Source organism: Pseudophryne corroboree, chromosome 4 (assembly GCF_028390025.1).
Source record: "Pseudophryne corroboree isolate aPseCor3 chromosome 4, aPseCor3.hap2, whole genome shotgun sequence".
NCBI lineage: Eukaryota > Metazoa > Chordata > Amphibia > Anura > Myobatrachidae > Pseudophryne > Pseudophryne corroboree.
The window spans coordinates 586,558,852-586,703,030 of NC_086447.1; the positions used below are offsets into that span (position 1 = coordinate 586,558,852).

General features: G+C 42.8%; 1 long non-coding RNA gene across 2 annotated transcripts; it reads left to right on the forward strand.

Annotated features, from left to right (window-relative positions):
- The first annotated feature begins 5,840 nt into the window (after window positions 1–5,840).
- LOC134911629 (uncharacterized) lies at window positions 5,841–83,038 on the forward strand. 2 transcript variants are annotated; one of them, XR_010176721.1, is made up of 5 exons: window positions 5,841–6,105; window positions 7,388–7,447; window positions 11,688–11,822; window positions 61,892–61,971; window positions 82,848–83,038. It is a non-coding gene; the product is annotated as an uncharacterized LOC134911629 (long non-coding RNA). The 2 variants fall into 2 exon arrangements; XR_010176720.1 differs by lacking the exon at window positions 82,848–83,038 and adding an exon at window positions 64,078–64,182.
- Window positions 83,039–144,179: the final 61,141 nt, after the last annotated feature.

Sequence of the window (144,179 nt, forward strand, 5' to 3'; positions counted from 1 at the left end):
CTGCCGTTACTCCCTCACCATTCTGCTGGCACCCCCACACTGAGTACACCACTAAAACCCCCACACTAAGATCACCGCCAGCACCACTGCTCTGCCGACACCACTGGCACCCCATACTGCCGATACACCCACACTGCCAAAACCCCCACACTTAGGACACTGCTGGCACCCCCCACTGCCAACACCACCAGCAACCCTGAATGAAAAACATTCAGTACCCCTGCACTGCTGTCCATTTGCACTGAGGGCACCATCAGCAACCTCATACTGCTGACACCACTGGCACCTCTGCACTGTCGACACCAGTGGCACCACACTCTTCTGACACTGCAATCACCCCCACATTGGGGACACTGCCAGTACATCAACACCATCATTAACCCTGCACTGAGGACACCGCTAGCAACCCAGCATTGCCGAGACCCACACACTGAGGACACCACTGGCATCCCCACATTACCGACACCACCGGCAACACTGAATAAAGGACATTGATGTCACCCCCCACACTTCTGCCCCATTGGACTGAGGACGTAATCAGCAACCCTGCATTGCCAACACCGCTGGCACCACTGCCCTGCTGACACCAATGGCACCCCCACACTGAGGAAACCAACTGCACCCACAAACTGAGGACATTGATGGCACTTATGCATCAACACCGCTGGCACTCTGCTCTGCTGACACAGTTGGCAACCCTGCTGTGCCAACACCACCAGCACTCCTTCACTGAGGACACCATCGACACCCCGACCGCACTGAGGACACCAATGGCATTGACAACACCACCATCACAGTAAGTGCACTGTTGGTGTATCCAACCCACTCTGTTTCAGACCTGCACTGTTTTCATCCCACACTATGGGGTCATTCCGAGTTGATCGTAGCTGTGCTAAATTTAGCACAGCTACGATCTTCTTACCTGACATGCGGGGGGACGCCCAGCACAGGGCTAGTCCTCCCCGCATGTCAGTCTGGCCTCCCCTCGCAGAAGTGCAAAGGCATCGCACAGCGGCAATGCCTTTGCACTTCAAGAGTAGCTTTAGCGTGCTGGCTGGGAGCTACTCATCACTCCCTGGCCTGCAGCGGCTGCGTGTAACGTCACGCAGCCGCTGCGGCCCACTCCCCGTTTGGTCCGGTCACGCCTGCGTTGGCCGGACCAAACCCACGAAACGGCAGCCAAATGCCGCTGTTCCGCCCCCTCCCGCCCAGCGATCGCCTCTGCCTATCAGTCAGGCAGAGGCGATCGCATCCTTGCAACGGCCTTTGGCCCTCTGGCATGCACCGGCGCATGCACAGCAGGGACCCGTTTGCTCCACTGCGTTAAAACGCAGCGAGCGAACGAGTCAGAATGACCCCCTATATCCCACACTGTATACGATCTGCCCTGTATCCGACCTGCACTGTGTATGACCCACACTGTAGCCAACCCACACTGTATCAAACCTGCACTGTATACAGCCCTCACTATATCCAGCACTGTATCCAACCTACACTGTATCCGAACTGTACTGTATCCAACCCACACTAGGGGCATCATTTTAGGTTGAACGCAAATGTATTAGCAAAAGCAAATTTGAAAACATTTGCAAAGTAAATGCAAATCTGCACACACAAAAAAACAACCCACAGTGCAAACTAACACACACAAAAAAATACACAAAAAAGGAGTCACCCTGAATGGTGCACTTACCAACATAAGCTAAATAAAGGAATAAACCTAAAATGCTTAATGAATGTACCTGGGTCCTGGGTGGTGCATATGATACGCATATCTAACTCTTTCTGCACATGTTATATCTGCCTCCCCTGCAGTGCACATGGTTTTGCCCAAATGCTAACAACATTCCTGCTGCGATCAACTTGGAATTACCCCCTATATGTATACTGCTGGTCACAAAAATGCTGCACTGTCCTACTATATACTGCTCACAATATTGCAGCACAGGTATGGATAGTATACTTAACACAGAGCTGCAAGATACAGCAATGGCCTACTGTACTGTACTACTATAATTATATACTGGTGGTCCCCACAATGCAGCACACTGAACACAGATATTTGCAGCACACTGAGCACAGATATGGAGCGTTTTCAGGCAGAGAACGTAGATATTTTCAGCACACTAAGCACAGATATTTGCAGCAGACTGAGCACAGATTACAGAGCTTTTCAGGGAGAGAACGCAGCAACATCCTCTCCATTCAATCTCCAATGCACGAGTGAAAATGGTGGCGACACTTGGCTCTTTATATAGAATACGAATCTCGCGAGAATACGACAGAAGGATGATGACGTTCGGGCGCGTTCTGGTTAACTGAGCAAGGCGGGAAGATCCGAGGCTGCCTCGGAACTATGTAAAATAGGTGAAGTTCGGGGGGGTTCGGATCTCGACGAACCGAACCTGCTCACCTCTAGTATCAACCAATCGGCCCCTAACTGCCATGCCACAGGCTGTGCTTGAAAAATTACACTTAGCTTATTGGCTGGCACTTTATCTCTGTCCACTTTATCTCCATTCAAGGCTTGGTCAATAGACCCCATAGTCACTATTGAGCATTGGCACTTGTGGACACAGCACATCTAATACAGCAGAGTATAGTGCAGCAAAAGGCAGCATGCACTGTGCCCCTTATATACAATCACTATACAGCACAAACACAGCCACTTGTAGAACATCTAATACACCAGATTATAGGGGGTCATTCAGACCCGATCACACGCTAGCTTTTTTTGCAGCGGTGCGATCGGGTCTGAACTGCGCATGCATATGCACCGCAATGCACAGGCTCATCGGGCGACGGGGATCTGCGGACAGTGATGGATTTTACGAAGAAAGCGAGTACACCGGCGATCTCAAGAAGAACTGACCATTTTTAAGGAGTGTCCGAGAGAACGCAGGCGTGCCCAACCATTTGGAAGGAGGGTTTCTGACGTCAGCATCGGTCTGGATCTTCGTAGTGGCTGAGTAAGTCTTGGGCTGTGCAGAGACTGCACAAACTTTTGTTTGTGCAGCTCTCTGCACATACCTGTACATTCGCACCGATGACCCCCTCCCCCGGTAGGTGGCGATTACCTGGTCGCAGCAGTGCAAAAATCGCCTGCTTGTGACCAGGTCTGAATTAGGCCCATAGTGCAGCAGTCGGCAGCGTGCACTGTGCCCCCTATACACTATATATATTATGTGTCACTATACAGCACAGCCACTTGTGGACACAGCACATCTAATAATCAGCAGAGTCAGCGCTGCAAACGGCAGCATGCGTTAATGTGAAATAATGCAGAGTCCAGGCCGCAGTGCCTTATATAGAGTCCAAGTCCCACAAGAATATTGTAGAATATGGTGCTGCAAAAGTTTACACTTCTAAGTTGTATTGAATATTAGAAAACACTTTAGGAAGGATGGGAGGAACGGGAGATTTCCATAGTTGACCTACTGCGGCTCTAGCTGCAAGCATCATTTGGCCTGTCAAAGAGTGTTCAGTTTTTGGAACAACAGTGGGGACATTAAAACAGAAGAGCGAGTAACTGATCCATCTTTACAGCAATCTTAATTACTTTTGACGGTAAGTGAAAAACGTCAACCCATAATTTTTGGATAGAGGGACAATCCCAAAAAACATGCTGAAGTGTACCCTCCCCTTAGCAATGGAGACAAAAATAATTCAAGCATGATGAGCACATTTTATGTAGTTTGGCTGGTGTAAGGTAAAGTCTGTGAAGTAGTTTAAAATGCATCTTAATAATATTGGTGCATCTAGAGATACAGATATGGCCATCCTCATTGCACCAGCGACAATTCATGGGTGCAACAGGTTAGCCGCAATTAACAAACACATCAGTGGGCACGTGCAAACAGTCAAACCCATGATCCGTAGGAAAATAATTGTGCAATTGTGGGTGTGACAATTCGCACCTAGGCGATTGCAGTCACTGCTGCGATGTATGCACACGTACATGTGCATCGTGGCAAAAATGTGGGGCCACAACTGTGTAAAATTAATTAGTAAATATTTTCCCAGTTTACTTAATGGTAGAAATGAATGATGGGACAAAGCTTTAGGCATCTTACGTATAGCCTTCAAACAGTGGATAATTTGTAGGTTCTGGTAATAGACAATAGCAGGGAGGCCATAGGTGATCTAGAGTTGAGCAAAGATGAACAGGACATTGCCCTGGAGTAGGTTATGAAGGGCAGACAGACCCACTGAGATCCTGGCATCAAGCCGAAGATGAAGGATCAGATAACATACTTCCTGAAGGGACAAATTCCTAAAATTTCAACACCATACCGCTTGGGGAAGAACATGGTTGTCTCTTTCTCATACGCAAAGTGCATCCATAATAGTCAGAAGACAGAATTTAGGTATGGGATGGACTGCAGTAGGAGTCAAAGTAGGTCCACAGGTGGAAACCCCGCCAGGGTAGCCAGTTCAAGATCAATCCAAGGTTTATACCCAGAAAGCAGAGACCAGTGTTTAATTTGAGCCAAAATGCATGCTGACTGATAAATAGATCACCATCATCTTTGATTGACTAACAAGTTACAACTGCTTACTGTATATGATAGAATGAAAGACCCAAGGAAACACCAGAACAGTACATACAACAGAAAATCAAATGCCTCTGGTTGCAGAAAATATATAACATAACATATATAGTATGCCTTTAGTATCTACAGTAATGAGATCTGCAAATCTGGGTCATGCTACATATATCAAACATCCTCAGATGTAGCACTTAGATCCTAGCTAAATGTTAGCAGGAGGTATCTCTGACTTAAATCTCCTACAGATGACTCCTGTTTCATTTTTACTCAAGCAACCACCATGAAGAGTATTGGAATAGCGCTCTTGCAATTGCCAGACACTTACATCACACTTAAAAAGCCACAGTTATTACACATATGTAGCATAGGCCTCTCCAGAAAATGTGAATTCACAGAGCAAGAGATAAAGCTGATAAATGTATAGAATTTTTTAGAGAAAATATCTGCAGGGTTATGTTACAAAGAAAACAGGTAAATAAGACATACAGTTATGAAATGCACAGCTTGACTTCAAGTAAATAAAAAGGAATACCATGTCAGAACACTAAATTATCTTACTTTGAGGTTTAGGTGACCTGTGGGGGAGAACAAATGATGCAGAAAATTGGACCACTCCTAGCAAAAACTTACTCCCTTGTAGAGTAAACAATCAATAGTTTTGGCTTCTGATTCTTATAGTCACACAACCAGCAGCTCCTCACCATTTCCAGGCAGAAAAGGACTGCTTCCTTTGTTCTCACAATACCTATGTACTGTAATGCAAAATTAGGATGCCTCCAGGGACACTAAATGTCATCTATCTCTCTTGCTTAAAAAATGTATTCTGGCTATCCCAGAAGTTGGGCAGATAGGCCCTCAAAGCAAAATGGCTTAATAGTTAATCTTTTGGTAGAATATTGGATTCCCAAAGCTGGATAATATTTTTATGACAGGAAAAGCTGAACAAAAGAATAATAAGATGACCCTCTTACAGCCTGCTTATCTGTGTCCAACATCTTGAATAAGGGCCCCTTACTGTGAAAAACAAACATTGGGGCAAATGTATTAACCTGGATGTAATCCCGTTAATAGTTTATATGTATAATAGAGATTGATTGTTTTATTAATTAGATATTGTACTGTATATGCTGTTTATAATTAATATATTAAATGACATGAAGTGTACTTGTAGTTGGTGGTGCCTAAGCATGCCTAGCGTGAGGGGATGCCCGCTGACATGATTGGTGGACTGGGGAGAAAGGTCTGTAAGGACCAAGAGAGATGAGTGAGGGGCCCCTGCGAGCAGGGAGGAAGGCGGCAGTTGGAGGGAGCAGTTGGTGCCGCAGCAGCTGGAGTGAGGCAAGGCACAGAGACTGGGGGAGTGAAGGTGTCCGGTGCAAGTGTCTATGGGACCGGATTGATCGCCACTGGTCGGAGGTGGCAGCGGCGTGGTGACGGAGGTTGGTGAACCGACCCGAGGTCCTCCGGAGGCAAGCAGGTGACAGGCAGCGAGGAGTGAGTGAGGGCTGGCGACAGGAGAGAGGCAGCGCTATGCAGTGATGCTGCAGGGATCGGAGTAAGTGATTACCAATGTCAGCGTCTGGCTGGAGCTGCTGTGCAGCACTGCTTTCGGGATCCAAAGGTGGCTGTGAGGCGATAGTAGGAATGGCCTGAGGGAGGAGTATCCCAGCCTATAAGCACAGCAGTGGGTGGCGCAGAAGAGACTAGTACTGCCTTTAGCTCACGGAGTCCCCTGCTTGAGTTAACCCCATTCAGCTACTAATAATCTGGGTTGCCCTGCCTGAGAGAGGTGACTAGAGACTGTGTCAGTAAAGGGATCGTATCCAGTCCCCTTAGCCCAGTATGGCTGAACTCTGTTTTGCATCTGCCTACTCAGTACTACAAGAGTGATAACCGACTGCCCAGGGGCCGGGGGAGTGCGCCAGAGTTATACCCCTTAAGCTTCACAGTATTACAAAGTGATATATTATTAGCTGAGACAGCCATTACAGCAAATTCTGCCACTGTTATATAAGGAGGGATAGTATGTAAAAAGAGTAGCTACGGCTCTATGAAAAGTACCATAATGAGACCGCATAAGTACTTAATGTATCATGTCCCACATTAGTTGAGCTGTACGTGGGGAACTGCCTGCAATTTTGACTCAGGAGAGGTGATAGGTATCCGCACCTACCCTAATAAACTGGAGGCTAACTGATCAACAGTCAGTTCTATCAGGACAGGTGAGCAGAGACCCTGTATTACCAGTGTACAGACTAGAAATACATGCAGGATAGAGAGGGGAGTGCCTGTTCTATCTGCACAGGACATATAAAAGCCAAGAGATTACTAGTATGGGTGTGCATGGAGTCTGTTGAAGCACATAAATCCTGCAGACACTCCAGAGAGTAACATAAGGACTTCAACACCATCTAATGCTTACAGAGTGACAGTTTACGCTAGAAGACAATCCCTATTGGAGCACCTCACCACAGCAGGTTTAATAAGTGTCAGGTACTTGGAGGCTATCCAGATGTCATCTCACATCCCATGAGAGCACTGAACAAGGATTTCACTATTAGCGGAGGATTACAACCAATGCAAAACTTTAGTGCCCAACAACTTACCTACTGCAGTTAAACCAAATACTGAAATACCCGGGTATTCAAGGTTAAAGTACATGTACATTCTATATTGGTAAATTTGTTTTTGTTTTTTCCAGTACCAAGGTAATTTTTGTGAAATTGCATGCAAGGTACTATGTATAGGTGTGTACTAAGGGCTAGAGGGTGATTGGTATGACATTAAGACTGTTATTTACATAATATTTGCTATTAAATGTTACCTATACTTACCAGATGGTGAACCTTTATTCCCTGGGATCGCTGTAGTTTCCTGAAAACAAACACCAGTGTATGGTAAGTGACCCATTGAGAAAAAGTATAACCCTAAAGGAAAACACAGTACTACATTGTTAGCTAGGGGGCTTTCCCAAGCAAGCCCCATAGAATTCTTATAGCTTGGGTGGAGGCACATATAGTCTTAGTATCCTGCAGGGATAGTATCCGCTGCATACAGAAAAAGGGGGTTACATGGAGAAGGCATAAGGAAGTGATAAACCAGTGATATGTGCAAGGTGATAACGCACCAGCCAATCAGTTCCAATATGTAAATTAACAGTTAGGATCTGATTGGCTGGTGTGTTGTTTATCACCTTGCACATATCACTGGTTTATCACTTCCTTATGTTGTCTCCAGGCTCAATACATCTGCCCCATTATTTCCAAGACAGTTAAGCCTTCAAAAGAATTTCAGTTAACACCTCGTCACTTGGTTCAGCAAGTAGCTAACACAATATTGACATAGTTTTGAAATTAGCAATTCATATCACACAGACATTCATGAAATATACATTTTGGCAGAACTATAATAATTCAGATCACAGTGACATCCAGTTTATTACTCATAGAACCATGGGGGTCATTCCGAGTTGTTCGCTCGTTGCCGATTTTCGCTATACTGCGATTAGTCGCTTACTGCGCATGCGCAAGGCTTGCAGAGCGCATGCGCTTAGTTATTTTACACAAAAGTTAGGTATTTTACTCACGGCATAACGAGGATTTTTCATCGTTCTGGTGATCGTAGTGTGATTGACAGGAAGTGGGTGTTTCTGGGCGGAAACTGGCCGTTTTATGGGAGTGTGCGAAAAAACGCTGGAGTTTCTGGGAAAAATGCAGGAGTGGCTGGAGAAACGGGGGAGTGTCTGGGCGAACACTGAGTGTGTTTGTGACGTCAAACCAGGAACGAAACTGACTGAACTGAACGCAATGTAGGAGTAAGTCTGGAGCTACACAGAAACTGCTAAGAAATTTCTATTCGCAATTCTGCTAATCTTTCGTTCGCAATTCTGCTAAGCTAAGATACACTCCCAAAGGGCGGCGGCTTAGCGTGTGCAATGCTGCTAAAAGCAGCTAGCGAGCGAACAACTCGGAATGAGGGCCCATGAGCACAGTTTACCCAGGGCACACAGAATGCATACAGCCATTACACATGACTTTGCAGAATCTCTGTAACCCATGGCGATGGCCACCCTTACAAACATGGATCAGACCCACAGTTTGCAGATGAGAACTGCAGTAATGTGACACTATGGGCTTACTCTAAACACATATGTAGTTCATTACTGGATTCAGAAATAGATTAAATATTCAATAACTGAATTGGCAGGAAGTGCGAGACTATGTGCAAGGGCTCACATTTTTTTAAAGCAGCAATCATTTACATGACAAAGCCAACTCGGTTTTGCTGTGCAAATGATTTCGACTTTAAAAAAGAGAGATCTCCCACAAAGGGGGTCATTCCAAGTTGATAGCTCGCTAGCTATTTTTTGCAGCGCTGCGATCAGATCGTTGCCGCCTATGGGGGAGTGTATTTTCGCTTTGCAAGTGTGCGAACGCTTGTGCAGCCGAGCGGTACAAAAAAGTTTTGTGCAGTTTCTGAGTAGGTCTGAACTTACTCAGCTGCTGCGATCATTTGTGCCTGTCCGGTCCTGAAATAGACGTCAGACACCCTCCATGCAAATGCTTGTACATGCCTGCGTTTTTCCAACCACTACCTGACACCCATAAACGCCTTCTTCCTGTCAATCTTCTTGCAATCAGCTGTGTGAATGGATTCTTTGTTAAATTTATCGCCCAGCAATGATCCGCTTTGTACCCATACGATGCACCTGCGCATTGCGGTGCACACGCATGCACAGTTTTGCTGAGTTTTGACCTGATCACAGCGCTGCAAAAAAAAGCTAGCATGCGATCAGGTCAGATTGACCCCCAAAGTCTCATAGTTCCTGCTTCTCGCAGGCTGTTTCATTCCCCCCTTTATCTCCTGGACAGTTTGAGCAAATTATGTTAAAATTAATATTTTGTCCAGGTTGTTTAGAGTATTTCAGACCCATCCATATCAAAAGCACTTAAATCTCCTTATACAGGTTGAGTATCCCATATCCAAATATTCCGAAATACGGAATATTCCGAAATACGGACTTTTTTGAGTGAGAATGAGATAGTGAAATCTTTGTTTTCTGATGACTCAATGTACACAAACTTTGTTTAATACACAAAGTTATTAAAAATATTGTATTAAATGACCTTCAGGCTGTGTGTATAAGGTGTATATGAAACATAAATGAATTGTGTGAATGTAGACACACTTTGTTTACTGCACAAAGTTATATAAAATATTGGCTAAAATTGCCTTCAGGCTGTGTGTATAAGGTGTATATGTAACATAAATGCATTCTGTGCTTAGATTTAGGTCCCATCACCATGATATCTCATTATAGTATGCAATTATTCCAAAATACGGAAAAATCCCATATCCAAAATACCTCTGGTCCCAAGCATTTTGGATAAGGGAGACTCAACCTGTAGTAAGATCTCACATTTCTTATGGACTGGAAAGTATCCATGCAAGAAAATGCGGATAGGTTTTAAGTTGGTGAACGAGGTTGGTCTAGGAATACACATTTTTAACCTTATTTTATCATATCCAATCTCACTCAAGGTGTGTTATGGCACTCTAACCACAAACTTCATTAGGTAAGTAATTAATAAAAATAATCTCTATCTCTTCTCTCTTATTGATTCCATCTTGTAGAGAACTAGTTTATTTAAAAAAAAAAAGTTCCCACAATAACCTTCATTGTTAATACATGGACTTAGGAAGTCTTATATTTTTTTACTATCCTCCTTCTCTTTTATTAACCCACTGTAGAACAACCCAAATTTCTCCAGGGACTGGTCCATACAACATTCTTACCCTGGATCAAGTACAGTTATTTATTTCTTTGTGCTTTGAAAGTGGCGTGCTGTTATGGTTCATTTTCCCGATGTTGTATGTTGCTATACAAAATCTCTCCGAATGTGAAGTACAGAGTGTTATTCAATTCTTCACTGCACAGAATGTGAGATCTGACAAAATGTATTATTAAATTAAGCAGGTGTATGGTGATGTGAGAAAGCTGTGTGAAATGTTTAATAATGGATGAACAAATGTGCTTAACAAAGATTGACTGAGATGCTCATCACTTATTACAGTTTTGGGGAGGGGGATTTTGATCAGCCACCCTATAGTCTAGACCTTGCTCAAAGTGATTTTTCACATTTTCATGTACTGTAGCTCAAACAGAAAACATTTTGTAAGTGATGATGAGTTGAAGCTTTCAGTCAACAACTGGTTCAATTGACTGGAGGCCGCTAATACCATTTTCAGACATACAATACGGGAATTTCCCAGCTCAGAACCATGTTTTTAACCTCAGTAAAATCCAGAGTTTTTGCTCAAGACCCCCTTTCACACTAAACCTTTGACACGGAAATTCCAGAGTTGACCCCTATCAGACATAAGACGGTTTTTTTTCAGTTTTGAATGCAGCTTTTCAAAGTTTTGTCATTAAAAGGGGGTGGATTGCTACACCTCAAAGGATGAGATCATGCAAAGGTGGGGGCAGGCTATAAATGGGCTCGGTGGAGTTTCCATAATGCATTGCTGTTATGGCTACTGAGGACATGTTGAGCATGCAGAGCTGGATTTCTCTAGTGGAATTGCTGTACTATGCAGCAAATGACACAGGGAGGAAGATGCTCACGCTGTTTTTAATTGCACAGAGTGAGGTGAAAAGGAGAAGGGAGCAGTTTTTGGTGGAGAGGGAGACTAACCACTGACATTATTTACGCAATTTTCAGCATCTCGTCCATATTGTGGGTAACCGGGGGGTCATTTGCACGATGTGGACTCAAGATCGAAGACTTGGATAGGTTTTCTGGGCTACGGTGGAGGCATTTATGGAGAACCAGTGGATGGTACATTTTAGGATATCACATGGCACTTTTAATTACTCCTCACCCCTGCACTTACCAGGCACACCACCCACTGGAAACAGCCCATTACTCTGAGCAGGAGACTAGTGATCAGTTTGTGGTGGTATGCCACCCCTGGCGAGTACCACATAATCCCCTGTTTGTTTGGTGTCAGGATCTCCACGGTGTGTGTTTTGGTGCATGAAATGAAGGCAATACTAGACACCTTGTATCGTTGATTTATTGCCCTACCACAGGGGCAGAGACTAGATGAGACAGTGTCTGCATTCCTGTGTTGCAGTTACCCACAGTGCGCAGGGGCGATTGTTGGCACCCACATCCCCATAATTGCTCCCACAGACAGTCCAGTGGACTACCATAAATGAAAGGGATGGCATTCCATTAATCTACAAGCAGTCATTGACCATAGATACCGGTAAGCCACTTTTTTTATTTTTAAATTGATATATACAGTGACTTGCACGCACTGGAAAGGGACTGTATCTGTATAATTTTAACAGGATTATACTGTATATTTCTTCCACAGCTTCTACAAAGTGTTTATTGGCTGGCCTGGTCATGCTCATGGCGCCCATGTGCTGGCCATCTCTGATATATATATATATATATATATATATATATATATATATATATATATTAGTGATGTGCACCGGAAATTTTTCGGGTTTTGTGTTTTGGTTTTGGGTTCGGTTCCGCGGCCGTGTTTTGGGTTCGAACGCGTTTTGGCAAAACCTCACCGAATTTTTTTTGTCGGATTCGGGTGTGTTTTGGATTTGGGTGTTTTTTTCAAAAAACCCTAAAAAACAGCTTAAATCATAGAATTTGGGGGTCATTTTGATCCCATAGTATTATTAACCTCAATAACCATAATTTCCACTCATTTCCAGTCTATTCTGAACACCTCACACCTCACAATATTATTTTTAGTCCTAAAATTTGCACCGAGGTCGCTGGATGGCTAAGCTAAGTGACACAAGTGGCCGACACAAACACCTGGCCCATCTAGGAGTGGCACTGCAGTGTCAGGCAGGATGGCCCTTCAAAAAAATACTCCCCAAACAGCACATGACGCAAAGAAAAAAAGAGGCGCAATGAGGTAGCTGTGTGACTAAGCTCAGCGACCCAAGTGGCCGACACAAACACCTGGCCCATCTAGGAGTGGCACTGCAGTGTCACGCAGGATGGCCCTTCAAAAAAATACTCCCCAAACAGCACATGACGCAAAGAAAAAAAGAGGAGCAATGAGGTAGCTGTGTGACTAAGCTAAGCGACCCCAGTGGCCGACACAAACACCTGGCCCATCTAGGAGTGTCACTGCAGTGTCACGCAGGATGGCCCTTCAAAAAAATACTCCCCAAACAGCACATGACGCAAATAAAAAAAGAGGAGCAATGAGGTAGCTGTGTGACTAAGCTCAGCGATCCAAGTGGCCGACACAAACACCTGGCCCATCTAGGAGTGGCACTGCAGTGTCAGACAGGATGGCCCTTCAAAAAAATACTCCCCAAACAGCACATGACGCAATGAAAAAAAAAGCCACCACAGGTATACAATGTAGATGGATGGATACTATAGTATAGTATTATATTACTTATGGACGACGAGTGCACTGACGACACAGAGGTAGGTACAGCCGTGGCCTACCGTACTGCTATATATATATATATATATATATATATAATATACTGTATAATAATAATAACGGACCTGGTGGACACTGTCAGACTCAGCAGACTGCTAAACTAGTATGAAGAAAAAAAAAGCCACCACAGGTATACAATGTAGATGGATGGATACTATAGTATAGTATTATCTTACTTATGGACGACGAGTGCACTGACGACACAGAGGTAGGTACAGCTGTGGCCTACCGTACTGCTATATATATATATATATATAATATACTGTATAATAATAATAACGGACCTGGTGGACACTGTCAGCAGACTGCTAAACTTGTATGAAGAAAAAAAAAGCCACCACAGGTATACATTGTAGATGGATGGATACTATAGTATAGTATTACTTATGGACGACGAGTGCACTGACGACACAGAGGTAGGTACAGCCGTGGCCTACCGTACTGCTATATATATATATATATATAATATACTGTATAATAATAATAACGGACCTGGTGGACACTGTCAGCAGACTGCTAAACTAGTATGAAGAAAAAAAAAGCCACCACAGGTATACAATGTAGATGGATGGATACTATAGTATAGTATTATATTACTTATGGACGACGAGTGCACTGACGACACAGAGGTAGGTACAGCCGTGGCCTACCGTACTGCTATATATATATATATATATATATATATATATATATATATAATATACTGTATAATAATAATAACGGACCTGATGGACACTGTCAGCAGACTGCTAAACTAGTATGAAGAAAAAAAACCACACCACAGGTATACAATGTAGATGGATGGATAGTATAGTATTATATTACGTATGGACGACGAGTGCACTGATGACACAGAGGTAGGTACAGCCGTGGCCTACCGTACTGCTATATATATATATATATATATATATATATATAATATACTGTATAATAATAATAACGGACCTGGTGGACACTGTCAGCAGACTGCTAAACTTGTATGAAGAATAAAAAAACCCACCACAGGTATACAATGTAGATGGATGGATAGTATAGTATTATATTACTTATGGACGACGAGTGCACTGACGACACAGAAGTAGGTACAGCCGTGACCTACCGTACTGCTATATATATATATATATATATATATATATAATATACTGTATAATAATAATAACGGACCTGGTGGACACTGTCAGCAGACTGCTAAACTAGTATGAAGAAGAAAAAAGCCACCACAGGTATACAATGTAGATGGATGGATAGTATAGTATTATATTACTTATGGACGACGAGTGCACTGACGACACAGAGGTAGGTACAGCCGTGGCCTACCGTACTGCTATATATATATATATATATATATAATATAATATACTGTATAATAATAATAACGGACCTGGTGGACACTGTCAGCAGACTGCTAAACTAGTATGAAGGAGAAAAAAAACCACCACAGGTATACAATGTAGATGGATGGATAGTATAGTATTATATTACTTATGGACGACGAGTGCACTGACGACACAGAGGTAGGTACAGCCGTGGCCTACCGTACTGCTATATATATATATATATATATATATATATATAATATACTGTATTATAATAATAATAATAACGGACCTGGTGGACACTGTCAGCAGACTGCTAAACTAGTATGAAGAAAAAAAAAACCACCACAGGTATACAATGTAGATGGATGGATACTATAGTATAGTATTATATTACTTATGGACGACGAGTGCACTGACAACACAGAGGTAGGTACAGCCGTGGCCTACCGTACTGCTATATATATATATATATATATATATATATATAATATACTGTATAATAATAATAACGGACCTGGTGGACACTGTCAGCAGACTGCTAAACTAGTATGAAGAGAAAAAAAAACACCACAGGTATACAATGTAGATGGATGGATTGGATACTATAGTATAGTATTATATTACTTATGGACGACAAGTGCACTGACGACACAGAGGTAGGTACAGCCGTGGCCTACCGTACTGCTATATATATATATATATATATATATATATATATAAAATATACTGTATAATAATAATAACGGACCTGGTGGACACTGTCAGCAGACTGCTAAACTAGTATGAAGAAAAAAAAAGCCACCACAGGTATACAATGTAGATGGATGGATACTATAGTATAGTATTATATTACTTATGGACGACGAGTGCACTGACAACACAGAGGTAGGTACAGCCGTGGCCTACCGTACTGCTATATATATATATATAATATACTGTATAATAATAACGGACCTGGTGGACACTGTCAGCAGACTGCTAAACTAGTATGAAGAAAAAAAAAGCCACCACAGGAGTGTTTTTCAGGCAGACAAACGTATACTGGACTGGTGGTCACTGTCAGCAAAACTGTGCACTGTACTCCTGCTATAACTGCTCCCCAGTCCCCACAATTAGGCAGTGTGAGCAGTGCACTCAGCACAGATATATGCAGCAGTGCAGCACACTGAGTGAGCACAGATATGGTGGAGCGTTTTTTTTTCAGGCAGAGAAACAACGGATTAAACTCACTGGTGGTATAATCAAAACCCTGCACTGTACTCCCTAACAGCTGCTCCCCGTCCCCAATCCTCCCCACAATTATAAGTCACTCAGTCTTTTCTACTATAACGGAGAGGACGCCAGCCACGTCCTCTCATAATCAATCTCAATGCACATGTGAAAATGGCGGCGACGCGCGGCTCCTTATATAGAATCCGAATCTCGCGAGAATCCAACAGCGGGATGATGACGTTCGGGCGCGCTCGGGTTAACCGAGCAAGGCGGGAGGATCCGAGTCGCTCGGACCCGTGAAAAAAAAGGTGAAGTTCGGGCGGGTTCGGAACCCGCTCATCACTAATATATATAATATATATATATATATATATAAAAGATTGCAGAGCAGAGACAAAATGGCTGGCTGTTTTCTCGTGAGGTAAACATAAGTACTAGTTCTACATATTTTATTTTGTCTAGTACTATTTTCGAAGGTACTCTTTAATGTAATACTTACCTCTGGAAGCTGCTACTGCTTACCATACTTGGAATATACCTCCTGCACAGTAGTAACCAATATATACACCTAGGACTACTGTAATAAATGTTTTTACGGCGTACTGCAGGTTAACTTGTGGATTTCCATCTTTTGAGAAACTGCCAGCATGCTCATTCACAGTTTTCCGATTAGAGAATGCTAAAACTGTTGCAGGGCATGCTGGAATGTGTAGATTCACAACAGTTGGAGAGCTAAAAGTTGGCTTTAATACCTGTAACGCCTATAATATTTATTAAAAACATTGTTTCTGTTTGCAGAAGTCCAAGTTTGTGGATGGTGCTGCGGTACCAGTGCACATCATTAGGGATGCCACATACCCCTTAACAAGGTGGCTAATTAAAGGGTTCAGCCAACAGGTTCAGCTAGCACAGGAGCAGATTTACTTTACTCGCAGGCTCAGCTTTGCCTGAATGGTGGTAGAGAATGCTTTTGGGTGGCTCAAGGGATGGTGGCACTGTTTGTTAAAGTGCCTTGGTATGGACGTTCACTTTATGACAGACATTGTTGCGGCATGCTGTATCTTGCATAATATTTGTGATATTGTGATATACAGAGAGATCACTACCTGCTAGAGTGGAACGTCCAGGCTGAGCTTGTTGGGAGTGATCTAGTTCCCCTACCAGCAACCTCTTTTGGCCTAATTACAAAAAATGCGACTGAATTAATAAGAACTTCTATAGTTATTTTTAACATAGAATGTTTATTTTTAAGTCCATAACAGTTTTCAAATCACGTTTTATTTAAATAAAAATTGTTTATGAAATTGTAAACCATTTGTGAAAGTCTTACTTTCTCATACATCCTAGAGGATGCTGGGGTCCACTTCAGTACCATGGGGTAAAGACGGTTCGGCAGGAGCCATGGGCACTTTAAGACTTTTCCAGAGTGTGAACTGGCTCCTCCCTCTATGCCCCTTCTCCAGACCTCAGTTTAGAAAATGTGCCCAGGCAGACTGGTCGCACTCTAGTGGAGCTCTACTGAGTTTCACTAAAAGCAGAGCCGGCCCTAATCATTATGATGCCCTAGGCAAGATTTTGGCTGGTGCCCCCTAGCACCACCGCTGGTTCCGCCTCTGACATTGCACCTCTTTCCCAGCACCATCACCCCTCACACATAGCAGTCCTTATTTTGGTGTTTGTATCCCCTATATTTTAAATAGGAACAGTTCGCACATTTGGCGCACAGCCCAAAAAGGGGTGTGTTTTTGCTGGCAAAGGGCATGGCCACACAATAGTAACCCCAAATCAAATTACGCCACACAGTAGTGCAACTTTATTCACATTTGATCATGCGATAGTGTCCATAATTCATATTACATCCAACAGTAGTATCACTTTACCTTATAAACGTTACTCCTCACAGTAGAGCCCCTTATTCACATTACATCACACTGAATTGCTCCTTATTCACATTACACCACATCATATTGCTCTTTATTCACATTAGAAGACACAGTAGTGCTCTTTCTATATGCAACGCTACATAGTAGAGCACCTTATACACATACAGTAATGCCACACATTAGTAATGCATTTATACACATAATTCCGCACCGTAATGCCCTTTACACATATGAGACACATTATTAATGTCTTTATAAACATAATGCACCTTACACATTATGACAACCTTTATTAATGCCCTTTCACACATAATGTCCCTTACACATATGCCGCACATTATTAATGCCCTTATACACATAATGACACACATAGTGCCCCCTACACATATGTTGCACATTTTTAATGCATTTTTACATGACACACATAATGCTCCTTACACATATTCCGAACATTACTACACAACCAACCAACTCACATGCACTCACACTGCCACTAACACTGTGACCTCTGCCTCTGCTTGGATACAGATGTGTCCTCATAAATCTTGCCTCAATGCTAACGTCGGGCACCTTTTTTTTTTTTTATGAAAATTCATCTTATTTGCATTGCTATGTGACTAGGATGCACAAGCAGCTTCTGCTGATTAAACTGATATGCGGCATGCCTATATACTGTGTGAGACTGTGGGTGTATCTGCATATGAAATGCTACACACAGAATATAGGCATGCCACATATCATTTTAATCAGCACAAGCTGCTGATGCCCCTAGGCATATCAAATGCCCTAGGCAATTGCCTAGTTTGCCTATGCCTATGGCCGGCTCTGACTAAAAGACTTTATGTTAGGTTTTTTTATTTTTAGGGAGTCTGCTGGCAACAGTCTCCCTGCTTCATGGGACTTAGGGGGAAGAAGTAGGAACCAACTTCCTAAAGAGTTTCATGGCTCTACTTCTTGCTGACAGGACACCATTAGCTCCTGAAGGGTACTGAACACTAGCTGCACCTATGCGCTCACTCCCACAGCACGCCGTCACCCCCCTAACAGAGCCAGAAGTCAGAAGACGCATGAGTATTATTACCGGAGATCTGCCAGAGAGTCCTCCAGTCATCGTGACGGCTCAAGGTACCGTGCAGCGTGCGGGAACGCTACGCGGACATGCTATCCTTACACAGCGCACAGCAGGGTTGCAGGGCGTGGGGGGTGGGGGGGCACCCTGGGCAGCATGAAAACCTACTCTGACTGGCAAAAAGGTAGCATATTGGGCTGTGGCACAAACCTACACCCCCGCCAGTATAAATATTCCCTCATGTTTTCTGAGGGGAAACGCGCCATTACAGGGGGCGGGGCTTCCTCCTCAGTCAGCCAGTGCTGCTCAGCGCCATTTTCTCATGACATGCTGGCCCTCCTCCACTTCTGATTCAAGTATCAGGGTGTATTTTAAGGGGAGCAGAGTAAAAAGTGGTGCTTAAATTGTCATATAATAGCGCTACAGGTCTCTGTAGATACACAGCGATTTTTTACATTGGCGCTGAGTTGTGAGCTGGCAAGTCCCTTTTGTGTCTTTCTGACATATTTTACTGTGGGTCTGTTCCCTATAAGCCCTGGAGTGTCTGTGGTGTGTTTGTGCACGTGTGTGACATGTCTGAGGCAGGGAGCTCTTCCCCTGAGGGAGCCATTTTAGGGACACAGAGTTGTAATGTGGTGGTGCTGCCGGCACACCATGAGCCTGAATGGGTGAAAGAATGACTTGATAGTGTGAATCATATCAGTAAGAGATTGGATAAGTCTGAGTCTCATGTAGAAAGTTGGAGAAATTCTGTTGAAGATGTGATTTTTCAGAGTTCTGCTTTTTCATCCACAGAGGACCCCTCTGGGTCACATAAAAGGTCATTTGCACAAGTACAAACTGATACCGACACGGACTCTGACTCCTGTGTCGACACTAGTGACTCCAGGGGAATAGATCCAAAGTTAGCAAAAAACATACAATACATGATTATTGCTATAAAGGAGGTGTTTGAAGTTACAGAGCCCTCTCCTTTACCACAGGAAAAGGCTTACTTTTATAAAGAAAAGAAAATTAATGTAACTTTTCCTCCTTCTCATGAGCTGAACAGTCTCTTTCAGGGTGTCTGAGCAAATCCCGAAAATAAATTCCAGATTCCCAAAAGAATTCAGGTAGCTTATCCTTTCCCTGCAGAGGACAGGAAAAGGTGGGAGTCACCCCCCATTTTGGACAGTGCCCTGTCACGTTTAACAAAAAAGGTGATTCTCCCTGCACCTGGGACGGCTTCACTTAAGGAGCCGGCAGACCTTAAGTTGGAGACTACGTTGAAATCTATTTACGCGGCCAATGGGACACTACTCAGACCAACCATTGCCTGTGCGTGGGTGAATAGAACTATTGAAAAGTGGTCAGAAAACTTGTCATCAGACATTGACACAATAGATAGAGATTCTCCTAAAGTTAGGTCATATCAAGGACGCTGCTGCATACATGCTAAAAGCAATGAAAGATATTGGTCTCTTCGGATCAAGAGCCGCTACCATGGCGATCTCAGCACGAAGGGCATTGTGGATTCGCCAATGGAATGCTGACGCAGATTCCAAAAGGAATATGGAGGCTGTCCCGTATAAGGGTGAGGCCTTGTTTGGAGATGGGCTAGATGCCTTAGTTTCTGTGGCTACCGCAGGTAAGTCGACATACTTGCCTAATGCTCCTGCGCCAGCAAAAAAAGATACATCACTCTCAGATGCAGTCCTTTCGGCTCAATAAATACAAAAAGTGTAAAGGTTCCCCTTTCATTGTGGGTAAAGGAAGGGGAAAAGGAAAAAAGTCTGCAGCGTCTCCAGGATCGTAGCAGCAGAAATCAACCTCTGCTTCTGCCATATCTGCAGCATGATGCTGGGACTCATTTGTGGGAGTCCGCTCCGGTGGGGGCATGTATAAAACTCTTCAGTCAGTTCTGGGTTCAATCTGGCCTGGACCCGTGGATCCTACAAATAGTGTCCCTGGAGAAACTGGAGTTTCAAGACGTTCTCCCATGCCGATTTTCAAATCGGCCTTACCAGTTTCGAACACAGACAGGGAGGTAGTTGCAGTAGCAATACAAAAATTGTGTCAGGATCAAGTCATTGTCCTGGTTCCCTTGTCACAACAAGGAGAAGGGTTTTATTCAAGCCTATTCGTAGTTCCAAAGCCGGACGGCTCAGTCAGACCGATTCTAAACCTGAAAACACTGAATCTCTACATGCACAGGTTCAAGTTCAAGATGGAATCTCTGAGGGCAGTGATTTACAGTCTAGAGGAAGGGGACTTCATGGTGTCAGTGGACATAAAAGATGCCTACTTACATGTTCCCATTTATCCTCCACATCAAGCTTATCTGAGATTCGCAGTACAGGAATGCAGAGGGTATTTCTTCCAGTGAAAAAGGCTCTGGAGATCCAGAGAATGGTCAAACAAATTCTGAAACCAACAAGAGTGTCGATTCATCAATGCATTTGATTGTTGGGAAAGATGGTAGCGGCCTACGAGGCCCTACAGTTTGGCCGATTCCATGCCAGAGTATTCCAGTGGGACCTGTTGGACAAGTGGTCCGGATCCCATCTACACATGCATCAGAGGATAATCCTGTCATCGAAAGCCAGAATTTCGCTCCTGTGGTGGCTACACAGTTCTCACCTCCTAGAGGGACGTAGTTTCAGGATTCAGGACTGGGTCCTAGTAACCACGTATGCAAGTCTCCGAGGCTGGGGAGCAGTCACTCAAGGGGAAAGCTTCCAAGGAAGATGGTCAAGTCAGGAAACTTGTCTTCACATAAATGTTCTGGAGTTGAGAGCCATTTACAATGGCCTTCTACAAGCGGTGCATCTTCTTCAAGATCAGCCCGTACAGATTCAGTCGGACAATGTAACAGCAGTAGCGTACATAAACCGTCAGGGTGAAACGAAAAGCACAGAAAGACATGCAACAGCTCTGTCTGCAGTTTTCATTCCGGGAGTTGACAACTGGGAAGCAGACTTCCTCAGCAGACACGACCTCCATCCAGGGGAATGGGGCCTCCACCAAGAAGTCTTTGCAGAGGTGACAGGTCTTTGGGGAGTTCCTCAAGTAGACATGATGGCATCTCGTCTCAACAAGAAGCTTCAGAGATATTGTTCCAGGTCGAGAGACCCTCAAGCAATAGCAGTGGGTGCACTAGTGACCCAGTGGGTATTTCGGTAGGTGTATGTCTTCCCTCTACTTCCTCTGATACCAAAAGTTCTCAAGATCATAAGAAGAACAAGGGTTCGAGCAATCCTCATTATCCCAGACTGGCCAAAGATGGCTTCGTATCCAGTTCTTCAGGAGTTGCTCATAGAAGATCCTCGGCCTTTGCCTCTTCGCGAGGACCTGCTGCAGCAGGTGCCGTGCGTGTATTAAGACTTACTGCGGCTACGTTTGACGGCATGGCTGTTGAGCGCCAGATCCTAGCCCGAAAGGGTATTCCCAAAGAAGTAATTCCCGCTCTTATTCAGGCCAGGAAGGGAGTAACGTCTCGACATTAACACCGTATTTGGAGAAAATATGTGTCTTGGTGTGAAACCAAGAAGGCTCCAACGAAAGAGTTTCAGTTAGGACGTTTTCTCCATTTTCTCCAGGCGGGTGTGGATGCGGGCCTACGATTGGGTTCAATAAAGGTCCAGATTTTGGCCTTGTCCATTTTCTTTCAGAAACAATTGGCCTCCCTTCCAGAAGTTCAGATGTTCGTGAAAGGGGTTCTGCACTCCAACCTCCATTTGTGCCTCCGGTGGCACCATGGGACCCTAACGTGGTGTTGCAGTTCCTTCAATCGGATTGGTTTGAACCTCTCCAGGAGATAGAGTTGAAGTTTCTCACTTGGAAAGTGGTCATGCTGTTGGCCTTGGCATCTGCAAGGCGGGTGTCTGAGTTAGGGGCCTTGTCTCACAAGAGCCCTTACTTGATTTTCCATGAAGATAGGGCTGAGTTAAGAACTCGTCAGCAATTTCTGGCTAAGGTGGTTTCTTCTTTCCATATAAACCAACCTATTGTGGTGCCAGTGGCTACTGACACCTTCGATGCTTCAAAGTCTCTGGATGTGGTCAGAGCTTTGAGAATTTATGGCGCAAGAACAGCTCGGATACAGAAAACAGAGGCTCTGTTTGTCCTATATGCTCCCAACAAGATTGGGTGTCCTGCTTCTAAGCAGACTATTGTGCGCTGGATCAGAGGTACGATTCAGCACGCTCACTCAACAGCAGGATTGCCGTTACCGACTTCGGTGAAAGCCCATTCTAAAGAAAGGTGGGCTCATCCTGGGCGGCTGCCCAGGGGGTCTCGGCTTTACAACTTTGCCGAGCAGCTACTTGGTCAGGGACAAACACGTTTGCTAAGTTTTACAAGTTTGACACCTTGGCCGCACTCTCCTGCCCGTAATGGAGCTTTGGTATAACCCCATGGTACTGAAGTGGACCCCAGCATCCTCTAGGACGTATGAGAAAACTGAATTTTAATACCTACCGGTAAATCCTTTTCTCCTAGTCCGTAGAGGATGCTGGGCACCCAACCCAGTGCGTACTTCACCTGCAGTTGTTATTTCATTATAGTTACACAAGTGTTGTGTTAAAATTATTTTCAGCATGTTGCTGCAATAGTTCATGCCTGTTGGCATGTGTTATGTTGAATGCCATGTTGTGCGGCATGGTTGAAGTGTGAGCTGGTATGAATCTCACCGTTAACTTAAAAGTAAATCCTTTTCTCGAAATGTCCGTCTCCCTGGGCAGTGGGCACAGTTCCTATACTGAGGTCTGGAGGAGGGGCATAGAGGGAGGAGCCAGTTCACACTCTGGAAAAGTCTTAAAGTGTCCATAGCTCCTGCGGAACATCTATACCCCATGGTACTGTAGTGGACCCCAGCATCCTCTACGGACTAGGAGAAAAGGATGTACCGGTAGGTATTAAAATCCAGTTTTTACATATTTCTTCCATTAGAAAGAATGACAGATAAAGACATATCACTTATTTTTGTTGTATAAACAGTATTGTATTTCAGTGCAAAATAATAATTATATCTTTGTATGGCCTTGGATTTTGCTAAAATTATGAGTGGATACACCTAACACAATACAAAATATTGTAAATAAAAAAATAACAGAGGCATTACAATCCCCATTACAAAAATAAAAGTGCTGCTGTATTGTAGTGTGAAATATTATATATTTTTGTATGGCCTTGGTTTTTGCTCAAGTTATGAGCAGCTACACTGAACATAATACAAAAAATTGGAATTAAAAAACAGAGGTATTAGACACACCATTACAAAAATATAAAAGAGCAGCTGTACCCATTCAATGCATACCTCTGCTTTTCAGGGGTTTCAGTGCTGATAAATAAGTCAGTTCTGTTTATGTTAAGGTCAATAAAGACAGATCCATATGGGCGATATGTTTTTATCGACTGCTGTATATTAACAACCCCTATGTTTATAAGGGCTGTATATATTCCTCCACCATTCTGATATGAAGTCCTAAGAAAGGCAGCAATATTTTTTGCGACATCCCCTGATACTCCAGTCATTTGTTTATGAGACTTCAATGCTGTTATAGATTTTATCTTGGATTGATGGCGTGCCTCTTCAGGCATCATGGACAAAGGGGTTTCTGGGTTTTCTAAATTTGCAACAGAACTAGGCTGCCTTTATGCATGGAGACGTAAACAACCTACGGTTAGTCAATATTCATGATTTTCTTCTGCCCACCAGTCATTTTCTTGCTTTTATATGATTTTTATATTGTGAACCTTAATACCTGTAATTTCTCAGATTGAGTATATCAGACCACTCCCGATCAGGGCCGTAACTAAATGTGGGTGGATGGTGCTTAGCACACAGTGCATACTCTCCTTTTTAGCAGGTACCTTTTATTATGGTTTTTGCCTCTCCAAACTTCCATCGAAAGTATAGGAAAATGGGCATGGCCATGCCCCCTTTACCCATTGCCATGACTCCTTTTCTAATTTGTACCGATTTTTATGCGTAAAATGTTGGAGGATATGACAGTACAGTTGCTCTGTGGGCACACCATCCGCATTGTCGAAGTCAAAAATATTACATACACACACATACAAACTCCAAACAGAGAGGTCTCTGTTTGTGCGCATACACGCAGCGTGCACAGGATATACGGTAGCATACGCATCCACACAGACAAGCCACAAAGATATAGTCAACACATATTTCATACAACACATAAATTACACATAGACAAAACATGTCAAGCACCAGACATTATAATGTATTTATATAATAGAGTGTAACATCAGATATATATGTATTATTGGAACGGAAGTGTCACGGGCTGGTCTGATTGTGTTCCCGGTAATGACCTGGGTGAGCCAGTGGAGGGCGCAGGGAGGCAGAAGTTAGGTGGCTTGAGATATGGACAAGTCATATGCTGGAGCACTCTGGAAGTTTACACAGAGGCGCAGAGTCTAACTTGCCCGGGGTTTTTGCCAGTGACCCCCGCCAGGGGATATGGTCTTCGCTGCACCTGATGGGCAGGTCGCGGCCCTCTGCTCAGGTTCCTCTGTGGAGGCTGTGAGACACTCGGGTATACAGGGATGCTTAATACCGAATTATACTGAAGTGATTAACCATCGATGGTGAGTCTGATGGTGATGTAAAAAGGTAAGTGTATCGGAGATGGTGAACTCTGGAGTGCTTGGGTAGCTGAGGATATCCGGAGCCTGTGAGGGGAATCCTGGACTGAGCACCGCAGACTGGTAACACACTGAGATGGAGATAGTGGAAGTCTCTGGCGGCAAGTAAGTAACCAGGAAAAGCAGGTACAGCAGGACACAGGTAAACAGATCTCTGGAGCAAGCCTGGAGCCTTGAGAGCGACGCTGGAGAACTTGCAGGAGAACTGACAAGTTGTTCAAGGCAATGAGGACTCTGGAAAGCCTGCTTATATCCCCCAAGAAGGATGCTGAATGGTTGCTGCCGGCAGCAGCAGCAGCATGCACAGAACCAGGAAGTAATTACCAGGATCATGTGACTCTGGATCATGTGACTCTGCCAGAGTCAGTGGAAATCATGCTAGTAACCACAGAAAGCACCAGCGGCTGATCTGCGGCACAGAATACACCAGTGTGCCGGTAAGTGGCGTGTGCGAGCAGTGCGTGAACTGTGGTTCCTGACAGGAACAAGTTAAATATATCATGCTTAGTGTCAAAATGATCAGGAGAAAGTGTGTATTAATTTGATAGCTATGGGTAAATTGTAGCACATTGCAATGATTAGTTATGATTCATTGTAGGAAATCTAAAGTCACTCTTATTAGAACAAAGAACTTCCTGAAGACAGCATATGTGCAGCAAAAACCAGTGGCTTACCTCTATAACTGCATCTTGAAACTGGACGTTGCTTGCATATGAACTGACCAATAACACATCATGAATGAGAGACCTCCCTCCCCTGGACCAATAGCAGAAGACTCAGCCCCAGACATGTACCTCAACCAATACACAGTATATAGGTATTTCCCCTCACTCAGGAAGTTCTTTTGGTGCAGATTCTAAAATGTAGATGACTGTTCACTGAGCATGGAGAAGAGTATGTATATTGGCTGTAACTGATTCTTTTGTAACTGTAACTGCTTCATGTGTAATTGTAACTCTGTAACCATATATATACATGTTATTCTTAATGATATACTGTACATATGTTATTATGTATGCATACCCCTTTTTTATATCAACTATATATATACCTCTGAGTGTTGGACCTCAGTATACAAATGTGTGCGACTGCTTGCTTTCTCTTAAGGGACATAAAGTTGCGACCTTCAGCGCACATTTATTGTATATGGTAATAAGATGTGCCTTGCGTCAGCAGCATATATTAACACTGGCATTTAAATGTTTATTTAGAAATAATTGGAAATTCACAGCATCCAAACTGATTGTCTGCCACCAGCTGCAGTGCTGCCCGCTGTAGTGGAGTGTATATTAGTAGCATTGCGCTTAGCTCCTTCCCTGCTGGATGCAGTGCTGCTAATATACATTACAGGCATGGCAAGCAGCACTGGCTTCTGGACTGTCTGGATCTCTCTCTCTCTCTCCACGTTTGCTCTGCTCCGCACCCCCCCCCCCTTCCCTGCTCTCCTGCACTGTGCACACACTAACTTCCAGGTACTAGAGAAGAGGCTGCTGCTGCTCCACATGGGTGAAGTTTCTCTCCTTTCCTCCTCTTCCTCCTCTCATGCAGAGTCTAATGCAAGTGCTGCTTATCATGCAGGCACTGCATGTGCTTGTTAATGCTTCTATCAGTAAACTAAATAACATTAAGAATGACTTTCCTTGTGGTTGGTCAACCTGGACTGTCTCTCTGTGACTTTTTAGATAAAGTACTGTGTAAATTACAGTGTAGAGATTTAGTAAAAAAACAAAAACTGCATATACATTAATCTAATATCCACCGTAATTGAAAACATAATACTGTTTGTACATATTCTTCTGCTATAGTATGATACTATATATATATATATATATATATATATATATATATAGTATGATAATATATATGTATATTCGGGATCCAAACCCCCCCGAACTTCACCCATTTTACACTGGTCTGAGGCAGACTCGGATCCTCCCGCCTTGCTCGGTTAACCCGAGCGAGCCCGAACGTTATCATCCCGCGGTCGGATTCTCGCGAGATTCGTATTCTATATAAGGAGCCGCGCGTCGCCGCCATTTTTCACTCGTGCATTGGAGATGATCGTGAGAGGACGTGGCTGGCGTCCTCTCAGTTTCTTTGTTCAGTGGGCTGCAAATTGTGCTGTAAATATCTGTGCTCAGTGTGCTGCAAATATCTGTGCTCAGTGTGCTGCAAGTGCAAATATCTATGTTCTCTGCCTGAAAAACACTCCATATCTGACTGTGCTCAGTGTGCTGCAAATATCTGTGCTCAGTGTGCTAATTGCTTTATTGTGGGGACTGGGGACCAGCAGTATTATATAGTAGGAGGACAGTGCAGAGTTTTGCTGACCAGTGACCACCAGTATTATACGTTCTCTGCCTGAAAAACGCTCCATATCTGTGCTGCATTGTAGTATATAGTAGGAGGACAGTGCAGAATTTTGCTGACAACCAGTATAACTATATATATAGCAGTACGGTACAGTAGTCCACTGCTCTACCTACCTCTGTGTCGTCAAGTATACTATCCATCCATACCTGTGGTGCATTTCAGTTTTGCACAGTTTTCTGATCACCAGTATATACTATATAGCTTCACGGTACAGAAGGCCACTGCTCTACCTACCTCTGTGTCGTCAAGTATACTATCCATCCATACCTGTGGTGCATTTCAGTTTTGCAGTTTGCTGACCACCAGTATATACTATATAGCAGTATGGTACAGAAGGCCACTGCTCTACCTACCTCTGTGTCGTCAAGTATACTATCCATCCATACCTGTGGTGCATTTCAGTTTTGCACAGTTTGCTGACCACCAGTATTTACTATATAGCAGTACGGTACAGAAGGCCACTGCTCTACCTACCTCTGTGTCGTCAAGTATACTATCCATCCAAACCTGTGGTGCATTTCAGTTTTGCACAGTTTGCTGACCACCAGTATATAATATATAGCAGTACGGTAAAGTAGGCCACTGCTCTACCTACCTCTGTGTCGTCAAGTATACTATCCATCCATACCTGTGGTGCATTTCAGTTTTGCTGACCACCAGTATATAATATATAGCAGTATGGTACAGTAGGCCACTGCTCTACCTACCTCTGTGTCGTCAAGTATACTATCCATCCATACCTGTGGTGCATTTCAGTTTTGCACAGTTTGCTGACCACCAGTATATAATATATAGCAGTACGGTACAGTAGGCCACTGCTCTACCTATCTCTGTGTCGTCAAGTATACTATCCATCCATACCTGTGGTGCATTCCAGTTTTGCACAGTTTGCTGACCACCAGTATATAATATATAGCAGTATGGTACAGTAGGCCACTGCTCTACCTACCTCTGTGTCGTCAAGTATACTATCCATCCATACCTGTGGTGCATTTCAGTTTTGCACAGTTTGCTGTCCACCAGTATATAATATATAGCAAGTAGTTCACTGCTCTACCTACCTCTGTGTCATCAAGTATACTATCCATCCATACCTGTGGTGCATTTCAGTTTTGCACAGTTTGCTGACCACCAGTATATAATATATAGCAGTACGGTACAGTAGGCCACTGCTCTACTTACCTCTGTGTCATCAAGTATACTATCCATCCATACCTGTGGTGCATTTCAGTTGTGCGCAGTATATATAGTAGTAGGCCATTGCTATTGATATATTACTGGCATATACTTCCACACATTAAAAAATGGAGAACAAAAATGTGGAGGGTAAAATAGGGAAAGATTAAGATCCACTTCCACCTTGTGCTGAAGCTGCTGCCACTAGTCATGGCCGAGACGATGAAATGCCATCAACGTCATCTGCCAAGGCCGATGCCCAATGTCATAGTAGAGAGCATGTAAAATCCAAAAAAATAAAGCTCAGTAAAATGACCCAAAAATCTAAATCAAAATCGTCTTAGGAGAAGCGTAAACTTTCCAATGTGCCATTTACGACACAGAGTGGCAAGGAACGGCTGAGGGCCTGGCCTATGTTCAAGGCTAGTGGTTCAGCTTCACATGAGGATGGAAGCACTCATCCTCCTGCTAGAAAACTTAAAAGAGTTAAGATGACAAAAGCACAGCAAAGAACTGTGCGTTCTTTTAAATCACAAATCCCCAAGGAGAGTCCAATTGTGTCGGTTGCGATGCCTGCACCTCTTTTTTCTTTCATTTTTCTTTGCATCATGTGCTGTTTGGGGACTATTTTTGGAAATGCCATCCTGTCTGACACTGCAGTGCCACTCCTAGATGGGCCAGGTTTTTGTGTCGGCCACTTGGGTCGCTTAGCTTAGTCACACAGCTACCTCATTGCGCCTCTTTTTTTCTTTGCATCATGTGCTGTTTGGGGACTATTTTTTTGAAGTGTCATCCTGTCTGACACTGCAGTGCCACTCCTAGATGGGCCAGGTGTTTGTGTCGGCCACTTGGGTCGCTTAGCTTAGCCATCCAGCGACCTTGGTGCACCTCTTTTTTTCTTTGCATCATGTGCTGTTTGGGGACTATTTTTTAAATCTGCCATCCTGTCTGACACTGCAGTGCCACTCCTAGATGGGCCAGGTGTTTGTGTCAGCCACTTGGGTCGCTTAGCTTAGCCATCCAGCGACCTTGGTGCACCTCTTTTTTTCTTTGCATCATGTGCTGTTTGGGGACTATTTTTTAAATCTGCCATCCTGTCTGACACTGCAGTGCCACTCCTAGATGGGTCAGGTGTTTGTGTCGGCCACTTGGGCCGCTTAGCTTAGCCATCCAGCGACCTTGGTGCACCTCTTTTTTTCTTTGCATCATGTGCTGTTTGGGGACTATTTTTTAAATCTGCCATCCTGTCTGACACTGCAGTGCCACTCCTAGATGGGCCAGGTGTTTGTGTCGGCCACTTGGGTCGCTTAGCTTAGCCATCCAGCGACCTTGGTGCACCTCTTTTTTTCTTTGCATCATGTGCTGTTTGGGGACTATTTTTTAAATCTGCCATCCTGTCTGACACTGCAGTGCCACTCCTAGATGGGCCAGGTGTTTGTGTCGGCCACTTGGGTCGCTTAGCTTAGTCATCCAGCTACCTCATTGCGCCTCTTTTTTTCTTTGCATCATGTGCTGTTTTGGGACTATTTTTTTGAAGTGCCATCCTGTCTGACACTGCAGTGCCACTCCTAGATGGGCCAGGTGTTTGTGTCGGCCACTTGGGTCGCTTAGCTTAGTCACACAGCTACCTCATTGCGCCTCTTTTTTTCTTTGCATCATGTGCTGTTTGGGGACTATTTTTTGGAAGTGCCATTCTGTCTGACACTGCAGTGCCACTCCTAGATGGGCCAGGTGTTTGTGTCGGCCACTTGGGTCGCTTAGCTTAGCCATCCAGCGACCTCGGTGCACCTCTTTTTTTCTTTGCATCATGTGCTGTTTGGGGACTATTTTTTAAATCTGCCATCCTGTCTGACACTACAGTGCCACTCCTAGATGGGCCAGGTGTTTGTGTCGGCCACTTGGGTCGCTAAGCTTAGCCATCCAGCGACCTTGGTGCACCTCTTTTTTCTTTGCATCATGTGCAGTTTGGGGACTATTTTTTAAATCTGCCATCCTGTCTGACACTGCAGTGCCACTCCTAGATGGGCCAGGTGTTTGTGTCGGCCACTTGGGTCGCTTAGCTTAGCCATCCAGCGACCTTGGTGCACCTCTTTTTTTCTTTGCATCATGTGCTGTTTGGGGACTATTTTTTTGAAGTGCCATCCTGTCTGACACTGCAGTGCCACTCCTAGATGGGCCAGGTGTTTGTGTCGGCCACTTGGGTCGCTTAGCTTAGTCATCCAGCGACCTCGGTGCAAATTTTAGGAGTAAAAATAATATTGTGAGGTGTTCAGAATAAACTGAAAATGAGTGGAAATTATGGTTATTGAGGTTAATAATACTATGGGATCAAAATGACCCCCAAATTCTATGATTTAAGCTGTTTTTGAGGGTTTTTTGTAAAAAAACACCCGAATCCAAAACACACCCGAATCCGACAAAAACATTTCAGGGAGGTTTTGCCAAAACGTGTCCGAATCCAAAACACGGCCGCGGAACCGAATCCAAAACCAAAACACAAAACCCGAAAAATTTCCGGTGCACATCACTAATATACACACACACACAGCACGGATGGTGTAATGGTTAGCGATACTGCCTCACAGCACTGAGGTCTTGGGTTCAATTCCCACCATGGCCCTAACTGTGCTGAGTTTGTATATTCTCACCGTACTTGCGTGGGTTTCCTCCGGGTACTCTGGTTTCCTCCCACAATCCAAAAATATACTGGTTGGTTAATTGGCTCCAAACAATATTAACCCTAGTGCAGGCGTGTCCAAACTGCGGCCCTCCAGCTGTTGAGAAACTACACATCCCAGCATGCCCTGACACAGCTTTAGCATTCTCTGGCAGCAAAACTGTGTTAGGGCATGCTGGGATATGTAGTTTCACAACAGCTGGAGGGCCACAGTTTGGACATGCCTGCCCTAGTGTGAATGTGTTTGCGTGTACATGTGATAGGGAATATAGATTGTAAGCTCCACTGGGGCAGGGACTGATGTCAATGGGCAAATATTCTCTGTAAAGTGCTGAGGGATATGTGTGCGCTGTATAAATAACTGGTAAAGAATAAAATAAATAATACATAAATAAATGCTGTGCTGTGTAATGTGACTGACGGGTGCTACTGTGTGGTGTAATGTGACTGATGGATGCTACCTTGCTGTGTAATGTGACTGACAGACGCTACCGTGCTGTGTAATGTGACTGACGGATGCTACCGTGCTGTGTAATGGGACTGACGGATGCTACCATGCTGTGTAATGTGACTGACGGACGCAACCGTGCGGTATAATGTGACGCTACCGCGTGGTGTAATGTGTCTGACTGGGCGCTACCGTGTTGTGTAATGTGACTGATGGACACTACTGTGCTGTGTAACATGACTAATAAACGCTACCGTGCTGTGTATAACGTGACTAACCGATGCTACTGCGCGGTGTAATGTGACTAACGGGCGCTACCATGCAGAGTGATGTAAGTAATGGACGCTACTGTGCGGTGTAACATGACTAACAGGTGCTACCATGCAGTATAACATGGGTAATGGCCACTGCTGTGTGGTGTAATGTAACTAATGGATGTCCCATGAATCCACATCCCTATGTTTATGATGCACGTAACTAACAGTCTGTGATTGATGGGGAGGAGGGGGGGGTGAGATGTAGAATGAATTTCAAAACATGGCAGGGGGGGCGCCAATGCTGTTTCTTGCACGCAGCACTGAATTGTCTAGTTGCAGCACTGCTCCCCATTACTTTTGAATTTAGATCTGGAAAGCCCTAAGGGATTACGGTTATGAAATTACATCCTTCATGGCTGCCTCAAATGGGGGAGGGCTCGGAGCTGGAAAAACTTTGGGAGGATTTTTTTTTACAACAATATTAATACTACTGTAATGTAAAATATATGGGATGCATTGAAAGCCTTTTTACAGAGTCCTGTCAATTTAGCAGAATTGAAAAAAAATTATACACAAAAAGCAATCAAACTGGTATCTAGTTGCATAGATTTGGAAACACAAAATATTCTGTCTAAACTAGATTCAGACTGTATTAAGTGGTTGGCAGCCCAAGAAGAATGGACTTCACACCTTTCTGATATGGCCACTTGTAGACTACTATTTAGATCACATAAAATGTTTATGCAGGCAGATAGAATGGGCAGTCTTCTAACCCACCAGGTATAAGCTGGTCGGTCTAACATATTTGTTTCAGAATTGATGTCATCTGAGGGTTCTTTAGCTACATTGACCCCTGATATAATAGAAATATTTACCTCTTATTATAAGTCCTTATGATTTAAACAAGTATATTGCTTCTATTTGCCTCCCTCGACTTTCTGTTGAAGATAGGGAATATTTAGATGGTCCCTTGACAGTGGAGGAAGTAGAGGTGGCCATTAACTCATCTACAGGAGGCAACCCCCCTTGGGCGGATGGAATACCTATTGAAGTTTATATGAAAAATGCAAAAATATTTATTCCGCAGCTACTGAATCTTTTTAACACCATTTATACAAAAGGCTCTCTTCCTTCCTTTACGTTGGAGGCAATTATTGCTATAACGAAACCTTGGAAAAATCCCCAGCTTACAGATTCCTACCGTCCCATTTCTTTAATACTCACTGGTGCAAAAGCCTTAGCCAAAATTCTATCAATACATCTCAATAAAGTTATTAGGAAGGTGGTTCACCCTAATCAACCTGGATTCATGCAGGCCATGTCTACATTAGACAATATTCAAAGGCTGTATACACATTTCCAACTCTCCCATGGGGAAGAGTCCTCATAAGTGGTGGTCTCTTTGGATGCCACTAAGGCATTTGATTCTGTTGAGTGGCCTTTCCTATGGGAGGTTATGAGACAGATGGGTTTTGGCTCAGTGTATCTAAAGTGGGTGCAGTTGTTGTATGATAAACCTAATCTTTTTCAAGGATACCCTCTGTCACCAACTCTATACGCTTTGGCCATAGAACCTTTGGCATGTATTTTGAGGACACACCCTGATATTGTAGGCCTTCAAGTATCCGGGCGAGAAGATAGACTTGCATTATATGTGGACGATTTACTCTTATTTTTAGCTAATTACTTCACTACTCTCCCAGCAGCTCTCCAAATGATCAATGAATTTGGTGAATTTTCTGGTCTCGAGATTAATTGGGACAAATCACGTGTCATACCTCTTTTAAAGTAGATGTTCCTCTGCCACCACAATTTCTCTCCCTTTGTGCAGGGTAGATCAGTTTAAATACCTGGGGATTATGATATCTAATACTTAATCGGAGTTCAGTTCCCTTAACATAGATCTCTTTTTTGTATATCTAAAAGATAGAGTCAAGGTGTTGAGTCACCTTCCTCTTACGTCTACAGGGAGAGTAAACTTGATCAAGATGGTCTTACAGCCTAAACTACTGTATATTCTTCATCATTTTTATCCTTGATTTTTTTGGTTCGCAAACTAACTAGCATACTTTCCTCCTTGATATGGGTGAACCGGCGTCCTCATATATGGTATGATACTCTGACTAGATCTAAATCTGATGGAGGTCATGCACTCCCACATTTTCAGAATTATTACTATGCTGCTAAAATGGCTTATATACAATGATTTCTTCAAGACTCCTCAGTGGATAATCTACATTTTTGTCTTGTCTCTCAATCTAAGCCAGGCTTGACTCTATTGCAGTTCTTACTAGGGTGCAATATTATAAAAACTAGTCCTCCACTTCCACAGCAAGCTATTTGAGTCTGGAAACAGTTGTCCTCCAAGGCAGTGCCTTTAGGGATAGACCCAGACACCTCCCTGTGTAGGTTTAAGATTCTACTTGAGTTGAGAGCACTGCAGCCAGACCTGGTTTGGATACCTAAGGGTATATCTACTATTGGGCAACTTTACAATGGTCTTACTCTTCGCTCTTTTCCTCAACTTCGTATGGAGTATCAGTTACCCTCCACTTTTTTTTTTTTAGATATTTATAGCTCAGGCATGCTTTACTTACCCACTTTTTGGATACCTCCCAGATCTAGTTGCACCATCATTAAAAATGTTTTTGTAGCTCTAGGACCCTGTAAATCTCTATCTTTATCATACTCATATATAATGTACTTACACAATCCTAAGGATTTATCTAAGATGAGACTTGGATGGAAAGGTGATATGGGTCCAATTTATGATGAGACATGGGCATATGCCCTAAAACCCCCTGGACTGTCAACTACCTTGATTAGATTTTATCAACTTCAATTGTTTCTGGTGCACCGCACATACTATACTCCAATACGTCTGATGATATTCGATGGTCGCTCCTCAGATACATGCCCCAGATGTAAAATAGGACCTGGTACGTTATGGCACCTATTATGGGATTTCAATCTGTTCTAAGTGAGCTGGCAATTTGTAGGGCACTGCTTACTCTGAAGGTCTGTTGTTTAGGAGCAATGAGGGTAGGAAGTGAGAACAAATATGAATGGTAATTTATTTGAAATGTGAGCGCACTTGCTAGAGTCTCCATAGCGTGTCTATGGATGGCTCCCGAAAGTCCTGTCCTTTCTTCATGGTTGTCTCTGGTTAGACTACTGGTTCAACATGAACACTATGTCTATAGAGCTAGAGAAGCAGAACATAAGTTTCAACATATATGAGATTTTTGGATTAAATCCAGATATGTAATGAAGTCAGTTATAGAATGAGTTGGAGTATATGAGCAATACTATTAACTGGTTTAAGGTGTAATCAACAGTTGGAAAAAGACTGATGTGCAGACAGCGATGAAAGCCAGTACAGCTGTATTATAATTATTTATTTATTTTGTTTCTTTTTGTTTTTTGTTGTCTATGCAGTACTCATCCCAGATAAGATGGCGTCCTTGCATATGATACACTTAAAAAATTGTTGGTTAATACAGTACATTTATAAGTAAGGCCTGCAGATAATGTGGTTTAAAATAAGAGTGTACTGGCTGATGAGCACGATAGGGTAATAATGTGGAGGAATATATAGTTGTATACACAGGATATATAGGGAAAATGTATTTACACCCATGTCACCATCTAATTTTAAATATTATAAAATACACATAAATGACTTTACATTATAGTGTACTACATCAGGGACGTGCAGTCAGGGGAGGCAGGGCCTCCCCTGTCATTCTCCCCTGTCATTAATGATTACAATAATATAAAGAAGATACTTCTGACACATATTCTGTGTCCTAAGTATATGCTTTATATTATTTTAATCATTCCTACATTTTAAAACAGGTTAAAACATTTTTTAGAGGCATCGAGAGCGGTGCCTCCTGTGGATAATGCCGAAGGGCCGGAAGCAGGGGGCGGGCGGGGGGCGGGGGGCGGGGCCAAGAAGAGGGCTGTAAAAGCCCATTAAAAAAATCAGTGTAAGCGGCACATAGTTGCCAATTCAGCTTATAACAAGCGGAATTGGGCTTGTTTTTTCTTCTGGTTGCTTATTTTTTTGGGTGGTTGCTTGTTGCTTGTTTTTGGGCTTATAATTTTTTTTGCTGCTTGTTTTTGGGCTTCTTTTGTTTTTAGGTATCACTGACACCGACTTTCAGAGATAATTAGTCATTCATCCATATAACACAGATCCTCACACAGACATACTGTAGGTGAGACGTTGTGGATGAATAGAGTATTAAAGAAATGATGATGAGTCATTCATTATGTCTATTGTTGCCGACTGCTGGTTGTGTGTATTCAGTAGGGCTAATTTGTTTTTAACAATGACAACAACAAAGACACTGACCAGACACACAACAGTGAAGCAATTCAGGACCACTTTATGTGGTATTCTTTATGTCAGATATGGTTTAAGACGCTTGGGTATTTGTTGCAAAGATTTTAAACCAACTACCAATATGCTTCAGCGCTTCAACTCAGGAATGTATAACATGGAAGCTTCTATAGACGATGGAGACAGCTCAGATGAATTTGCTTATATCCATTTTACATAAAACCTTTAAAATTCAGTGTGCTATGTACTTTACCTCACAGTATGCCATCTGCAATGCACTTTACTTCACACCGTGTGCCATGCACTTTACCTCACACAATGGCCCTCATTCCGAGTTGTTCGCTCGCTAGCTGCTTTTAGCAGCATTGCACACGCTAGGCCGCCGCCCTCTGGGAGTGTATCTTTGCTTAGCAGAATTGCGAACGAAAGATTAGCAGAATTGCGAATAAATAATTCTTAGCAGTTTCTGAGTAGCTCCAGACCTACTCCTACACTGCGATCAGCTCAGCCCGTTTCGTTCCTGGTTTGACGTCACAAACACGCCCTGCGTTCGGCCAGCCACTCCCCCGTTTCTCCAGACACTCCTGCGTTTTATCCTGGCACGCCTGCGTTTTTCCGCACACTCCCAGAAAACGGTCAGTTTCCGCCCAGAAACACCCACTTCCTGTCAATCACACTCCGATCACTTCAATGATGAAAATTCTTCGTTCGGACGTGAGTAAATCTACTAAGTTTTGTGCTAAATTACTTAGCGCATGCGCACAGCGTACCATGCGCATGCGCATTTTTTCCTTAATCGCTCCGTTGCGAAAATCTGCAACGAGCGAACAACTCGGAATGACCTCCAGTGTGCTATCTGCAATGCACTATACTTCACACAGTGTGCCATGCACTTTACCTCACATAGTATGCCATCTGCAATGCACTTTACCTCTCAGTAATTCCTTTGTTATTTACTGAATTGAGTTACTATTTAATATTTATATATGCATTTATTGTTTTGAATTGTCTTAATAATCTTTTGTTTTGTTACCTTGATTTGGCCTCTTTATTTATTTAATGGAAGTACAAAGTTGGATGTTGTAAGATTATTTGTTTTATCTTTGCATCGAATAAATATTTCACAGTGAATACAAATGACCACAGATACAGTATATACAGTTGGCAATTTTCACTTGAGATTTTTCTTTAGAGGAAACATGAAAGTATAGTATCTTAAATTCACAACTCTAACTATAATATTTATAAAAATTCCAGTATTCTTTAAAAGCCAGTTTTGTGCTGATAAATATCATTGTAAAGACCTTAAAGGCAGATTATATAAATAATGATATGTATTTTAATAAGACAAACAATAATGTTTGTTTTTATATATTAAAAAAAAAAACGAGTTGGGCTTTTTTTTGGGCTTTTTAGGATTGGTTTGGGCTTGTTTTGGGCTTATTTTTCAGTCATCGGTTGCTTGTTTTTCATTTCAGAGTTGGCAACACTGAAGCGGCACCAGTGTGAGTGCCTCAGTGACAGGGGCGTGCTTTCAGCCCATATGAAAGCACGCCCCTGTCACTGATGCAAATATAATTGGGCACTAGAATTTGTGCTCACCGTGTGGTCCAGCCTACTTTCCGATCATGGGCTACTCCTGACCCGAGTCCCGCTGTCTGCTTCCTTTCCTCCGGCAGACCCTCTGCAGTTCTGACGATGAGACCCTGGTGGCCTCTGCTCCCCTGACCTCTCCTCCTGACTAGGTGGCCGCGCAAAGCTCAGCGCCGCTAATCACCCGCTCCCGCCGGTGCCGCTCATCTCACCCCCCCCCCGCTCACTGTCAGTGCCCCCCGACCCGCTGATGCTTCTTATCTCCTCTCCCCCCCCCCCCGCTCGCCTGGTGTGCTGCTCATCTCACCCCGTCACCGTCAGTGCTGCTCACCCCACCCTCCCCCATAACCGCGGCTGGTGCTTCTTATCTCCCCCCCCCCCCCCCGCTCAGCTGCTCATCTCTCCACGCTCACCGCTGCTCATCTCCCCCCATCCTCACCTGGTGTGCTGCCGATCTCACCCCCCCGCCCCCCCCCCCCCTGTCACCGCTGCTGCTGCTCATCTCCCCCCATCCTCACCTGGTGTGCTGCCGATCTCACCCCCCCGCCGCCCCCCCCCTGTCACCGCTGCTGCTGCTCATCTCCCCCCATCCTCACCTGGTGTGCTGCCGATCTCACCCCCCCGCCGCCCCCCCCCCTGTCACCGCTGCTGCTGCTCATCTCCCCCCATCCTCACCTGGTGTGCTGCCGATCTCACCCCCCCGCCCCCCCCTGTCACTGTTGGTGCTGCTCATCTCCAGCCCCACTCACTCAGTGCCGATCATCCCCCCCCTCCCCCGCTCACCTGGTGCCACTCAACAACTCTCCCCCCCCCCCGTTCACCTGTCACCTGGTGCTGCTCATCTCCCCCCCCCCCTGCTCACCATCAGTGCTGCTCATCTCCCAACCCCAACCCCCCCGCTGCTCATCTCATTCATGCTCATTATAATGCATGAATGTAGGCGTATTACAATTACTACAAAGTGGTATTGTTGCCACAACTTGCACGTGCTATTAAATCTACAAGGGGGCTGTGTCTGCTATATTAGGTGTATACAAAACACCCTGTGTCATATGTGATCACATATCCGCAGGGTGTGTGTAGCTGAGTGTTCAATGATGGACTAACCGATCACACATTGTATCAAAGAATCGTTACAGTATGTCCTCAGAGATATAAGTGGTGGGCAAACAATACCCCTTTGTAGTAATTGTAATACGCCTACATTCATGCATTATAATTATCATCTGAGCATAGTACACCACACTGGACTTACATACCCATATGTTTTTTTAAAACCATTTTATTAATTGTTTCTTTCAAACTATTGCTCAATGGCTTTCATTATCACCATTTACACCTTGTTCCATTTTTCATTTACACCGCACAGCTCCGATCATTGGCCTCGCTGAGGACTGGGATATTCCGATTCCCCTGGTTGCCATGACCACGACGCGAGCGCTCCGGCACCTCCGTTTACTGGAGGTAACCAGGGCAACGCCGGATACTTCCGCTGGGCAGCGCGATCACATGATCACAGCTTCACACACACGTCACATCAGCTGGGACGGAAGCTATCGAGCTTCCCTGCACTCAGCTGTTCTTCCCGCCGATGGGTCCTCCTCACATATAAAGGTATGTTTTATTTTTGTTCATTCAATTCTTGTTTGCTCACCTTGACAAAGGGGTGGTCACGCCCCGAAACGTTGGTATGCAGATTGTCATTATGACTTATTAAAGCACTTTTTACGATATTGCACAAGTCTCCGAGTGCCGCTGAATGGAACAGAGTCGCCTATGGAAATGGATCTCCAGAGGGCACCGGAGCATTAAATCACCAGCTAGGCGAGTGCCGATCCGCCCGCAGCAGATGTATATATATATATATCTATCTCTATCTATCAGTGCCTCCCCAGCCAATGACCTCACCGCACGTCACTGTACTACATATTTCCACAAATAAAGAGAATACGTATTCTTATAATCCTGTATGGGTTTATCGCTCATTTTTCTTCTTATACCATATATTTTTTTACACCCAATATGAGATAGATTGTTTCCTAACATGACAATTAAGGATATACAAGACACACTTTATTTTTTTATTACTAACAATCTTTATTACTATCAATTAAAGTTGTAAAATTAAAAAAGGACACAAACATCACATTAGGATTCTTCACTTTTATGTTTATATTCACAACTATATAAAAGGCACATCTACTTATTTTTTTTTCTAACTTCTTGTGGTTTATAAAGGATAGATAAGAACCCCAGTGTACATACCAGATATAAATTTTCCTCATGTGATCACTCATGTGTCTCTCAGCAAATAATATAATACACTCGCAATATCCAAGGATTCTTCCTGTAAAAGATGTGCTTGAAAATTGATGTATACTGGCCTATTGTATGGATATGGTACTGCAATGCTTATTTGTAGTCTGTGTTAATGGGTGGGGGGGATTGATGCTTTACTATTGTTTTGTTTTGTGTTTGTTTGTACAGTAAATACAAAATAATACAAAATTACTCAAATAAAAAAAAGAAAACGTTCTGCTATATTTCAATGCAAAATACAATATAGTTTTTTATGGACACTGTACAGGATACAAAATATTCTAATGAAAACCAAAGGCATTACACACCCCATAAACATAAAAATAAAATGTGCACATATACTTCTGTGCGCAATACTCTCAGAAAAAAAACAGTGTACATTTGAATTTAAAATGTTTTATAGAAGAACCATGTGTACATATGAACTATAACAGGATATCTGTGCACAGTATAATTTAAATATTTTGGTACTGTGGAAACTGTGGACTATTGGTGCTAGTAGATACTTGTGGGGTGGTACAAGGTAATGAATCTACCAATACTACGCCTCTCTGTTCATTCAAAAATGTATTATCTGAAAATGATAATGGAGACTGAGCTTGTTGTGCGTACTGTGATGGAGGCCCAAAAAAGGCGGGTAAGTGGCCATGTTGGGATTTCAGGCCAAACAAGGTGGGCGAGTGGCGCTGTTTTGCATACTGGGGTTTAGGGCCAAAAGATTTGGGAGAGTGGGCTTGTTGCGCATACTTAGATGTAGGACCAAACAAGGTTGAAGAGTAGGCTTGTTGCGCATACTGGGATGATGGCATAAATAAGGTGGGACAGTGGGCTTGTTGTCCATAATGGTATTTAGGGTCAAACGAGGTGGGAGGCTGCGAATGTAGGCCATAATAGGTGCTGTCTTAAAAATGTGTTGTTGAGCACATGTCGGTGAATAGTTGACCTAAAAAATCATGGTTTTCATGACTGATCCTTTCCTGCATAGATACTATTTCCATGACCAAATTCTTCTGCAATTCACATTCATTGTCCATGAATCGTTGCAATCTGCCATCCTCTTGAGCCTGCCAATCTGAATCCAGTTGCTCACACAGGATAGTAGTCATGGTTTTTGTAGCTACCTCTATATTGGTCTTCTTTTTATTACGGGTTGGGACCATGAAGACTGAAAACCAAGCCAGAAAAAATTATTTACTCATCACTAAGGTTAAAATAGTGTATGCCACAGACTGTAAAAGGTGCTACAAAATAAAAAGCAGCACTATCGCTGCATTTATGCTTGTGGATACAATCCTCTAACACAAGTTGAACGCTTCAACATATATAGTTTCATATTAGCACCCTGTACCTAATTATTAACAAGGCAGCACTTGTACCAATAATTATCAAAATTTTAAATCACTAATTTAACGCTGCAATACATTCAGCAGGATGCAATGCCTTGTAAGTGATTGTTCCTTTAAAAAAAGTTCAAGTTTGACCAGTAAACCCACACTTCAGCCAAACTCGGAGTTCATTAAATCCCGCCCATAGTTAATTTTAATGTTAATACAGGGTAACTTACTGTTTGTGCATAGGGTAGGCTTGTCTCCCTGGGTCTGTGGCTGGGACTCTGTGTCTTGGCTTTGAGATGCAACTGTCACATCTGTGGTGTTGTTTGGTTCATTGATGGAGATATCGTCTTGAGGATCATCATCAAATAGGACCTGCAATGATGCCAGGCTCTGCTGACTGCACTCAGGAGATAATGAAGAAATGCTTGTCAGTACTGCAGAAAGTATTACAGAATCACTGGATGAATATAGGGCCACCAGATTGTAAAGTGCTGTGTGACCAAAAACATTACTGTGCAAATCATATAAGGGCCACTCCATCCTTCCCATACCACTGCAATTTCGATTGGACCTGTGTATATTGTTTCTTAAGGGACTTTAGTTTATTAAGAACCTGCACTCAAGATCAATTCTACATACCCCTAAAGCTGCACAGAATATACTTGGGCATATATTAAATGCAACAAAATGTCAGATATCCCTGTAATGGAACAATTTTGCACTATCATCCTAATCTATAAAATTTAAGTATCATATCTTACAATGCTAATCACTCCATGGTCATTTGGTCATTTGGTCTCATCAGGACCATCACTATCATGTCCCTTGGTTTTTGAGCTAAGAGCTTACATATCTCCTGGACCTGCACAGAACTCTGCTCCCTCTACTCACATTCTCTTTTTTATTTGGGCATATGAAAAGCTTTTGCTTTAAAGTCATTCTCAATCGCAATTTGTTTCTGATTATTATTTTATATTTGTAACTCTTTTTGGATTGCTATACTTACCCCACACTCCACACGTTCCCATTCTTTCTTTATTTTCAACTTTTGCATTTTGATAAATATTTTCAATAAAAAAGATAATAATTAGGAAAAAAAATAATATTTATACTAGTGCACCGGACATTTTTCGGGTTTTGTGTTTTGGTTTTGGATTCGGTTCCGCGGCCGTGTTTTGGATTCGGACGCGTTTTGGCAAAACCTCACCGAAAATTTTTTTGTCGGATTCGGGTGTGTTTTGGATTCGGGTGTTTTTTTCAAAACCCCCTAAAAAACAGCTTAAATCATAGAATTCGGGGGTCATTTTGATCCCATAGTATTATTAACCTCAATTACCATAATTTCCACTCATTTCCAGTCTATTCTGAACACCTCACACCTCACAATATTATTTTTAGTCCTACAATTTGCACCGAGGTCACTGGATGGCTAAGCTAAGCGACCCAAGTGGCCGACACAAACACCTGGCCCATCTAGGAGTGGCACTGCAGTGTCAGGCAGGATGGCCGATTTAAAAAATAGTCCCCAAACAGCACATGATGCAAAGAAAAAAAGAGGCGCACCAAGGTGGCTGTTTGACTAAGCTAAGCGACACAAGTGGCCGACACAAACACCTGGCCCATCTAGGAGTGGCACTGCAGTGTCAATCAAGACAGGATGGCACTTCCAAAAAATTGTCCCCAAACAGCACATGATGCAAAGAAAAAAAGAGGCGCACCAAGGTCGCTGTTTGACTAAGCTAAGCGACACAAGTGGCCGACACAAACACCTGGCCCATCTAGGAGTGGCACTGCAGTGTCAATCAAGACAGGATGGCACTTCCAAAAAATTGTCCCCAAACAGCACATGATGCAAAGAAAAATGAAAGAAAAAAGAGGTGGAATTGTCCTTGGTCCCTCCCACCCACCCTTATGTTGTATAAACAGGACATGCACACTTTAACGAACCCATCATTTCAGCGACAGGGTCTGCCACACGACTGTGACTGAAATGACTGGTTGGTTTGTGCCCCCACCAAAAAAGAAGCAATCAATCTCTCCTTGCACAAACTGGCTCTACAGAGGCAAGATGTCCACCTCATCATCATCCTCCGATTCCTCACACCTTTCACTGTGTACATCCCCCTCCTCACAGATTATTAATTCGTCCCCACTGGAATCCACCATCTCAGGTCCCCGTGTACTTTCTGGAGGCAATTGCTGCTGGTGAATGTCTCCACGGAGGAATTGATTATAATTCATTTTGATGAACATCATCTTCTCCACATTTTCTGGAAGTAACCTCGAACGCCGATTGCTGACAAGGTGAGCGGCTGCACTAAACACTCTTTCGGAGTACACACTGGAGGGAGGGCAACTTAGGTAGAATGAAGCCAGTTTGTGCAAGGGCCTACAAATTGCCTCTTTTTCCTGCCAGTATACATACGGACTGTCTGACGTGCCTACTTGGATGCGGTCACTCATATAATCCTCCACCATTCTTTCCATGGTGAGAGAATCATATGCAGTGACAGTAGACGACATGTCAGTAATCATTGGCAGGTCCTTCAGTCCGGACCAGATGTCAGCACTCGCTCCAGACTGCCCTGCATCACCGCCAGCGGGTGGGCTAGGAATTCTTAGCCTTTTCCTCGCACCCCCAGTTGCGGGAGAATGTGAAGGAGGAGATGCTGACGGGTCACGTTCCGCTTGACTTGACAATTTTCTCACCAGCAGGTCTTTGAACCTCTGCAGACTTGTGTCTGCCGGAAAGAGAGATACAACGTAGGTTTTAAATCTAGGATCGAGCACGGTGGCCAAAATGTAGTGCTCTGATTTCAACAGATTGACCACCCGTGAATCCTGGTTAAGCGAATTAAGGGCTCCATCCACAAGTCCCACATGCCTAGCGGAATCGCTCTGTTTTAGCTCCTTCTTCAATGTCTCCAGCTTCTTCTGCAAAAGCCTGACGAGGGGAATGACCTGACTCAGGCTGGCAGTGTCTGAACTGACTTCACGTGTGGCAAGTTCAAACGGTTGCAGAACCTTGCACAACGTTGAAATCATTCTCCACTGCGCTTGAGTCAGGTGCATTCCCCTTCCTTTGCCTATATCGTGGGCAGATGTATAGGCTTGAATGGCCTTTTGCTGCTCCTCCATCCTCTGAAGCATATAGAGGGTTGAATTCCACCTTGTTACCACCTCTTGCTTCAGATGATGGCAGGGCAGGTTCAGGAATGTTTGGTGGTGCTCCAGTCTTCTGTACGCGGTGCCTGAATGCCGAAAGTGGCCCGCAATTCTTCGGGCCACCGACAGCATCTCTTGCACGCCCCTGTCGTTTTTTAAATAATTCTGCACCACCAAATTCAATGTATGTGCAAAACATGGGACGTGCTGGAATTTGCCCAGATGTAATTCACGCACAATATTGCTGGCGTTGTCCGATGTCACAAATCCCCAGGAGAGTCCAATTGGGGTAAGCCATTCTGCGATGATCTTCCTCAGTTGCCGTAAGAGGTTGTCAGCTGTGTGCCTCTTCTGGAAAGCAGTGATACAAAGCGTAGCCTGCCTAGGAATGAGTTGGCGTTTGCGAGATGCTGCTACTGGTGCCGCCGCTGCTGTTCTTGCTGCGGGAGGCAATACATCTACCCAGTGGGCTGTCACAGTCATATAGTCCTGAGTCTGCCCTGCTCCACTTGTCCACATGTCGGTGGTTAAGTGGACATTGGGTACAACTGCATTTTTTAGGACACTGGTGAGTCTTTTTCTGAGGTCTGTGTACATTTTCGGTATCGCCTGCATAGAGAAATGGAACCTAGATGGTATTTGGTACCGGGGACACAGTACCTCAATCAAGTCTATAGTTGCCTCTGTATTAACGATGGATACCGGAACCACGTTTCTCACCGCCCAGGCTGCCAAGGCCTGAGTTATCTGCTTTGCAGCAGGATGACTGCTGTGATATTTCATCTTCCTCGCAAAGGACTGTTGGACAGTCAATTGCTTACTGGAAGTAGTACAAGTGGTCTTCCGACTTCCCCTCTTGGATGACGATCGACTCCCAGCAGCAACAACAGCAGCGCCAGCAGCAGTAGGCGTTACACTCAAGGATGCATCAGAGGAATCCCAGGCAGGAGAGGACTCGTCAGACTTGACAGTGACATGGCCTGCAGGACTATTGGCTTTCCTGGGTAAGGAGGAAATTGACACTGAGGGAGTTGGTGGTGTGGTTTGCAGGAGCTTGGTTACAAGAGGAAGGGATTTAGTGGTCAGTGGACTGCTTCCGCTGTCACCCAAAGTTTTTGAACTTGTCACTGACTTATGATGAATGCACTGCAGGTGACGTATAAGGGAGGATGTTCCGAGGTGGTTAACGTCCTTACCCCTACTTATTACAGCTTGACAAAGGCAACACACGGCTTGACACCTGTTGTCCGCATTTGTGTTGAAATAATTCCACACCGAAGAGCTGATTTTTTTTGTATTTTGACCAGGCATGTCAATGGCCATATTCCTCCCACGGACAAAAGGTGTCTCCCCGGGTGCCTGACTTAAACAAACCACCTCACCATCAGAATCCTCCTTGTCAATTTCCTCCCCAGCGCCAGCAACACCCATATCCTCATCCTGGTGTACTTCAACAGTGACATCTTCAATTTGACTGTCAGGAACTGGACTGCGGGTGCTACTTCCAGCACTTGCAGGGGGCGTGCAAATGGTGAAAGGCGCAAGCTCTTCCCGTCCAGTGTTGGGAAGGTCAGGCATCGCAACCGACACAATTGGACTCTCCTTGGTGATTTGTGATTTAGAAGAACGCACAGTTCTTTGCTGTGCTTTTGCCAGCTTAAGTCTTTTCTTTTTTCTAGCGAGAGGATGAGTGCTTCCAGCCTCATGTGAAGCTGAACCACTAGCCATGAACATAGGCCAGGGCCTCAGCCGTTCCTTGCCACTCCGTGTCGTAAATGGCATATTGGCAAGTTTACGCTTCTCCTCAGACGCTTTTAATTTTGATTTTTGGGTAATTTTACTGAACTTTTGTGTTTTGGATTTTACATGCTCTCTACTATGACATTGGGCATCGGCCTTGGCAGACGACGTTGATGGCATTTCATCATCTCGGCCATGACTAGTGGCAGCAGCTTCAGCACGAGGTGGAAGTGGATCTTGATCTTTCCCTTTAACCTCCACATTTTTGTTCTCCATATTTTAATGTGTGGAATTATATGCCAGTATCAATAGCAAGGCCTACTACTATATTTACTGCGCAAAACTAAAATGCACCACAGGTATAGAATGTAGATGGATAGTATACTTAATGGATGACGAGTGACGACACAGAGGTAGGTACAGCAGTGGCCTACCGTACTGCTATATATAGTATACTGGTGGACACTGTCAGCAAACTGCAAAACTAAAATGCACCACAGGTATAGAATGTAGATGGATAGTATACTTAATGGATGACGAGTGACGACACAGAGGTAGGTACAGCAGTGGCCTACCGTACTGCTATATATAGTATACTGGTGGACACTGTCAGCAAACTGCAAAACTAAAATGCACCACAGGTATAGAATGTAGATGTATAGTATACTTAATGGATGATGACACAGAGGTAGGTACAGCAGTGGCCTACCGTACTGCTATATATAGTATACTGGTGGATACTGTCAGCAAACTGCAAAACTAAAATGCACCACAGGTATAGAATGTAGATGGATAGTATACTTAATGGATGATGAGTGACGACACAGAGGTAGGTACAGCAGTGGCCTACCGTACTGCTATATATAGTATACTGGTGGACACCGTCAGCAAACTGCAAAACTAAAATGCACCACAGGTATAGAATGTAGATGGATAGTATACTTAATGGATGACGACACAGAGGTAGGTACAGCAGTGGCCTACCGTACTGCTATATATAGTATACTGGTGGACACTGTCAGCAAACTGCAAAACTAAAATGCACCACAGGTATAGAATGTAGATGGATAGTATACTTAATGGATGACGACACAGAGGTAGGTACAGCAGTGGCCTACCGTACTGCTATAAGTATATATAGTATACTGGTGGATACTGTCAGCAAACTGCAAAACTAAAATGCACCACAGGTATAGAATGTAGATGGATAGTATACTTAATGGATGACGAGTGACGACACAGAGGTAGGTACAGCAGTGGCCTACCGTACTGCTATATATAGTATACTGGTGGACACTGTGTCAGCAAACTGCAAAACTAAAATGCACCACAGGTATAGAATGTAGATGGATAGTATACTTAATGGATGACGACACAGAGGTAGGTACAGCAGTGCACTCTGCACTGTACTCCTCCTATATAATATTAATTATACTGGTGGTCCCCAGTCCCCACAATAAAGCAGCACACTGAGCACAGATATGGAGTGTTTTTCAGGCAGACAACGTATACTGGTGGTCACTGTCAGCAAAACTCTGCACTGTACTCCTGCTATAGCTGCTCCCCAGTCCCCACAATTAAGCAGTGTGAGCACTCAGCACAGATATATTATGCAGCACACTGAGCACAGATATGGTATGGAGCGTTTTTTTCAGGCAGAGAACGGATAAAAACTGGTGGTCACTTATCAGCAAAACTCTGCATTGTACTCCTCCTAACAGCTGCTCCCCAATCCTCCCCACAATTAAGCAATAAACCAATCAACTTCTACAATAAACGGAGAGGACGCCAGCCACGTCCTCTCCCTATCATCTCCAATGCACGAGTGAAAATGGCGGCGACGCGCGGCTGCTTATATAGAATCCGAATCTCACGAGAATCCGACAGCGGGATGATGACGTTCGGGCGCGCTCGGGTTAGCTGAGCAAGGCGGGAAGGTTCTAACCTGCCTAGGACTCGTGTAAAAAAGGTGAAGTTCGGGGGGGTTCGGTTTCCGAGAATCCGAACCCGCTCATCACTAATTTATAGTGACCAGTAAAAAAGACCAATTCCTGGCGTTCTAGTATTCAATGGAGTACTTTATCTGATGGCCCAGTGTATATTAAGGCAAATTTCCTTAGAAAAATAAATAACACAGAACCTACTCTAATGGTTTACTGCAATTTTGAAGCAGTCTGATGGGGGACTCCATTCCTCTGACACCCGCTTGGCACTTTTTGAAGTGGGTATCCTGAAACATGCTATTCTGTGGTACTAGACTGCTGACTGCACTCTCGCCACTTCTTCACAAAGGTTATATTTCCATCTCATTCTTGGCTTAAAGCCCTCCAGTATTTTTGATATGTGATCCTCTCCATAGTGTCTGGGATAAGTGACTGATATTTTTCTAGCTGTATTTTTTTCTTTCTTTGATTAGCACTTTTATATAGTGGGCTACAGTATGGACACATTCCTGAAAAATATCAGGCTTCCAATATGCACAAATCCAAAAGGAATGTTACTAAATCACATTCTTATAAAAACTCTCTTCCCTTACTGGATTTACCATCTATTTTCTTTGACACATCGCAAACATCTTCATCACCTACAGTACTTCCCAGGTGCCCGCCATATCTGGGAACATTATCAGTGAACTTTGCTTCTCCAACCACCTAAACAATAAATTAATAATATCCAAGCTGCTATCAACAATACCTTATCTTATCTGGAATTTAACACTAAACTGGTAGTGGAACTTGAACAGTGCACTAGCAATTCCAAAGATATTATACTGGATTTGAAAAAACATTATTGAGCAGCAAGCAGAAATGTAATGTTGGATAAGTTATACCCCTTTTCCATCTGTAGCACGGGTCCATGCTACAGCCCCCTTACCCACAGCGATCACCCACCCCGCATATTGCCGGGTTGGTGACGCTGCTAGTGACGTGGCAGGGGCGGCACTGGGAGATTACATGATCTCCCAGCGCCGCCCTCCCATACACTGTGAACGGGAGCCGTGTCGCCTTGACACGGCTCCCGTTCACACTACACAGCTTACCGGGTTTAACACATGTTCAACCCGGCAAGCTACCCGGGTAGGATTCCCGGATCACTTGATCCGGGAATTTGCAGGGGGACCCTTTTCCACTAGGAAAAAACATGGGTAAATGCGTGCCCCCGAGCATTTTTACTTGTTTTAAAAGCTAGTGGAATAGGGGTATTAGATGATGTTGAGAATAGACATTGCCATAATAATACTCACTTCTTGGAAATTTTGAAGAGCATCGAAAGTACTGATCTTTTAGACTTTTTAATTACTTTCATAGTCCTCATACAGTAGTTCCAACATCTTCTGGGACAGTTAATATTCAGGTAACTCAAAAGCTGGGCCCTGAGAGCGATGATTCTACTCAGTCTCCACGTACAGTTATTGCTAAATTAGGGTAAAAAATATTTTAAGGGTCTGTTGTGAAATCAATTCTGTACAAATCTATGTCTTTAAGGTCTTCATGTTCTAGGACTTCAGCTTTATTGATGCAAAAATAACAGCAAATCTCTCATACATTTCCTGCAAGTCTCTCTTCAAATGCAATGTTAAATTTGCCCTCCTTTACCCAAATAAACTGAGGGTCTTCCCATATGGCAAACCTACTTTCTTTGATACTCCAGCTGCAGCTACATCTGATTTCCATTTTGATAGTCAAAATTCTCCATCTGACCATTTTCTGTGGGGTGTGGCCACGGTGAGGAGGGAGTAGGAGTGTGAGCTCTCCGGCCGACATCCGGATTCACCTGCGGCAGCGGATCTCCGTGGCGGCTCCATGCACGTGGAGCAGGGAGTGTGAACTGACCAACTTTGACTGCAGTGGTAGCGAACGACTCTCTGGAGTTGTCCTGGAGAGGTGAGGGGAGTGGAGGTGTCCGGGTAACCGGCAGTCTGCCATCCGCAGTAGCTGCGGGCGGTACAGCGACAGTGAAGACTCCTCGAGGTCCCGTGGTGACCGGCCCCCCTCCCTCATCCTACCCTGGTCCTGGTGATATCCTAGTGAGGCTGGAGGCTTCGGGTATCGTGCAGCCTGTCATACGCTGCGGTGGCTGGCCGAACTGTGGGACGGACGAAGGACACCAGGCGGCCATATAGAAGGAGCTCCCGGTGAAGTGCCAGAGCCGAGAGGACAGAGTCTGGAGATTTGTGTTCACCCAGCTGCGATGGTCACAGGTCGGACAGCGGGGATAACAGCAGCCAGCTGGATACCTGTTGGTGAACTACTGTGCAAAAATAAAAGTGGTTATTTTCCTTTGTTTGGTTTCAGTGGGGACTGTTATTTGAAAGAAATATTGAAGCTGCTGCATTGAGGGGTTAAGTTTGGCCTTTTTCAGTGGAAATACAAAAGCAGGTGTATATAATATTGTTGGAACTGTTTCTATTAGGTGATTAACATAGCTGTTAATATCAGAAGGCAAGGAAGAGGAGAAGGCTGAGCTGAATTATATAAAAAATTGTACAGTAAGCTGTGTTGAACCGAATGAGCGGTGAAGACAATAAAAATGGGAAAAACAAGTCAAGCAGTGACTGCAGCACGGTTGGAAAAATATGCCCGGTCACAAACTGGGGGCTGCTCCCAGACATCCACTACTACACCTTATACAACACCATCAAAGGGAAATGTTTTTTTTTCTTCTGCAGAAGTTACATTACAGCAAGTTCTGGAAGCAGTAAACTGCAGTGAGCAACGTATATCAGAAAAGATCGGTATAGTCCATGCAGATATTTCTTTACTTTGTCAGGATGTGCAAAAAGTAAGAGAAAGGGTGAACGAGGCTGAGGTACGAGTCTCCATGATAGAAGATTCTCAAAGTCAGCTAAAAGCCTAGGTTATAAAGTTAACAGATCAGATCGCAATCATGCAAAATAAGCTCTCGGATATCGAGGGAAGGTTACGCAGAAATAAAGTGAGAATAGTGGGACTTCCTGAACGTGAGGAGGGTATTAACCCTGAAAAGTGGAAAGGGCCCATCGAATTCCTTTTCATCCATTGCCTCCTGGGGCTCCACCTTGCACCCTTATCATAGAAGTCTTGAACTATCAGGATTGTGATACAATGATGTAGTGATGAGCGGGTTCGGTTCCTCGGAATCCGAACCCCCCCGAACTTCACCCATTTTACACGGTTCCGAGGCAGACTCGGATCCTCCTGCCTTGCTCGGTTAACCCGAACACGCCCGAACGTCATCATCCCGCTGTCGGATTCTCGAGAGATTCATATTCTATATAAGGAGCCGCGCATCGCCGCCATTTTCACTCGTGCATTGGAGATGATAGGGAGAGGACGTGTGCAGCGTTCTCTCAGTTGTGTTCAGTGTGCTGCAAATATCTGTGCTCAGTGTACTGCAAATATCTGTGCTCAGTGTGCTTGCAAATATCTATGCTCAGTGTGCTGAAAATATCTACGTTCTCTGCCTGAAAAACCCTCCATATCTGTGGTGCATTGTAGTATATAGTAGGAGGACAGTGCAGAATTTTGCTGACCAGTGACCACCAGTATTATATCAGTATGGTACAGTAGTCCACTGCTCTACCTACCTCTGTGTCGTCAAGTATACTATCCATACATACCTGTGGTGCATTTAAGTTTTGCGCAGTATATATATAGTAGGAGGACAGTGCATCATTTTGCTGACCACCAGTATATAATATATAGCAGTACGGTACAGTAGTCCACTGCTCTACCTACCTCTGTGTCATCAAGTATACTATCCATCCATACCTGTGGTGCATTTAAGTTTTGCGCAGTATATATTTAGCAGGAGGACAGTGCATAATTTTGCTGACCACCAATATATAATATATAGCAGTACGGTACAGTAGTCCACTGCTCTACCTACCTCTGTGTCGTCAAGTATACTATCCATCCATACCTGTGGTGCATTTAAGTTTTGTGCAGTATATATAGTAGGAGGACAGTGCATAATTTTGCTGACCACCAATATATAATATATAGCAGTACGGTACAGTAGTCAACTGCTCTACCTACCTCTGTGTCGTCAAGTATACTATCCATCCATACCTGTGGTGCATTTAAGTTTTGTGCAGTATATATAGTAGGAGGACAGTGCATAATTTTGCTGACCACCAGTATATAATATATAGCAGTACGGTACAGTAGTCCACTGCTTTACCTACCGCTGTGTCGTCAAGTATACTATCCATCCATACCTGTGGTGCATTTAAGTTTTGCGCAGTATATATAGTAGGAGGACAGTGCATAATTTTGCTGACTACCAGTATATAATATATAGCAGTACGGTACAGTAGTCCACTGCTCTACCAACCTCTGTGTCGTCAAGTATACTATCCATCCATACTTGTGGTGCATTTAAGTTTTGCGCAGTATATATAGTAGGAGGACAGTGCATAATTTTGCTGACCACCAGTATATAATATACAGCAGTACAGTACAGTAGTCCACTGCTTTACCTACCTCTGTGTCATCAAGTATACTATCCATCCATACCTGTGGTGCAGTTAAGTTTTGCGCAATATATATAGTAGGAGGACAGTGCATAATTTTGCTGACCACCAGTATATAATATATAGCAGTACGGTACAGTAGTCCACTGCTCTACCTACCTCTGTGTCGTGAAGTGTACTATCCATCCATACCTGTGGTGCATTTAAGTTTTGCGCAGTATATTTATAGTAGGAGGACAGTGCATAATTTTGCTGACCACCAGTATATAATATATAGCAGTACGGTACAGTAGGCCACTGCTCTACCTCTGTGTCGTCAAGTATACTACAAAAGTTCAGTAAAATGACCCAAAAATCAAAATTAAAAGCGTCTGATGAGAAGCGTAAACTTGCCAATATGCCATTTACGACACGGAGTGGCAAGGAACGGCTGAGGCCCTGGCCTATGTTCATGGCTAGTGGTTCAGATTCACATGAGAATGGAAGCACTCATCCTCTCCCTAGAAAACTGCAGTTACACTCCTAGATGGGCCAGGTGTTTGTGTCGGCCACTTGGGTCGCTTTGCTTAGTCACACAGCTACCTCATTGCACCTCTTTTTTTCTTTGCATCATGTGCTGTTTGGGGACTATTTTTGAAGTGCCATCCTGTCTGACACTGCAGTGCCACTCCTAGATGGGCCAGGTGTTTGTGTCGGCCACTTGGATCGCTTAGCTTAGTCATCCAGCGACCTTGGTGCAAATTTTAGGACTAAAAATAATATTGTGAGGTGTGAGGTGTTCAGAATAGACTGGAAATTAGTGGAAATTATGGTTATTGAGGTTAATAATACTATGGGATCAAAATGACCCCCAAATTCTATGATTTAAGCTGTTTTTGAGGGTTCTTTGTAAAAAAACACCCGAATCCAAAACACACCCAAATCCGACAAAAAATTTTCAGGGAGGTTTTTCCAAAACGCGTCCGAATCCAAAACACGCCCGTGGAACCGAATCCAAAACCAAACACAAAACCCGAAAAATTTCCGGTGCACATCACTACAATGATGAGACTTGCTCGCAGTATGGGCCCACTAGAATGCAAGGGGGCTAAAATTCCTTTGTTACCCGATTTTGCACTGGAGGTGCAGAAGAACAGAGCTTAATTTATACCAATTAAAAGCCGGCTGCGAGAGTTAAACTTTCAATATACAATGCTCTTTCCTTCAAAATTAAGGATTGTCGCAGATGGGGAGACTCTCTTCTTCACCACTCCTAGGGAGGCTGCGGTCTGGCTGAATAGACAGGCACCTGGTCCACAGCCGATGGCTGCAAATTAACTGTTTCATCGGAGTCTGAAAATTGTGCAGAAATTATTTTTTTTTTATTTCCCCTCCCCTCCTCTGATTATAGAAAATGATATTTGTCTAGGACTTATCTTTAAACAATCAATGCGGTTAATTTGGTCTCCAGAATGGTTGGACCAAGTTGCCGTGGGGAAATGTATGCTTAAAATATGGATTAGTAGGTATATGGATATGGGGGGAGGGGGGGATATCTAATATTTATTTATATTTTTAGGGTTTTTGTGTATTTTTTCTTTTCTTTTTTTCTATGCCTCGGAAGGAGATACATATTGTAATAGTCCTAAAAAGGTTGGAGAGCTCACTGTGTCTTGGTGGTCACTGGCATTTATTGCCCCCTTTTTTTTTAGAGTAGATTAAGAGAAGGTGGAAGCCCCTAGAGGGTCTTTCATGTTGGAATAAAGGTAGTGGTAGGGAATTAGGTATTCCTCAGTGGGGATGGTATACAGGGTGGGGAGGAAGGGGTTTTGTTGTGTTATTTTTTGTATGTGTTTTAAAGTCTGGTCGCTCCAGGAATAACTTTGTGATGTATGGCGGTTTAATGGCAGAGGGGGTAGATTGTGCATGGTAGGTTAAGAAGGGAGGTAATTATATTTGTGTGTCAATGAGGATAATTGAAGCAACTCATAGGAAGGGTATTTGGCCATGGTAAGAGGGGGTATAGATGGTTAAAATTGTAGCATGGAACGTGAGAGGTATTAATGATAAAATAAAGCACTCTTTGGTTTTAAATCAGATAAACAATATGGAGCAGATATAGTATGCATTTCTGAAACACACCTAGTTGGGGGCAAACTTATGTCATTAAAGAGGCCCTGGGTAGGATGGGCATATCATGCCCCCCATACTTCATCGTCTAGGGGTGTGTCGGTTATCATTAAAAAAACAACTCCATTTATATGTAACGAGGTAAAGATAGACCCAGGGGGTAGATATGTATTCATAAACTGTGTTATACATTCGGTGCAGATTTTCCTGTTGGCGATTTATATCCCTAAACCCATTTACATATGATGTTCTAAGAAAGGCTGTTGAATTTGTAGCAACATATCCAGATATTCCAGTTATTTGTATGGGAGATTTTAATAATGTCTTGGATTCTTGTATGGATAGATGGTGGAAATGAGCCACTCAGACCACTCAAGGTAATAGGGGTTTATTAACATTTGTGGCAGATTTGGGTTGGGTAGATCCATCACGATATAGAAATCCTAGTGTGAAACAGTATTCATACTTTTCGCAATCTTATCACTTTTTCTCCAGAATTGATATGGAATTAGTATCAAGGAATTTTTTGCCTAATGTATCTACTCTAGCAGGGGTGGCCAACCAGTCAGAGACAAAGAGCCAAGAAATCTCATTAGGTACATCAAAGAGCCGACTTCGAGCCAAAGGCGCACTTGCAAAAATGGGGTGTGACCTTTTGCCTGCTAGGCCACGCCCCTGGTATGAAATACATTGAAAAAGCCAGATCCGACATAAAATACATTGAAAAAGCCACATCTACATCAAATAATTGAAAAAGCCAGATCCGCATAAAATATATCGAAAGCCAGATTCACATAATATGCTTCAGTTCCCCCATGAGTCACTCCAGCCAGCACCTGCCTGTGTCACTCCAGCCAGCTCCCCCGTGTGTATTTGGCTCCCTCAGTTCTCAGTCTACGTAGAGCTGCAGCATGTCTGGCTGGAGTGCAGCAGTTTATGGATCTCTTGTGGTCACGTGACTTTGAGTGTTGGGAGCCACATTTGAATGAAGAAAGAGCAGCATGTGGCTCAAGAGCCACGCGTTGGCCACCACTGTACTATAGAATATAAAACAAGGGGGATATCTGACCATTCACCAGTTCTGAAACAATTAGCCACGGAAAAGGATAGGGGACAGTCATATTGGAAATGCCATACAACATGGTTGGTTCAGATGGGATCTGGGTTGGAATTGGAAGCAATATGGACAGATTTCCTGAACGAGAATATGGGTTCCACTGCTTCAACAACAGTATGGGATGCTTTTAAGACCTTTTTGTGAGGGTCCCTGATAAAAAGAATAGCAGAGTTGAAAGTGGCAAATAGGAAAAGGGCCACTGAACTAGAAAGGAAGTGTAATAGTCTAGAATTGGCCTACTTGAATGATAATCTCGATTCCTCCAAGGAGGCTTGGTTAGAAGCACAAGGGGAGTGGAAAACATATCTAGGAGAGGGTGCAGCACGCAGAATGTTATTTGTTTCACACTCTCGATATCTCAATATTGATAGGTCAGGGAGTTACTTGGCCTATTTGGCTCAGGTAGATAGACCTCCGAATGTGATCACCAGGGTTCAGACTAAGAGTGGGACCGTGGTTAGCTCTACGTCAGAAATTGTGGAGACTTTTGTAGATTATTATAGGGAGGTGTATAAGACCAAGCTCAACTGTAGCCAGATGGAAATATCTAGATATGTTTCCAATATAAAACTTCCAATATTGGAGGAAACAGAATGTGCTGCATTGGAGGCACCCATAACAATAGAGGAAAATGAAAGGGCTATAAAATCTTCCCGGGGGGCAAAGCACCTGGATCAGATGGTATTCCTATCGAGGTCTATAAAAGACTTGTGGCGCTATTTGCTCCAAGATAGCTTCAAATGTTTAATTTATTTTATGAGGAAAATTATATTCCAGCTTCGATGTCAGAAGCAGTAATAGTCCTTATCCCAAAACCAGGAAAAGATCCTGAGATAATGGAGTTATATAGGCCGATTTCATTGATCCCAACTGTCGAAGTCGAAAATATTATACCCACATGCATCATGTGCAAACATCACACAGAGTGGCCTCTGTGCGGTTGCGTACCCACTGTGCATGCGCATACCCAGACGCTGCGTACATTGGCTCGTGAAGCCCTGCATATTAGCACGTGGTATGAGTAAATACGGTAACATATACGCATTCGCATAAAAAAGCCACAAAGCCATATTCAATATTTTATCCATATAGTGCATAATTTACACTCTTCAAAGGCAAGTTACTGTGCGCACACAAAATAAGCAAATCACTCTTATACACATTCAAAGACGATACTTCCAGGACAAACAGTGGCTTGAATGTATCAGACTATCTTGTTTACGCAAAGCTTTGTGATCATGGGAAATAGCCCCTATGCTGAGGGGAATGTAAATACCGTTGTTTGCCCCCATTGTTTTAGAGTTGTATAGTGAGTCAACAGATACTGGACTGTCATTGTTGCACTGGGAGCCAGAACAAATAAAAGTACAATATATCCAAGACAAGAACACAAGCCAGACCCTTACTTGTTTAACAACTTGCAAAACCACAAAAAAGACATTTACAGACCAGACATTTGATGTATGATATATCACATGTACAACCTTTATATTCTCATACACATAGTTTAAATACATCTAACTTATGGAAATATATATATATATATATATATATATTTATTTCATAACTAATTGTAATAGCAGGAACATATATATATATATATATGTGTGTATATATATATATATATACACATACACATATCTCAAGGATGGGAATAGATAAATATATCATGTGTGGGATCATATTGTTCAGGGTCACATAAGCAGTAACCTGGTGGGTGTGAGGATGTTGTCTCATATTGCGGCAATAAGTTATTAGTAATACAGGATTTATGTATGATAATGTGGCGGGTTTAACTGGTCTTGGGGCAGGAACTCAGATGTAAACAACAGTAATCACAACTCAGGACTTAGCCATCGCCCACTGTTTGAGCTGACCAATGATCCCCAATGCACAGGATATGTCCCACCCCCGGACCAATGGAAGAGGACCATACATTTCCCATTGTATTGTGTTTTGGACCACTGCATAAAAACAAGGTCTCCTGGCTGGTCTCAGGATAATTCTCTGAAGGTCATCCTGCCAGATTGACTGAGGACCGTCCCCGGGTGGCGCAGGCGAACAAACGTATGTATCCATTGGTTGTAGCTTTTCTCTTGTATTATTGTATTTCTGTGTTTATCCCCTTTTAAGTAAATATTTGTTGCTGCTTTGGACCACAACATAACATAACTACTGGTGTCGCATTCCATTTCTGTTAAGGGTTTAAGGTGTATTCACCCACACGTGTAGCTGCATTGTGCTCACAGCGTGTCGGCGTGCTTACACAACATGCATACATTTCATAGAGGTTTAGCGCACACACTTAGTGGCCGCAATGGCCCGAATCACTGTGTAATAAGGTACGGCTTTTTCCTGTAAGTTAAGTGTACTTAACACAACAGATGCTAAAATATTAGCAAAGGTCCTGTCTGCTCGACTTAGTCAAGTATTGACATCAATTGTACATCCCGACCAGACAGGATTTATAGCTGGGAAATCAACTTCAGTTAATTTACGGAGACTATTTACACATCTACAGACTGTACAGGAGGAGGAACCTCTTCCAGTGGTGGTCTCATTAGATGCAGTTAAGGCCTTCGATGCTGTAGAATGGTTATTTTTATGGGAAGTCATAAAGGCTGTTGGTATAGGGCCAAGTTTCATTAAATGGGTTCAACTATTATATAAGGACCCTAAGGCGCGGGTATCTATAAATGGTTTTGTATCATCACTGTTCTCCTTATCAAGGGGAACGAGACAGGGGTGTTCCCTATCCCCATTTTTATTCGCATTGGCAATTGAGCCATTGGCTTGCATTTTTCGAGAGCACCAAGAGATAGTGGGACTCAGAGCTGGTGATGGGAGAGACACAGTGGCACTGTATGCAGATGATGTATTAATGTTTTTGTCAAATTACAGTATTTCAATGCCCATAATTTTGGATATAATCCAAAAATTGGGGGGGGGGGTACTCTAGATTTAAAATTAATTGGGGTAAGTCTTGCGTTCTCCCACTTTTGGGAAATCTGTCCCTAGTATCTCAAATCAATTTACCACTTCAATGTGTTAAGAGTTTTAAATATATGGGTATTTGGATAACAGTTTCTTCGCTAGATTTTATCTCTCTCAATGTTCACCCATTGTTTGAATACTTGAGAATTAAGATAAAATCTTGGAACAAACTACCGCTTACAGTAATGGGTCGTGTAAATTTAGTAAAAATGGTGGTTCAACCAAAATTTTTATATGTTTTTCAACAGTCGCCAGTGTATTTAACAGACTCAATATTTAGGAAATTGAATAGTATGATATCATCACTGGTTTAGTGAAATAAATACATTAACTAGGTCAAGAAAAAGAGGTGGAATGGTGCTTCCAAATTTCAAGTTATATTATATTGCAGCGCCATTGGTACATATACAAAAATGGAGAGTGGAAGGGCAGGTGAATGGACAGATATGTTTCCTGCTAGCACAGGCTAATATAAGACACACTGCAGAACAAATTATCTTAGCTGGGAACCTTCCTCGTACAGCTCCAGCTATACTGGTCCAGGTAATAAAGGTCTGGAGTCAGGCAACTAGACTAACAGGGTATGAGGGTTTGGATCCAGATACTCTCTTGAGTAACTCAAAAGGGTTAAGGGAGTTGAGATATCTACAGTGGGATAATGCCTGGGGTTCTAAGGGTATTTTCACGATAGGTCAATTATATAGCTCTCAGATAATGAAGTCTTTTACACAGTTGAGAGAAGAATTTGAGGTGCTGGGGTCATTCTTTTATATATATTTACAATTGAGACATGCATTAGGGGCTCAATTTCATGGATAAATTCCAGACATAGGGGACTCACCCGTTAAAAGATTGTTAAGGGATATGGGGTCAAGCAGAGCTGTATCTCAGATTTATAATTTTTTGGCAAATGCTTATTCTGGGGAGGATCTTCAGGGGCTTAGAGATAAATAGGAGAGGGATATTGGTCCGATAGGTGAGGAAACTTGGAGTTTGGCGATGGCATCACCTCAAGAGGCTACAAAATCAATAAGATTTCAACAGATACAGTTGTTTATAAGACATAGGACTTACTTAACTCCTGTAAGATTGATGAAGTTTGCGGGTAAAAATTCGGATGTATGTCCAAAATGTATGGGTGCTCCAGGTACTTTTTGGCATATGTTGTGGGAATGCCCCCAGCTGGGTGCATATTGGAGAAGAGTGATTCAAGTATTAATAAGGACGGGAATTCCAGAGAGAATGTTAACTCCCAGGTTTTGTGCTCTGGGTATAATAGAGCATAATGTTCTGGAGGGAAAGAACAAAAAATATGCTACAGGGCTGTGCTCATTGGCTAAGGTGATAATTGCTAGGGTATAGATGGCCCCTGAGGGTCCAGAAATAAATAGTTGGATAGCACTTGTCAATCAAACAGCATCACATGAAAAATATGTATATATCTCCCAAAAAATGCAGAATAAATTTGTGAATATATGGGGGAGATGGATACAATCTAAGTACTATAAGAGGTCGGTCGACTCTACCTAGGAAAATGAATATGGTGTAAACAAGCCCCCATCTGCCTGTTTGATTAGGGTGCATGACAGGTTAGGTGCGGAGGTTTATAATTGTTGGGAACTACTTGGACTGCTTCAGGCGAGTGGGAGGTTCCGGCTAATGGGTAATGAGTTTAAAAAAATAGAGAATGGATAAAACTAGCACTTAAAACATTAAAAATAATGTTTTTTGGGAGAGATGTACGATACTATACTGTAAATACATGGGAAATGGAAAAAAAGAAGGAATATTATGGGACATGGTGGGTGGATGGGAATGTATAGTTCACAAAAAATAAGTACTTTGTACAAAGGTAAAGCAGTTTTTCATGGTAAAATTATAGGAATTAAGAAGGGACATAGTAAGTGTGAGGATTAAATAGAAATATTAAGAAAAGGGACAATTGCACTAATGAGGAAAAATTATAATAGAGTGGGACACTGAAAATATCACTAAGTATAAAGTAAAAGTAGGAGGGAGAGCAATATTACAGGGCACATAATTGGCACTAGAAAAAGATGTACGCCGGAATTTGCCCGCTTGATGAGTGTCCAAGCAGGAACCAGTTTTAGTATATGTCTATATAAACTGTCATGTTTTAGATGATTAATCGAAAAACTGCCGAACATGACGAATTGTATTTTTTACTGTGTATGGTGATTGACCAGACATTTAATGTTGTACATGTTAGTAATTGTTTAAATGTGTGTATGTTTAATTGAAAAAAAAAATTACTCAAATAAAAAAAAAAAAATCTCCATCTGTGTCATGGTCACCTTTCCACCATGAGTGATTATTTAAACTATTGTCTTTATACTGTATGTTTCCTAACTGGTTGTATAGGATTCACTGTATCCGATGTTAAACATATGAGAGGTCATGTTTTTGATTATCTTTGTTTATTATGATGTTTTCATTATTATTTGCTTGTTTATTCTTCATACGGTTGTTGTATCCCCCCCCCCCTTTTTTTTTTCTTTTTTAGATCCGCTTTGGGGGCATTTCCCTTTGCCTGTTGTTTTCTAGTGGACTAAGATTCTTATCTCATTTATTTTGTTGCAGATGGTTGACCCAGCTCATGAAGACTGGGTTTTTACCTCCACTTTTCTTACTATTTCTGGCAAAAGATCATGAATGGACAGGTATAGGATGAGCCATCCCTCACACACCACACAGTATACTTCTAGAATGGTGTCTAGCACAGATAACATACTTTCTTACAATGTATCTGTTCTTACTTCTCCTAATAAGCAAAAGTAGAGTGCTGTACCATTGCCCACTACATCCCGATTGTACATTTGGGATCAGTACGAGATCCCGGCGGTCAGGATCCTGGCGATCAGGAGCCCAACAGCTGGATCCCAGCAGTGAGCGCAGCATGTCCCCTCATGGTCTTGCTTTGCTTGCTACACTTAGGGCCCGGTGGTGACCTTAGGTTGCCATAGGTTTCTGTTCCCCTCCAATTGATGGCGTGGACCACCACCCAAGAGGAGTAACCAGCCGGTGGTCAGGACTCCGACTGCTGGTATCTCAGCTGGTGTTGTAATTCTGGCATCGGTATCCTGACCGCCAGGATCTTGACAGGCGGTCAATTGACTGCCTCCCATACATTCTTTTAGGAAACTCATTGCTAATACACTTAGGTGACCCTGGCTTCAGAATTGTATTTTGGTCTCATTTATCAGGAGTAAAAGAAGAACAGCAAAAATCTTTAGTTCTAATCTTCAGTATGAGATCAAGGATACATTCCTAGATCCAATGGTAGATATCTGTTACTACATGCCCTTATTCAAATGGAACAATTTACACAGCTGAATCTCTATGTTTCTAACATGCCCAACTTTTCATTTTATAGGAAAATGTGTCATACAGTATATTGTTAGAATTTGATACCCCTATGTTTATTATGAGCTGTGGATTTAATATAGTTTATCAATCATCTTTAGATAGATTATTGCCCTCATGACTGTTTTCACGCTCTTTGGGTGGTATTCAACTCTTTAATAATAGACTTGGTGTTACTTCCCCATTTACTTAAAGAAATTGAAGAATGGCAGCCACTCTGGATATAAAATGAATCAACAGAAAACAGAGGTCCTATACTTTTACCTTTCAGGGGAACTTAAACACAAACTAGCACACCACTATTCTTTCTAATGGCATTGGCTCCAGTTTAAATACTTATTTATTAGGTAGTGTTATCACCAGTTATTTCAATCAAACTATCCCAAGCTTCTTGCTCAACTTAAATCAGATATTGACACATGGGGTGGCTGTAATATATCATAGATTGGCAGTATCAAGGCTGTCGAGGATTTTTTTCCATGATTGCTCTACCTATTTCAGACTCTAAAGGGGGGGGGGGGGGGGGTATATTGCTTAGAAATTAAGCACGGTTCTCTCTGTGTATATGCCCCATAGCGATAGCAATGCGCGGTCCCGTGCGTCACTCTCGCCAGTACTAGATTGTAATAGACTGGCCAAATCTAGTTAGATCACTCATTTCACCACTGGGTGAAATAAGCTTTCCCCCCCCCTCCCTCACATAGCACACATTGCTCTGTTTGCTGAGCTGGGGAGAGATGTGTGCTGAGCGTTCATGCTAGATCGCTCAGCACACATCTCTGGGAGAAATCTCCCCATCTGTATGGATCTTTACTGTGAGGGTTCCACCATATGTCTTCAAATATCTTCAACAAATTGCCTCTCAATTTATATGGTGTAAAAGGCACCCTCGAGTAATATGACAACTTTTACAGAGGCCCTCACAGAGGGGTGGTCTTGGTGTTCTAAATGTGAAACTTTATTTAAAAAACAATTGAGGCAGGAGCACTGGGGATGGAATCAGTTTCTTCTTTTTGTTGGTTCCCCCAATCAGTGTGCCCTGGTGCCTGCACTGGATATCCAGTAATATTGCACACTTTAGATACCTGGGACTACTCTAATTGCAGTTTTAAATTTGCTCCCTACCTGAGCCCTATTGTTCCAATATTCCATAATTACCAATTGTAGGCCTTTGTGTAACCCATCTGCATTTAGACCTTTGCTTTTTGGGGTAATAAGACTGCTTAATGATAATACCCAAGACCAGGCTGTTTTCTATCTCACACTAATATTTTTATCAATATCTCCAAAAATGGCATTTCCATTCTTTGATTAAAAGTAGACTGATAGACCTCTTACCACATGTGAGTCACTGGAACTGAGGAGTGCTGGCTCTAAGGGGCTTGTCTCCACTCTGTTTGCAGAACTCCACCAGTCTGAGGCAGATCCAAGAGATTCTCATGAGTTAACATGGAAGGCTGATATAGGAGAAAATCAAGATAATAAAGACTAGTATGATAAACACAACAATGTAGGCAGCAGCTCCATTTGTGTACGATTAAAAGAAAATGCCTATATGCTTCTGTATAAGTGGTTTTGCATCCTTTATTGACTACATAAAATGAATTCAGAGATCTCCAGCTTATGCTGGAAATGTGGTACTGATATAGGAACATTTCTGCATATTGTACATGGTGTAGCTGTTCAACGCTCACCCCCTTTTGGAACAACATTAGTTCTCTACTTCACTTTTCATTAATATAAGCTTACTAGACACATATTGTCAGCAGCTATACACATATTGTCAGCAGCTACTTGTCAGCTGGCAGTAAACTGGAAACAAATGGTTTCCACTCATATACGGGAGCTTATAACCAAAGTATGGCACATTTACTGTACACTATGAACCACATTAGTAGCATCTTGTGCGGATCCTCTACAGGTTTTTCTAAAATCTGGGCACTGTGGAACACTCATTTTCATATCACCCCAGCATTTTTCTGATAATTTAGTCTGCCTACAATTTGCTTCTTGCACTTTTGGACCTTTCTTATTTTAGTAGTCAGATAGAGCTCTCGGATGAGACCAGTTGGCCCAAAATCTACACTCCTCCCTTTCCTTCTCCTCCCCCCTTTTTTTTTCTCTTCTCCTTCCTCTCCATGCAGCTAGCCACCCTGCACCCATTCTTCACTTCTTACTTTTCTGTTCTTTGATCTCTTCCTCTGGTTGCTTTAGCTTAATTCATCTTTTAAGGAAAAAAAAATTTAAACTGGATAAGTTGACATTTATCCCTTCCTCTTGTAACACTATGGTGCTTCTGATAATGATAATAATAATAATAATAATAATAATAATAATAATTATTATTATTATTATTACTAACAATAATAATAATAATAATTATTATTATTATTATTATCATCCTCATAATTATATTTATATAGCACTTTTCTCCATCAGGAATCAAAGTCGCATTACAAGCATCAAAAACATAGTAAAGAGGTTTAGTATTACAGCAAAAGGAAAACAAAAAGCAGTGACTAAAGTGTACACAATTATCTTAATGAGGGTTGGTGCAGCCATTCTGGGTAATAAATTTCACAGGTTACATAACCCATCCATTAAATGTACCAGATAAGGCCGCCATTTTGGGTGCACTTACCCTGGGTGGAATAAGCGATGCCTATGAGAGATGACACAAAATGGGGAAGTTGCAGTGTACTAAAAGTAAAAGCAGAACATTTTCATAACCTCAGTTACAAGTATTTTCCATCCCACCTATGGGAGTACCAGGTGATGCAGCCATCTTGGGCACACTACAAAGATTACAGTAAGTGAGATAAACCATACAAGAAACTAAGACATATGTCGGTGACTAAGAGATATGTAGTATGATACACACTGAGTAAATAGTTCCCCATGTTGTGCATCCTGCCCAATAAAGAACCATCTGAGGCAGCAGTGTGGGGCACTGCTTAGGTTACATCTGTCGGGGTGTGCAATTAGAGGCAGGAAACAGCAGTATTAAGACAATTGTGACAGCACTTTATAAACTACAGTAAAGCTGTGATGATGTTTATTGTATTTAATTTCTATTTGGATTGACTTTAGTTTATCTCACCATGCATATTATATATTTAATTATACTATACTTTCACTTTTGCGGTATTCATTGAACACTATGTATGTCTGTTATACCGTGTCTCTCATTCTTTGAATAAAACTTTGGTTTAAGAGCTTAAAAGAAAAAAAAAAAGAAAAAAAAAGAATAGACTTGATGATAGTGAACCTTGAACCTTGAGGATTAGTCTCAGTACCAGTTGGGAATATACCTTTTATTCTTAGGTACATAATGCCCTTTTCAGGATTTGTTATTTTCTCATTATCACTGGTTTATTTTCTTAGGTTCAAATCACTAGTGTTCATTCCATTCTTTTGCCTGGTCATGCCCCTATTCATCTGACTATCGCGGTAACCCCCAGTTTAGCTGCCTTTTTCCCATCCTATTTCTCCAAAAGTGATGATTTTAAATTGAATCTTAAATACCACTGAAATGAGTTTCTCTATGAAATCATTGATCATTTAGATGCACCTGTATTGTTTTGTGAGACATCAAAGGTTGTGATGAGCTGGGTTATTTCCTAATTGGATAAAAAAAAAACATAAAGATTACTTGACCAGGCATAAAACACTGCAAAACCAAATGGTGTTATCATTTCACGCTGTTATTTAGGATTCCACTATTGAAAACTTGAAGTTGTATTCTCAATAGACCCACGCAAGTTGGACTTTAGTAAAATAAATACTAGATAGGATTTTTTTATACTGTATCCTTTGGTGATCTGGGTCATTTATGTATTATTATTTTAATACTGATCATGTTAAATTGGTATACAGTATACCTCATGTATGTGCATATTTAGGTGTTCTTGCCATATATAGTAGCAAAGTCTTAAGTTCAGTAGTTTCCTTACTGCTGAATTGTATGTTTTTATTTCATATTCTATTTTAAGTTAAATTGTCATGAGGAAATGTTCACCTTAAAAAACATGGCAAATGACATGAGACAGATTGAATCAATTGCCTTAAGTAGTTGGATTTAGGCAGCAGGGAAAGAATTTAAAAAAAATTAAATTTCTTCACATTTGTCGATTTTTTACCTTTGACTAATTCTGAAAAATATGATGACAGACAATGTGCCATTATTTGTTTCTTACAGCATGTTCAGTACATTGCTTGGAATGCTAATTAATATAAATCTATTTCTGTAAGTGTACACCTTTTACTGGTGTTATTAGCAGCTGCTTAGTCAGAATTCTAAAGATAAGTATGCTGTGACTGGCATATATCTTGAAACACATTTTTAGCAAATGATGTAACTATAAAACATGATATTGGAATTCTAGATATACTGTATTCAAAAACAAGGTCATAAAGGTTCATCTGAAATGCCGCGGCTAGTTTAGTTGTGCTTGTTTTTACATAGACTGTTGCTAAAATACAGCTGCATTTTGAATTCCATTTCATATGAAGAATAAATAATTGTGTTTTTAGGAATGTATAATTAACTTTTTAGCAGTGCAGTAACTAGACATTTTAGCGCTGTGTGCAAGAAACAGCATTGGTGCCCCCCCTCCCATATACAAAACAGGGCCAGTGCGCGCCGCAGGCATGCGTCAAAAATATAGGGGTGCAGTTTCATGAGGAAGGGGAGCAGTCCCAGAGCTCTCTTTTACACATTATGGCAGCAGGGCACCACTTTTTTTACACATCAAGCAGGCAGAGTCACCTTTTTACACATTAGGCAGGCAGAGCCCCCCTTCTTTACACATTGCAACAGCAGAGTCCCCCTTTTTTACACATTACAACAGCAGAGTCCCCCTTTTTACATATTAAGCAGGTAGAGTCCCCTTTTTACACATTAGGCAGGCAAAGTCCCCCTTTTTACAAGAGAAAAAAGGAGAAAGAGAGAGAGAAAGTTTTATATTTACCTATGAGCAGCTGGCAAGCTACTCCTCTTCTCCTTCCACTTGAGTCCTCCCCCAGCAAACAGCTCCTCAGGGCGCAGGGCAGAGACAATGAGACGTCTGATTCAGCATCCAGGGCTTTCAATGGAAGGCAGAGGAGGCAGGTGGCACCAGTGGGACTCGGAGTGACTGCCTGAGATAGCGGCTGAGCAGAGGGGAATGCAGCACTCCCGAGGCCCTTGCAGAGGAGTCACGTGGCGGTGGAAGACAGGCTGTGGCAAGAGATTTGCACCGGCGCCGGCAGGAGTATGTTATGACTAGAGGTAACGGACATGGGGAGGGTCGGCGGGACGTGTACTGCCGATGGTGCGCCTTCAGTGTGTTTGCGCTGTGGGCAAGGCACCATCGGCACACACATAGTTATGGCCCTGGTTTTTAGGTGCCTGATGTCACTATTATAGTTTCCATGTACTCACCACCTCACTGTTAGGTGCCGCGGTCCGCGGCGCCGCTCGGTTTGCTTCCGAGCGACGCTCACGGCCGCCGCATCTTCCTCCCTGCCAGCCCGGCGCCTAGCAACGCCAGGACGCCGTGCGTACTGTAGCCGCCGGGTCCCTGGCAACGCTAGGATGCCGGGCGTCCTCAGCCGCTGGATATATAGCAACGGGGACGCCTTTGGCGGACCACGTTCCCCGTTGCCAGATAGGATTGATTAGTTGCTCGTGCAGCAGGGCAGCTGCACGGCAACTAGTAATTAGGGTCTGGGGGCTGGTTTTGCTGGCCCTCCTGTCATTGGCCAGCAGGGTCTTTTTATGGGAGCCAGCACACTGCAGCCTCGCCGGTGATAGCTTCCTGTATGCTGTTCCTGCCTTGCAAACGTCTGTTCCTGGTCAGCTGTATCTGGTCAATCCTGCTCCCTGTGCTCCGGAGTTCTGGAGTTCTGAAGCGGGTCCTGGGAATCCTTCCTGTCCAAGTGAACCTGTTGCAGTCATCTGGGGGTTCTCGCTTGTTGGGGTTCTCTCCCGGTTTCGTGAGTAGCGGCTTCTGCCGCGTGTTGCGGCCTAGGCCGCTTAGTCCTTGTGTTAATTTTGTATTGGTGGTTTTTGCTGAGGTTTCCGCTTTTCACTGTCCTCCCCGGAACTCGGCGGTGCCGTGTGGGGGAGTGGACAGTGGTATCTTTTGTTGTTCTTTTCCTTTGGCGGCGTGCCGCACATATATTTAGTTTTAGGGTAGTTAGTAGCCCCTAGCTTTCTGTTTGCTTTAGTTAGAGGTCCCCTTGTTATTTTCCTGTCTCGGTTCACGCCTTGTCTCACTCTAAGACCTGGGGGCATCGGAGTTGGGCAGACCTAATCCGCCCTTCAAATGCTGCTGCCGTGGGCCCAAGAAACCATAGTCACTCAGGCGTGAACTGACCACACTGGTAAAACAATGGAGGTAGGGTGCTAGGGGATATTCCCGTATCACCCCTTATTTCAGCGTCACGTCCTGGTGCTCTGAACTCACTACGCAACATCTCTCTAGTTCTGAGCATCAGGAACGTAACACTCACACTTTGATTCATGTTTTCTGGGTGTGTCAAAAAAAAAAACCGCAGGCTTGCTCAGACGTTTTTGAGGAGGATCTTCTACGTCAGCGCAGCGCAGACCACTTCCAGACCATCTCAGTCGCAGATTAGTGGCAGCCTCAGACCTACTCTCATTTGCTCAGACATCAGAATTAAAAAACCACAACCAATAAATTTAGCCTAATCTGGAGCACCCAACTGCACCAAAGATTACAGTGCATCCAGAAAGTATTCACAACACTTCACTTTTTCAACATTTTGTTATGATACAACTTTATTCCAAAACTGAAAATTGAGTAATAATAAAAAACTAAGAAATCACATGTATATAAGTATTCACAGCCTTTGCTTAGTACTTTGTTGATACACCTTTGGCAGCAATTACAGCCTCAAGTCTTTTTGAATATAATGCCACAAGCTTGGCACACCTATCTTTGGGCTGTTTTGCCCATTCCTATTTGCAGCACCTCTCAAGCTCCATCAGGTTGGATGGGAAGCGTCGGTGCACAGCCATTTTAAAATCTCTCCACAGATGTTCAATCGGATTCAAGTCTGGGCTCTGGCTGGGCCACTCAAGGACATTCACAGAGTTGTCCTGAAGCCATTCCTTTGATATCTTGAAAGTGTGGTTAGGGTCGTTGTCCTGCTGAAAGATGAACCGTCGCCCCAGTCTGAGGTCAAGATCGCACTGGAGCAGGTTTTCATCCAGGAGGTCTATATACATTGCTGTATTCATCTTTCCCTGTATCCTGACTAGTCTCCCAGTTCCTGCTGCTGAAAATAATCCCCACAGCAGGGATGGTATTGGCCTGGTGATGAGAGGTACCTGGTTTCCTCCAAACATGACGCCTGGCATTCACGCCAAAGAGTTCAATCTTTGTCTCATTAGACCAAAGAATTTTGTTTCTCATGGTCTGAGAGTCCTTCAGGTGCATTTTTGCAATCTCCAGGCAGGCTGCCATGTGCTTTTTACTAAGCAGTGGCTTCCGTCTGGCCACTCTACCATACAGGCCTGATTTATGGATTGCTGCAAAGATGGTCGCTCAGTTTAAACAGCCGGACAGCTCTAGGAAGAGTCCTGGTGGTTCGGAAATTTTTCCATTTACGGATGATGGAGGCCACTGTGCTCAGTGGGACCTTTAAAGTCTACAGACAATTCCTTTGACTTCATGCTTGGTTTGTGCTCAGACATGCACTGTCAAGTGTGGGACCTTATATAGACAGGTGTGTGCCTTTCCAAATCATGTCTAATAAACTGAATTTAGCACAGGTGGACTCCAAATAAGCTGTAGGAACATTTCAAGGATGATCAGTGGAAACAGGATGCACCTGAGCTCAATTTTGAGCTTCATGGCAAAGGCTGTGAATACTTATATACATGTTATTTCTTAGTGTTTTATTTTAATAAATTAGCAAAAATCTCAAAAAAACTTTTTTCATGTTGTCATTATGGGGTATTGTGTGTAGAATTTTGAGGGAAAAATATTTTTTTTCCATTTTGGAATAAGGCTGTAACATAACAAAATGTGGAAAACGTGAAGTGCTGTGAATACTTTCTGGATGCACTGTATGTGTTTTAAAGTATTCTAGCATTCTTCTCCACAATTTGGGACAGATATATTAAGCCTTGGACAGTGATAAAGTGGAGAGAGGTAAACTACCAACCAATCAACACTTTAATGTCATTTTTCAAACACAGTCTGTAATATGACAGGAGCTGGTTGGGGTGTATTTCACTTTATCACGTTTAAAAGGCTCAGGCCCAGATTCATTAAACCTTTGAGAGTGATAAATTGCACAGTGAATGAGTACCAACCAATAAGCTTCTGTAATTTTTCAAACAAAGCCTGTAACATGGCAGTTAGGAGCTGATTGGCTGGTACCTTACCGTGCAATTTATCCCTCTCCAAGGCTTGATAAATATGGACCTCAGTACAGTGGCGTCAGTTCGTCCCAGTTGCCCCCCTCTATTTTTAGTAAAATATATATATGTATGAATGTGTGTGTATGTATATATATATATATATGTATCAATGTATGTACTATATATATATATATATATATATATATATATATATGTATATATATATATATATATGAAACAAAAAAATGTCTAAGGGAGCTGTGTAATTGTAACTTTAGATGTAGGTTCTTTTCCAAGATTATTTGACCACAGAATCATTAAAATAAATGTATTCACATATTGTCCTTGAACAGTACATTTGCAGTGAGTAATGTGTACCTGACAAAGTTTAAAATACAGACTTTAATACACAACCTGACATAAAAATTCTAAATTAATTCATCCAATAATGTCTTTCAATGAATGTCTGATGTTCTCACATCTGAACCTCAACCCAACGCGTTTCGTCCCAAAGGACTTCATCAGGGGTTCATATCTGGATGAAAATATTATACACAATAAAATATATTAAGAACATTTGTATGTACTGCCATAGTGGTCAACTCAAGGAATGATGATTATTTACATATCAATAGATGTTGAAAGGGCTCTATGGGATCAATAACCGATTTATCAGTAATGCTGTTCCCACAGGGATATCTGAAAGAACATATCAATGGATAAATTCCTTAGTATTAACAGAGGAGATGATCGTCCAGTGGGGTAATTGCTTTATCCGGTATTCTAGGTATATAAACCCTCCTACCCAGCACAGTGTTCACTGCTGTTCTGGAGAGCCTGTCAGACCACAAAGTAAGTCACATTGTTGCCATTTTCACTTAGGATTCACAGAAATGCTAAGATTGTTATACTTTCACTGTTTAAATGGATACATAGATATTTGCTTGATATTGCCAGTTCCACATTGAAGGACTGCTTTGATACATGAATGTTTATCCACATAAGATTAAACAAATTGTAACCACTGTCTGTTAGAAAAGCATTGTGACAGGCTGTTTCAGATCTGAAATCATTCCACTGATTATTTGAAAAGGGCATAGCCCATATGTTTTAAAACACTATGTATAGCCTATTAATCATTATGGAAAACAATATATGATGTCAATTATTATTTTCTAGGCCTGACCAACATAGTTGTGGTTATAACTGGTAGAGAATACAGCATTGAGATCCTTTTATGACAATTTTATATTGGTATGTATAACCAGTTTTTTTTTAAAAAAGGAAAAATTATTTCCCATTTTCATCCAGTTTATTAAATGAGAATACAATTTAATGAGGTATAATACTATATATGGATATTATTCTCTATAGGCCTGATTCGTTATCCAATACTGACGAATTCAACGTTCTTGTTGTGTTATTTCCATACTGGTATGTAAAAATTATGTACTGTCAATTGTCTCCTTGTATTGTACTATCTTGAAGCCAGTGGCGGAACTAGCGAGCGGTGGGCCCAGGTGCGACAAAATTATTTGCCCCCCCCCCACACACATACACATCCCATCCAAGTCCACCCCCTCACCCCTGGAGAGGATCTGGTGAGGGGGACCTGCTCAGGGCCAGAGAAATGGATACCTAGCAACAGTGCCGTAACTAGACATTTTAGCACTGTGTGCAAGAAACGGCATCGGAGCCCCACCCCTGCATGCAAAACAGGGGCAGTGCGCGCCGTAGGCGCGCGCAAAAATACATAGTGGCGTGGCTTCGTGGGGAAGGGGTGTGGCCACAAAATAATACCAATTCATAAAACGGTACACAGTAGTCTCCATTATTCAAATTACGCCGCACAGTAGCACCACTACACAAGGTAGAGACCCTTTTACACCTTACAGCGGACAGATTCCTCTTTTTACACATTACAGCAGACAGCGTGCACTTTTTACACATAACGGCAGACAGCGTACCCTTGTTACACATTACGGCAGACAGCATCCCCTTTTTACACATAACGGCAGACAGCGTCCCCTTTTTACACATTACGGCAGACCGCGTGCCCTTTTTACACATAACGGCAGACCGCGTGCCCGTTACACATAGCGGCAGACGGCGTACACTTTTTACACATAATGGCAGACAGCGTCCCCTTTTTACACATTACGGCAGACAGCGTGCCTTTGTTACACATTACGGCAGACAGCGTCCCCATTTTTACACATTACGGCAGGCAGATTCCCCATTTTTACACATTGCGGCAGGCAGATTCCCCATTTTTACACATTGCGGCAGGCAGATTACCCCTTTTTACATGTAGCGGCAGGCAGATTACCCCTTTTTACACATAGCTGTAGGCAGTCCCCCATTTTTACACATTGCGGCAGGCTGATTCCCACTCTTTATACACATTACGTCAGGCAGTCCCCCCTTTTTACACATAGCGGCAGGCAGATTCCCCATTTTTACACATTGCGGCAGGCAGATTCCCCATTTTTACACATTGCGGCAGGCAGATTACCCCTTTTTACATGTAGCGGCAGGCAGATTACCCCTTTTTACACATAGCTGTAGGCAGTCCCACATTTTTACACATTGCGGCAGGCTGATTCCCACTCTTTATACACATTACATCAGGCAGTCCCCCCTTTTTACACATAGCGGCAGGCAGTCCCCCATTTTTACACATTACGGCAGGCTGATTCCCCCTTTTTACACATTACGTCAGGCAGTCCCCCCTTTTTACACATTGCGGCAGGCTGATTCCCCTTTTTACACATAGCGGCAGGCAGTCCCCCATTTTTACACATAGCGGCAGGCAGGCCAAAGAAAGAAAGAAAGAGGAAGAAAGAAAGAAAGAAAGAAAGAAAAAAAGAAAAAGAGAAAAAGAAAGAAAGAAGAATTATACTTACCCTCTCCGCCGGCTCAGGCTCCTCGGTGCAGCCACGTCAGACGATTCCCGGGCAGTACTAGGAGGTGGAGGACGGAGGTGAAGAAGGGAGCCGCGGCAGCGCTTTGTTACTGGTGGAGGCGCTGCTGCTGCTGCCCCTCTGCTTCCCTATAGGCTGTTCTCGGAAGACAGCCTATAGTGAAGCAGAGGAGCAGCAGCAGCAGCGCCTCCACCAGTAACAAAGCTCTGCTGCGGCTCCCTCCTTCACCTCCCTCCTCCTCCTTCCCCCGTCCGTACCGCTGCTCCTCTCCTCTCCTCGCCGGGCGGCTGTGCGCTGCGGGCAGCGGTTGCCCGCAGCGCACAGCGGCATGTAATGAGTCAGTTTGACTCATTACATGCTTGGGCCCCTGGACAGAGGCGGGCCCCAGTGCAACGCACTGCTTGCACTGCCGGTAGTTCCGCCTCTGCTTGAAGCTCTTATTGATACTTTGATATATGCTCCACTTCTGACTATGAAAGCTTGTCTGTATAAATTAAGGAAACTATGCATTTTTGTTAACAATGAATTATTAAGGTCATTTTATCACCACAGTTAGAATACAAAAGGATGATCATAATAATATTAAGGAGATAACTCCAGTTTCCCTCGCCTGATCTAACCTCTTGTTACACTATGGAATTTCATAATATGTACACAGAACCACTTTCCATATGAATTGGCTTAGGCCCTGGACACTTATCTCCCCCCCCAGAATACTGGATAAAGCAATTACCACACTGGACGATCATCTCCTCTGTTAATACTGAGGAATTTATCCATTGATATGTTCTTTCAGATATCCCTGTGGGAACAGCATTACTGATAAATCGGTTATTGATCCCATAGAGCCCTTTCAACATCTATTGGTATGTAAATAATCATCATTCCTTGAGTTGACCACTATGGCAGTACATACAAATGTTCTTAATATATTTTATTGTATATAATATTTTCATCCAGATATGAACCCCTGATGAAGTCCTTTGGGACGAAACGCATTGGGTTGAGGTTCAGATGTGAGAACATCAGACATTTATTGAAAGACATTATTGGATGAATTCATTTAGAATTTTTATGTCAGGTTGTGTATCAAAGTCTGTATTTTAAACTTTGTCAGGTACACATTACTCACTGCAAATGTACTGTTCAAGGACAATATGTGAATAAATTTATTTTAATGATTCTGTGGTCAAACAAAATTGGAAAAGAACCTACATCTAAAGTTACAATTACACAGCTCTCTTAGACATTTTTTTGTTTCTTGTATCCTACCTCAGTACCCCAGCTAACAGAGGGTACGTCTTAAGGTTGAAGCTCACTCATTAGCGCAGAATTAGGTCTACACCACATCCATATATATATATATATATATATATATATAAAATGTATATATATATATATATATATATATGTATATATGTAGTGTTCTCAAAAAAGGTATATATGGTATATATACATTCCATTGTCTGTTATTTTAAATTAGACATGTCTTTGCAGTCATACCCAGGCATAGAACCCATGACCTGCTACACTGACGGCAGACACTTTACTGATGGAGCTATTTGTTCCTACATAGGAAGCATGAGAATTCTAACTAAATGAAGTTGCTTGTAATTGTCCGAGAAGTAACTTCATATAGTTAGAATTCTCATATTTCCTATACAGTAGCAAAAAGCTTCATCAGTAAAGTGCCTTCTTCCATTGTAATATGTTGTAGGTTCTAATCCTGGGAATAACACTTGTAAAATGTGCATCGATAATAAAAAGCATGTGACTTATAAGGTGCAGGGACTAGTGAGGAAGTCGGCCACTGGAGATATAACGTGGCTATCAATTAACTTCATTGAATGGTGTCAGAGAATGGATGGTGAGGTGCCCCCCTTCAGAGCAGGATCCCGGTGGCTGACGACTCCGTTGCCTCCCAGAGTTACGCATCTGCCTCACCTTGCCTAGATAAACTCAGTTATAACTGTTTAGTATAGCAAGGGAAGCAATTGATGCACATTTCTCTCAGAGAATACCAGGGGCGGATATATGGGGTGGGAAATTTATGGAAGCAGCCCTAATGGGTGTAGTCTGATGAGGGGGTTACCTCCTCATAGGGCCTGATTGGATGCAATTTAGGCCTTCCTATCGTCTTTTGCTGCAGTTGTTTCCGAGACCAGGGGCAGATTGGGAACTAAAAGTGAACCCTGTAAAATTTTGTAGAAGTGGCCTGACATGGGCAGCACAAGAGGTAAAACATAGCGTGTTGCCATGGCAGCATCACTGTATGGCAGAGTTGCTGTACTGCAGAGATTCAATAACAGAATGAATGAGGACAATGCAGTGTACTTAGTGCAGTGGTCTGCCTGTCATGTGGGAGGTGGGGCCACATGACAACACAAAAAACAGGCCCCACAGATACGTCGGCCTACCAGGAATCTTCCTGGTGAGCCCTATGTCCAATCTGCACCTGCAGAATACAGTATGGACTCTTCTCAGGATACATTTTAGTACCTTTGTGACTGCACACTATGAAAACCCTGTGCAAATGGGGGTTGGGAACAAAATGTATATAATCATTATGTCAATGTTGACATGCTGACATTCATCATGTAGATAGTGATGATATGTCAACATGTTAAAATGCTGACATTTCATCCTGCTCACCCTGCAGTAACTTACCTTCTCCTGGGAGCTCAAGCAGCATCTTTCAGGTACCTGTGGTTATGTATGCAAGTAGTAAAATGCTGTCACTGATCAAAAAACTAACCATAGTTCCGTATAGAAAAAAACATAATAACCCTTAGTTTCCAGAGTTTCTTAAAACAAAGTCCCACCGTCTATTGGAATCAGTTATTGGTAATGAAGAATAATGGGCCTTTCCTCATAGGTGAGGTGGTGTAATGGATTGATCACTTTATATGTGATCTTCACTGGTCTTTCTTTTGTTTTCTTTTTTGTGCATGTCATGAAATGTCATTTATGCTTATTAATGAAAACTGGATGAAAGTGACCAATTACACCACTTCACCTGTGAGTTAAGGACCATTATTCTTCATTCCCAATAACTCATTCCAGTAAATGGTGGGACTCTGTTTAAAAAAAAACTCTGGAAACTAAGGGTTATTATCTTTTTTTCTATACGGAACTATGGTTACAGTTTTTTTTGTGTGCAATGACTGCATTTTAATATATGTATATAATACTGTTTTAAGGATTCATGGTGAGCTTTCCTTTTAATGCTGTTTTGCTGCATTGTTTTACCTGTTTTTGCACATAGCCACAATACTTTTTACTATCATAATACCGGCGGTCATGTGCAGTTCTCCAGCATTCTATTAATCCCCTAATACCACTTTCACTCCCGAGTGCAACCCAACTGAGGCGGGTTGCACCCGGGAGCCTGACACGGGAGCTCCCAGTGTGCAACCAGCCTCAATACCCCCTTTCACTCCGCAGACTGCAACCCGGTAATATCCTGGGTCGGTGACGCGGTGTGGGCGGTGCTGGAGATCACATGATCTCCAAGCGCCACCCATCTCCACACTGTTAACGGGAAACGGGTCGCACTGACCCAGCTACAGTTCACACCGCACAGCGAGCCAGGTTGAACATGCGTTCAACCCTGCTCACTAGCAGGGTTGAAATACCGGGTCACTCAACCCGGTATATTGCCCCTGAGACCTTTCACACCACACAGGAACACGGGTTATGCGTGCTCATGTGCCAATAACCCGTGTTCAAAGATGCTGATGTGAAAAGGGTATAACCTTATCCCTAACCCTGATACTTATCCTTACCCTACCCTCAAGTGTCAAACCCTAACCCCACCCCAAGCAGCCTAAGCCTAATGTTGATATTCTGACAATCTTGACATATCACCTGTCTGAGAATGACAACATGTTGCCTATTGACATCATAACTGTCAACAATATGAATATGAACATTGTTATTGTAGACATTTGGACTACATGACATGAAAAGGAAAATGTGGATTATCTCAAAATATATATTTTTGTCAATCACAGATTACTGTATATACTGTTGGTTGAATTCCAATTTTACTCCAGTTGACAAAATCTTCCCTGCTCTTCTCAGTAGTAGGGTTTACTTTACAAAGATTTTGGATTTTTTTTATGTCATTTTGTTTTTGTAATAAAAAAACACTATCCCTATTATAAAGAAAATTGACATTTACACATGCATGCTTTGAATTTACTATGACATTTTACATGTATGTGTACAAGTATTTCCTGTAGCTTTCTCTGCTGCCAAGAGTCAAATACATGGTTCTGAAACTTCATTAATGGTTTCATATGTGGTCGAAAGGGGCACATTACTCCAGCAGGATGTTACAGCTATATCATGATTATAATTGTAACTAGTTTTTAGCTAATAAATCTTCTCTCTCAGACCTGCACATCTATTATGTCCTGAAGTAGTGAAAAGGTTAGATGGATGAATAGACCTTGTCTGTTACATTGGGATGAAATGACACTTTATGACCGATGGCATAGGAGCAATGGGAATAGAGAAAGATGACTAAATACTGGTCTCCTGCATCTGAGTGTTTCATCAATGTGTAAGCTTTTTAGTCTGCACTTTCATTGATTCATTACGGAATGCTTTCTACTGTCATAATTGTCACATGTTTATTGATTGTTATCTTTTAACATAAGGAAACTTCCCAATCTCTAATATAAGTACATAGATAAGGAATCATATACTTTACATTTGGTTTCTGGAAATGATAATGCTAAAAATACTAAGCACGTTTTATATAGTAACAGTTAGTAAATTACAAGCAATATTGTATTTACTTCAAGTAATATGATTCTTACATTCTTCCTTTTACATTGTAACAATACTTACAGTAAATATGAAAATGTTATAAAAGACATAGTAAACTGTCCTTGTGTAATAATAATTTTGTAAAATATTATATAATTATGTGTTTAATATCACAATATATTTCATTTTTGTATTTATTTATCTACCATACCCCAACCTTGTTCATTTTCTATTTTTAAGTTTTATTCCTTTTAGTATTTTTAAAGACAACATAGCTGATGCAGGCTTGCAGGCTTGTACATCCACCCATTTGAAAGTGCATCTTCCAGGAATTCACACACCACTTGCTCAGAAAAGAGCACACTCTAATGCAGCTATGCAGAGTTGTAAGCAATTCAGGTGCATCGACCCTAAGAACTGAAGAGGTGGGCAGAGGTGTTATCACATGGGCAAACTTCATTGACAGCAAAGTCAAGCAAATACTGGCCAAGCATATATTCACACATTCCTCAGTGACCGCATCAAAATAAAAAAAATAAAAAATAACTATATATTGCCCTAGCTGTCTGTTTAGATGCTGGAACTTTACATATGGTACTGGCAAAGGTGTAGCGTGCAGCCATGATGCCCGGAGCATGTGTATGCTAGCCACCCTCCACCACCACCACCACGACTACCCCCAAGTATGTCAGGTAGGTGGCGTATCCAGCATGTATCAGCAAATTAACTGAAAATAAACATAACCATTAGTGGCAGTATCAAACTGGGGCTTGGAGGGCTAGATATATTCCAACCCACTAAAGTAATTTTACTAATAAAATATATATACAGTAACAGTAATATAACATTAATATAAGCAATGTTATATTATAATTTATGTACTGTAATATAATGCCCACAATTCACATTAAGGAACATATACAGTAGTGCCCAAAATTCACATGCTACACAATACTGCCCTAATTCACATTATGCCACACAGTAGTGTCTTTTATTGATGTTACACCACAGTAATGCCCATTATTCATGTTATACCATGTAATAGCACCCCTTATTCACATTATGCTACACAGTAATGCCCACAATGAACGCTATACCACAGAATAATGCCCCTTATTTACATTATGCCACAGTAATGCCCCTAGAGCAGTCAGGTGATACCTCACCAAACTCCCCACTCAGGCTCCTTCCAGTGATGGGCATCACAAGCTAGGCTTTTAGCAGCAGCACTCTGCTCAGGCCTCCCCTCAGCAGCAGGAACACAACCTCCATGTTCTTTCTTCCTGAGTGACTGACACTCAATCTTTGCAACCCAGGCAGGCTGACATCAGCACTGTGGTGGCAAGTGGGACCCAGCTCTGTGGAAGCAAAGAGGAGAAGCCAGGGGTGATGATGGGAGGGGACCGCCTCATATACCCTTTTTGTTATTGCCCGTGGCTCAATCCCTCCTGCCTTCTGCTCAGTCTCAGAGCCGGATTAAGACCATACAGGGCCCTAGGCAAAATACTGCTTCAGCTCCATATTAATGTATATATAAATACACACAGTATATAAATTTGTCACACAGCTCTCCCATCCTAACTCACCTCCCCTCAAACACACACAGCACTCCCCCATCATTCTGACCCCCGCCCCACACACACACAGCTTCCTCTTCAGTCAGCCCCACTCACACACACAGATCTTCCCAATAACGGAGATCCCCTGACACAGCTCTTCCCCCTTTACACAATATCCCTCCCCAAACACCCACAGATCTCCCCCACACTCAGATCCCTCCACTCACACAGACCCCACACACACAAACACACAGCTCTTCCCACTCACTGATACCCCCCCCCCCACACTGCTCTCTCCCCCTTCACATACTATCTCTCCCCTCAAAAACATACAGGTCTCCTCCACACTCATACTCACACAGATCTCCCCCAATCACACCGCACTTCCCACTCAGTCAGTCCCGCCCCCCATCTCAATTTCACAGGGTACTAGAGATCAGATATCCGACGAGGGGGCAAATCACCTGCTGACTCTGAGACGGGGAGATCAGTTCCTCTATACGGGGAATGGTTTGGGGGCACAGTTGCAATTGTTGCTGCACCCACACTATGCTCCCTTATGGAGGCACTGATCTCTCTATGTGCTTCAGGCATGGCAGGTGATCTGCCCACTGTTGGATGTCTGATCTTCGTCCAGCACCCTGGCAGGAACAGGCGATTGGAGCACGAGCTCCAACGGGACAACTTTCGCTATGCCTCTGGGTACTGGTGTTCTTTAAGCACCTTGATTGGACAGAAAAATTTAATTCTAAATACATTTGCCAGTACAGGGTGATCTATAAGTGTGTAAACACCCTTGGGTGGTCCATAACCATTAAATCACCTTTATAACAAGGAAATGAGTAAGGAAATATTAATCAAGAGTCTACACATATTATATAGGGTAGTGGGAATGGGAGAAAACTTTTTAGGGTATGTATTAACACTGCAACATGGTGGACAGCACTTCAAATATATCCTATAAACTTTATGTTAAAATTTGAAAAAATGAATTCATGAACAAAGATACATTAAAATGAAGAACGCCATAGCCACATAAGTACCTTCCTAATTAAAAAATTAGAGTTGCAAAAGAGTTTTCCCCCACTCCCATATCATATGTATAGATGCTGGATTAATATTTCCTTACTCATTTTCTTTGTTTCCACACTTATGGACCGCCCTGTAATGCCAATTTAACTCTAGGAACTCCTCAGACTCCAATCATACTATAATATATTAATGTCATAGTGAGCTAAAGCCCAGCGCTTCCTTACCTCGTCCAGTGGCCCTGGTCCTCCAGGGCTGTGGAGGTTTCCTTGCAGGCCAGTGCCAGCCGACATCTGCCACAGTGAAGTGGATCCTCCTGGTTGTCCGTGTGTTTATGGTGTTTGGTGGCTCCCTCCCGACTGCTGGGCCGCACTCTCTTCCCGCTGCTGCCATGCAGGCAGTGATGGCTCCTCTATGGGCTCACAGCACCTCTCTGCTTGGAATTTGAAGGGACAGGGGTGCCAAATGTGATATCACGCTTGTTGCTAAATTTGAATCCACTCCCTATAAAAGGAAGGTTCTATGCACTGTTCAGTAACAGAGTATTAGGTTCCAAACGTAGCTACATCATTCAGTGAACTCCCAAAGTACTTTTTAGTGGTTGATCCAGATTGTCTGACTACTCTTCCATCTGCTCCCCTGGTATTGCTCCTAGTAATTTCCTGGTATGAACTTTGGCTACTATTCTGACCTGTTTTTACCTCATACCTTCATTCCCACCAGTCTGTACATTGGTACCCAGACAGAGTGCCCTGCATAGTGGGCATCGCAAAGTACAAACCACTCACACAGGGGTCCCTGGTGAAGGGCAATGATACCTTTACACTCCACACCTCTGTTCTGAGTATAAGCAAACTTCAAGTTAATGTTCAGCATCCACACCATCCATCTGAGAGATGTGATACCGAATCAAATCGCAGACTTCTGTATTTTTCATAAGGTAAACAGTAAGGGTCAGGCAAAGCCGCACTGCCCCCTCTGACTAAATGGCTGCTGGATAGGATACTTATACATGTGATCCCCCATGGGTAATGCAAATATACAAAAGAGGTTTTTCCTACAGCACTACTTTGGTCAGGTATACACTAGCGACTCTTAAGCGTTAATGGCATTTATTTAAAATATGCAAATGTATACACAGTTAGACACAATAAAACACAGTTAGAATGTCTGTCCTTGTTTTGAATATAAACAATAATTAGTGATTGCTAAAAGATGTCTTTTTCAGTAATTTAAAACCTGTAGTGTAAACAGCATATGATTCACTACACAGGATTTTTTTTCATATAAGACACACTGTGACTGTAATGTCAGCTTCAAAACTGTCTTCAGAAATGACACACTGTCTGTGAATTTGTAACACAGTAGATACAATTTAAATACAATTCAACTGTTCTATGGATTAGGTGACCAGCTTTAATGTTGCTACAAACAAGTTCAGTTTTATCAATGAGTCCACTATACAGATGTTAAATTAAATTAGTCCAATGTCCTGCTTTTTTTTTTTTCAGGGATCCATGTCCTGGTTAAAACTTTTGACTTCAGTGGGTATTCTCCAGGGTCTTAAAAAGTAGTGGCCCAACAATACTAAATAGGTGGAGTCCATGAAAAAACAACAACAACAACAACAACAACAACAACTTTGCTTAAGGTACCTTTAGCTTAGGACTGAGAGTGTCCAGTTTTTACCAATAGCCTCCACTCCATTTTGCTGTCTCTCCATTCGGGCGTCCCATCGGAACTCCCCTTCTCCATCTTTCCTGACCTGTGCCTACTATCTTTTCCCTGGATCCAGAGAGAAGCATGTGCTAGTTGTTTCAGTGACAGCTCCGGTCGCGGTGCTTGCTGTGATTGCTCCTTCCCACTCTCTGCTAAACTCAAGCTGTAGTAGCAGAGGACGTGTCCAACATGTTTCGCCCAATCAGGGCTTCATCAGGGTATTGAGGGAATAGCTGTTCTATCCTTTTTATCTGTTTGGGTTGCTATAGCAACCTGCTGTTTTTCATAGTGTATTTCTTTTTTCTTTTCTCTTTTTGCTCATTCATGAATTCAAGATAGTAAAGTTTCTTGTCCTTTTTGTACATATGTTGATATATTATTCATTTTCTCTGTGTTATATTAGATTTCCTGGTTACCCAATATAGCTGGACTAATTAGCCTTTTAACAATCCACAATGTGCATTGCAGCCATAGAAATAAATTCAAAAAATAATAGCTGGACCTGCACATGCGCATTGGGCTTAAAAATGGCATAATAGCTGGATTGCACAGGATACAGTATAAAGCAGGCCAAATGTTCAGTTAGTACAGGATACCCAATCATCCTTGTTACTTTTATAGCCAAATTCTCAGTGAAGGATTAACTAACAATTATGTTCTGCAATTTACAATAATTTACATAATTTCCTTTTTAGCATGGGTACAAATATTTAATGGACAATGACCAAAAATATTCATAACAATTTTGAACAAATGTATAAATTACTTATTAAAATGCTTGTCATCTGGAAATTTTACTTTAGTGAATCATTGTAAACTGAAAAAAAAAAAACAAATACAGGTAACTTGTTGGTTTAAAGAATTGTGCGCTTCCACCCACAGTTTGTTTTGTTTTATAAAAAGAAATAACCTTTGCAACCTTATTATCTTTTGCTTTGGTTACAGGCTACTGTAGTTTACCACCGGTTCAGGCCCAGATGTTTGGGATCTGTTTCATAGGAATAATAGGTGTGAACACAGCCAACAGCAGGTCAGTAAAGGCTGTCCAGTTTTGAGGCTCTCGTGTTAGAAAATTATTATTTTTATTATATACAGTGTGCTCCATTAAAAGTTTACTTTTTTAATATTTTTTTTTTTTTTAAACATTGCAAGTTGCTGAAATAAAGATTGATGCTACTAATTGTCAAGGAAGATAATTTCAAAATCTGACTAAACCTAAGGGGGGTACACACGGAGAGATCCGTGCTTAAAATCTAAGCAATCTTGCTAGATTGCTTAGATTTTAAGCACGGATCTGCCGTGTGTATGCCCTCCAGCGATAGCGATGCGCGGCCCCGCGCATCGCTATCGCCGATGCTAGATTGAGCTGCATGCAGGCTCAATCTAGCGGGTCGCTCACTTCACCGTTGTGTGAAGTGAGCGGCCCCCCGTCGGCTTTCCCCCTCGCTCAGCACATCGCGCTGTGCTGAGCAGGGTGAGAGATGTGTGCTGAGCGGTCTGTGTTAAGATCGCTCAGCACACATCTCTCCCGAGAGTACCCCCCTTTACTTTGGGTTTCATACATTTGTAGACATGACTGACAATTTCCACATTCCATCTAGAGCTCTCCTACTTTTATTCATACAATTACAGATTAACTAAAAAAAGAATTCTCTACAACTAAAAGTTCTCCTGAATTACAAGACAACTGGATAGTTTCTTTGAATCAAACAATAGACCACATATTGCTAAGTAATATAATTTGTTGCAGTTAAAAATAGCTTTTTCTTGAATGACAAGTCATTCATCATATAGCAAAGTTTTATAGTTACCTTTGTTTATCTTTTTCTCAACCATTACTGAATAGCCATGTGATCACTTAAAACACAAAACAGACACAGCTTGGAATACAATGTAGAAGGGTTATCAGATAAAGGAGAGATACCTTACAGAAAAAACAAGAGGTTTGAGAGGTGATGCATAAATCAAGTAAGGCAAAACAGCCAGCAACTGTATTAAAGTTAGCTATGCTCATTATAGGAACAAATACAATGTAGTAAATAAAAAAAGAAGAAACAATCTTATTAATACAAAATAAAAATAAAAAAATGGATCTAAAAGTATACATACTGTATATGCTAAAAAATAGCATACTTTATCCAAGATTTATATTATTATTGACCAAGCTTAATCTTTTCATTGTACATTTTTTTCTCTGTGCATTCATTTTTAAAATGCTTGGAAGATGTAAGCTTAATGCTATCTAAGGAAATATTTCTGCACTGAGTAGATAGTTGATCAAAAAAGAATCATAGGAATCACTGCATAAATACATCTGGTGGACATTTGCATATACAGTTGTAACTACATTTTCTTAGAATTCAGTACTTAGCAAATTATTTCATGACAGTAACCATTTTATAACTGTTAACTAACTATAAGCCTTCCCAAAACCAATAGTCATATATCGCACACAGATTTTTCATCAATGGGGTGTCATTTATGCTATCTCCCCTACTGGAGGCACATCTTTTGTTTGGATGGGATTTCTGGTGGGATTTAAGGGGGGTGCTCATGGAGAGATCCATGCTTAAAATCTAAGCAATCTGACTAGATTGCTTAGATTTTAAGCACAGATCACTCGTGTGTACCCCCCTCAGCGATAGCGATGCGCAGCCCTGCACATCGCTATCGCCGGTGCTAGATTGGCCTGCATGCAGGCTCAGTTTAGCACGTCGCTCATTTCACCCACTGGGTGAAATGAGCGGCCCCCCATCCTCGCTCAGCACACATCGCACTGTGCTGAGCGGCAGGAAAGATGTGTGCTGAGCGGTTCGCTCAGCACACATCTCTCCCGTGTATATGGGCCTTTACAGCGGTTTGCGAAATTACTGCTTAATTTGGGGTTATTTCATGAAGCAGTGAAAACAGTGGACCAGTGAAGAAGTTGCTCATGGCAACCAATCAGCATCTCCCTTAGATTTAATACAATGAACTTGATAAAGGCTTCCTTCAAAGCTGATTGGTTGCCATGGACAACTTCTCTACTGGTCTTTTTCTCCGCTATTTTCACTGATTCATGAATAGACTCATTTATCTAGTGGCTTTTATTCAGAACATGTAAAAAATCAGTATGTACAATATATTTGCTACATGATGAAAATACCACTTTTGGTCCAAAAATACAGCAAAATTCTGAAATTTAACCAAATCAATGCTTCATAAAGTAACCTAATGGTGGTCAATGGTATTTGCATACAGACTGCAAATTGATACCTAGGAATCAAAGCAAACATGTCCAAATACAGTACTGTAATCAGAGGTTGTTAGCATTGGAAGAAGGGAGAACTCAAACTGTTTCCATCACAGTATTTTTCCATATATTCAGTTATTGCACATAAAAAATACATATAAAGAGGGCTGCAGGGAATGGGTTAACCAGTGTTTACAGTATAACTGTTTATAATATCTTTCACCCCACCCTCTTTGCTCTTCACAATATCTACAGTACACCTCTCATCCACACTCATTCACTTCCATTCAGGATTACAAGACTTTCTTCAGGCTGCATCCACTCTGTAGAATGCCTTCCCACGCACAATAAGATTCTCTTCTAGTCTCCAAACCTTCAAGCATTACCTGAAAACTCACCTCTTCAGACAAGCTTATCAAATTCTGGAACCGCCCACATAACCTTCATAAACTTTCCTATCCATTTACATCACCACTGTACTGTCCACACATATCCTTACATATTTTCTCTGTCTTCACTTTCCCATGCTCCTAACCCCAAGCCAACATTGCTGTGTGTCCACATCATACAGCTCACCAAGAACCTTTGCAATCTGATGGACCATTAGGCAATATATAGCACTTGATATCATTGAGTATCAATGCCTATTTTCCTATAGATTGTAAGCTTGCGAGCAGGGCCTTCCTACTCTATGACTGCCTGTTAAATGTCAATTGTAAAGCACAATGGAATTTGCTGTGCTATATAAGAAATGGGTGGTCTTCAGTATGCCGACTGACGGGATCCCGGCGCACAGTATACCGGCGCCGGGATCCCGACAGCCGGCATACCGACACTTATTCTCCCTCGTGGGGGTCCACGACCCCCCTGGAGGGAGAATAAAATAGTGTGGCGGGCGTAGCGCGCCACCGTGCCCGTAGCGTGGCGAGGGCAGCGAGCCCGCAAGGGGCTCATTAGCACTCACCACACTGTCGGTAAGCCGGCGGTCGGGCTCCCGGCGCCGGTATGCTGGTCGCCGGGAGCCCGACCGCCAGCATATCGTAGTGAACCCATAAGAAACTGTTTCTCCAGTCTTTTCTAAGGAAAAGCTCTGGCAGGCATATTTACCTATTAATACTGCATCAGACATTACAAGCTGAACAATTACTAGTTCACAAACTTGTATCTGAATGATTACAGTCCCACCACATTTTAAGGTCACAAAATCAACATGGCAGAAAGCTAAAGGTGCCTTATTAGTGTCTCTTTTTACTGCATCATTATAAACTTTTGAAATGTTAGTACTGGTGCCGACATCTAAACATTTAGACTTAATTATGTTTTCCCTATCAGACTTTATTAGAAAGTATATCATCTTGTTTATATACAGTAGTTATTTTTCAGATGTTAAATATAAGAAACTGTAATGGTTTTGGGTTATTGTGTACAGTATCTTGCATTTAAAATTATCTGTTCTACTTGCAAAATGTACACAGTATTCATTCATTGTAGTTTTTGTATTGGCAGCATAAAAGCACTCTGAACAAAATGCTATTAGATTTCCGCCTTCAGAAATGTAAACTTTTCATTTTTTCTCCTAAACTTTGATTTGGTATAAATCTTTATGCCTTAAAATAATTATGATAGCAAAACAATGTTAGCAAATTTGTTTGGTTCTGTTATTTTAGTTAACATGGTCTTGGCAGGTGAAAAAAAACGGTCTCTATTAAATTCTCAAGGTCTCAATGACAAAAGGTCTCAATGAAAATGCCCCAATGAATTAAGTTTCTCTAAAATTCTATCATCTGTGAGGTTTTTTTTGCAAAGAGAAAGTGGTCTATGATACCGAGCTAATTGTATTTTTTTACAACATATCTTGTGAAATGTTACTATCTGATATCAGTATGTTGAAGGTAAATGAGTTAAATCAGTATTTAGAACACATGCTTAGTTTAATTTATATAGTTACTTTAAGGGCTGTATTAAGAAAGGGTATTAGTGGAAGTTTTTCTAGCAATTATAAGCTGTTTATTTTGTGGTATGTAATTTGGAGTGTTACAATACAGTACATTAAACTTTGGATATATAGTGTAAGCATTTTACCCCTTAAAACCAGAGGGTTTTCATCCAATCATGCCCTAACCAATATCAATGTTTTGGAGATAAACTCAATCTAAAATCAATACCGAACCCCGCCCGGAAAAAAATAAAAAATAAACAATGGTTAAGATAAAGTTATATAGTGTTTGTACAATTTGCTCATAGTTCCAGTAAAGCTAGTATTGACAGTTAAAGCTTTTTTTATTGTGATAACTTGCAAAACTGTGCATTGCTGTAAAGCACAAATAATAGTGCCCATACACTAGATGACTTGTAAACGATGCGATCTTGTTAACGATTTCCATTTAACTCCCCGCAGCTCCCTGCCAGTCCCAAATTCACAATATAGTGCAATACCCATAAGATATATCTTAAAGATCTTGCAAAAGATCTAGAAGTTGCCACATCCAGGAGCATGCTGTTGTTAATGATAGCTTCAGATCTTGACTGCAGCAGGTTAGATTAGAGTATGCATCAAATGAGCAGTGGGAACATGCATCAGATTGTTATCATTCGTGGACAATGAATGATTTGCACATTTGTAAACAATGTATCCTTATGACGTACAGTGGCGTAACTAGACATTTTAGCGCTGTGTGCAAGACACAGAATCAGCGTCCCCCTATACAAAACGGTGGCAGTGCGCACCGTAGGAGTGCATCCAAAAATATAGGGCTTGGCTTCATGGGGAAGGAGCATGGCCACAAAATAACATTATTCAAATTACACTGCAGACAGAGTGCCCCTTTTTTACACATTAGACAGGCAGTCAGAGCCCCCCTTTTTATACATTAGACAGGCAAAGTTCCCCTTTTTACACATTAGACAGGCAGAGTCCCCCTTTTTTACACATTAGACAGGCAAAGTTCCCCTTTTTACACATTAGACAGGCAGAGTCCCCCTTTTTACACATTAGGCAGGTAGAATCCCCCTTTTTTACACATTATGGCAGGCAGAGTCCCCCTTTTTTACACATTAGGCAGGCAGAGTCCCCGGCAGAGTCCCCCTTTTTTACACATTAGGCAGACAGAATCCCCCGTTTTACACATTAGACAGACAGAGTCCCACTTTTTACAATTTTTACACATTAGGCAGGCAGAATCCCCCTTTTTACATATTAGACAGGCAGAGTCCCACATTTTACACATTAGGTAGGCAGAATCCCTCTTTTTACACATTAGACAGGCAGAATCCCCCTTTTTACACATTAGGCAGGCAGAGTCCCACTTTTTTACACATTAGACAGGCAGTCCTCCTTTTTACACATTAGGCAGGGGGAGAGAAAGAGAGAAAGGGAGGGAGAGACTTGCCTGCCTTCTGGGGAGCTGACACTCTTCCTGTGAGCCCACAGCATGGGGGGAGTCACCACTCTGCTCCTAGAGGCCAGTGTACCACGAGACAACAGCGCAGGGGGCATCAGCTACTTCATTTTAAAAATTGTTTCAGTGCATTACAGAAAATGCATTAACACATATAACTTAATAGTGGTTTCAATCACTTAGTGCTATGGTTCCCAAACTGAGTGCATGGCTCACTGGGGTGACACTTGCAAGGATGCCATGCATTGGTGTCCAGTACTAAGTAAAATTATATTTGAACAATGTGAAAGATAAGCCAAAATTTATGACTGGTGCAAGATGAAAGGTTGCTATCTATTACCTGAACGTAAATTTCTCCTTCTCCCATTTCATTGCTGGGGTCTGGATACAAGATCATTATTTCCACCTCTGACTTTGAAGGCATCAATTTGTATCCTACAGTAGGTCTATGCATACATAAAATCATATATAGGACACATGCTATTGATTCATCTGGGTGAAATCAAACCATTTCTTTACATATACTGACATAAGATAGAATTCTGATATTGCTGTCACAGTCCCTGACAAAAAAATAACCCTAGTGAGTGTGTGTTCATGTGTTTAGGGCAGACTAGATGGGCCAGGTGGTTCTTATCTGCCGTCAAAATTGTATGTTTCTATTGTAAACTTCCATTTTTTTTTTCTATTATTGGAAAAAAATGGTTCTATCATATTCATGCAATTAAAAAGAAAAGAAGCAATTAATCCTGATCCAGCACCATTCCCATATGTTCAGTCTGGGATGGGCAGTTCTTGAAACACTGTCTAGCTATGACTGTGGCCTTCTTATTGTATTTCTCTGTTTACAGCATTCTACAGTTTGAACTTTGTTCAATAAGGATGCTGTTTGACTTGTGTTTATGTTAATGAGTAAACACAGTTTTTTGAATATTGATCCTCTTTCAAGTATTGTTTAGTTAAACTCTTAACCAGTCAGTACAATGGGTAGAAAATGTTGTTTTTTCTTCATACCAGTTTCTGAATTGTTTGATATTTTTGAACAATCAGAAACTAATATGGTAAAAAATGGAAACTTCTGGCCAAGACAGAAAAAAACTATTTGAGGAACAAGCCAGTGGACTGATGCTGATGAACTCCACCTGTGAATATGAGAGCTTATCAACATAATGGGTTTATTTTAGCAAAATACAGTTCAGTAAGTTTAAAATAAATGGGAGAGGGTTTCTATAATAATCTTTTAAATTTGCTACAACTGAATTTTTATTTATGTTTACAATTACATTTTTTTTATACTGGGTTATTTGAATAACATCAACATGACATTGGCAAAGTGAGTAGTTATGAAACTTCTTACTATAGTATAGTCTCTATTTGTCTCTTTAACCTTAGATGTCCAAGTTGACCTACTGTACGTGCTATATTTACAGATTGTTAATCTGCTGTTTTCACTTGGGATATTTGTTTGGACAGTGTTAAGTATAGAGTATATAGAAAAATACTGACCTTGAATGTATTCTTTTTATCAAACAATAAAATAGTATCAACACATTATTATCGGGACCAAAACAAAAATAAATGTACTGTTTTTGATAAAAAATGTCTGTGTTACTAAGTAATAAATTAGTTCTCATATTGTTTAATTAATTCTGGATATTAGTCAAAAAAATTATGTGTTTTAATGCCTGCACTACACTTACTATTATTCTTAAGTCTATAACCAAGTCAGATACTATTTAAGGTGTATACAGTATTTGCGATCCATATTCTTAAGATACCTAACTTATTAAATTTTCATTACATAAACAAGATTGAAATAAATGTGAAAGTTCCCTTTTAACTCATCCATTTTTTTGCACTAAAAATGTATAGATTCATATTAAGACAGCAAAACTGTGTAAAGCAATAATAATGCATACTTAAATAAAATGATCTTCATAATACAGTAGGTGTACAAAGACAAGGTTGCAGGTGCTCAATTCAAACACTACCAATTGATTAATAATAATCATTGCAATACAATTTTGCATTTTGAGTGAGGTTCTTCATATAGTTATGGCTATAAATAATGGCTTGCCCACCGCATCCAAGTGACCTCATTATTCGGGTAAGTCCCTAATTAGATTGTCAGATGGGGGGTGGATTACTGGGGCGTGGGTCTGCCCTGGACTGTTGTGTCTGGTTGGCCTCGGGAGCAACACAGGTTAACACTTAATTTTGTATTTCCTTTCATCCCTATTGTGTGTGTTGTTTCAATGTAAGTCATTTCCCACCTTCACTTCTCACTACTTTACCTCTCACTACTTTATTTCTCACCACATTACCTCTCACTATTTTACCACTGCTGTTTTTCAGCAGCCTCTCTCACCGACCTAACTAGCTTCACTTTTATCACTATATATTTTTTCTAGTGTTGACATGGGGTCACTTGGCTGCTTGGGTTTGGGGTTTCCCGCGACCCAGACTTGTACCATCCAATATATTAGGGACTTGCCCAATTAATGAGGTCACCTGGACACAGTGTGCAAGCCTTTATTTATGGCTATAACTATGCATAGAACCTCACTTAAAATGCAACATTTTATTGCAATGATTATTATTAATTAATTGGTAGTGTTTGAATTGCGCACCTGCAACCTTGTCTTTGTACGCAGTACTGACAGGTCTCTGCAGGGTTGCACCTCTCATTACCGGTGTGCACCCCAGGATCCCTCACCTGTAATACAGTAGGTATAAATACCAATTTGTAGCTCCAACTTGGATTTCTAAAAAAATATATATATAAAAAGGATGCAGGCATTTCTCCCAACAGAGGATATTACTAATGTAGTAATTAATGGTTACATAACTGTATGTCTATATTTTTTAAAATTGCTAAATTGAGCTATATACAGTAGTTAAAATAAATCTACAGTAACTGTGTATCTTTCATCCAATGTTTGCAAATTGTAGTAAACCTACTGTGGGAGAGATAGCTCTTACTAGATGTCAATCAATCAGTGATCTCACTTTTGGATCCTTGCAATTAACACAATCCACCGTTGGGATAAATCTTTTTCCCCTCTCTTGGTAAAAGTTACTAAGTGGTGATTTGTAAATATTGGTAATTTTGTGGCAGATAAACAACTTCAATCAGTGCATATTGATGATGTCATATTATGACCCATTACCACGGCAACAGATTTATACAAATAATAAATTACTGCTGTAATAAAAGCAAAATGACATAACTCAGTATACATTGATAAATATAATACCTAAATGTAACTACAGGTTGCGTATCCCATATCCAAAATGCTTGGGACCAGAAGTATTTTGGATATCGGATTTTTCCGTATTTTGGAATAATTTCATACCATAATGGGATATTGTGCCAATGGGACCCAAGTCTAAGCACAGAATACATTTATGTTTTGTATACACCTTATACACACAACCTGAAGGTCATTTAATACAATATTTTTAATCAAAAAACAAAGGTTTCACTATCTCAGTCCCACAAAAAAAAAACAGTATTTCAGAATATTCCGTATTTTGGAATATGGGATACTCAACATGTACTGCAGTTGGAACTACCAAACCGCAAGGCAACATTTTAAAATAGTAATGTGTAAATCCAACATTTCAATTACACTACGTGACTCACCACTGATGGTGTCTATAAATGCTTCCCAGCACACACTGATGATGTCATGTTGTGCCCATCACCACATCAACCTACAAATACAAAGAACAATAAACTACTGCTGCAGTAAATTAAGGAGCAGTTATCATCTGGGATCTCTCAGATTACAAAAAATAAATTAGTAGACCGCTTTCTGATTCCAAAGTGAGTTATCCTTTGATACAAGACACCATTTATACTTTTCTTAAAAAAATCACAGTTGTATCTAATTATTATTATTATTTTACCAAAGTAACAATATTTTTTTTAAACATTACATTTTTATTGAAGATTTTTCACACAGAAATGAGGAACAGAAAAAAGAGATAAAGGGAAACATAGGGGTAGTCCGGAATGGTAACCATAATCAAAGCACTATTAACGCACAGTTGGATGAATATACAATTGGTTACATTGGGCGTTCAGAAACAAGAAGAAAAAACACACAAAAAAGAGGCATAGCACAAAACAAAACAAAACAAAAATTATCTGATATCACAACATTCTTAAAGAGGTCAGCCTAGGTGGGGTGAAGCACAGATAAATCAATTGGAGAGCTATAGACGGGTAGCCTTCCTTCTCTCCCCCTATAGTCAGACCAACCTAACCATTTCAGGTGAATAGAATTAGCTGAGGAAGAGTATTTAGCTTCCGCTGTTTCAAAAATGAAATGTTTGTGAATCTTATTTTGAAAGATGCTAGGGAAGGAAGATTCTCATATTTCCACAATTGGGCTATAGTAGCTTTAGTATCTATCAAGATATGCCCCAAGACGTAGCGATCACCTGCAGAGAGGTGGTCTACGTACAAATGAAATAACGCTAAAGCTGGGTCCAGGGGGATGGAGAACCCTAAAATCATGCTAACCATATTGAAAACTTCTCTCCAAAGTGGTTGTATAAGTGGGCACGCCCAGAAAATATGAAAGATATCCCCCGTTGAACCACATTTCCTCCAACATAATTTAGATTGTGAGGGCCAGATTCTATTTTGTCTTTCAGGGGTGAAGTAGGCCCTCTGTATAAGCTTATAGAACATTTCCGTGTGGTTAATACATTTGGAGACTTTAAAACAAGACCTAAATATACTGTCCCATTCTGCATCAGTAAAGGATCTATTCAAATCTCTTTCCCATAAAATCTGCGCTTTGAATTTAGTCTGTGTTCTGTTAGTTAATTGAAATTGATACCACCACGTAATCCCACATTTATGTGAGGACGTCTCCATTCGGCTTTTAATGTAAGTCGGAAGAGAAGGTTTGTGAAGATGCGAAGTAAATGAGTGTAACCAACTTCTCACCTGCAAATATTTGAAGAAGTCTTGAGTCCGAATCCCAAATCTCTCTTGTAATTGAGAAAAGGACATCAAGACATCACCTAAAAAAATTGCCCACAGTGGAGAGCCCCTTCCGAATCCAATCTTCTAGGGTAATATTAGGAATCAATGACATAAGAGCGGTTAACGACAGGCAGGTGGACGGTAATTTAATCTCTTCCAAAGAGGACACTAGTTTATGCCATGAATTTAGGCTCGTTTTAACAGACTTGCAAGATCCGGACCTACTTCGGGCAACAGAAGGTGGTAACCAAAACAAATCAGAGAGAGTAACAGCATTCAAATAAGAAGCTTCCAGAATAACCCAAGGTTTCAGGCTCGAAGTGTCAAACCAGTCTCTAGACTGACTTAACAGACAAGCAGCATGGTACTTTTCTATGTCTGGGAAAGCTACCCCACCAGTTTGTTCGGGCAGAATAAGAATCTTTTTAGCAATTTTCGGCCTAGAGCCTCCCCACACATACCTAATCAGGACCTGATTAAATTTATTATAGAAGAGTTTGGGAAGAGGTCTTGGTATGGTGCGAAACAGATACATTAATTTCATCAATAAGACCATCTTGGCAGCAGCAATTCTACGCAGCCATGACACCTCCTGCAGCATCCACTCCCCTGTCAGCTCCGTTAAGGCTTTTAATAACGGGGCATAATTACATTCAATTAAATTATCTTCATTGGATAAATTAATCCCTAGATATCTAAAGGAGCAGGACTTCCAGGCGTATTTGTACGATTCCTTCAACCTAGAGACCACAGTCGGAGATATATTGAGTGGGAGGGCCTCAGTTTCATTAGTATTTAATTTATAAAAGGAAAAATCCGAATAGTCTTGAAGAACGACATGAAGAACTGGCAAGGAAGTCTCAGGATCAGAAAGACAATATAAAATATTGTCCACAAACAAGCTGATTTTGTGAGAAATGTCCCCTATAACAGGGCCACTAATCGAGTCCCGGGACCTAATGCAAGCAGCCAAGGGTTCTATCACCAACGCAATAATAATAGGAGATAACGGGCAGCCCTGATGAGTGCCATTAGAGATATTAAAGGGTGAAGAAAGACATCCGTTAACAAAGACCCTCGCACAGGGCGTGGAATAGAGAGCAAGGATAGAGTCTAAGATCCTCCCAGAGAAGCCAAATTTGTCCAGAGTTAATCTCATAAAGTCCCAGTTCAACCTATCGAACACCTTTTCGGCATCCAGAGACAAAACTAGGAGGGGTTCTTTTCTACAGGCAGAATGTTCAATAATATTAATCACCCTTTGCGTATTATCTGGGGCCTGTCTGTTTAACACGACGCCCACTTGTTCAGGGTTGATAAGAGAAGGGAGAAGGAGACTGATACGGTTGGCAATTAATTTGGCATAAAGTTTTAAATCCGTATTTAATAGAGCAATTGGTCTAAAATTTTGGACTGAGGTGGGAGTTTTTCCCGGTTTGGGGATGGTGATGATTTGAGCTTCCAGCATCTCTTTGGGGAAGTGCCCAACTTCTGAGGCTTCATTAAACACTGATAGGAGCACCGGGGCCAAACTCTCCTTAAAGGATTTATAGAAACCAGAAGGATAACCGTCGGGTCCCGGGACCTTATCTGCTGGAAGGGAGTCAATAGCCTTTTCGACTTCCGCTAAAGTCCAAGGCACACTAAGGGAGCTACAAGTCTCCAGTGACAGCGCAGGGAGAGGAAAATTGCCCAGAAAATTCTGAACATCCATGCCTGTAGGTTGAAAAGTGGAGGAATCCTCCTTCAAGTTGTATAGTTTAGAGTAATAAGATGCAAAGACATTTGCAATTTCGTCAGGATCATAGGCTCTCCTGCCCCTATCTGAGTGAATAATGTGAATTTTTTCTTTTGCTTTCCTGCCCCTCAACTTCCTCGCCAGCAGTCTACCAGCCCGGTTACCAAATACATAGAATTTTTGGTTCAGTCTATGCAGGTTGCGTTGGACTTCCGCTAAATAGAAAACGTTTACCGCCTCTCTGGCTTCCTGCAATGATTTAAGAAGGGTTTTATCACGTGGATGTGCCTTGTGAGAACTCTCCAGGGAAGTGACTGCAAGCTCAGCTTGTTCAACTTTTTTACGATATTCCCTTTTAAGTTTAGCCACTGTTTGAATTGCTGTCCCTCGTGTTACTGCTTTCAGGGCGCACCAGAATGTGAAGATGGATGTCTCCCGAGGAGAGTTCTCAGAAAGGTAATAATCTATGGTGGTTTGGATAGCCTGCTTGGTCTCCGGCTGAAGAAGACTTTGTTTACCTAAGCGCCAGGGGGCCGGGGTAATCTTTCTACTACTAATATCCCACTCGATGAATAGTGGGGAGTGATCCGACCATGACATGGGGAGAATGGAAATTTCCGGATGTGCTGTAGAGTCCACTTATCAGCTAAAGCTAGGTCTATTCTGGAATAAGAGGCATGTACCGGGGAATAAAATGTGTAGTCTCTGTCCATTGGGTGTTTAACGCGCCAAAGGTCTAAAAGATCATATTCCGCCAATAACTGGATAAAGCCCTTTGCATTCCTATGGAGCTGACTGGAGAGTGAGGGCCGCTTGCCAGAGTTATCAACCAAAGGGTCAAGGGTCAAATTAAAGTCCCCCAAGAAAAGTAAAGCACCCTTGGCCAATTGTTGCATCTTAGCACAGAGTTTCCTGCAAAATGCTAATTGCTTGGTGTTCGGGGCATAACAGGAAACTATCGTCACCTCTTTGTTCTCAAGAGTACCCACCAAAATTAGAATTCTCCTCTCAGGGTCGCAGTATTGTGATGTGAGGGAAAACGCGCAATGTTGAGACACTAAGATTGCCACCCCCGCCTTCTTCGTCGGTCCAATGGCCAAATAGCAATGGGGAAATCTCACATTAGTAAACCATGGAGGGGCAGATTTAATAAAATGTGTCTCTTGGATGGCTATGATTTGAACTTTAAGTTTATGAAAATAATTAAGTGCTAACTTCCTCTTATGTGGGGAATTAAGACCCTTTGCATTTATAGAAACAATGTTAACCATACTGTAAATGTATCAATGATTGCATAATTATCATCAACTAGCTGGCATATAGAAAGTATATGCAACAATTTCCGGACAGAAGGAGAGGAAAAGGGAAAGAAAGGATAAGAAAAAGGAGAATAACAGTTAAAGGAAACATAACATTAACCCCTCTCTGGGGCACGGTTGAACGCCTAACCATGGCGACTCAGAATTAATCTGTGGGTGGTAGTGGTCACTCTGCCCACACCCAAACTAAAATTTAACAAGATGCAGTTCCTTGGACCTCTATCTCTGGTCCCCCGCACCGCCAGCCTCCAGGACTAAAAAAAATAATAATCTTGGGTAGAATACCCAGCTAACAAAGAGATGTGGGTGGCAGACGGGGCAGCAGAGGAAGACAACAAACAGTAAACCAGCGGTGTTGAGGCATCACCTGAAAACAGTCTAGCAGCACTCAAATAGGCCTTACATAAACACCTGTAATAAGCACCCGCCAAGGAACTGGTGTAAAATAGGAAACATGACATAACAAAACGATTAGAGAGATATAAAAACAATGCAAGCATAGTAGAAAAGACGATACTCAAAGATCAGCAGCTGACGAGGTCCAGTCCAGCTGAAGGCCTTGTTCGGGAGAGGTGTGTGTAGATGAGCTTGCAGAGTTCCATGGTGCGAGGATCTTTTTATCCTCCTCGACGTTTGTTATAACGACAGTAGAACCTTCTCGAGAAATAAGCAACTTTGTAGGAAATCCCCATCTGTATAGAATGTTATCTTTCCGTAACACTGACGTGATGGGGTAAAGAGAGCATCTTTTCGCTAGAGTAGCAGGGGACAGGACTACGAATATCTGAAGTGAACCCAAAGCCTCCGAAGCAGTATCCAAGGGTCTAGCAGCATTCAAAATTGCCTCCTTCACGTGGAAATAATGTAACCTCATAAGGACGTCACTGGGGACCCCATCAGGAGCGTTCCTGGCTTTAGAGAGCCTATGGATGCGATCGATCAGAAAGTCCGCCGAGCAGTATGAGGGAAGGAGTTTGCTAAAGAGGTCAACTGAAAAATCATTTAAAGCGCTATTGGCGACAGCCTCCGGAACACCTCGCAACTTTATATTGTTACGTCTCGATCTGTCCTCCAGTTCAGAAAGTTTGTCCCTGAGTGCTGTGACCTCATTTTGAAGCAGGTCATGGGAAGAGATCAGTTCATTATGCGACGACACCACTTCACCCATTTCTGTTTCTAAGTGATCGGTGCGACCACCAATCTCATCAATAGATCTCTGGCATTCCTTCATAGTCGCTCTAAATTCTGCCGCAACTTCATCCTTAAATTGCGTTAGGAGATGCTTCATAGCGCCCACCGTAAGCGAGTCACTGTCCTCGATAGAGCTAGTGTATGCAGTAACAGTGGTAGGGGTCGACGCATCTCGAAGTGGCGAGGACACAGGGACAACAGACTTAGAGGAGCCACTAGGTACATCTTTTGTTTTAGCGGCTTGAGGAGAAGGTTTAAAGAACGCCACTTGGGAAACAGATTTAGCGGCCTTATATTTCTTGGGAGGCATAATAAAGCTGACCGACACAAATAGAGGAACTGGAGACAGGAGACGTCAGTAATATCAATCAAAGAAGGATCCACATAAAAGTTGATTTGTCATATCATGTCAAAGGAGCAGTCAGGTGGAGGCAGAATTACCTCAGAGCAGTCACATCATAATAGCGTGGTCATTCTACCATGGGGACAACGCATCTTATTGTCACGGCAGGTGCTGGGATAGCTGCGTTCCTATGAAGTCTGCAGTATAATATGTATTATGTATCGAGCACACTGTGGGAGAAGTGTATGCAGTTACACCCAGTGGCCACAAGATGGGGCAGTTGTAGTAGAAGAAGATACTGCTGAGTGAAAGTCAAAAGCTCCACAATAAAGGTAAAAGCCCAGATCCCTCAACAGAGGCCCCAGAGTGAGAACACAGCCAAAATAGTGCCAGAGGGCCACCAGACCCAGTGCAGCCCCAGTCCAGAGTCCCCCACAGCACACAGGCACACTACCTCCTCATATCCAGCCCCTCCAGTGGTATCCAAAATGGCCGCTGCATCTTCTGGGCGCCTGCCTCTTTGCTGTCCCCCACTGCCAGATGCCTCCTCTACCTGCTGCCCATGGGGGGTGTCCACCCTTGGTATTTGGGGAAGTTAGCTGATGGCTCCTGCATCCCGGGGAAGGTCCGCGACACTTCCCGGTGCCGCGTCCCAACTATGGAGCTCCAAACGCGGGTGTAGGTAGTACGTGAGGCCCCGGCTTCCGGAGGTGTGTAGGCCGCAACCTGCGGGAACAGAGAGAACTGCTCCCCGGCTCTGCGGCAAACTATACTGGGCACTGGTGGGTTACAGGAGGGAAGGGGAGCCCCCGGAGAGTGTCCACAGAGGGTATTGACCCTATAGAAATGCTTTTAATTAAGGTGGATAGAGGAGCCAGGCAGTAGCACGTCTGCACTCCTCATCAGCCAGACCACGCCCCCCAAAGTAACAATTTTTAACATTCTAATTATTACTTTTAACCTATGTAACACTCTTAAATACATAGCTACTGCTTCTTACTTATTTAACACTTTCTAAAGGTGCATACACACGATGCGGTGTAACCTTACGATTTTAACTATATAGTCAAATGAAAGTGAGTGCAAATCGCACCGTGTATACACATCTTGTGATACCAATGCACTTTCCCGTGGGGTCGGTATCGCAAGAAAATATAGACTGTGCAGGAAAGGCAATTTTGGCTATTTTGTGTACAATCTAATACATACTAGTATAGTCAAAGTTGGCACTTAGTCAAAATTGCTAAGATAGATAGTCAATATTGATAGTTCTGAGCTCTGGGGAGTTCAAGGGAAATCCCAAAGTCAAAATTGGCACATAGTCAATATCTCACCGTGTGTATGCACCTTAACACTTAAAACTGTCACTATTGTTATGCCTTGGGGTGGTTGGCTTGTGCCTTCCTGGGGGTACTGTGCCCCGGACTTGAACCTTAGTGTTAGAGACCCACCAGATGAGATCACCTGGTCACAGTTGGTGAGCCCATATTCTTGTTTAAAAATTATGCTAATCACCTCTATGTACCCTGTTAGATCGCAGAGTTTATTATAATTATTCTGATTAGCAGTGATTAGTACTATAGTGTTCATCTGCATTTTATCATTTTTTCTGCATGGAGCTACAAGTCTCAGCATGGTATCATCTCTTATTATATTTAGAAGTAGGGTGTGCAGTCCAAGGCGTACTCCCTCCCCTCCAAAAAAAAATAAATAAAAAAAATCTCCATTGTACTGATGCAACTGTGGATCAGGGTTTGATATCAGCTTCTAAATATAATGCATACCTCCCAACATGGCCCTCTCTAGGAGGGACAAATTGCTCTGCTCCTTGACGTTTCTCTTATTGTATGATTGCCAGCACCTGTGTTGAACAGGTAATGGATAAGAAAGGTGTTTCAGCACAGGTGATGGTGATCATAAAATAAGTGGGAATTCCAGGAGCAGAGCATCTGTCCCTCCTAGAGAGGGTCATGTTGGGAGGTATGCCTTAGCTACAAAGATAATTGGATGTCTGCTTTCCATCTCTTATGTCCTATTTAAGTATTACATTTTCATAATATTTCATAACCCTATTTTTTTTTTAAATAAAACCTTTTTAATAAAACCCATTACCAGCCAAACTGCTGACCAGCCTAGTAGTCCTCCTTGAGAATGAATACTAGCATACTTGCCTACCTGACCCTCTCCATGAAGGAGAAAATGCTCTGTTTCTGGACTTTCCTGGTAATGTATGATTGCCATCACCTGTGGTGAGCTAGTTAATTGATAAGAAAGGTGTTTCATCACAGGTGATGGCAATCATACATTACCAGGAAAGTCCAGGAACAGAGCATTTTCTCCCTCATGGAGAGGGTCAAGTAGGCAAGTATGAATACTAGACATGTGTGTTCAATAGTTCAACCAAGGCCCAACAACCCACCCCCCACTACAAAGCCTGTGATAAAACTCCACTAAATACACATATATTGAGATAGCAGATTTCCAACCATTTTGGTTTTAAAATAAAGTTTCATCCTAGAACAGACTAATAATTGCTGATATAAATATTGGTAATGTAACTACCCAAATATAATACATTCTGACTGCAACTTATATTCAATTTCAGCCCTACACTGAAGGGTGCATTATAATCACCCAAATATAATAAAGATGTCTTCTTTGGGGTGGAACTCACTTAGACACAACACAGTATTTTTTGTTCAACTATTGTCAGGTTGCAATCACAGTACTATTTCTTCTCATATTGTATAAGTTATATATCCTTCAAATGTGTACCCAGAAAGTGTAGCTCAGACTATCAAGCGCAAGCAAGAGGAGCCTGTGCAGATTGCTAGCTGTAGTATCAATCTCTTTATCTCCTCTTGACACTTACAGTTAAGGCTGTGCTTTTTTGTCCACCAAGATACAGAACTGTGCAAAGTAGCTCTTTGGTCAGCTAAGCTGGAAATCACAGTACTGTCTCTTCCCACATATAAAATATATACTGTAGATTGATGCCATTGTGAAAATAGTTGTAAGTGCTGTTAATTTTGTAAACAAACATGCACAGGAGGAGCCTGTATTGCTTGCTATAGTGTCTGACCCTCATAGACACGAAGATTAAAGAGGCCCTCTGATCCACTCTTTCCACACATTAAAAACATCTAATTCAAGATTGATTGCAAAACAACAGGCAGATGTAACATGTGCAGAGAAAGTTAGATTTACTTTGCAGTGTATAAATAAAGCAGCCAGTATTTACCCTGCACAGAAACAATATAGCCCACCCAAATCTAACTCTCTCTATAAATGTTATATCTGCCCCACCTGCTGGACACATGGTTTTGCCCATCAGAGGAAAATGTTGTTTTGCAATCAACCTTGAAATAGGCCCTTAGTACCTTAATATTTCATTTAAGTTGGATTTCTCAGAATCCAAACCTGCTTATCTTTATGTATAATACTGTAGATAACTGATTTAACCATTGTGGCTGGGCATAGGGTGTTTTAATAATGTAGATCTTGGGAGCAATAGGATTGCACGTGGTTACTGCACATATAGGTCACCATGGGGGCACTGTGAGAGCACACAAACACAATTCAGTATTCTGCATCTCATACATGCAGAAACTTCATTAAGAAAGATACTTCAAATAAATGGTGACCATCTAGGTATATAGCAGCCAGTATTGATAGCATATATTTACTAATAAAGGGGAGCATTTTACTGCGTCCACCTCTGATTCAGGCACATAGTCACAAATTCTCAAGGAAGCTGATACTGGAAAGCTGAATAAAAGACATTGGCCCTCATTCCGAGTTGTTCGCTCGTTGCCGAGTTTCGCTATATTGCGATTAGTCGCTTACTGCGCATGCGCAAGGGTCGCAGAGCGCATGCGCTTAGTTATTTTACTCAAAAGTTAGGTATTTTACTCACGGCATAACAAGGATTTTTCATTGTTCTGGTGATCGGAGTGTGATTGACAGGAAGTGGGTGTTTCTGGGCGGAAACTAGCCGTTTTATGGGTGTGTGCGAAAAAACGCAGCCGTTTCTGAGAAAAACGCGGGAGTGTCTGAAGAAACGGGGGAGTGTCTTGGCGAACGCTGGGTGTGTTTGTGACGTCAAACCAGGAACGAAACTGACTGAACTGTTCGCAGTGGCAGAGTAAGTCTCGAGCTACGCAGAAACTGCTAAGAAATTTCTATTCGCAATTCTGCTAATCTTTCGTTCGCAATTCTGCTATGCTAAAATACACTCCCAGTAGGCGGCGGCTTAGCGTATGCAAAGCTGCTAAAAGCAGCTAGCGAGCGAACAACTTGGAATGAGGGCCATTGTACATTAACACGTTTTATCAGCATTTTTTTTAAATAACCATATACAGGTTGAGTATCCCATATCCAAATATTCCGAAATACGGAATATTCCGAAATACGGACTTTTTTGAGTGAGCGTAAGATAGTGAAACCTTTGTTTTTTGATGGCTCAATGTACACAAACTTTGTTTAATACACACAGTTATTAAAAATATTGTATTAAATGTCCTTCAGGCTGTGTGTATAAGGTGTATATGAAACATAAATGAATTGTGTGAATGTACACACACTTTGTTTAATGCACAAAGTTATAAAAAATATTGGCTAAAATTACCTTCAGGCTGTATGTATAAGGTGTATATGAAACATAAATGCATTCTGTGCTTAGATTTAGGTCCCATCACCATGATATCTCATTACGGTAGGCAATTATTCCAAAATATGGAAAAATCCCATATCCAAAATACCTCTGGTCCCAAGCATTTTGGATAAGGGAGACTCAACCTGTATAGAAAATAAACCTAGTTTTAAATATGACCTGCTGTGATCAAAGGCTGGAAAGTGAAGAAATCGACAACTTTAACTATAAATCAGAATGAGATTGGACACCTCTGGCAGTACAATGTAGCCTTTGTTAGTAGTATTCTGTTAATCTAAACCCTGACGCTTCAATTTAAATTAATACAGTATGTGCTATTAGGGACACAGTAGTTGGCTTTTTTTTTAAATCTATGATGAACTTGAACAGAGATGGTATAAGAAAAACAATATTTTTATGTTTTATTATAAAAAATATACTTACCCACTGCTATACATAATTGAATGTTAGAACTCATTTTACAGGATGTACAGTACATTTACAATATACTGTTGGGTGAGACAACAATTCCCAGGGATGAAAATGGTGACAATACAATTACTAGACTGATAACTAGATATACCGTATTGAGAGAGAACTGTTTTTATAAAACAGTAGAAATATCAAAATAAAAATTACAAATGAACTATAAAACCCACAGGACAGGCTGCACTATGCAGTTTATTTTGTGAGTGAGAATGTGGAGAAGGAATTGAAATCTCCCTCTTCTAATAAAATATTTTACTGCCCACCTTCTATTTGGCAAAGGAGATAACTGAATTATTTTGTATTGTTTGATGACTTGCATTGCAATAATTTGGGTTAAATGTGTTTACTGTATATACATTTTTATCCTCCTCATCCACTACATGTTTGGAAAATAGGATATATATATATATATATATAATAGTAAAAAGGGAATGAACTGTTCTCTGTTATGTAAAGAGCTAGAAAAATGAATCTTTTATGTGACACTTGTTAGGGATTCTATGTTAAGGATTGTGCCCCTGACTCCAGCCTCTTCTTCAAGACATCACATCTGTCCATAATTGTTGTTCTGTTTCTTGGTAGCATGATTGAGCATCATGTCAGAAATGATGTTAAGCTAACAGAGATGCTCTCCTTCTCAGAAGGGCACACTTTGGCCGAAACTGGAGGTCAGTGACACCACCTTGCCTAGTGGGTCATCAACAAGGCATAATGAGAGTGAGCACAGTAGGTGAAAACCATTTGTTGACGACATTTGGGCTTTGTTAATGTACTGTCTAGTAGTACATGGTTATACATATGCCATCAAGGTGGTAGCACACATGGGTGGATGGGAATTCTGAGTATCCAGAAACACCCTCTGATGTATTTTTTTTCAGAGATGGAGACACCCTCTGTCTCTGCATCAGTCATGGGCCCACTGCCATGATCAAAGCAACCTGGCCACTGCTGGATCAGCTGTCTGCGCTTCCACGTCAGTTGGCTTTCATATCCATTGCACCTGACGTGGAGCTCTGACAGCTGAACAGGCAGAGGCCGGACAACAGGATAACAGCTCTGACAGAGGGGGAAGGATCTGCACCACTTATCACAGGTTCCACAGCTACTGTAGCAGCTAAGCCCACAATGGACAAGCTGTGTGTGGAATTACGCCATGTGTGTGTGTGTGTGTGTGTGTTTGTAAGTATGCTGTGTGCATCTATGCTATGTACAGTATGTATGCTATATATGTATGTATGTATGTATGTATGTATGCTATGTGTGTAAGTATGCATACAATCCTGCTTTTTATAAGTGCCATAGTGATTATTGCCATGTTTTGTTTTTTGTTTTCTTTTTTCTTCTTCTTTTGGTGGGGTATATTTCACTATGTTCATGATCTCAGTATTTCCATATGTGCACTGTATTACTGAATCCCATAATTGTTGCCATTTCTGGATTTTATTTATGAAAACTAGTGGTGCAGAGTTACACTTTATGGCAGTGGTTCTCAAACTGTGTGTAGTGGCACCCTGTGGTGCCGCAAGGCTCTTGCAGGGGTGCCCTCAGTTGGTGGTCCAGGACCAATTCAAATTACTGTATTTATGGCCAATGTAATAGGCAAAACCAGTGCATGTGGCTGCCAGTCATAACATATACAGTATGTGGAAGTGAATCAGGAAAGGAAGAGTCTTTCAAGTATTATAAGGAATGTAATAAGAAATGCAAAAAGCAATAACAACAGCTAAAATGGAAAATGAAAAGCAAATTGCTATAGAGAGTAAAACCAATCCTAAAATTTGTTTTAAATACATAAACGGTAAAAGGTTAAAAAAGGAGAATATAGGTGGTCATTCCGAGTTGTTCGCTCATTGCCGATTTTCGCTATGCTGCGATTTGTTGCTAAATGCGCATGCGCATGGTACGCAGAGCACATGCGCTAAGTTATTTAACACAAAACTTAGTAGATTTGCTGGTGTTCGTGCCACGCTTTTCAGTCGCACTGCTGATCGGAGAATGATTGACAGGAAAGGGGCATTTCTGGGTGGTAACTGAGCATTTTCCGGGAGTGTGCTAAAAAACGCAGGCGTGTCAGGGAAAAACGCGGGAGTGTCTGGAGAAAGGGAGGAGTGGCTGGCCGAATGCAGGGCGTGTTTGTGACATCAAACCAGGAACTAAACGGACTGAACTGATAGCAATCTAGGAGTAGGTCTGGAGCTACTCAGAAACTGCAAAGAATTATTTAGTAGCAGTTCTGCTAATCTTTCGTTCGCTATTCTGCTAAGCTAAGATACACTCCCAGAGGCGGCGGCCTAGCATTTGCAATGCTGCTAAAAGCAGCTAGCGACCGAACAACTCAGAATGAGGGCCTTAGGTCCATTAAAAGATGAATTTGGAGAATTGATAAATGATGACGAAATAAAAGTGGAAATACTGAACAATTTTTTTTCATCTGTATTCACCAGAGAAGAACTGATTGTGGGCGCAGAGCATAACAATTGTGACAGTAAAGATCCATGGTTAGAAACTTGTTTAAGTGAAGAAGTAATCCGAGAGAGACTAAGCAAAATTAAGGTTAATAAATCACCTGGTCCTGATGGACTTCACCAGAGGGTTCTTATGGAGCTTAGTTCACAACTAGCACGACCCCTATACTTGATTTTCAATAGTTCAATTAGATCAGGCATGGTACCGAAAGATTGGCATATAGCTGAGGTAGTGCCATTATTTAAAAAGGGATCCAAAAATCTTCTGGGTAACTACAGACCAGTTAGTTTGACGTCTATAGTGGGGAAAATATTGGAAGGAATTCTAAGGGACAGCATACAGGAGTATCTACAGACCACTAGGATTATTAGCAAGAACCAGCATGGGTTTGTGAGGGACAGGTCATGTCAGACTAACTTAATTAGCTTCTATGAGGAAGTGAGCAATAATCTTGATCAGGGAAAAGCAGTGGATGTGGTCTTCCTAGATTTTGCAAAAGCCTTCGATACAGTGCTTCACTGTAGACTGATCATCAAATTAAAGGAGCTTGGCCTAGGAATAACTATTTGCACATGGATAAGCAACTGGTTGGATATCAGGGTACAGCAAGTAGTGGTCAACAGGAAGTCCTCAACCTGGTCTCAAGTAGTTAGCGGAATACCACAAGGGTCCTTATTCGGTCCACTACTGTTAAACATATTTATCAATGACCTAGAAATAGGCCTGGAAAACATAGCGTCAATCTTTGCAGATGATACTAAACTGTGTAAGGTAATTAACTCCGAATTGGATGTGGAGTCCTTGTAGAATGATCTATCTAAACTTGAACTCTGAGCGTCTAAATGGAAAATGAGGTTCAATACAGACAAATGCAAGGTTATGCATTTCGGGACTAAAAACAAACTTGCAGCCTACATATTAAATGGGGAAAGACTAGGTAAAACAGATTTGGAAAAAGATTTTGGGGGTAGTCATTGATAATAGGCTTAATAACCATACACAATGTCAAAGCACAGTAAAGAAAGCAAGTAAGGTGCTAGCATGCATAAAACGGGGAATTGAGTCAAGGGACTCGGATGTAATCCTGACGCTGTATAAAGCATTGGTACGTCTGCACCTGGAATATTGTGTTCAGTTTTGGGCACCATTGTATAAAAAAGATATCAGTGAACTCGAAAGGGTTCAAAGGCGAGCTACTAAATTGATTAAAGGCCTAGAGGGACTGGATTATGAGGAAAGGCTTAATAGGTTGAATATGTATACACTAGAAAAGAGGCATCTAAGAAGGGACATTATTAATATCTTCAAATATGTAAAGGGCATCACAAAGAGTTATCAGAGGAATTATACTGTATATTAAAAGAACACAGTTTAGGACACGTGGGCACTCACTGCGGCTGGAGGAGAAAAAGTTCTGCCAGGGAAGGTGGTAATGGCGAACTCTGTAAATGGATTTAAAAAAGGAATGGATACATTTCTGAATGAAAATGATATCCAAGGTTATAATATTTAAAATATCAACATGGTTAATCCAGGGGTTATATGAGTTATAGTAGTTAACTAGTCACAAAATATTATTCAGCGGGTATGTAGATTCATTACAGCTTAATACAGGTTGAACATGATGGTCAAATTGCCTCTTTTCAACCTCAATTACTATGTTACTATGTTACTATGTATGTCCCTCACCACATATCTGAGCCTAAGGATGACATAATTTGGGATCACTATATTATTTGTGATGTAAATATTACCAATTTTGCTGTATTCATCGCCAATATTGTTTGCATTGTTTAGTCAAAATAACCTCCTATCACAGTGTTGTTTGCAGATCAGATTATCTGACCTCTGTGGGGACATAATTGCATTTTGCAGCACGATCCTGGCACCCAGGCACCATGGACATGCAATAGGGATTTTAAGTGGGTAAGTTATCATTCCTTGTATGCACCCTGTTTGAAACATTGGCAACCACCCGCTGCATGGTCTCATTTTGTGCATTGAGTGCCGCTGCTTGCATGAACTTATTTACATGCATCACAGCTGAGGAATAAGCTATGGAATACTTGTTTGGAGGCCACCTGCATCTTGCTTCTCAACTATTACATGAGGAGTGCTGCCTGCACTGCTTGAGATATATATATATATATATATATAAAACAGATGTGCGGTTTGGATTTACCCGGATCTCAAAACAGCATCTTATTGGCTCTTGGATGTCACGTGTTTTGGATAGTCAATAAGAAAAATCCAGACAAATCCAAACTTGCGCAAATTTGGTGTTAATGGATTGATAAATCCATCGCACAGCAATGATCCGCTTTATACTTGTACACCGTACCTGCGCATTGTGGTGCATACGCATGCACAGTAGTGACCTGATCACTGCACTGCCATAAACAGTGCAGGCAGCGTGCGATCAGGGCGGAATGACCCCCCAAGTCCTGTAGAATTTTCATGCCCAATTCAAAATTTCATGACCATATTGTTTGGGGTCTATTTACTAAGCCTTGGGTGGAGATTAAGTGGGGTCATTCCGACCTGATCGCAAGCTGCCATTTTTTGCAGCGCAGCGATCAGGTCACTACTGCGCATGCGTATGCACCGCAATGCACAGGCACTTCGTACGGGTACAAAGTGGATCGTTGCTGAGCGATGGATTTAATGAAGAATCCATTCACTCAGCCGATCGCAAGGAGATTGACAGGAAGAAGGCGTTTATGGGTGTCAACTGACCGTTCTCTGGGAGTGTTTGGGAAAACGCAGGCATGTCCAAGCGTTTGCAGGGTGGGTGTCTGACGTCAATTCCGGGACCAGACAGGCTGAAGTGATCGCAAGGGCTGAAAAAGTTCTGAGCTACTCAGAAACTGCACAAACTATTTTTGTACCGCTCGGCTGCACATGCGATTGCACATTTGCAAAGCAAAAATACACTCCCCTATAGGTGGTGACTATCTGTTTGCAGCACTTCAAAAAATAGCTAGCGAGCGATAAACTCGGAATGACCCCCAAAGTTGATTGGCTGGTACTTCATCTCTGTTCACTTTATTTTCATCCAAGGCTTAGTAAATAGCCACCTTAATTTCCAATTTTTAAAGTTTATTTGTTCTTTTGTTGCTCACTGTCTTACACCCACATAAAGTGTCAGACTGGGACATGAAGGGCTCACCGGGGGATGCAACAGTAGGGGCTCATTCTTATTGGCTTGGCTAACCATTAGCAAGTGTATGGTCTCAGAGCTGACCAGGAAAACAGCAGCCTAATGCTGTGAACGCAGATGCTAGAGACACAAATGCTAGAGATGCTGTTACCCGGAACTGGAAGTGACGAAGACGCGGCATCCACATGCATGGGTGCTAGACGGGAGCATGATGCAGGAGCATAGGAGCTTCGAGCTGAACAGGTGGGAGCCGCAGGGTCTGGGAAGGAGCTGGGTGCTGGAAGAGGATGGAGGGAATAAGGTGGTGGGAGCAGTGAGCCGTGAATGGTATTGAGGTGCCGGGAGCAAGTCCAGGACTGAGCCTACACAGGGGAAGCAGTGAGCAGATGCTGCTGAAGGAGGTTCATCATCCCTCCAGACATGCAAGTATCACTACTGTTATACATTGACACATTGTTACACATTCCACTGCCCACTGAGGTTACACTGTTACTCATAGGATGATTGTTGTGCTAAGGGGATTGTTGTGCTTTACTGTATAGGAGGATTGTAGAAAAATAAGAGGATTGTAGTGCTATAAGGGAATTTATTTGGGTCTTGGATAGGCCTCTCTATATACTGCATAAGGGACATACATCAGTTAAAAGTTGACTACAGGTTAGAGGGAGTTAGTTAACCCTTTCAGAATGAGTGGGAACAGGATTTATGATCTCACCCAGTGCATTTCTTCTGAAATGTATGCATACCTTGACAACCGCTCCAGAGTGAATACCTCTGCACAAGATGTGAGCAAATGATCTTTTTGGAAGCCCAGATAACTGATCTAAAGTAGACCATTGCAACACTGAGGGATATCGCCAATCTTGAGCAAAGTCTGCAGCTCACTGTGGATGCATTGGGGGAGCAGGGTGGGGCGTGCGAAGAGGAAGCACAACAGGTAGGTAGTTGGGTTAAAGCTAGAAGGGGTAAAGGTGGGAAGAAGAGGCAGGCCAGCACTGAGCAGCCAAATTCCAGCAGATTTCCCCAATTGGACGAAGATACTGTGAATAGCAGTGCAGAATTGGCGGAGCTGGGAGCAACCTTCTACCGGGACCACAATCATCGTACAGAGTGTTGTCGTCCAGGTGCTCGGCACATCGCGGATCAGGTAGTCAGATTGTTGAGAGGGTCTGGGAAAGACCCAGTGGTCTTGGTGCACGTTGGCACCAATGACAAATTTAGTGGTAGATGGAATGGCCATAAAAATGATTACAGGGACCTAGGTCTCAAGCTTAAGGCAAGGACATCTGAGGTAATATTCTCTGAAAGTAAATGTGTGGCTAAAAGATCACTATTTGTCTCAGATAACTGAGGAACCAACTAGACTTAGGACTATACCGGATCTAGTACTAATTAGTGATGAGCGGGTTCGGTTTCTCGGAAACCGAACCCCCCCGAACTTCACCCTTTTTACACGGGTCCGAGGCATACTCGGATTCTCCCGTATGGCTCGGTTAACCCGAGCGCGCCCGAACGTCATCATCCCACTGTCGGATTCTCGCGAGATTCGGATTCTTTATAAGCAGCAGCGCGTCACCGCCATTTTCACTCGTGCATTGGAAATGTTAGGGAGAGGACGTGGCTGGCGTCCTCTCCGTGTATTGTTGATGCAAATATTTGTGCTTGCTTTACTTATTGCTTAATTGTGGGGACTGGGGAGCAGCTGTATATTAATATAGGAGGAGTACAGTGCAGAGTTTTGCTGATCAGTGACCACCAGTTTTATCCGTTCTCTGCATGAAAAAAACGCTCCTTATCTGTGCTCAGTGTGCTGCATATATCTGTGCTCACACTGCTTAATTGTGGGGACTGGGGAGCAGCTGTATTATATAGCAGGAGTACAGTGCAGAGTTTTGCTGACAGTGACCACTAGTATACGTTGTCTGCCTGAAAAACACTCCATATCTGTGCTCAGTGTGCTGCTTTATTGTGGGGACTGGGGACCACCAGTATAATATTATATAGGAGGAGTACAGTGCAGAGTTTTGCTGACCAGTGACCACCAGTATATGTTGTCTGCCTGAAAAACACTCCATGGGGGAAATTTACTAAGCTCCCGATTTTGACCGAGATGCCGTTTTTTAATCAAAGTGTCATCTCGGTAATTTACTAAACACTAATCACGGCAGAGATGAGGGCATTCGTAATTTTTTGCAAGTCCAAGTAAAAAATTACGAATGAATACACCATCGGTCAAAACGCGGCTGTTTAAGTATGAATCTCGGTCATTTACTAAGAAGTGCAAAGCAAAAAAAAAAAAAACACTGCCGTGAAAAATTACAACTCGTAAAAAAGTGCTAAAAAAAAACAGACCTTTTTTTTTTATTCGTGATTGGATAGGCATGCACGGATCCATGAGATCCGTGCATGTATATCAGTGGGAAGGGGTGGGAAAGTGCTTATTTTTTCAAAAAAAATTGCGTGGGGTCCCCCCTCCTAAGCATAACCAGCCTCGGGCTCTTTGAGCCGATCCTGGTTGCCGAAATATGGGAAAAAAATGACAGGGGTTCCCCCATATTTAATCAACCAGCATCGGGCTCTGCGCCTGGTCCTGGTCCCAAAAATACGGGGGACAAAAAGAGTAGGGGTCCCCCGTATTTTTAAAACCAGCACCGGGCTCCACTAGCTGGACAGATAATGCCACAGCCGGGGGTCACTTTTATATAGTGCCCTGCGGCCGTGGCATCAAAAATCCAACTAGTCACTCCTGGCCGGGGTACCCTGGGGGAGTGGGGACCCCTTCATTCAAGGGGTCCCCCCCCCCAGCCACCCAAGGGCCAGGGGTGAAGCCCGAGGCTGTCCCCCCCCCATCCAATGGGCTGCGGATGGGGAGGCTGATAGCCTTTGTTGTAAAAGAAAAGATATTGTTTTTAGTAGCAGTACTACAAGGCCCAGCAAGCCTCCCCCGCATGCTGGTACTTGGAGAACCACAAGTACCAGCATGCGACGGAAAAACGGGCCCGCTGGTACCTGTAGTACTACTACTAAAAAAATACCCAAAAAAAGACAAGACACACACACCGTGAAAGTATAATTTTATTACATACATACATACATACACACATACATACATACTTACCTTAAGTTCTAACGCAGGTCGGTCCTCTTCTCCAGTAGAATCCAAGGGGTACCTGTTGAAGAAATTATACTCACGAGATCCAGGGGTCCAGGCTCCTCGGGAAATCCAGGGGTAATCCACGTACTTGAAAAAAATAACAAAACGGTGTCCCGACCACGAACTGAAAGGGGACCCATGTTTGCACATGGGTCACCTTTCCACGAATGCCAGAAACCCACTTTGACTTCTGTCTAAGTGGGTTTCTTCAGCCAATCAGGGAGCGCCACGTTGTAGCACTCTCCTGATCAGCTGTGTGCTCCTGTCCTCACTGACAGGCAGCACACGGCAGTGTTACAATGTAGCGCCTATGCGCTACATTGTAACCAATGATGGGAACTTTCTGCCCTGCGGTTGACCTAAAGTGACGTCACCGCTGAGCAGAAAGTTCCCAGCATTGGTTACAATGTAGCGCATAGGCGCTACATTGTAACACTGCCGTGTGCTGCCTGTCAGTGAGGACAGGAGCACACAGCTGATCAGCAGAGTGCTACAACGTGGCGCTCCCTGATTGGCTGAAGAAACCCACTTAGACAGAAGTCAAAGTGGGTTTCTGGCATTCGTGGAAAGGTGACCCATGTGCAAACATGGGTCCCCTTTCAGTTCGTGGTCGGGACACCGTTTTGTTATTTTTTTCAAGTACGTGGATTACCCCTGGATTTCCCGAGGAGCCTGGACCCCTGGATCTCGTGAGTATAATTTCTTCAACAGGTACCCCTTGGATTCTACTGGAGAAGAGGACCGACCTGCGTGGGAACTTAAGGTAAGTATGTATGTATGTATGTGTGTATGTATGTATGTAATAAAATTATACTTTCACGGTGTGTGTGTCTTGTCTTTTTTTGGGTATTTTTTTAGTAGTAGTACTACAGGTACCAGCGGGCCCGTTTTTCCGTCGCATGCTGGTACTTGTGGTTCTCCAAGTACCAGCATGCGGGGGAGGCTTGCTGGGCCTTGTAGTACTGCTACTAAAAACAATATCTTTTCTTTTACAACAAAGGCTATCAGCCTCCCCATCCGCAGCCCATTGGATGGGGGGGGACAGCCTCGGGCTTCACCCCTGGCCCTTGGGTGGCTGGGGGGGGGGACTCCTTGATTGAAGGGGTCCCCACTCCCCCAGGGTACCCCGGCCAGGAGTGACTAGTTGGATTTTTGATGCCACGGCCGCAGGGCACTATATAAAAGTGACCCCCGGCTGTGGCATTATCTGTCCAGCTAGTGGAGCCCGGTGCTGGTTTTAAAAATACGGGGGACCCCTACTCTTTTTGTCCCCCGTATTTTTGGGACCAGGACCAGGCGCAGAGCCCGATGCTGGTTGCTTAAATATGGGGGAACCCCTGTCATTTTTTTCCCCATATTTCGGCAACCAGGATCGGCTCAAAGAGCCCGAGGCTGGTTATGCTTAGGAGGGGGGACCCCACGCAATTTTTTTTTTAAATTTTACAGTGTTTAATTAAAAAAAAAAAAAAAATAGAACCCCAGCACGGATCACACAGATCCGGCCGAGATTAATTGTAAAAAAGTCGGCAGTGTTTTGCTAATCACTGCCGTAAAAAACACAAAAAGAACACGAATGACATCGACATCGGAAGAAAAGAAAAACCCGAATACGACAGCTTAGTAAATCCATCGTAACAAATTCAAAAAGTTGCAGTTTTACACTTTCGATGTCATTCGTGATTGAACTTTGACCTGAAACGGGAAAATACGAATCTTAGTAAATTTACCCCCATATCTGTGCTGCATTGTAGACAGTATATAGTAGGAGTACAGTGCATAATTTTGCTGACCACCAGTATATAATATATAGGAGTACGGTACAGAAGGCCACTGCTGTACCTACCTCTGTGTCGTCAAGTATACTATCCATCCATACCTGTAGTGCATTTCAGTTTTGCACAGTTTGCTGACCACCAGTATATAATATATAGCATTACGGTACAGTAGGCCACTGCTGTACCTACCTCTGTGTCGTCAAGCATACTATCCATCTACATTCTATACCTGTGGTGCATTTTAGTTTTGCAGTTTGCTGACACAGTGACCACCAGTATATATAGCAGTACGGTACGGAAGGCCACTGCTGTACCTACCTCTGTGTCATCAAGTATACTATCCATCTACATTCTATACCTGTGGTGCATTTCAGTTGTGCGCAGTATATATAGTAGTAGGCCATTGCATTAATACTGGCATATAATTCCACACATTAAAAAATGGAGAGCAAAAATGTGGAGGTTAAAGTAGGGAAAGATCAAGATCCACTTCCACCTCGTGCTGAAGCTGCTGACACTAGTCATGGCCGAGACGATGAAATGCCATCAACGTCGTCTGCCAAGGCCGATGCCCAATGTCATAGTAGAGAGCATGTAAAATCCAAAAAACAAAAGTTCAGTAAAATGACCCAAAAATCAAAATTGAAAGCGTCTGATGAGAAGCGTAAACTTGCCAATATGCCATTTACGACATGGAGTGGCAAGGCACGGCTGAGACCCTGGCCTATGTTCATGGCTAGTGGTTCAGATTCACATGAGGATGGAAGCACTCATCCTCTCGCTAGAAAAAAAACCTCGGAACATCCTCCCTTATACGTCACCTGCAGCGCATTCATCATAAGTCAGTGACAAGTTCAAAAACTTTGGATGACAGCGGAAGCAGTCCACTGACCACTAAATCCCTTTCTCTTGTAACCAAGCTCCTGCAAACCACACCACCAACTCCCTCAGTGTCAATTTCCTCCTTACCCAGGAAAGCCAATAGTCCTGCAGGCCATGTCACTGGCAAGTCTGACGAGTCCTCTCCTGCCTGGGATTCCTCCGATGCATCCTTGAGTGTAACGCCTACTGCTGCTGGCGCTGCTGTTGTTGCTGCTGGGAGTCGATCGTCATCCCAGAGGGGAAGTCGGAAGACCACTTGTACTACTTCCAGTAAGCAAATGACTGTCCAACAGTCCTTTGCGAGGAAGATGAAATATCACAGCAGTCATCCTGCTGCAAAGCAGATAACTCAGGCCTTGGCAGCCTGGGCGGTGAGAAACGTGGTTCCGGTATCCACCGTTAATTCAGAGGCAACTAGAGACTTGATTGAGGTACTGTGTCCCCGGTACCAAATACCATCTAGGTTCCATTTCTCTAGGCAGGCGATACCGAAAATGTACACAGACCTCAGAAAAAGAGTCACCAGTGTCCTAAAAAATGCAGTTGTACCCAATGTCCACTTAACCACGGACATGTGGACAAGTGGAGCAGGGCAGACTCAGGACTATATGACTGTGACAGCACACTGGGTAGATGTATTGCCTCCCGCAGCAAGAACAGCAGCGGCGGCACCAGTAGCAGCATCTCGCAAACGCCAACTCGTTCCTAGGCAGGCTACGCTTTGTATCACCACTTTCCAGAAGAGGCACACAGCTGACAACCTCTTACGGAAACTGAGGAATATCATCGCAGAATGGCTTACCCTAATTGGACTCTCCTGGGGATTTGTGACATCGGACAACGCCAGCAATATTGTGCGTGCATTACATCTGGGCAAATTCCAGCACATCCCATGTTTTGCACATACATTGAATTTGGTGGTGCAGAATTATTTAAAAAACGACAGGGGCGTGCAAGAGATGCTGTCTGTGGCCCGAAGAATTGCGGGCCACTTTCGGCATTCAGCCACCGCGTGCCGAAGACTGGAGCAACACCAAACATTCCTGAACCTGCCCTGCTATCATCTGAAGCAAGAGGTGGTAACGAGGTGGAATTCAACTCTCTATATGCTTCAGAGGATGGAGGAGCAGCAAAAGGCCATTCAAGCCTATACATCTGGTCACGATATAGGCAAAGGAGGGGGAATGCACCTGACTCAAGCGCAGTGGAGAATGATTTCAACGTTGTGCAAGGTTCCTCAACCCTTTGAACTTGCCACACGTGAAGTCAGTTCAGACACTGCCAGCCTGAGTCAGGTCATTCCCCTCATCAGGTTTTGTAGAAGAAGCTGGAGACATTGAAGGAGGAGCTAAAACAGAGCGATTCCGCTAGGCATGTGGGACTTGTGGATGGAGCCATTAATTCGCTTAACCAAGATTCACGGGTGGTCAATCTGTTGAAATCAGAGCACTACATTTTGGCCACCGTGCTCGATCCTAGATTTAAAACATACGTTGTATCTCTCTTTCCGGCAGACACAAGTCTGCAGAGGTTCAAAGACCTGCTGGTGAGAAAATTGTCAAGTCAAGCGGAACGTGACCCGTCAACATCTCCTCCTTCACATTCTCCCGCAACTGGGGGTGCGAGGAAAAGGCTAAGAATTCCAAGCCCACCCGCTGGCGGTGATGCAGGGCAGTCTGGAGCGAGTGCTGACATCTAGTCCAGACTGAAGGACCTGCCAACGATTACTGACATGTCGTCTACTGTCACTGCATATGATTCTCTCACCATTGAAAGAATGGTGGAGGATTATATGAGTGACCGCATCCAAGTAGGCACGTCAGACAGTCCGTACGTATACTGGCAGGAAAAAGAGGCAATTTGGAGGCCCTTGCACAAACTAGCTTTATTCTACCTAAGTTGCCCTCCCTCCAGTGTGTACTCCGAAAGAGTGTTTAGTGCAGCCGCTCACCTTGTCAGCAATCGGCATACGAGGTTACTTCCAGAAAATGTGGAGAAGATGATGTTCATCAAAATGAATTATAATCAATTCCTCCGTGGAGACTTTCACCAGCAGCAATTGCCTCCAGAAAGTACACGGGGACCTGAGATGGTGGATTCCAGTGGGGACGAATTAATAATCTGTGAGGAGGGGGATGTACACAGTGAAAGGGGTGAGGAATCGGAGGATGATGATGAGGTGGACATCTTGCCTCTGTAGAGCCAGTTTGTGCAAGGAGAGATTGATTGCTTCTTTTTTTGGTGGGAGCCCAAACCAACCAGTCATTTCAGTCACAGTTGTGTGGCAGACCCTGTCGCTGAAATGATGGGTTCGTTAAAGTGTGCATGTCCTGTTTATACAACATAAGGGTGGGTGGGAGGGCCCAAGGACAATTCCATCTTGCACCTCTTTTTTCTTTCATTTTTCTTTGCATCATGTGCTGTTTGGGGACAATTTTTTTGAAGTGCCATCCTGCCTGACACTGCAGTGCCACTCCTAGATGGGCCAGGTGTTTGTGTCGGCCACTTGGGTCGCTTAGCTTAGTCACACAGCGACCTTGGTGCGCCTCTTTTTTTCTTTGCATCATGTGCTGTTTGGGGACTATTTTTTTGAAGTGCCATCCTGCATGACACTGCAGTGCCACTCCTAGATGGGCCAGGTGTTTGTGTCGGCCACTTGTGTCGCTTAGCTTAGTCACACAGCGACCTTGGTGCGCCTCTTTTTTTCTTTGCATCATGTGCTTTTTGGGGACTATTTTTTTTAAGTGCCATCCTGTCTGACACTGCAATGCCACTCCTAGATGGGCCAGGTGTTTGTGTCGGCCACTTGGGTCGCTTAGCTTAGTCACACAGCGACCTTGGTGCGCCTCTTTTTTTCTTTGCATCATGTGCTGTTTGGGGACAATTTTTTTGAAGTGCCATCCTGCCTGACACTGCAGTGCCACTCCTAGATGGGCCAGGTGTTTGTGTCGGCCACTTGTGTCGCTTAGCTTAGTCACACAGCGACTTTGGTGTGCCTCTTTTTTTCTTTGCATCATGTGCTGTTTGGGGACAATTTTTTTGAAGTGCCATCCTGCCTGACACTGCAGTGCCACTCCTAGATGGGCCAGGTGTTTGTGTCGGCCACTTGTGTCGCTTAGCTTAGCCATCCAGCAACCTCGGTGCAAATTTTAGGACTAAAAATAATATTGTGAGGTGTGAGGTGTTCAGAATAGACTGAAAATGAGTGTAAATTATGGTTATTTAGGTTAATAATACTATGGGATCAAAATTACCCCCAAATTCTATGATTTAAGCTGTTTTTTAGGGTTTTTTGTAAAAAAAAAACAAATCCAAAACACACCCGAATCCGACAAAAAATTTTCAAGGAGGTTTTGCCAAAACACGTCCGAATCCAAAACACGGCCGCGGAACCGAATCCAAAACCAAAACACAAAACCCGAAAAATGTCCGGTGCACATCACTAGTACTAACTAAAAATGTGGAGATTATATCAAACACTAAAGTCACATTCGATATCAGTTTAAAAAAAATCAGAATCAGAATCAGCTTTATTGGCCAGGTGTTCTCACGTACACTAGGAATTCTTGTGGTACAATGCATCGCCAAGCAGCAACATGAAGGGGGAATACATAGCTTAAGAAGGGGGAAAAACGTAGCATACGTTACACGTATGAGTTCATACTGCACATTGCAACTGTATGATAGACTTAACATATTTGACATATTATACATGTAAGACTAAAAATGAAGGCTGCTTGGCAGAGCAGTACTGAAGCAACCATCCGCGGCGCCAACTAGAACTTAAACAATGCACATAGAAGATTTAAGTATTACATCAAAAGATAAACCACACAGACAATAAAAAAAAACCTTGAGCACACAGAAAGAATAATGTATGATTGGTGTAGGCATTTTGGGTAATAACCTCCAAGGGTTGTTTATTCTACCCTCAGGTGCGGCAGTCATCTTAGGCGCACTGCGTAGGATTACCCAGGGTGGAATAGTCCACCCCTAGAAGAGAACACAAAATGCAGAGTCCTTAAGTTCAGAGTAGGGTTCCAACAAATCATCAGGTCCATGTATTTTTCATCCCATCCACAAGCGCACCAGATAAGGCAGTCATGTTGGGCGCACTACGAAGGTTACACAGTGGGAGATGAGCCATACAAGGGCCAAATGCATGTATGGGAAAACTGACACATGTGTAGGAGTATGCTACAGTATACCCTGCATGGAAAGATCCAAATGAAGCACACCCTACCCACGGAGGAACTATCCGAGGAAGCCATGTGGGGCGCACTGCGTAGGTTACTGCTGGCAGGGTGTGCAACCAATGGAGGTAAACATTACAGGAATAGCACACAGTGGGGTGGAAGTACGCTGTAAGAAGAAAGAGAAGATAAAAAAACATTTGCCGGAAAACTGTAATAACATTATTTTGTGAAAATTATAAATGTCCTGGTCTCATGACAGCAGTGCGGGTGGGTGTGAGAGTGTGGGGAGCACACTAATGTCCAATGGAAATGACCCAGCAAAGTCTGGTCCTGGTGGGCACGCCCCTCACTTTCCTGCTCAGCTTGAGGGGTAGTCTCCGGGGCAGTCATGATGTTCTTGGACAGAGGAGTAGTAGGCATTAGTCCTGGTGTTCTAATGGCAGAGGTGAGGAGAGGCCACATAATGGTCCTGAGTTGCAGTGTTTGGGGAACTAGTTTAATTAGAGATTTTAATGTAGTCCAAATCCAGTTCAAACTCCGTTTCTAACTTCATCCTTAAAATACATACTTTACAAATGCATTATTCACAAATGCAAGCAGGCCAAGTTCTGACTGCATGCCTTGATAATATTGCTCTTACATGCTACAACTACGGTGGTCATTCCGAGTTGATCGCTCGTTATTTTTTTTCGCAACGGAGCGATTAGTCGCTAATGCGCATGCGCAATGTCCGCAGTGCGACTGCGCCAAGTAAATTTGCTATGCAGTTAGGTATTTTACTCACGGCATTACAAGGTTTTTTCTTCGTTCTGGTGATCGTAATGTGATTGACAGGAAGTGGGTGTTTCTGGGCGGAAACTGGCCGTTTTATGGGAGTGTGTGAAAAAACGCTACCGTTTCTGGGAAAAACGCGGGAGTGGCTGGAGAAATGGAGGAGTGTCTGGGCGAACGCTGGGTGTGTTTGTGACGTCAAACCAGGAATGACAAGCACTGAACTGATCGCACTGGAAGAGTAAGTCTCGAGCTACTCAGAAACTGCACAGAGAAGTCTTTTCGCAATATTGCGAATCTTTCGTTCGCAATTTTGATAAGCTAAGATTCACTCCCAGTAGGCGGCGGCTTAGCGTGTGCAAAGCTGCTAAAAGCAGCTTGCGAGCGAACAACTCGGAATGAGGGCCCATATCAGATGGCAAAGGGGGAGGTGTGCAATCAGAAGTTCAGCTAATTAACAGAGGGGATTTTGCATTGAAGAAGGATCACAGACATTTTCAGACAAACTTTCTTGGGGTGGGAAAATGATAGCCAGAGAGAGATGAGAGACTCAGATATACAAGCATGAGGATGGTGTTTTTACCTGTGAAGAGAGGAGAGATGGTTTTCAGTTCCAGTTCTAACTTCATCCTTTAAATACATCCTTAACAAATGCATTCTTCACAAATGCCAGCAGGCCAAGTCCTGACTGCAGGCCTTGATAATTTTGCTCTTAAAAAAAACACTATATGGGTCCAACTAAGACTTTTAAATTTAGAAAAGCTAATTTCAACATGCTAAAACAAACAATAAAGGACATTAATTGGGAAATTTTGTTTCATGATAAGAATTTGGCTGAAATGTGGGATACTTTTAAAATTTTACTTGATAAGTACACTCATATGTTCATTCACAAGTGTAGTAAATGCAAGAGTATTAAATTCAAACCAATGTGGCTTAACAAGAAAGTTAAAGAACAAATGGATAAAAAGAGTAGTGCTTTCAAAGCATTTAAATCCGATGGGAAGGTGGGGTCATTCCAGTACTACAAGGAATATAGAAAAAAATGCAAAAAAAGAAATCAGAGCAGCTAAAATAGAAAATGAAAAACAAATTGCCAAGGAGAGTTAAAAAAAACCCTAAAAGTTTTTAAAGTATATAAACGGTAAAAGGTTAAAAAAGGAGACTATAGGACCATTAAAGGGCGAGTCCAGTGTCTTGATTAATGATGATAAATAAAAAGCAGATTTATTGAACAAATTAATTTCATTAGTGTTCACTAGAGAGGACCTGTAGGTGGGAGTTGTGCACAACATAAGCTATGATAATGTCCTGTTGCTATGTACTTGGTTAAATGAGGAAGAAGTCCAGGAGAGACTAAGTAAAATTGATATAAATAAATCTCCTGGTCCAGATGGACTTCACCCAAGGGTTCTTTTGGAGCTTAACTCAGAACTAGCAAGGCCTTTATATTTGATTTTCTATGATTCAATTACATCAGGCATGATAGCAAAGGACTGGCGTACAGTAGTCCCAGTATTTAAAAAGGGAATTAAAACTCAGCCCAGTAACTACAGACCAGTAAGTTTGACATCTATAGTGGGGAAAATACTGGAAGGTATAATTAGGGATAGCATACAAGAGTACTTGGATGCCTCCAATGTTATTTATGGGAATCAGCATGGTTTTGTGAGGGACATGTTATGTTAAACTAAATTAATTAGCTTCTTCAAGAAGTGAGAGATAATATTGATCAGGGTAAAGCAGTGGATGTGGACTATTTAGATTTTGCTAAAGCCTTTGACACAGTGCCACATACAGTGCCATTTTTTGCAAAGGATGAGCTGTGTAAACACTCGGGGTGCCCGCCACGGCACTTTGTCCCCTTACTGCTCCCCCTCCTCCCTCCTCTTCCTGAGTATTCCGTACGGGGGCAAAGTTTCGTGGAATGACAGACTTGCATTGTGACATCACGATGCAGCCATGACATTCCGCAAAACTCCAACCCGAATGGAGTACTTGGGAGGAGGGGGAGCCAAGCACAGGTCATGCCATGCTCATTTGCCCATCATCCTGCAGCTGGCTGTTTCACTGCCTTATTCTGAAGTTGGGCTGCCAGCAGCAGCATGGTCCTCTCCATCTACCCCAGGCAGCAATAGCACCTCCTCCACTCGCTGCTTGCAGCCACAGTAGCCGGGCTTCACAGCCCTGCTCAGTCATAGCCAGCAAGATACAGTTGCAGCCCAAGCCTGCCACACATGCCAAATTACTGGGCACCTGCCAAGATGCATGAATTGCTAGCAGCGTGCCCAGCCACGGCGGTCACCAGCTCCCAGTACCTTTCACCCGTCTGAACTCTGCGAGTCCGCCTCCTGCCCCTGCAATAATCAAACACAAAGCCTCCAAAAAGTAAAAAGTGAATGGCATCATGATTTTAAAATATGTAAGGGATATGTGTGGGAGGGGGTGATAGTTTTATATGTATATACGGGGTGTGGGTAGGGAAAGACATAAGGTACAGTATATAAAGGGGGCAGGCTGAATGACAGGTGTATACAATGGATGGGGGTAAGGGTGAAGTGCACAAAGTATATAGGGGATGAGAAACAAAATATATAAGTATATATACAAAATTACAATACAGTATATCGGAAAGAAGACATAAATACAATATCTATCTATCTATCTATCTATCTATCTATATATATATATATATATATATATATATATACACACTGTATATATAAAACAATTCCACTGTAGATGGCACTCACGGCTCCAAAGAACAAGGGACAGGACACTGTCTGATTAAGTCGATGTTTCAATGTTTAGAGTCATACATTTTCATCAGGACAATACATAAAAGTGAAGAGATTACCTAAATACCCATCCGTCCGTCCATGGCGCCGAAGGTCCGCCGAACACGTTCAGTGGAAATGATGTCATCACAGTTCACTGGGCCACGGCGTCACAGAGGGGACCCACCTTTGAACAGTAATCAATGATTACACAAATATATCAAAAAGAGTATAAAGTTTATAATAGTGCAGACATACATATTTACATACGGCTGCTGATAATATATAGATAATATATATAGTTACTATTTAAACAAGTTAAATGGATGGAACACTGCCCCTAATGCTAAGCTGCTTGCTAACAACTAGGAAAAAAAATTCACCTGGTTAAATCAAGCTTGAATACATAATAGAGCAGCTAAGGGAATGATACAGTGTCTCATAAATGTAACAGTTAAAAATGATGGTAACAATCAAAATGTATGCTACAAAGATGCAACATCCTAGACTGTTCTATAACCAAAAAGTGATCAAAACTTATACAAAGAAATAAGAGGAAAAATACCCTAGAGGAAACCTGCTAGACCTGATTGTTCATTTAACCCTCTAGGGAATCAAGTGTCAAGAAGGAAAACCCATTTGGACTTGACTTTTAATAGAAGTAAACCCCTATTGCCCCACAAGAAAGAGGTGGAATATAGTCAATGATGCAATGTTTTAAGACTGCCAGGGAATGATGGGCATTTAGAAAATGTTGGGCAACCGGCTGGTCACTATGACCAGTTGTCAGCGCAGCTCTGATAGAAGCTCTATGACCCGCCATTCTTTCTTTAAATATGCACTCAGTTTTCTCCACATAGTGGAGACCACAAGGGCAACTTAAAAGATAAACTAGAAGTTTAGTTGAACATGTTACTCTATGACGAATTTTGTAGCGTTTGTCTGAGTATGGATGATAAAATGAATCACCAGATAGCATATGGCTACAAGTTGTACAGCCCAAGCAACGAAAGCACCCTGGTTTCGACGTACTCAGGAAGCCAACTTCATTTACAGTTTTAGGAATGGGAAATTGCACATTAGTTTTCACAAGATAATCCCTAAGATTTTTGCCCCACTTATAAGATGGCATTAAGCGTGTGTTGGACAAAGATGTGAGATTTTTGTCTGCTTGTACAATGGGCCAAAATTTATTAGAAATTTGTCTAATGTTATTACTCTGAGTGTTGAATTTATTCACCCAGATCATCCTATCTTTATCAAATTTCTTTACACAAGAGTTAAGGGTAACTATACGTGGAGTATTAATTACCTTCTGTTTTAGAGCCTCCAAATCCACTGCGGAGTATCCCTTAGCAATGAATTTAGAAATAATGGTATCTAATCTAGGCTCCAATGTAGACTCTTCACTCACAATGCACCTAATTCTTAACATCTGTGAGTAGAGGAGGCCTTACGTAAAGGAATAGGGTGATGACTTGATGCTAAAAGAATGTTGTTCCTGTCGGTGGGTTTGACAAAAAGATCAGTGGTAATTTTGTTATTGATCACTTCAATATGAACATCTAAAAAGTCCACCATCATTGAATTAATATGATAGGTGAGCTTAATAGGAGAGGATGACTCATTGTGGTCAATCAACAATTTCTCCAATCTATCCCGTGGACCTGTCCAAAAAATCAGCAGGTCTTCAATATATCTAAAATATGTCAAGAGCTGAGAACTAATCTCTGTAGATGAAAAAAATAATTGGTCTTCCACCTGGAACATAAATGCATTGGCAAAAGAAGGTGACACATTACTGCTCATCGAGCATCCACGAAGCTGTACAAAAAATAATAATTATTGAACAAAAAATAATTATGCTGTAAAGACAATCATAACAATTGAAGAAATAAATCAATATCAGGACCACAGTAGATGTCATTGTCGGTAATAAGAGATCTCACTGCCTGCAAACCATCATTATAGGGGATGCAGGTATAGAAATTGTTCACATCTATAGTTACCAAAAGACAACCAGAGGGAACATAATCAATCGTAGACAAACAATTCAGCAAAGAGGTAGTGTCTTTGAGACACGTTCTCTTAGCTTGAATACAGGGCTGTAAAAAATTATCTAAAAACACAGAATTAGCTTGGTATAAAGAACCCCTAGCTGAAATAATCGGTCTTGGCAGTGGGTTCTGACTATTTTTGAGAATTTTAGGGAGAGAGTACCGTATTGGAATTATTGGGAAAGGTGTAATTAATGCATCAAAGGCAACTTGTGAGAGTTTATTCTCAATGACCGCACTCTTCAAAAGGTGATCTAGTTCCTCCTTAAATGAATTGGTATGGTCAGAGTGTAATTTTTCATATGTGAGACTATCAGCAAGATGTTGATCCAAGTCACGGACATAATCAACAGTGTTCTGGATGACAATGGCTCCGCCCTTGTCTGCTGGATGGATTTTAATACCATCGACCATCAGGTCTCAATACTTGCACAACAACAACATGATGGACATTCTAACCTCACTAGACCTGAGTGGGAGGCACTTGTTCAACTTTCTAAATGTGATGATGTGGTCATCTGTCCAGCAGACAAGGGCAGAACCATTGTCATCCAGAACACTGTTGATTATGTTCATGAATTGGATCAACATCTTGCTGATAGTCTCACAGATAACGGCCGATGCCGTGGAGGGCACCGGCCATTATCTGATTATGTACTTAGCACAATAAGGAGTGCTGCAGACTGCTTCTGTATATATAGCTTCTTATAATGGGATGTGCTACCTTGCTGGGACTTAGTACTGCAATACTACAATATAGGAACAAAGGGTGCAGGTGCACCATACACCATTAAAATTATTACAACCATAATATAATATTCGAGGTTCTTGGCATATATTGGCCAGTATATGAGCCTGCCCACCTACTTCATGGTGGCTTTACCGGACAGGTCCCTAACACTATAAAGGTTCACCTCTGGGGCACATAGCACCCCCAGACTACCCCAGCCACACCACCCCAAGGAACCACACAGAAAAAGGATAGGAGTGAAAGATCAATGTTAAGCAAATGAAAGAGGCTGCTGAATGTAAAAGAAAAAAAGAGGACAGCAGTAAAGTGTCAGAGTGTTAAAAAGTGAAGTTTAGCTGAGAGGGTGAGAGGGTGAAGTGCACAAAGTATGTAGGGGATGAGAAACAAAATATATAAGTATATATACAAAATTACAATACAGTATATCAGAAAGGAGACATAAATACAACTGCTGCATCATTTTAATTTGGAGGGTACCGAGCATGTAATTCCTTGTAACTATCGAGTGCCAGAGTGATGTGTGATATATACTGTATATAGGACCTGCATGGGGAGGAGGCACAGACACAGTGGGCACTAACATGAGGAAGAGAGCCCGTCTGTCTTAAGTTCCCTGGGCTCCCCAAAGGCTTAATCTAGATCTGGCTGGTAGCCCCGGGCATCATGTTTCTTGCTAGGTAAGCCGCAGGTGCCACCTTCCTCTGCCCTTGCAGCTGGAGATATATGCCTTAAGGCACTGATAGGGTCAAACACCCCAGAACTGAGCATTGCAGCAGAGATCCATAAACTCTCAGAGAGGCCTTAACCTCTGGACACCTCTGACTGCTTTCCCAGCCTCACCAGCTATATTGGAGGCATTCCTGACACAGGGGGCTATACTGGGTGATTTACAGTAATGACCCCACCACCACGTTCCACCACTACACTGCTAAGCCCATTCGCAGCCCATATACAGTGAGGGCATGTCATTATCATTATACCTGCTTCTGCATTGTGTAATGATATATGCAATAAATAGTAGCAACATATGTACTATACAGCGAGCTTTATATGATACAGTATACATAATACTATTACTACAGACAACAAGTCTCACCAAGCTTGTGAAACCCCTGGCAACCAGCATGACACCCAGTGCGTGAAACCCCTTGCAAAGAGCAGGTAATTTTAAAGTAATTAGAAGCTTTACTGTAAGGCATCATTTATCACAGTGTATGACATTATATGGTGCAGGGGGAATAATATGGTGTAAGGGGTATTACTCTGTGGGGTTTAACATGGTGGAATTTTTTTTTATTCCTGTGGTGGCCGAGGTCTGTTGTTGCAGGGTCAAAAACTGGGGTGTAAGTTAGTCCTTTCCTGTGAGGCCACACCCATTTTTAGCAAGACCATGTTAATTTTTAGCAAGGCCATGCCCCTTTGTAGGGTGCGCGAGCCTTTGATGCGCGCACAATTTTTTTATGTCTATGGGGGGGGGGGTGTACATTTTTTGCTGTCTGCACTGGGAGACAAATTGTCTAGAAATGGCCCTGGCCACATATGGGACTAATTTTCAAATTAAGAGAGCTTGGTTTAGGAAACCCTATCTGTACTTGGGTAGGTAACTGGCTGGATAACAGGGAACAGCAAATGGTGGTTAATGGGATGGTTTCTGACTGGGCCTCAGTGCTTATTGGAATACCGCAAGGGTCAGTACTTGGGCCACTACTGTTTAACATTTTTATTAATGACCTAGGAGTGGGTCTGAAGAGTACAGTGTCAATTTTTGCAGACAATACTAAACTGTGTACAGTAATTAATTCAGGCAAGGATGTTGAGTCTCTACAGAATGACTTATTTAAACTGGAGGTTTGGGAAGACAATTGGAGAATGAGGTACAATATAGAAAAATGTTAAGTTATGCACCTTGGGACTAAGAACAATCTGACAGCCTATTAAATAAATGGGGAAAATGTAGGGGAAACGGTAATTGAAAAAAGATTTGGGGGTGGTCATTGATAATAGACTTAGTAGCAGTTCCCAATGTAAAAGTGCAGCAACAAAAGCAAATAAGGTGTTAGCATGCATAAAATGGGAAATTGAGACAAGGGATGAGAGTATAATCCTTCCACTGTACAAATCATTGGTACAGCCACACCTTGAATATTGTGTACAGTTCTGGGCACCACACTATAAAAAAGATATCTTGGAACTTGAAAGGGTTCAGAGGCGAGCCACCAAACTGATCAAGGGGTTAGAGGCACTGGATTATGAGGAAAGGCTTACTAGGTCAGATATGAAACATTTGAAAAGAGGCGGCTGAGAGGGGACATTATTAATATTTACAAATACATAAAGGTACAATACAAGAATCTATCAGGTGATTTGTTTATCGAAAAATCACTACACAGGACACGTGGACACCCTCAGAGATTAGAAGAAAGAAAAATTCATACACAACGAAGGAAAGGGTTCTTCACAGAAAGGGCAGTAAAAATTTGGAATTCTCTGCTAGGGATAATAGTAATGGTGAGACTTAGTCAATATGTTTAAAAATGAATAAAATTCCTAGCTGAAAGAAACATCAAAGGATATAGCATTTAAAGGAAGATAATTTTAGAAAAAGCATAAATTAGTTGTTATTTAAACTTAAAAACATAACTTCAGAGTGGCTTAGAGACTGACCTGGGCAGACGTTAGAGATGTGCACCGGAAATTTTTCGGGTTTTGTGTTTTGGTTTTGGGTTCGGTTCCGTGGCCGTGTTTTGGGTTCGAACGCGTTTTGGCAAAACCTCACCGAATTTTTTTTGTCGGATTCGGGTGTGTTTTGGATTCGGGTGTTTTTTTCAAAAAACCCTAAAAAACAGCTTAAATCATAGAATTTGGGGGTCATTTTGATCCCAAAGTATTATTAACCTCAATAACCATAATTTAAACTCATTTTCAGTCTATTCTGAACACCTCACAATATTATTTTTAGTCCTAAAATTTGCACCGAGGTCGCTGGATGACTAAGCTCAGCGACCCAAGTGGCCGACACAAACACCTGGCCCATCTAGGAGTGGCACTGCAGTGTCACGCAGGATGGCCCTTCCAAAAAACACTCCCCAAACAGCACATGACGCAAAGAAAAAAAGAGGCGCAATGAGGTAGCTGTGTGACTAAGCTCAGCGACCCTAGTGGCCGACACAAACACCTGGCCCATCTAGGAGTGGCACTGCAGTGTCACGCAGGATGGCCCTTCCAAAAAACACTCCCCAAACAGCACATGACGCAAAGAAAAAAAGAGGCGCAATGAGGTAGCTGTGTGAGTAAGCTAAGCGACCCAAGTGGCCGACACAAACACCTGGCCCAGCTAGGAGTGGCACTGCAGTGTCAGGCCGGATGGCCCTTCCAAAAAATACTCCCCAAACAGCACATGATGCAAAGAAGAAAAAAAAGAGGCGCAATGAGGTAGCTGTGTGACTAAGATAAGCGACCCTAGTGGCCGACACAAACACCTGGCCCATCTAGGAGTGGCACTGCAGTGTCACGCAGGATGGCCCTTCCAAAAAACACTCGCCAAACAGCACATGACGCAAAGAAAAAAAGAGGCGCAATGAGGTAGCTGTGTGAGTAAGCTAAGCGACCCTAGTGGCCGACACAAACACCTGGCCCATCTAGGAGTGGCACTGCAGTGTCAGGCCGGATGGCCCTTCCAAAAAATACTCCCCAAACAGCACATGACGCAAAGAAGAAAAAAAAGAGGCGCAATGAGGTAGCTGTGTGACTAAGATAAGCGACCCTAATGGCCGACACAAACACCTGGCCCATCTAGGGGTGACACTGCAGTGTCACGCAGGATGGCCCTTCCAAAAAACACTCCCCAAACAGCACATGACGCAAAGAAAAAAAGAGGCGCAATGAGGTAGCTGTGTGAGTAAGCTAAGCGACCCTTGTGGCCGACACAAACACCTGGCCCATCTAGGAGTGGCAGTGCAGTGTCAGGCCGGATGGCCCTTCCAAAAAATACTCCCCAAACAGCACATGACGCAAAGAAGAAAAAAATGAGGCGCAATGAGGTAGCTGTGTGACTAAGATAAGTGACCCTAGTGGCCGACACAAACACCTGGCCCATCTAGGAGTGGCACTGCAGTGTCACGCAGGATGGCCCTTCCAAAAAACACTCCCCAAACAGCACATGACGCAAAGAAAAATGAAAGAAAAAAGAGGTGCAAGATGGAATTGTCCTTGGGCCCTCCCACCCACCCTTATGTTGTATAAACAGGACATGCACACTTTAACCAACCCATCATTTCAGTGACAGGGTCTGCCACACGACTGTGACTGAAATGACTGGTTGGTTTGGACCCCCACCAAAAAAGAAGCAATTAATCTCTCCTTGCACAAACTGGCTCTACAGAGGCAAGATGTTCACCTCATCATCATCCTCCGATTCATCACCGTGTACATCCCCCTCCTCACAGATTATCAATTCGTCCCCACTGGAATCCACCATCACAGCTCCCTGTGTACTTTGTGGAGGCAATTGCTGCTGGTGAATGTCTCCATGGAGGAATTGATTATAATTCATTTTAATGAACATCATCTTCTCCACATTTTCTGGAAGTAACCTCGTATGCTGACAAGGTGAGCGGCGGCACTAAACACTCTTTCGGAGTACACACTTGTGGGAGGGCAACTTAGGTAGAATAAAGCCAGTTTGTGCAAGGGCCTCCAAATTGCCTCTTTTTCCTGCCAGTATACGTACGGACTGTCTGACGTGCCTACTTGGATGCGGTCACTCATATAATCCTCCACCATTCTTTCAATGGTGAGAGAATCATATGCAGTGACAGTAGACGACATGTCCGTAATCGTTGTCAGGTCCTTCAGTCCGGACCAGATGTCAGCATCAGCAGTCGCTCCAGACTGCCCTGCATCACCGCCAGCGGGTGGGCTCGGAATTCTGAGCCTTTTCCTCGCACCCCCAGTTGCGGGAGAATGTGAAGGAGGAGATGTTGACAGGTCGCGTTTCGCTTGACTTGACAATTTTCTCACCAGCAGTTCTTTGAACCCCTGCAGACTTGTGTCTGCCGGAAAGAGAGATACAACGTAGGTTTTAAATCTAGGATCGAGCACGGTGGCCAAAATGTAGTGCTCTGATTTCAACAGATTGACCACCCGTGAATCCTTGTTAAGCGAATTAAGGGCTCCATCCACAAGTCCCACATGCCTAGCGGAATCGCTCAGTGTTAGCTCCTCCTTCAATGTCTCCAGCTTCTTCTGCAAAAGCCTGATGAGGGGAATGACCTGACTCAGGCTGGCAGTGTCTGAACTGACTTCACGTGTGGCAAGTTCAAAAGGTTGCAGAACCTTGCACAACGTTGAAATCATTCTCCACTGCGCTTGAGACAGGTGCATTCCACCTCCTATATCGTGGTCAGTTGTATAGGCTTGAATGGCCTTTTGCTGCTCCTCCAACCTCTGAAGCATATAGAGGGTTGAATTCCACCTCGTTACCACTTCTTGCTTCAGATGATGGCAGGGCAGGTTCAGGCGTTTTTGGTGTTGCTCCAGTCTTCTGTACGTGGTGCCTGTACGCCGAAAGTGTCCCGCAATTCTTCTGGCCACCGACAGCATCTCTTGCACGCCCCTCTCGTTTTTAAATAATTCTGCACCACCAAATTCAAGGTATGTGCAAAACATGGGATGTGCTGGAATTTGCCCATATTTAATGCACACACAATATTGCTGGCGTTGTCCGATGCCACAAATCCACAGGAGAGTCCAATTGGGGTAAGCCATTCTGCGATGATCTTCCTCAGTTGCCGTAAGAGGTTTTTAGCTGTGTGCGTATTCTGGAAAGCGGTGATACAAAGCGTAGCCTGCCTAGGAAAGAGTTGGCGTTTGCGAGATGCTGCTACTGGTGCCGCCGCTGCTGTTCTTGCGGCGGGAGTCAATACATCTACCCAGTGGGCTGTCACAGTCATATAGTCCTCAGTCTGCCCTGCTCCACTTGTCCACATGTCCGTGGTTAAGTGGACATTGGGTACAACTGCATTTTTTAGGACACTGGTGAGTCTTTTTCTGAGGTCTGTGTACATTTTCGGTATCGCCTGCCTAGAGAAATGGAACCTAGATGGTATTTGGTACCGGGGACACAGTACCTCAATCAATTCTATAGTTGGCTCTGCAGTAATGATGGATACCGGAACCACATTTCTCACTGCCCAGGATGCCAAGGCCTCAGTTATCCGCTTTGCTGCAGGATGACTGCTGTGATATTTCATCTTCCTCGCAAAGGACTGTTGGACAGTCAATTGCTTGGTGGAAGTAGTAAAAGTGGTCTTACGACTTCCCCTCTGGGATGACCATCGACTCCCAGCAGCAACAACAGCAGCGCCAGCAGCAGTAGGCGTTACACTCAAGGATGCATCGGAGGAATACCAGGCAGGAGAGAACTCGTCAGAATTGCCAGTGACATGGCCTGCAGGACTATTGGCATTCCTGGGGAAGGAGGAAATTGACACTGAGGGAGTTGGTGGGGTGGTTTGCGTGAGCTTGGTTACAAGAGGAAGGGATTTACTGGTCAGTGGACTGCTTCCGCTGTCGTCCAAAGTTTTTGAACTTGTCACTGACTTATGATGAATGCGCTGCAGGTGACGTATAAGGGAGGATGTTCCGAGGTTGTTAACGTCCTTACCCCTACTTATTACAGCTTGACAAAGGCAACACACGGCTTGACACCTGTTGTCCGCATTTCTGTTGAAATACTTCCACACCGAAGAGCTGATTTTTTTGGTATTTTCACCAGGCATGTCAATGGCCATATTCCTCCCACGGACAACAGGTGTCTCCCCGGGTGCCTGACTTAAACAAACCACCTCACCATCAGAATCCTCCTTGTCAATTTCCTCCCCAGCGCCAGCAACACCCATATCCTCCTCATCCTGGTGTACTTCAACACTGACATCTTCAATCTGACTATCAGGAACTGGACTGCGGGTGCTCCTTCCAGCACTTGCAGGGGGCGTGCAAATGGGTCCAGTGTTGGGAAGGTCAGGCATCGCAACCGACACAATTGGACTCTCCTTGTGGGTTTGTGATTTCGAAGAACGCACAGTTCTTTGCTGTGCTTTTGCCAGCTTAAGTCTTTTCATTATTCTAGCGAGAGGCTGAGTGCTTCCATCCTCATGTGAAGCTGAACCACTAGCCATGAACATAGGCCAGGGCCTCAGCCGTTCCTTGCCACTCCGTGTGGTAAATGGCATATTGGCAAGTTTACGTTTCTCCTCCGACGATTTTATTTTAGATTTTTGAGTCCTTTTTTTACTGATATTTTGTGTTTTGGACTTTACATGCTCTGTACTATGACATTGGGCATCGGCCTTGGCAGACGACGTTGATGGAATTTCATCGTCTCGGCCATGACTAGTGGCAGCAGCTTCAGCACGAGGTGGAAGTGGATCTTGATCTTTCCCTATTTTTGGAACCTCAACATTTTTGTTCTCCATATTTTAATAGGCACAACTAAAAGGCACCTCAGGTAAACAATGGAGATGGATGGATACTAGTATACTTATGGATGACGAGTGACTGACGACACAGAGGTAGCTACAGCCGTGGACTACCGTACTGCGTCTGCTAGTATAGAGATGATAATGATATAAAAAATATATATATCACTACTGCAGGTATATATAATATAATGACGGACCTGCTGGACACTGTCAGCAGACTCCTAAACTACTAGTATGAAGAAGATAGAAAAAAAAACCCCACCACAGGTAGGTATACAATTATGGACGAGCACTGACGACACAGAGGTAGCCACAGCCGTGGACTACCGTACTGCGTCTGCTAGTATAGAGATGATAATGATATAAAAAATATATATATATCACTACTGCAGGTATATATAATATAATGACGGACCTGCTGGACACTGTCAGCAGACTCCTAAACTACTAGTATGAAGAAGATAGAAAAAAAAACCCCACCACAGGTAGGTATACAATTATGGACGAGCACTGACGACACAGAGGTAGCCACAGCCGTGGACTACCGTACTGCGTCTGCTAGTATAGAGATGATAATGATATAAAAAATATATATATCACTACTGCAGGTATATATAATATAATGACGGACCTGCTGGACACTGTCAGCAGACTCCTAAACTACTAGTATGAAGAAGATAGAAAAAAAAACCCCACCACAGGTAGGTATACAATTATGGACGAGCACTGACGACACAGAGGTAGCCACAGCCGTGGACTACCGTACTGCGTCTGCTAGTATAGAGATGATAATGATATAAAAAATATATATATATCACTACTGCAGGTATATATAATATAATGACGGACCTGCTGGACACTGTCAGCAGACTCCTAAACTACTAGTATGAAGAAGATAGAAAAAAAAACCCCACCACAGGTAGGTATACAATTATGGACGAGCACTGACGACACAGAGGTAGCCACAGCCGTGGACTACCGTACTGCGTCTGCTAGTATAGAGATGATAATGATATAAAAAATATATATATATCACTACTGCAGGTATATATAATATAATGACGGACCTGCTGGACACTGTCAGCAGACTCCTAAACTACTAGTATGAAGAAGATAGAAAAAAAAACCCCACCACAGGTAGGTATACAATTATAGACGAGCACTGACGACACAGAGGTAGCTACAGCCATGGACTACCGTACTGCGTCTGCTAGTATAGAGATGATAATGATATAAAAATATATATATCACTACTGCAGGTATATATAATATAATGACGGACCTGCTGGACACTGTCAGCAGACTCCTAAACTACTAGTATGAAGAAGATAGAAAAAAAAACCCCACCACAGGTAGGTATACAATTATGGACGAGCACTGACGACACAGAGGTAGCCACAGCCGTGGACTACCGTACAGCGTCTGCTAGTATAGAGATGATAATGATATAAAAAATATATATATATATCACTACTGCAGGTATATATAATATAATGACGGACCTGCTGGACACTGTCAGCAGACTCCTAAACTACTAGTATGAAGAAGATAGAAAAAAAAACCCCACCACAGGTAGGTATACAATTATGGACGAGCACTGACGACACAGAGGTAGCTACAGCCGTGGACTACCGTACTGCGTCTGCTAGTATAGAGATGATAATGATATAAAAAATATATATATATCACTACTGCAGGTATATATAATATAATGACGGACCTGCTGGACACTGTCAGCAGACTCCTAAACTACTAGTATGAAGAAGATAGAAAAAAAAACCCACCACAGGTAGGTATACAATTATGGACGAGCACTGACGACACAGAGGTAGCCACAGCCGTTGACTACCGTACTGCGTCTGCTAATATAGAGATGATAAAGATGATAGAGATGAACAAAAAAAATATAACACTACTGCAGGTAAATATTTATATAATATAATGAATGACGGACCTGCTGGACACTGTCAGCAGAATGCGTTTATAGAATAAAAAAAAAAAACACCACAGGAGTGTTTAACTTTTTCAGGCAGACAATATACTGGTGGTCACTGGTCAGTCACACTGGCAGCAAAAGTGTGCACTGTACTCCTGCTATAACTGCACCCCAGTCTCCCCCACAATTCAGCTGTGTGAGCAGTGAGCACTCAGCACAGTCAGATATACATAGATGATATTATCATGCAGCACACTGAGGCTGAGCACAGATATGGTATGTGACTGTGTATCGTTTTTTTTCAGGCAGAGAACGGATTATATTAAATAATAAATAAAACTGGTGGTGGTCAGTCACTAGTAACTAACTATCAGCAAAACTCTGCACTCTGAGTACTCCTAATGCTCCCCAAAATTACTAAGTAATCAACTCAAGTGTCTCTATCTATTCTAACGGAGAGGACGCCAGCCACGTCCTCTCCCTATCAATCTCAATGCACGTGTGAAAATGGCGGCGACGCGCGGCTCCTTATATAGAATCCGAGTCTCGCGATAGAATACGAGCCTCGCGAGAATCCGACAGCGGGATGATGACGTTCGGGCGCGCTCGGGTTAGCCGAGCAAGGCGGGAAGATCCGAGTCTGCCTCGGACCCGTGTAAAAAGGCTGAAGTTCGGGGGGGTTCGGATTCCGAGGAACCGAACCCGCTCATCTCTAGCAGACGTGCCTCATGAGAACTCCTGCCTTGGGCTTCTATTTCTGGCCAACGGAGCCGTTATCAGACAGCCCTACAACTTTGCCCACTCTACTCCAGACCTGCTTTCAGTGTGGGGCAGGATCGTGGGACCGGCGGCCTAACATCAGCAAGAAGCCGGGACCTCGATTTCCGACAGAGCCTGACCGGAAGTGCGTCTGACCCCGGCGCTATACTCTCCCCGCACCTGCTGATAGCGATCTGCTCCCGGAGACCCAGCACGCTAGTGGTGGGCGGGAGCGATCGCGGACCGAGACCTGCTTCTGCCGCCGGAGCCGGGACCTCGAGGTGGAGCGCGGTCCGCGGCCGGCAGGATCTTGCGCTCACCCGCGGGGAAGTGTGCACGGCTGCACCCCCCGCGCCTGCCAAGTGCCCGAGGACCCTGCTCACCTGCCGGGAGCCCGCATTACACGGAGAGGCGCTGCGGAGAGTGCAGGAGCCGGACGGCGGTTGCTAGGCAACCAACGGGACGCGGGGAGACAGCCGCTGGAGCTTCAGCCTGGGCCCGCAATTCGCCCGCTGGAAGGCCTTTCTCCCTGGGGCCTTGTTTGTCAGTCAGATGACGGAGCACCTGTTAGGGGGCATGTAATTAAAGTGGGGGTTCATTGGAGCACCAGCAGAAAAATTTGTCTCCCCCCCACCTGACCCCCCCTGCTCTTATACATCCTCATACTCTCATTAAAAAAAAAAAGAGCACAAGCCTAACAACCTCCACAATCTGCGGGCCAGACGTGCAGATTGGAGAGAGGGCTCGGGGAACACTCTGTGGATGCCGACCCCCACGACTCAACTCAACTCAGTTGTTCCTCTCATCGGCCCCCAGCACTGGGTTTTGTGTGATGCTTCGTCGGAGCTTTCTCTACGTCTCCGCCCGTGTGCTTTATTTACACACTCAAGCTTCCTGAAGATCCCCTTTAGTAAATCGTCTCTACATTTCCACCCTTGCACATCTCGCCTGTCAGTACTGTGGTTGTGGCGGTTCCAGACCAGGACACTCTCCCTACGAGGCCATTCATCACAGTTCTGTAGACCACTTTCTAGATCTCCCTGGGTCTATTATTACTATGGACAAATTCATGTCTAAATCATTACGTAACCCACGGGGTGCTCAGCCGGGTAAAGGCAAAAATCGTGAAAATCCCGCTAGCAGTGCTCCTGTTTCCCCGACGTATAGTCAAGGTTCTAGTCCTAGGGGGCAATCCCAACCTGCACAACTATGGAATCATCCAAATCCTTCACCACGAGTGAAATCACGAATATACTCTCATCTCTGCTGGATCAAAAACTGGCACCCCTAAAGGATTCTTTAGATTCGGCGCTCGCGCAACTCGCAGCCCATGATCAACGTATTTCTGAGGCTGAGCAAAGAATTTCTGATCTAGAGGATGATTTATCTGCAGCTAAATCAACCCAGATGGAGCACGACAAGCTGGTGGTGTCTCTGCAAGACAAATTATAAGATTTGGAAAATCGGAATAGAAGAAATAATATACGTCTTATAGGTTTGCCAGAATCGGTGAAATCTTTCGAACTCATGACCTTGGTCTCCCAGTGGTTGCCTAGAGAGCTGGGATGCGTCTTGGCCACGGGTTCCATTCTGGTTGAACGTGTCCATCAGATTGGTCCTGATCGTCAGTCCGGCAGAGATAGACCCAGACCGGTCATTATGAGAATTCTCAACTACGCTGATAAGGTCCGTTTGCTGGAGGCCTATCGGAAATACACGGATCTTCGATACCAGGACTCCAAGATTCTACTATTTCAAGACTTTTCTTATCTGGTTGCTGCGAGAAGACGGGAGTTCTCACCTGTTTGTAAACGTCTATTTGAGCTAGGCCACAGGTTTGCGTTGTTGTATCCGGCCAAGCTGAGAATCACCTATGTTGGAAAAACCCACTTATTTGAAACCGTACAAGAGGCCAGAAATTTTGTGAACTCTTTGGATACAGCTCTCCTTTCTGGCACAGATGATGCTGATTAACTCTATATATATATATATATATATATATATATATATATTATTTTTTTTTTTTTCCAGTTGGTTGATTGCCACCTTTGGTTGGCCCATTCATGATTAAGTCAAAAGATACTTTTCTGTTTGATAAGTTGATTCGATTATATTTTTGCACTGTGACGATGGTTTGCTGTCGCTGCTGGAGCTTGATGCGGGCTGCAGTGCGACAGTACTATATTGGTTATATTCTTCTATTCTTTTCTCTATGCTTCTTTTCCCCCCTGCCATTGCCTCTTCTACTCTTTCTATGGCTACTTTACCTTTCCCTCTCCCCCTTTTCTCATCTTTTGTCATACTATTTAGGATTATGGTGTCCTTGGTTACTATGTTTGAGGATACCTTCCTCATATGTTTTACTGTTCTCCATTTGGAGGTTGACGTCTTTTAATAGGGCGCTCACATGGGTTCTTAAAATGTTAAAATTGTTTTGTAACTTGGTTCATAATTTTGATATTGTACACACACATAATTCACGTATTGTGATAGGAATGTACTTGATGTTTTATCTTTATTATTTTTCATCACTGATCCATTACGGCCCGCTCGCTGGGACGGGCTGGGATCGACGGTTATGGTATATTGTATCCCGATGTTGGCCTAGGGTTGGTATCGGCTGAATGCCGTCGACCCATGATTCTCCCACAATAGTACAGTCACTATTTCGGTTAGTATCATGGAATGTAGAGGGACTTAATACCCCTATTAAACAGAAAAAGGTCCTCACCTATTTGAAACGGCTGAAACCCGATATAGTGTTATTGCAGGAAACTCATTGGAGGATCTCGGATCCTAATGTACTCCGGGATACGTGGGTGGGAGAGTATAGAGCAGCCTCTTTCACGTCCAAACGCAGAGGCGTCCTAACTATTCTCAATAGATCACTTCCTGCTACTATTTTAAATAGTTTGGTCGACCAAGAGGGTAGATTCCTTTTCCTGAAACTAAAAATATTAAATACGATCTATACGGTAGCCAATATTTATGCCCCTAATGGCCCTAACGCATCTTTTTTCTCTGATATCTACTCGAACTTGCAGGGTTGGGCAGAGGGAGAAATTATCATGGGAGGAGACTTTAATTGTGTACAGTCAGCTGGTCTTGACAAGACATACACGTCCGGTATGCCCGCAATTGCCACTCCACCTTCACTCACACTGCTCACCTCTTCTTTACGACTGTCTGACCCATGGAGAATTCGTAATCCAGACGCTCCCGAATATACCTTCTACTCCCACCCTCATCACTCCTCCTCTAGATTAGATTATTGGTTAATCACTGATTCTCTTCTGCATCATATAGTGGATGCTAAAATTGAGCCAATCTCACTCTCGGACCATGCCCCAATTTGGATATCGGTCACTTTAGATACCCCCTTGCCTAGATCCTATAATTGGCGTTTCCCTGCTTATTTGGAAACTTCCTCGGACTTCAGTCAATTTCTTACTCAAGCCTTCCTTAACTATATTGATGATAATAAGATTCATGAGAACGACATAAATTTGTTTTGGTCGGCTTCTAAACCGGTTGTTCGTGGACAAATACTAGAAAATGTTTCCAGAAAACGCAAACACTTGAACGCCCAGTTGTGTGATCTGAGCAAGGCTTTAACGGCAGCGTATAACGCAATGAAATTAAATGATTCCCCAGACAACAGACGGACTTACACTGACGCAAAACATCTATATGACGCGCTTTACACTGAACGAGCTAGTTTCTCCTATGATGTTCAACGGAATAAATTCTTCCAAGGTGGTAATAAGTCGGGTAAATTGCTGGCCAACTTAGTGAGATCATCTACAGTCCCTTCTCGCATAACTAGCTTACACACTGACCCAACTTCCTCAACCATGGACACACAAACTATGTCAGAAACCTTCCTACAATATTATACAAATTTATACGCGGCACCTTTAGATAGCCCCTCTGAGGGTATGATGTTTCTGGATAGAGCTGACTTACCCACATTGACAGAGGAGGAGCGGGAGTCATTAACGAGCCCCGTAACAGACAGAGCTGCTGTTTTTGATTAAATCACTATAATTAGCGACTCTTTGGCCGCTAATTATAGATATGCCATTGACTGGGTTAGGGGCTCTTCTAATTACGCTAATGTGTCTCTAGAACAGTCTATGCTACCCCACGGTAACCTGTCTACCATATTACATTTTCCGGACCCCCCCACACTGACGTCCCTCCGTTCGAACCCATTATTGCTCTCTTCGTGCAAAGCATGGAAACACCTTCGAAAACGCATGGGGCTGACAACAACCTGCTCCTTATTTCAACCACTCCTGCATAACCCAGACTTTCAAGGCAGGGACGCCGATGTGCTTATCAAGACTTGGTATTCTCACGGCTTACGTTTAGTGTATCAACTCTTGAATGTCACCTGTACCGAAGTGCTCACCCTGTCCCAATTAAAACTTAAATTTCCGAACCTCCATATACCACTATTCGCATATCTTCAAGTCCGCAGTTTTGCAACGCGATTGATAACACGCCTACGGCCAACGGACTTTAACTCTCCCCTAGACGTCAAACTGCGCTTAACTCCTCATTCTCCCTATCCTACATCCTTTATTTATGCACACACCAGACGTAAGATTGATTTAGATTGTCAAACCACTGGCCTAGCTAAGTGGTCGACCACCTTGCAGGGCATTCCTCTGCAAACCATAATACATTGGCACTTATTACTCAATAAATATTTGGTTTCTTCTTCCTATGCAGAAATGCATTTAAAAATTTTACACAGGGCATATTATACTCCTTGTCTCAGGTATCTCACGGGCATCTCTGATAACTCTCACTGCTTCAAATGTTCCTCACCTGCTGCCGACATTATCCATTGCCTCTGGTCATGCCCTATAATACAATTGTTTTGGAAAGATATCTGTAACTACATTACAACAACTTTAAATATTCCTCTCACACCTACTTTAATCTGGGCTTTCTGGAATCAGTATGATCCTGATTGTTGTTCTGTATCTCCAGGTAATACACTATTATTAGCACGGATTGCGGCAGCTTAAAAAAAGACCATACTGTCTCAGTGGATACACAGAACCCCTATACCCATAACTCTTCTACTCCCTAGACTGACATATCTTTACCAAATGGACTGGATAGAATGCTCTCTTAGAGCAGAATCCAACTCTTCAAAATTCTTTGCAATATGGCTGCCCTATGTGGTAACTCTGCCACAACCAGCTCGTGATAGCATACATAAAGTAGTTAAGCATACTACATGGTACAATACCGAGATGCTTACGAGGGGATCACCGCCCTTTTAACCTTAACTTTTTTGTTTTCGTGATCACCTTTTTTGGCTTACTTACACTGTTACTGTCACCGAGAGGTTACGTTTTTCTACTATGTGTTTTGTGCTACCCTCTATATCCTTTTATTGGGTGTAGTACTGCTGACCTGCGGTCAGGAGACCGCCGGTCAGCTTACCGACGCCGGGATCCCGGCGGGGAGGGGCGAGTGCAGCAAGCCCCTTGCGGGCTCGCTGCGCTCGCCACGCTGCGGGCTCGCTGCGCTCGCCACGCTGCGGGCTCGGTGGCGACCTACTGTCGCCACAGGTTCTATTCCCACTCTATGGGTGTCGTGGACACCCACGAGTGGAAATAGTCCTTGTTGGTCGGCATGCCGACCATCGGGATAGTAACTCGTCGGGCTGGTGGAGGAGGTCATGTGACTGTCGGTCAGCTGACCGGAGGTCACATGAATACCACCCCTTTTATTATCATCCTTTTATTATCATATGTGATTGCTATTGAACAAATGTGATGATGTACATTCCTACACAACCTTAACTCTGATATTGTCTTTGATATTGTTATTGCTGTGCAATTATCGTGAAAAATTTGTGTGTTACACCTTTTTTTTTTCCCCCAATAAACATATTTAAAAAAAAAACATTACTTCATCAGGGTCATTATAGTTAAACTATAGTTACAATCAGAATAGTGTACAGGTTGAACTTGATGGAAATGTTGTCTTTTTTCAAACTTATTAACTACAGTATATTCAGGGCAAGGTTTCTCGACACCCTAGGCAAAACTTCAGCCCGCCGCTCCCCCCCCCCGCCCCCTATAACATTATTATTATTACATATTCTTTCTAAGGCGTTACAAGTGTTTTGCAGCACCGTACATATGGCACACCCCAGAACAATACAGGATACACAGAACTTAACATCACAGTAACTAAAAATAGAGCACAGGTAACAAATAGCACCACAAGTCTCAGTACACAATATTATTTTATCTAGTAACAGTTTCTTACATAGCGCAGCAAAATCTGTTGTGCTTTACAATTGGAAACAACACTAATAAAACAAAACCGGGTAATAGAGGGGTAAGGAAGCTATGCTCGCAAACTTACAATCTACAGCTGAGATACAAGTAAGCCAGCGAGCATTCAGCGCACCACTGTGACTACGGGCAGGCAGTCACTGGAAGAGATGAATGATGAACTGACGACACCGCCACCACGGATCCCATCAGAGCCCCCCAAACTCCGCCATTACAGTCCAGGTCCCCAGGATATCCATGCTTGAGTCCAGATAGCTAAATCAAAGTGAAGCACTAAGTCACCTGTGCGCAAGCATGGCTACTAACTAAGTCACCTGTGCTCAAGAATGGCCATCCCCAAACCAGGACTGGATGGTGGAGTATGTGAAATTCTGGCTCACATTAAAAAAGCCAGATCCAAACAAATATCCATTGAAAATGCCATACCCATAAGCAAATTGAAAAAGCCAGATCTACATAATACATTGAAAAAAGCCAGATCCACAAAAAATACATAAAATGCCAGATCCACATAAAAATATATTGAAAACAACAGATTCACACAAAACCACATTGAAAAAATCTAGATCCATATAAAAATAAATCTAAGAAAATTCAGTTCCACATAAAAATACATAAAAAATGTCTGATCCACATAAAGACATGTTGAAAATAGCCAGATCCACGATGCCAGATCCACACAATAGACCAAAAACAAAGTCAGATCCACCAAAAACACACAAAAAAGCCAGATCCACAAAAATACACCAAAAAATCCAGATCAACTGAAAATACACAAACAAAAAAACAGATCCACATAGAAATACATCTAAAAACATCAGAGACAATGTGGCAACAGGTTGGTGGACAGATGCCGTGGTACTAAGGTCATGGGCCCTCATTCCGAGTTGTTCACTCGCTAGCTGTTTTTAGCAGCCGTGCAAACGCATAGTCCCCGCCCACAGGGGAGTGTATTTTCGCTTTGCAAGTGTGCGAACGCCTGTGCAGCCGAGCTCTGCAAAAACATTTTGTGCAGTTTCTGAGTAGGTCTGGACTTACTCAGCCCTTGCGATCACTTCAGTCTTTTTGGTGCCGGAATTGATGTCACACACCCGCCCTCCAAACGCCCTGACACACCTGCGTTTTCCCTATCACTCCTAGAAAACGGTCAGTTGACACCTATAAACGCCTTCTTCCTGTCAATCTTCTTGCGATCGGCCGTGCGTATGGATTCTTCGTTAAAGCCATAGCTCAGCATCGATCCGCATTGTACCCGTACGACGCGCGTGCG